Source organism: Garra rufa, chromosome 16 (assembly GCF_049309525.1).
Source record: "Garra rufa chromosome 16, GarRuf1.0, whole genome shotgun sequence".
Lineage (NCBI taxonomy): Eukaryota > Metazoa > Chordata > Actinopteri > Cypriniformes > Cyprinidae > Garra > Garra rufa.
Genome location: NC_133376.1, coordinates 4,518,644 through 4,662,822, shown reverse-complemented (window position 1 = coordinate 4,662,822; position 144,179 = coordinate 4,518,644). Strand labels below are relative to the sequence as shown.

Genomic DNA, 144,179 nt, shown 5'->3' with positions numbered 1-144,179 from the left:
ATATGACTTTGCCCCAGTCCTCAGCAGTCCATTCGCCATACTGTTTGCAGAAGATCAATCTGTCCCTGATGTTTTTTTTGGGGAGAAGTGGCTTCTTTGCTGCCCTTCTTGACACCAGGCCATCTTCCAAAAGTCTTGGCCTCACTGTGCGTTCAGATGCGCTCACACCTGCCTGCTGCCATTCCTGAGCAAGCTCTGCACTGGTGGCACTCTGATCCCGCAGCTTAATCCTCTTTAGGAGACCATCCTGGCGCTTGCTGGACTTTCTTGGACGCCCTGAAGCCTTCTTAACAATGCAGTGGAAAGTTTTTTTCAGGATTAAGTTAATTTTCATGGCAAAGAAGGACTATGCAATTCATCTGATCACTCTTCATAACATTCTGGAGTATATGCAAATTGCTATTATAAAAACTTAAGCAGCAGCTTTTCCAATTTCCAATATTTATGTAATTCTAAACTTTTGGCCACGACTGTAGTTACTAACCACATTAACACAAAGCCCTTAATACTTGGTACATGATACACAATGACGGTAACAATCAGTGAATAGTTTTTGAGTATGAATGATGTAGAAAATGAACAATGTTCAACGATAATGCTTCACCCATATCCACATGTGCCTGTATAATACTTTGAGACTAATTTACTGTTTCAGTTTTAATTTGGAAAACGGATATTAAATATTTATGGAGAAACTTGTCCTTAATTAAGCACCAACATTTGATGTAGCTTTTTGACTGGAACATGACGGGTGAATGTTGATACTCCGTTTCAAATCTATCCTTGTTTTGCGATTGTATTGCAGTAACCTTTTTGTATTAACCAGCATTAATTTAGTTAATAAATAACTGTTCACATGGCTAAAATAATTATTTGCTACTAGGAGAAACATTTACAGGCAGCAAGAAAGAGTAACAGTAAGTTCATTTTTTTATTTCAAATACTCATTATTTACAAATACAAATATTACAAATGGCAGCTGTTTTTTTGATTCTATTAATTTAACAATTCATATAAACAAAACAGGCAAGCACAGCAGATTACCACAAATACCGTTTCGGCCAGCATTAAATCTCTTTCATCTGTAAAGTGCATCAGAGTTGAAGAAACCTACATGTACAAATAGACACACACACCTCACACACAATCTACTTCAACATATTTGCTTTGGGATCTTGAATTATTACATACCACATTTTAAATGGACGTTTTGCATCATTTTGTACCTGTAACTCAAGTAAACAGTCAATCTGACCTGAATCAAAGGGCAAGTTAAAATCGTAAGCATTCACTTCAATCATTCATCTGTTTGACTGTGGCAGCTCCATTCGTTTCGACATTCTAACATCGGAAAAAAAAAAAAACACGTAATGAAAGAAGGTTCTGGCAGGAACCCTTCTAATGTGCGCTGTTACCTGCACAGAGCACTCGAGTGTTCAGAGGTAGAGCTAAAGACAGTGCTGGATGAGACTGTCCAGACAGTTTCCATCAGAGTCCTGAAATGGGAGGCGAAACTTGCTGTGACCTGAATCGGCAAAGAGCTCAGTCATTCGGCTCGGATCCATTACAGTGCCCTGCGGACTGTCCATCCTGGGCAGACCCAATGAATGGCTCCTTTATTTAGTTGACCGTTCACACAAAAACCTTGGCATCCTCCAAAGAAAGTCCTTTTCATATATTAATTTAGTTCCTTATGCACCTTACGACATTTCATAAATGCACACTTCTGCTCAGAGTTCAAGAAACTAGACATTACCTCCACATGGGTTGAGCAGCAGGTTTGGGAATTTTAGGGCCTGGAATTCTGGTGCCAGGAATCTTGGTTGTTTTAGATTTGGTTGCACTTATGATGGCGGTGCGGATTGTCTTTGCAGTTGTAGCAGCGGTGGGAGAGTGTATGGTGTTGGGCGTCTGAGATTCAGAGTTGGGCGCAAGCCGTTTGGACACGCGAAGTGGCGAACCCCTTATGAACTTCTCAGTAGCTTCTTTTGACTTCTCGGTAGTGTTGACTTTTTGTTTCCCCATATCAGACTGGGCGTTTGCCTTCTGGCGTGGACCACTATTGCGCTTGAGTTCATTCTGAACGCCATTGAAGCGTGCCACCAGCGATGTGCGAATGGACGTGGGACATGTAGGGGAAGGGCGTGATACCTGACTAGCTGACAAACCGTCGGCAGGAGTTGGTTCTGCCTTTGTCCGCACTCTTGGGATCCCACTGCTGTTGGAAGGCCCTCCTCGTTGTACCAGCAGTCTTTTGGTTGGTCCTCGAGTAGGTGTCTTTACCAGACGGGAATCATCCTTAGCATGCGGTGAGCTCGTGCAGTCTCGCTCCTCGGCTTCCCGCTCTTTCTTCCATTTGGAGCAGTGATTGGTGGTTGGTCTCGTCACAGTTGGCGAAAGGCTCTCGTAGGAGCGTAGGCCTCTCACAAGGGTGTGGCACTCCAGCGTCTCTCCGATCCCCGGGTAAACACGCTCTCTGTCTGGGCTACAGGGCTCCTGGGCTAGAGGAGTTTCGGCTTCTGTCTGTGGTTTTACTCCCTTTTGAGATGGAGAGCCTTTGCCGTTTACAAAATCTTTATTCTTAGCATCCTCCGAGGTATCGGCCTCTATCTGTGTCAGCCTTTCAGAGGAGTCTTGAACCGGTTTCTCAACTTTCAAAACTTTGTTAGAGGATAGTCCTGTGAGCGGTAAGACATTCACTGCCCCCTGTTGATGTGACGTGATACTTGTTTTTCCCAAAGCAACAAAAGCATTATCACTTGTATTCAACCTGGCATGGCTTTTCATAGCATTTGGGGAAGCCACTGCATCCCGTTGCAAGTCACACGTTGAATCTGAAGCTTGTTTGACCTTATTTATCCCTTGTTTAGTGTCCACAGTGTCTGCATTATTCTTCTGTAGTAAATGTCTAAGTTCTGAGTCTCTGCTGAATCCTTCAGGGTTAAGAGCGTGAAGGTTTCCACCCTCTGAGTCGCAGTGCTTTTGGTTGTGAGATTTCATATTTCTGTCGTCGGAGCGGAGGAAGTACTGCGAGAGTCTGCGCAGGCTGCGGCGGCTTCCTGTGTAACTTAAACTCCTCTGCAGCGCATGCTCCAGGTCATTAGATTCCTGCTCCGCTTCCAGTCCGGTGCACAGAGCCAGAGATCGCCGCTTTTCCACATTCTCACGCTCACGTGCCAAACGCCGCTGCTCTTGTAATTCTCGATCTGTGTTTTCCTGTTGAGAAACAAATATGAACAAATCATGTTTGAGATTTGTGAAATTCAATTCCATAAATCAGTGTAAAACAACCATTTCAATGAAATGATTGGAAAGTGCTTCACAGATTTATGTTAGGGATGCTCCGATTGATCGGCTACTGATCACTATTGGCCGATAATCGCTTTGGGATGTTTGAATGGCGGTCTCCAAAAAGGCCGTTCTCATAAACCGATCTAAAGCGCCTGCCGTGATTGACACTCAGAAGCTGATGATACACTGGGCAACTTTTTGAGCAATTCTGCCAGGCAACTTTTTTTGATCAATGTTGCTTGGGCACTTTTCCGTTGAGAATGGGTAACACATTTCTATCTGGATAATTTAGATTGGTCATGGGCCCTGTGTCTTACCTGGTTGCCCACTGACGGGAACATTGGCCAAAGATGTTGGGCAACATTGCTCTAAAAGTTGCCCAGGGTATCACCAGCCTCAGTCTCTGTTCAGTGCGGGTAAAACTATTATAATGCTGAAGGTGAGGTACAATTCATATTTCTTAGTTAAATAACTTAAGTAATTGGAAAACCTTATGCGAGACGTAATTTTACAAACAGCGCGAGTGACAGAATATAAGCGAGCGGCACGCTGCACGGTTGACACAGGAATTGTTACTTTCACAACAGAGGCAGTGTCACATCGTCGCTAAAGCTTATAAATTGCATTTCTTTTTAAATTATTTCCAGTGTTTAACATTCATTCAGCACGTGCACGCTCTCCTGGAGAATAGGCGCTCATGCACACTCGAAGCGCGCACAAACTCAGACTCAGATTTTTGCAGCTCTAGCTTCAGGCAAGTACTTTGGATATTTTATATAGTGGTTGTAATTTAAAGAGACAGTTGCGTCAATATGATAGCTCACCTGCACGGCTTTTTGGAACCGATGGCAGAAGCAGTGGAAGATATGACAGGCCTCCTCCAGTTTGAAGGACTTGTCATCTTCACAGAAGAAATCCACAAGGGCCTTACTGGCCTTCTGTAAACTTTCCAGCTCATCCTGAGCTTCTTGCAGCCTTACTTCCGCAACCTGAACGAAGACATGATATATTTACATGCTGAACACACACATCAACATCTGCGAGTATGACCTCGACATCAATGGGAACGAACCTCTTGAAATGTTCTCGTCTGCTCCTCGATTTCAGCATCCGCCTGAGCTCTGATTCGGAGTTCAGCGACTCTGCTTTGTAGTCGAGAAAGATCCTCCACCACAGACTCTTCTGACAACCTGACCAGAAAAAAAGACAGTGATTTATATTTTCTTTCTGATATTAACTACCGATGTCCTACTGTAAGTGCAATATTTTTGTGAAGCAAATTTCACTAAACTCATTACAACTCATATTTCACTGAAATGAAAAAAAAAAAGAACAAGGAATAACAACAAAAACAGTGATGTGCTTTTGAGATTTTTTGGTATTAAAATAATATGAAGTTGAGTAAAAATGTGCATAATTAACATGGAAATGCCATCACAAAAAGCCTATTTTTAAACCATAATTTTCTATATTTCTTTTTTCTTCTTCTTGAATATAAAATATTATTTTAATTTTGAGATGAAATATGACCCTTGCCAGGTTTTGAAAGATGATACTCTCTTGTATTGGGGAGCTTGGGGTAATTAAACTGTTACACTGTTAAAAGTTAGTTTGTATCCTGACCTTGAAGCTGGACCAACGTGACTCAAGCGGCTGTGAAACATTAGCAAGTCTTTATCCTTCTTCACAGCCTCCTGTAAGAGAGGAAAACAACAATTTGATTCAGTCCTACTGCAATTCTGTCCTACTGATTCCTTTCTATCATAATTATGACCACAGCAGCTTTGATGACTTTATTTTTTATCTGTGGTTTGTTATATGTGACCCTGGACCACAAAACCAGTCATAAGCGTACATTTTTTTAAAAAATTGAGATTTATAAATTAGCTGGTGTAACACTATATAACCACTGAATAAATGAGCTTTCCATTGATGTATGGTTTGTTTGTATTGGACAATATTTGGCCGAGATACAACTATTTGAAAATCTGGAATCTGAGGGTGCAAAAAAAAAAAAAAAAAAAAACACATTTAAAGTTGTCCAAATGAACTTAAAGGTTGTCTTGACAAACTTTACCTAGTTTTTTTTTTAATTTTTTTTTACTTAATATCCTAATGATTTTGTCATAAAAATATATATATAATTTTGACGCATACAATGTATTTTTGGCTATTGCTACAAATATACCTATGCTACTTAAGACTGGGTTTGTGGTCCAGGGTCACATGTTTCCCGGCAACACCAAAGACTATAGAACACCCAAAACGTGTCACTCGTATAGTTTTGAATGGGGAAAAATGCAACGCTCATTATGGCCGCAAAGCCCCGCCTTCTTAACGAAAGAGCCAATCATTGATTAGTAAAGTCAGAACATCACTGCAGCTGCCGTTAGAAGTCCCAGTTGCTATAGAAACAGTCGGCACTAAAGCCTCGTTCAGACTGTCAGCCCAAATCCGATTTTGTCTAGATCTGGATGGAATCAGATTTGAATAACTGACTGTCCACACAGTCATATCGCAACTGTTCAAATCCGATTTGTGTGTCCATAAGCGTTCTTTTCTTTTACGGAATGTGCGTTGGTTTCTATGGCAATGCCGTTGCATTATTATGCCAACGCTAAAAACAATAACAGCATTACAGTTTGCAATATAGATGCTGTCTTGCGATATGACAATGTTGCCGTCGCGCTGGATTATATTTTGTCTTCTAAAGCAGCGGCAGAAACGCAGGAAGCTGGAATGCTGCCGTCTCTACTGGTATCAAAACTCAAAGAGGTGCGTATACTAGCTGTATATTGTCTTTTCCCGCTTGATTTGCAGTTCGCAACACAAGCTTGTTTCTGCAAAGACTTTTGTTATGTTTTCCACAAAAACGTCTGACGTGTTTACGTTTTATGTGGCATGAAAACGTGAAAAAGCAGAAATCCGATTTGAATAGGATTTCAAACCACATACGAATGAAGCTCGAAACGGATTTGACCAAATCAGATTTCATGTAGTTCGTTGCTGTTCAGACTACCTAAATATGATCGGATTTGCATACAAATCGGATTTGGGCTGACAGTCTGAACGAGGCTTAAGACGCGCGTTCATCTAGCCCATAGACTGTAAAAAATATGGTAGGTTTCTATAGAGCAATTCTGAAGCTCATAGTGGTGGGAAAATGGGCAAAGAGGCGGGCCGTGGGTGGAGCTGGTTGCTTAAACCACACCCGCTTAGCGCGACAGTGGTGACAGCAGCGGCAATCCCCTGTCACTCAAGGGGCCACACCCCTTAACTATGCAAAACTTTAAGGCTTAATATAACTTAAACTGTTGAGTTATAAAAAAATTCAACCCCCTCACAGTTGTCATGAAGGGCGAAATTAGCTATAGACCAAAACCACTTTTTTGTACCAGGCTGTGAACATTTTTTTTTTTGCTGTAAAATTGGGCATTTTAACATGGGGAGTCTATGGGATTGACTCCCTTTTGCAGCCAGTCTCTAGCGGCCAGTTGATGAATTGCAGTTTAAGTCACTTCCGTATTGGTTTCAATAGGGCAGAGGTCTCAAACTCAATTCCTGGAGGGCCGCAGCTCTGCAGAGTTTAGCTCCAACCAACTCCAACTCACACCTGCTTGGAAGTTTCTAGTAATCCTGAAGACCTTGATTAGCTGGATTAGGTTTGTTTGATTAGGGTTGGAGCTAAACTGTGCAGAGCTGTGGCCCTCCAGGAATTGAGTTTGAGACCAGTGCAATAGAGAGATCGGGAGGTTGCCGCTTAATCTAGCCTGAAAAATAAGCATTTTTTAACGCTATTGGAGCACAAGGAACCATATTTATGAGGCAGTTCTTGTCAGATTTCTTTGGGGATTTAAAATATGAAATTTAATCGTAAGCTTGGGTAACCGTTTTGAAGAATTTGATGTTTCCCCATTCAAAGAGACAGGAGCTGCACTTGCACGACCGAGAGGCGTTTCAAAGATGGCCGCCGAGTGACATGACTTGCTTTAAAGGGACTTTGGCGACACTTACCATGGCGACAAAATGGAGGAGGTTCATGCCTGGTTTGTTGGCTTTGGTGTCAGCCAATTTGAGTAAAGAGGAAATCCTGAATCCAGCAGCATTTCCAGCATAACCACCCTGAGACGACAAGAGACCTCAGAATGACTTCATACCAGGAGATTTTGCCAGTAAGTGTTGATGCATAATCATCAGATAAAACACTTACAGCGTTCATGTAGTTTCCCGCCTTGAGCACCAGACGCAGGATGTAGTGCAGCTCCGGGCAACTCAGCAGCTCTGCACAAACAACCACATCAGGATCCACTTACACCATCAAATACTGAACAAAACGCCTTAAAAGCCTGAGCACAACATCTCTGATACTGTGTGAATCATGCATGAACTTAATTTGGGAGGTGAGCTACAGCTTTCAGTGCTGCAACAGGTTCAAACAAATCTAGAAAGAGCAAGTTTTTACCTCGCGCTGCCTCCCGCAGACATCTGGCCGCCACACAGAGGGAGCTCACCGCAGGGTCAAACTCCTGCTGGAGGATCATCACGTCCAAACGCATGCGAAAGCTGGTGACGATGATGAGCGGAAGAAAAGACTAATGAGCAAACGGTGAAAGAACTCTGACATGTTTATATTCGAGCATTTAGTCCTGAAGTCTTACCTGGGTAACTCCACCAGTGAGAGAATAAAGAGATCCGGCTCTGCCAATAAACTACGGTCACCACTGAACTTCTTCATTCTGGCCTCCTGGATAAAAAGAAACACAAAGACATAGTAGATTTATATGTGTGATTACAAATACAGCACAGCGTATAGTAGGGTAGCATTGTTTACCTGCACTACGGTAATAAAGGCAATACCAGTATTAGATTCACTGAATATAACTAGGGTTGCCAACTTTGCTTGCTTGCCCAGAGGGAGATTTTGCTGACATGGACTGAATAAAATCACACTGCTTTTTGAGTTTCCAACAAGATCCAACAAATCATTTTAACTCTCATTAATACTGTAATTTACTCATTTTCTTCATCAAGATCCCATTACAGTTTGTGAACACTTTCAATTACCGCACTTATTTCACTTTTGAGCTGCGTTTGTTTCATGTGTGTCTTTGAATTTAAAAGCTGCTCCCTTGCTGTTAGGACAAAGTAATTAGCAAAATGTAAACACAATTTATATGCTTTTAAAATACAAAGAGTTTTCTTTACTGTAAATGATGTTAATGACAAAGATTGCTTCTGTCACAGCGCACATTCAACTAATCGACAATTATCTCTCGCCGGAGTGGCCTGTGCATCTCTGAGCGTTCAGAGAAAAATTTTCACTTATAAAAAAGAAACAGCCTTTTTTCGGAATACTGCATTTTAAATATATTTTTTGTAAAATCCAAATAAGCTTTACAGATCAACTGAAAACAATATTTTTCAAACTTGTTTAATGAACCATGAACAATTATTGCACATGCATCTGTGGAACAGTCCTTAAGACACTAATGGTTTACAGACAGCCGGAAATTAAAGGAGTAGTTCACTTTCAGAACAAAAATTTACAGATAATGTACTCACCCCACCATCCAAGATGTTTATGTCTTAAAGAAATTATGTTTTTGGAGGAAAACATTTCAGGATTTCTCTCAATATAATGGACTTCTATGGTGCCCCCAAGTTTGAACTTCCAAAATGCAGTTTAAATGCAGCTTCAAAGGGCTCTAAATGATCCCAGCCGAGGAAGAAGGGTCTTATCTAGTGAAACAATTGGTTATTTTCTAAAAATATTTACAGTTTATATACTTTTTAATCTCTACACAGTACACACAGATGAGACAAGATGAGCATTTGAGGTTAAAAAGTATATAAATTGCAATTTGTTTTAGAAAATAACCAATCGTTTTGCTAGATAAGACCTTTCTTCCTCGGCTGTGATCGTTTAGAGCCCTTTGAAGCTGCATTTTGGAAGGTCAAACTCGGGGGCACCATAGAAGTCCATTATATGGAGAGAAATCCTGAAATGTTCTCCTCAAAAAACATAATTTCCTTACGACTGAAGAAAGAAAGACATGAACATCTTGGATGGCAAGGGGCTGAGTACATTATCTGTACATTTTTGTTCTGAAAGTGAACTATTCCATTATGATGACAGATGCCCAGTGTCTCTGCTCACGTACGTCAGTAGAAGTGGCCAAAGCAGCAAACTGCAATGTCCGTAATGTAAGACAGGAGAGACATGAAGGACAGCTGATTATCCTTGCACTGCCAAACCACGTGTAAACATGTGTCCCCTCTAGATGTGTTTGAGAAATTGCAAATGTCTTGGAAAAATCTGGTTCAGTCTACACTCTTAAAAATAAAGGCGCTTTAAAAGCTTCTTCATGGCAATGCCATATGTGACCATGGACCACAAAACCAGTCATAAGGTTAAATTTTACAAAACTGAGATGTATACATCATATGCAAGCTCAATGAATAAGCTTTCTATTGATGTATGGTTTATTAAGATAGGACAATATTTGGCCGAGATACATCTATTTGAAAATATGTAATCTGAGGGTGCAAAAAAAATCAAAATGCTGAGAAAATCACCTTTAAAGTTCTTCAAATTAAGTTCTTAATGCATATTACTAATCAAATTACATTTTATATATTTACAGTAGGAATTTTACAAAAAATCTTCATGGAACATGATCTTTACTTAATTTCCTAATGATTTTTGGCATAAAAGAAAAACCAATAATTTTGACCCATACAATGTATTTTTGGCTATTGCTACAAATATACCCCAGCGACTTAAGACTGGTTTTTTGGTCCAGGGTCACATATGAGAAATATTTTTAGTCAAAAAAAATATTTAGTCAAAGGTTCTTTAAAGAACCATCCCTTTCTTACCTTTTTATAATCTGAAGAACCTTCTTTCACCACAAAGTTTTTGTTTGTTTTTGTGAAACAGAAAGGTTCTTCAGAAGTAAAAGGCTCCATAAGAACTATTTAGACAAAAAAGGTCCTTCTATGGCATCGTGAAGCACCTTTATTATTAAGAGTGTATGAGGATGACATAGCACACTGGTAGACACACAAGATATTGACTTTTAATATTGACTATTAAGGATCTTGTTATTCCTTTTCTGTTTGTCTCATGGCTGTGATATTTGTTCAGTTTGCTTCAGTGGTTTAACTTATAGCAAACACAAATTTACACATGATCAGAAATTCGCTAGAAATAAAAACAGTTGAATGTGAAAGGATGTTTTTTTCTCTGCTGAGTACATGGATTTCTGTAAATGTGGGTAATTTTAAATATGTATTGAATATTTGAACTATGAATTATCACTATTGTGTGGCACAATGACACTTTGAATTAGGGCTGTGCAATTAATCGAAATTTAGCTTCGATTTTGGCTTCAAACTATTATGAAAATACAGTAATCGAGATGAAACTATCATTGCGCCCCATTCCGCACCCTTTCGCTCCACTATAAAAGCCCAATTTCACAAGCAAATCGGTAAAACCATGTAACGTGACTTGCATAAAATGGGACGTGCTTGATTTATTAATGTTTATTTGATGTTGTGTTGTTTTAAAAGCACAAAAGAGAATTTGCGCTGTTCTGTGTATGCGCTCAGAGACGGAGCAGAGCATGGACAAGTAAAGTGAACGCTTAGTTTAAGACGCGTACCTGAATAGTCAAATACATACAAACATATTTCAAAATGCAGCATTTGGTGATTATTTGTGTAAACCTTCAAATTATGTCTCAAATTAACAAACAGTTGAGAATGAAAATACATGTGTAACAGTCTATTGGATCTGTGCAGCTCTTAAAGCGGCCACAAGTAATATTTCTTCAACAAAAGACGAAGACAAAATCACTCACTGCTCTTGAAGGAGGGACTTTTGTAGTTTTTATAAGAAACAAAGCAAGTTTAATTCTTACATTGAAGACTATGCTGTTTTATTTTACATTTCAATTAATTACATTCAATAAAAAAAAAAAAAACTGTTTAATTTGTATCTTTTTTCCTATTGTATTGCCATCTTTAAATTAATTAATCATATAAAGTTCCGGATCCACTCATAATCGTGTTAAATAATCATGATTACAATATTGACCAAAATAATCGTGATCAGTGTTGGGGGTAACGCATTACAAGTAACGCAAGTTACGTAATAATATTACTTTTTCCAAGTAACTAGTAAAGTAACGCATTACTTTTTAATTGACAAGAAAATATCTGAGTTCCTCCCCATTTATTGATTAAAAGCTCTCCTGTCCCCATGTTGAGAGAAATTGTGAGTAAGATGTTACTTTAGTTCTAGAATAAATGTGAACATGCATTAATTCATCTCACTCACTAAAAAACAGATACAGTAATCCTCAAAATGAATAAAAACAGTGAAATTCAACTCAAACCTGCAATTATTAAATGTTTCATAATACTAATATAATTTATGTATTTAAGCCTATGTATTAACCAGTGTCTTTGCTGCCAACTTTAGATGATCCAGTTCATCCATACTAATAAGCAAAAATTACTCATGATAATCTAACATTTGTTTTCCTTTTTTATTGCTGAAGAGTTGACATCTTTTCCTCTGCGGTCTACTGTACAGATGTGAATTTACTTTTCTCTAAGCCTGAGGCTTTTGTTGTGGAAAGGCTTTTACATTTGTCAAAAATAGATCTTTTTATCTTAAAAACAAACAAGCAAGCCAGATTTAAAAAGTAACGCGAAAGTAACATAACGCATTACTTTCCATAAAAAGAAACTAAGTAGGGTAATTAGTTACTTTTTTAGGGAGTAACTCAATATTGTAATGCATTACTTTTAAAAGTAACTTTCCCCAACACTGACCGTGATTACGATTTTTGCCATAACTGAGCAGCCCTACTTTGAATAATATCAATATATGTTTATGGTATCATGACAACCCATGTATACCATATAACTTGCACTTTTTTCCAATAGCAAGTGAAACCCCATCCAGTTCTAGAAGAAAATTCAATTTTAGCCAACTTTTGGCCTTAAAATGTCTGTTTTTTTCTTGTGCGCTCATTCGCTAAGCTGAATAGCCAATAGGAGTTCTTGCCGATAAGCTCTGCTGCTGATTCGACATTCAGAATTGGCCAAAAACAGCTGAAGGTGTTCGAACTGGAGTCAACGGGCCGGAACACACTGAAAAACTAAGGCGGACTGATGCTCAAAAAAAAAAAAAAAATCAAACGACACTGTCCAGTAGCCGACCGTTGGCTTGGTGTGTCCCCGGCTTAACAGGAATCATGTGGAGTAAACAGAAGATTTCAAACAAGCAGCATCTCGTCTAATTCCTCCGAACACGAAACAGACTGAACCGTGGAAGCACAGGCGTGTTTCTGTGAAGTGTGGCGTGTCAGAGTATACAATACCTCTTCATTATCAGGCAGCAGCTTGCAGAGTTCTGACAGTTTCTCAGCTCCGTAACGCTCTCCGACTCCTCGCCTCACATCCTCCACAATCTCCCTAGTAGCACTGAGAGGGAAGCAGAAACACACTGAAAATTACATCACTTACAAGCATTTTCTCTGTCCAGATACAGTACTGAAATGAAATGAAAATGTTTTATGGTCTTTTTGGTGTCTATAGGCATATCCTGTGAAAACTAAGCACAGCAGCATCACATTAGCACTCATATTGTTTACATTTTGTGGTAAAATCCTGTGCTTTTTAACTATTCTCCAGTGCAACGCTTGCCCCTAGACTTCAAATGTGACCCTGGACCACAAAACCAGTCTTAAGTCGCTGGGGTATATTTGTAGCAATAGGCAAAAATACATAGTATGGGTCAAAATTATTGATTTTTCTTTTATGCCAAAAATCATTAGGAAATTAAGTAAAGACCATGTTCCATGAAGATTTTTTTGTAAAATTCCTACTGTAAATATATCAAAATGTAATTTGATTAGTAATATGTGACCCTGGACCACAAAACCAGTCTTAAGTCGCTGGGGTATATTTGTAGCAATAGCCAAAAATACATTGCATGGGTCAAAATTTGTTCATGTTCCATGAAGATTTTTTGTAAAATTCCTACTGTAAACATATCAAAATGTAATTTTTGATTTGTAATATGCATAGTTAAGAACCTAATTTGGACAACTTTAAAGGTGATTTTCTCAGTCTTTTTGATTTTTTTGCATCCTCAGATTCCTGATTTCAAATAGATGTATCTCGGCCAAATATTGTCCTATCCTAACAAACCATACATCAATTGAAAGCTTATTTATTGAGCTTTCATATGATGTATAAATCTCAGTTTTGTCAAATTTAACCTTATGACTGGTTTTGTGGTCCAGGGTCACATATGCATTGTTAAGAACTTAATTTGGACAACTTTAAAGGTGATTTTCTCAATATTTTGAATTTTTTGCACCCTCAGATTCCAGATTTTCAAATAGATGCGTCTCGGCCAAATATTGTCCTATCCTAACAAACCACATATCAATAGAAAGCTTAATTATTGAGCTTTCATATGATGTATATATCCCAGTTTTGTAAAATTTAACCTTATGACTGGTTTTGTGGTCCAGGGTCACAAATGCATTACTGTAAATGCATTTTTTTTTTTTTTAGCAAATCATAAAATCAAATAGCTGGCTCTTTTGCTTGTATCAAAAGAGCTTTAACAAGACCACACTGTTTTAACTTTTATATTTCTTTGTATTGAAGGCTCTTTCGGTTTCCTCATTGAGTGCAAAATGCAAAAAGGTATGTGGGTCTCTCGCAACAAAGACCTGCTTTGGCCACGGCTGAGTATAATTCGTACTAGTACACTTAAAGTGTGCGCTTACACACACAGAGAAATGCGTTTGCCTGCATAAGCACTTTTCCGTAATTCCTCCACATGTTCTGACAGATATCAGTCCCATGGAAAAGCTTTTCAAACTCAAATGGGCACTGCTGCACCCATACATTTACTCAGAAAGCAAGTGCTGACATGAAACAAACAAACCTTTTGCATAAAACAAAGGCCATTGCATTGAAAGGGATGAATAATGATTTATGGCTTAAGATTTCCTGTATGAGCTGCTTTCACTCTGAATCACATTTCACTAGAACTTGACCAATTTAATCTCAGTGCAAATTTTGGAAAGCCACTTTAGAGATCAGGTTCCATTTCTCATCACGGCTCATTTGGCCAAAAAGCAGGTGTGACCTTTGACCGGCTTCACTGCCCATCAAGCCCAGCTGTTCTGACTGAATAGCATCTTCTAAATTTTTTTCTTCTGCCTCTATAGCCCTTTATTCATTCACACATTCATCCTCAACCTGAGGGCAATCAATGGCTCAAACATAAACACAACCTGCAGCTACTGCCTGTCTGAAGTGTTAAGACGCTCTCTCTAGGACACATTCACTTCCTGTTTGTGACAAATGGGGCTATATCACTTCCCCCAGTCTAGAGAGCAAGGTGGCCAATATAGTGTATATATTAATGTATGTAGTCCATTTTTTGTGGATAAATGTGCAAACATCGTATTTTCAGTTGGCCTGGCTGATACAAAGTGTATGTTACTAGTTAAGAAATTGAACCAAACTTACATTTTCAACTGCCGCAGAAATATCCCAACATTCATGCTGCGTTTTGAGTCGAGCAGCATAACCTGCAAATACAATTGAAGGAAATCAGCACACAAACAATTTTGCAAATGTGACTGCTTAGTTTAAATGAAACAATATAAGTTGTTAGTCTTCACTAAACACGCTGTAAATATTGAAAAAAAAAAGTTGATTATAATGTTTTTTTTTGTCAAATATTAATTATGTAAAAAAACAATACAATACATTTTTTATTTGATTCAATTTTGCTTTATTTGGTTTGAGTTGATTTCCAAATACAAAATGTGCCAAGGAATGACTGTCAGTTCGTTTTTAAGAAAAACTAAAGTTAAGATTTTTTTTTCCATGGAGAAAAAACACAGATGTTTTTCTTAAAAACAAAATGAGAATCATTCCTTGGCACAATTTGTATTTGAAAATAAAATGCAATGAAATGTATTTTTTAAATAATTAATATTTGACTAAAAAAAAAAAAAAAAGAAATTAAGTCAAGTGTGTCCAAGCATTTGACTGGTAATGTACATTTATCAAAAAGAGAGACATTCTGCAGAAAAACCATTGCCTTCAACAATAAATTAAGACAATAGTTTTTTAATGAAAAGACAATCACTGCAAATATTTTTTTCATTGAACACATGCAGATGCCAGTCTTTAGCAGTGTGTCTAGCAGCATCTTGATCCATGAGCGTGTTAAATTAAGTTAGGGCTTTTTATAAAATTAATATATTTAATTCCTGTACTCCATTCAGCTGTTTTTGAACACAAAAATATCCTGTTATCTGATGGTCACATGACCTTAAAACAACAAAACAGGCCGTTCACCAATTAAACAAATTCATGTTAATAACATTTAGTTTTGTACATCCTTTGCTTCTTCCATGTGTTGGATAATGAAAAACTTGCTCTTACTTTGTCCACACTTGTCTCTTGTGGAGACCCGCAGCGGCGTAAACTACGCTGGAAGGCACTGGCCCGGTCTGGCCTGTCACCCTCTTTTTGCCCAAAGAGCTCATCCAGAGAGTTCAGGTCAATGGAGAGCTCACAGTCGTCATCGAGAAAGCCACTCCACACACTCTTGCGGCCCTCCACACGTTCTTTGGGGATCCGCTCCCAGTTGAGGTTGCGAAGCCGGTGTTTGCGGCCAGAGTCCACGCGGGTCAGACCGCTGGCTGAGAAGGGTGGAGGTGGAGGTGGTGGAGGAGGAGGAGGAGGAGGAGGGGGGATTGGGGGTGGTGGGACAGGGACGGTGGCCATGAATTTCACTTCCTGTTCTTGGGTGTCAAAGTTTGTTCCATGAAAAGTTAAAGACTTTAGTTTTCAGACAAATGATACACCACACCACAGGCAAAAAGTCCACAAGAAAGACGCTGTCCACTCTCCTCACGGAAGTGACATGTATCTGCAGTGGGAAACAAAATTGATACACGATTGATAAACAATAACTTTACTCTGCAAACATCTAATAGGTGAAACACCATGCAAATTATCACTAAAATATAAGTCTTATATGCTCACCAACAGTGTTGTGGAAAGTTACTTTTAAAAGTAACGCATTGCCATATGTGACCCTGGACCACAAAACCAGCCTTAAGTCGCTGGGGTATATTTGTAGCAATAGCCAAAAATACATTGTATGGGTCAAAATTATTGATTTTTCTTTTATGCGAAAAATCATTAGGAAATTAAGTAAAGATCATGTTACATTAAGATTTTTTGTAAAATTCCTACTGTAAACCTATCAAAATGTAATTTTTGATTAGTAATATGCATTGTTAAGAACTTAATTTGGACAACTTTAAAGGTGATTTTCTCAGTATTTTGATTTTTTTTGCACCCTCAGATTCCAGATTTTCAAATAGATGTGTCTCGGCCAAATATTGTCCTATCCTAACAAACCATACATCAATAGAAAGCTTATTTATTGAGCTTTCATATGATGTATATATCTCAGTTTTGTAAAATTTAACCTTATGACTGGTTTTGTGGTCCAGGGTCACATATTTAGTTACTCCCTAAAAGAGTAACTAATTACTAGTTACTTTTTATGGAAGGTTATGCGTTACGTTACTTTTGCATTACTTCTTAAATTTGGACAGGGTTTGCTTGTTTGTTTCTAATATAAAAAGTTCTATTTCTGGCGAATGTAAAAGCCTTTTCACACCAAAAGCCTCATTCCTAAGTAAATTCACGTCTGTACAGTAGGCCACAGAAGAAAAAATGTCAACTCTTCAGCAATAAAAATGAAATCTTCTCTTGAGTAATTTTTGCTCATTAGTATGGATGAATTGGATCATCGAAGGTCGGCAGCAATGACATCGGCTAATAAAATGGAATTTAATTACATTATGGCCCGGTTTCACAGACAGGGCTTAGACTAAGCCAGGATTAGGCCATAGATCAATTAGGACGTTTAAGTAATTTTTATAAACATGCTCAGAAAAAAATATTACTGGTGTGCATCTTAAAACAAAAAGGCACTGATATATTTTTAAGATCAGTCAGTGCATATTTATTTTAGTTGAAACAGCTCAGACTTACATTTTAGTCTGGGACTAAGCTTAAGCCCTGTCTGTGAAACATATTTAATTATTGCAGGTTTGCATTGAATTTCACTGTTTTTATTCATTTTGAGAAATACTGCATCCGTTTTAGTGAGTGAGATGAATTAATGCATGTTCTCATTTATTCTAGAACTAAAGTAACATCTTACTCACAATTTCTCTCAGCATGGGGACAGGAGAGCTTTTAATCAAGAAATGGGAGGAAAAAGTATCTGGTGTTTCTTACTTGAAAAAGTAACTCAGATATTTTCTTGTCAATTAAAAAGTAATGCGTTACTTTACTAGTTACTTGGAAAAAGTAATATTACGTAACTTGTTTCTAACAGTAATATTGTTTTTACAGTTATGTTGATGCAGTATACAATTTAATATTATAGTTACAATTTGAAATGACTGTTCTCTATTTGAATACATTTTAAAATTCATTTTTTGCTGTGACGATAAAGTTGAATTTTCAGCATCATTACTGCAGTCCTCAGTGTCACATCTTTCGAAATCATTCTAGCTGATTTTCTTCTCAATTAACATTTCTTATTATCAATTGAACAATTGACAGTATTCAAAATGTTACAAAAGATTTCTAATTCAAATATTTTGAAAAACAAACAAAAAACTGTTTGCACAAAAAAAAACCAAAAAACTCTTCAACATTCACTGATTTCTCTCAAAACAGTCATAAAATCCCAAACTTTTGACTGGTGTTGTATACATATGTGACCCTGGTCTTAAGTAGCATGGGTATATTTGTAACAATAGCCAAAAATACATTGTATGGGTCAAAATGATTGATTTTTGATATTTGATATATTAAGTAAAGATCACGTTTCATGAAGATATTTTGTAATTGTCCTACTGTACATATATCTATATAACTTTTTTGATTAGTAATATGCATTGCTAAGAACTTCATTTGGACAACTTTAAAGGCGATTTTCTCAATATTTAGATTTTTTATTTTATTTTGCACCCTCAGTTTCCAGATTTTCAAATAGTTGTATCTCTGCCAAATATTGTCCAATCCTAACAAATCATACATCAATGGAAAGCTTATTTATCCATATTAATTTACCATTATGACTTGTTTTGTGTCCAGGGTCACAAATATAACTTACATTTTAACCTAAAAAGAACTACCCTGAAATCATCTTGGTGTAATGCAAAAAGTCCCAAAGTTGAACAGCAAGAGCCCAGCTGATCACAACTCCTACAGTATGGCCATGACATCATGCAATTCATCCTCACTTGCGTGCTTTAAGCACACGAGCACCGATCAACAAACAATGAGGTTGTTTACAGCAATGGGGCAATCCAAAGTGAGCCTATGGGGTCAGGCACCTGGCAGCTCTTGTCGGCCAGTTAACATAAGGGTGTCTGTAATGATTCTGTGCTTGCGCTGCTGCCAGTGAAGTGTTTAACCTGAGGTTACACTTTCAAAAGGGTCCAAGGTGTTGAGAATTCCCAGCACGTGAGAGCGCTCAAGCCCTTTGTGCTTCCTTCCTCCTCTGAGAAACTCCTGCCACATGTGCTGTGCTCTGAGCATCTACACACCCATGTGATGTTCCTTCCTGAGGTCCAGTTAATTAATGTCAATGAGGCCACAAGACAATGACGCAAAAAAAGAGAAAATGTGAAGCTGACACAGATTCAGGATTACTGGCAGAGCTAACAACAGGTTGTGCTGCCAAAAACAGGAGCATGCTGTAACCGGAAACCTTGTGCACTACAGCCTGCACCTTTTTTTTTTAAGGAAAATTAAGGAATTAATTAAAGTATTAGCTGACCAAAACAATTAAAATCCAATCCACTGTCTAGACTTAAGCTTTTCCAATATTGTTCATTCTCTCAACCAACTTCATGAGGGGCAACTTTGGATGCTTTCACACAGTTTTAAGGGGGTTCACATGTATGCTGGATATGTATATTAAAAAATAAATAAATAAACATTTCCAGGATCGATCGATCGATAGATAGATAGACACTACCGTTCAAAAGTTTGGGGTCAGTAAGACTTGTAATAGTCTTTAAAGAAGTCTCTTATGCTCATCAAGGCTGTATTTATTTGATTAAAAACACAGAACAAAAAACAGTAATATTGCAAAATGTTTTTACAATATAAAATTATGTTTTTTTATTTTAACATACTTTAAAATAGAATTTATTCTTGTGATGAAAAGCTGAATTTTTACCAGCTGTTACTCCAGTCTTAAGTGTCACACGATCCTTCAGAAATCATTCTAATATGCTGATTTATTATTAGCGATCAGTGTTGGGTAATATCAACAGTTGTGCTGCCAAATATTTTTTGGAACCTGTGATTTTTTTTTTTTTTTTTCAGGATTCTTTCATGAATAACAAGTTTAAAAAGTACAGTGTTTATTCAAAATATAATTTTTTATAACAATGTAAATTATTTATTATTAACAAACTTTGAATTATTAACTTAATACATCCTTGGTGAATAAAAGTATTAATTTCTTAAAAAAAAAAAAAAAGAAACAATAAAAATGTACTGACCCCAAACTTTTGAAAGGTAGTGTGTATGTGGATATGTATATATATATATATATATATATATATATATATGAACTTGCACAAGCTTACTTGTCAATGACAATGACCTTAAAAAATCCAATTATTGGCTTGTATGTCGGTCTGTCACATGAGGTGAGCGAAACCGAAATAGTATGAATCTGACAAATAGAATGGAACTGTAGTTGACATCCAGTTAAAAACACGACTTCCTTGGCTAGACGCACTAAAAAAGCGAACGCGCATTGGACTACAGACTGAACGCAAAACTCGCTCCATCTTAATTCTTTTCAATACCACCTGAGCGCGCTCTATCAACCTTTGTTACACAAAACATTTAGGGGTAAAAAAAAAAAACAAGACGATAAACAGCACGTCAAAATAATGCCTCGCGTCACATTTTCACACAGACAGTTTAGTTTAATACACGGATTAAAACTTTTTGAGTAACTTTATAAAAGTAACTTGAAAAGATATCTCTGCAGTCAGAGACAAACAATATTTGCAGGTTAAACGCTGTTGTTTTGAAACATCCTAGAAATAAACATCTCCAGTAGAAAAGAGTAAAACAAACACTTTTTTCCCAAACATGGGAAGAATGTGCACCTCGACTTGCTTTAGGATAAATAGCTGTGCAAATTAATATGGCAAAGACACTAGATGCGATAGAAACTAGATACAATACTGCTCGATAACGCAAGTTAAAAAGGCAAGCTCAATGCCTAAACTCAAGAGGTCAGTTTGGTGGTTAATTTAGCGGTGCAGCGGAAAGAGAAAAGCACAAATAAAGCAGTACTTACGTTTTACTATGTATCATTACGCACGTAATCCAATTGAGAACAAAATAAAAAAGCTATAAAAGAATCTCCCGTACACTGTGAGAAATTCTCACGCGTGTCTATGAGCATAAAACAATTAGAAACACTCACTGAACGCCGGGGCGTCTCATTAATACACTCAGTCTACTGAAAGTTCCCAAACTTTCGGAGCTCTCTATAATCATGCGCATGCGCTGAAGCAGCTGATGCGCTCATTGGGCTTCCCCCTCGGGAATTTACCAATCCTACTACGGGCAAGTGTTACCTCATGAATATTAATTACGTAACGTGCCGCTCACCTTACTGATTTAGCAGAAGTGTAAACAGATGCGTAGTGGATAGGCCTACTAAATCGAAAAAACTGCATTATTATAAATATAAATAAATACAAATTTACTAGGAGCGTTACTCACCAACATAAGCGTAAGCTAATTAATATTCATACGCGTGGCCTTCTCCATAGTAGAATTCGAATTTTTACTACCAAGAACAAAAAATAATCTATATGGATTTAAATATTTTGTGTATATATGCACACATTTGATACACTGCTCCATTTAAGGTTTGAGTGTCTTATCTCTACAAAAGTTAACAGCCAGTGACTGCAAAGAATTTCAAACTGTTGCCATAACAGTACTTGACATTTAGCAAATTATTTTATTTGTCTGAGGTTGATAAGGGGGGAAAGGCAATGCCTCATTTTGAGACCGCACCAGAAAAAAGCAAGGCGAGTGGCCTGACATATTCAGTCTTACTTCTCAATAACAAGGTTGATAAATCAATAAAAAACAAATACACATTTAGAAATAATGATTCATAACCCATGTCTTGATGGCCTCTGTGAGCTAAAATGCTGATTTTGCTAAATAATAAATAATAAATATATATAGATTTTTTTTAGTTACTGGGCCAATTTACCTGAATGTGTTTAGATAAAATGAGCCATTAATTTCTGTTAAAATGGGCCACCTTCTGAATCGAGTTTAAGCAGAAATTCTGGTGGTTCCTCTTATTAAAATGTATTTATATTATTAATATATTGTATTATTGCATTTGTGACATACCTTTTTCACATTTTACCTTCTAAATGTGTTTGTGTGTGATGTGTGTTTATGTGCTGGACTATGTTTGTATGTGCATGTTAATGAGGCATATGTATGTGTACACACAACCATAGTTGGGCTCACACTCACTGATAAGAAAAAAGGGTGAAAGAGACATTTTGATACACAAGTGATAGATTTCGTTTCACTGTATGTCCACACATGTAGCCGAATGACAATAAAGCTCGACCTGACTTGACTCGATAGGTGTTGAAGTAAAGTAGCCTAATGTTAAACTATTTGTTACAGACAACATGAAAAACAGAATGGATCAGAAAGGAAAGAAGAGGGTCAGAAAGGAGCATTAAGGAGGTAGAAGGGATGTCTGCCAGGGATGGGGAAAAATCTGTGGGTAGGGGCAAGGAAGAAAGGAGTACTGGTCGAATATAAGGAAATTGATTTAAATTGGTTTTAATGTAATTCAAATAGATGTTCTAATGTAATTTAAATGCAATGTTACACTGTTACATTAAAAATAATCTCAAAAATGTAGGGCAGCTAATGTTTCCAAACCTGTAGGGCCAGAACAATTATGTTTTATTACATCAGTTCAACACAAAAATATTAAAAACAGTCTAATAAAATAATCAGAACACAGTTAAATGTCACATATGTGTTTTTTGTTAGTGTCTCAAGCAATTAACCAAAAAGTGGCCCAATTTACCTGATATCACCCTATATTACTTATATTACTATATTACTTTTTAATTGACATGAAATATCCGAGTTACTTTTTCAAATAAGTAACGCCAGTCACTCCCCCCCCCCATTTATTGATTAAAAGCTCGTCCCCATGTTGAGAGAAATTGTGAATAAGATGTTACTTTAGTTCTTGAATAAATGTGAACATGCATTAATTCATCTCACTCACTAAAAAAACAGATACAGTATTCCTCAAAATAAATAAAACCAGTGAAATTCAACGCAAACCTGCAATAATTAAATGTTACATAAAACAAATATCATTTATGTATTTAAGCCTATGTATTAACCAATGTATTAACCTATGTATTAACCAATCCTGTTCATCCATGCTAATAAGCAAAAATTACTCAAGATAATCTAACATTTGTTTTCCTTTTTTATTGCTGAAGAGTTGACATTTTTCTTCTGTGGTCTACTGTACAGATGTGAATTTACTTTTGGAAAGGCTTTTACATTTGCTAAAAAATAGAACTTTTTATCTTAAAAACAAACAAGCAAGCCCTGCCCAGATTTAAAAAGTAAAGCAACTGTAACGTAACACATTACTTTCCATAAAAAGTAACTAAGTAATGTAATAAGTTACTTTTTTAGGGAGTAACTCAATATTGTAAATGTAATCTGCTTGCTTTTAAAAAAAGCAGTCAACAGAACCAGAGTCCTGAGTGTGCACCGGGAAACCATTATGAGAGAAACAGAAGCCAACGTTATTCAGTGCAACAGAACTGATCTCAGTTCAGCTTCATCCTTGGTTAAAAATACCATCATCCAAGACACAAAAGACAAAATTGACTGAGGATCAGTTCTCATACACTGAGAACGTTCATATGAGCAGCCTCTGATCTTCTTGTCAGTTTCATTATCAAGGTAAGGCCAGTCCCTGCAATCTTCCTGTTCGTTGGAGAAGGCTTTGATCAGTTCTGGTGATGAGAAGCCAAGATGAAGTGAGCTGAGAACTGGTCATGGGAAACAGCACAATGAGCTTTGGAGCTCTGGCCAGCACCTGAAAGGAAAAACAGAATCCCCAAAATCAGGAGAACATGGAAATGAGAGGATATCGGGTGACAGAGCGAGTGTTGAGTCCCATCACCTCTACATCTACAGCTTTTCTCCCAGATGAACTCAAGCTTACAGCATGCTGAAAGGCACAGCTCACCAGAACAGGCATTTGTGAGGTTACGCCTCTATATCCCTCAGCACTGCTGGGGAACTACTGTGTCAAAACACTAACTTTATATCTGGAAATGTTACATATCTTAGCCCTTTTTATTCAGAATTCATTTAATATGTAAATTAACCAACCACAGTTAGATTACATGACGTTTACTCTGCAATCATTGTGCATGCCACAATAATAGACTCACTGGCATGCAACAAAATCAGTGAAAATGTGTGCAAAATTTGATAAAAAAATGATAAATATCAACAATTTCATGTGCATAACTATTTGGGGTTGTGATTATTATATATATATAATATATATATATATATATATATATATATATATATATATATATATATATTGTTTTGTTTTTAAAGAAGAATTTTGAAAGAATGCTTACCAAGGCTGCATTTATTTGATCAAAATACAGTTAAAACAGCAATACTGTAAATCTTTTCTATGTTAAACTGTAATTTATTTCTGTGATCATTACTTTAGTCATCAGTCAGTTATTTGAAAAAGGATTCAGTTAAGGGGAAACACTGCAGGCAAAAACACTGTTAAAAACACTATCAAGTTTGAGATTTTGGGCTTTTTGGTTTTTCATAAAATTTTTTTTTTTTCAGACTATAGTGGAAAGATAACATCCAAAAGTCCACTGTTAAGTGTTTCTTTTATAGCACTTTGTCTATTCGTGTCAATAGATTTCAATTACAATCCATATTTTTAAAGGCCGTTTTCTCAAAATGAGTTTTTTCTTTACATTACTTTGCATTTTTATTCCTGTCTATCCTGAAGGTTTTTACAGAAGGATTTGTTCATATATAATTTGCTTGATTTTATACATGTTATTCCCCCAAAAATGGTAAAAAAAAAATAAAAATAGTGTTTCCTGTCTGTTCTAATTTTTTTTTTCCGAATTATGGTGTGACGAAATGAGATACCCAAAATTCCCTCTGTAAAAACATTTGATTCTGATATGTCAAAACAATTTAAACAAGAATTTTGAAACTGACCTCATCCAGGGTTTAGAAATTAGTGCATATTTCATTAAATAATGCATAATTTGCATATTTAAACCTGACATTTTAGAAAACTTGTAATACAAAAAATGTTTGCAATTATCAATGTTATCAATCAACTGGGTAAGTAAGGTGACTATTAGTTTTTCTTTTTTTTTACCCAGTTCACCTGCAGTGTCTCGCTTAAAAAAATTACAAATGTTTTACTATAACTTTTCATCAGTTTAATGTATCCTTGCTAAATAAAAGTATTAATTTCTTTAAAAATCTGACCTGAAACCTGGGCTAATGATTAGTAGTCTCCTGTACCGTCTAAATTACAAAATGACTGAAGGAACACTTTATAGTCTTCTTGACAAACCACAACGTTGCCAGTCCACATAACGTGTACAATTTTGGGGGACTGATAAAACCCTGGTGCACCTTGATTACTGAAAACTGCATAGCAGCGTCCAATCACATTGGACCCTTTGTATTTTTGCATGCAGTATGCAGTAGGCGTTGTGTGAACGGTCCGTGGGTGTGCTGTCTGAGACTATAACTGTACAAACCAGTCCTCTGTGTCATTACTTGAAAAGTATCACGTTTCATTTTGTCCTTCTTTGTCAAATGGCCCAACAACACAAAGAAAAAACACATTAAGAACGTATTGTCTGTTATGTAAGTTGCTGACGCAAACATATCCTTGTTTATCCAAACCTGAAAAAACATGTAATGCTACAGTCAAGCCCGAAATTACTCACACCCCTGGCAAATTCTGACTTATAGTTACTTTTATTCAACCAGCAAGTTTTTTTTTTTTGACCAGAAATGACACAGGCTTCTCCCAAAAGATAATAAGACGATGTACAAGAGGCATCATTGTGGGAAAAATATCTCTCAGCTTTTATTTACATTTGAACAAAAAGTGGCATGCCCAAAATTATTCATACCCTTTTCAATAATCAATAGAAAAGCCTTTTTTTTGGCTATTACAGCAATCAAATGCTTCCTATAATTGCTGACCAGCTTTTTGCATGTCTCCACTGGTATTTTTGCCCATTCATCTTTAGCGATGAGCTCCAACTCTTTCAGGTTGGAGGGTCTTCTTGCCATCACCCTGATCTTTAGCTCCCTCCACAGATTCTCAATGGATTTAAGTCAGGACTCTGGCTGGGCCACTGCAAAATGTTAATGTTTTTGTCTGCTAACCATTTCTTCACCACTTTTGCTGTGTGTTTTGGGTCGTTGTCGTGCTGAAATGTCCACTGGTGCCCAAGGCCAAGTTTCTCTGCAGACTGCCTGATGTTGTTGTTGAGAATTTTGATGTATTGCTCCTTTTTCACCGGCTGAAAAACACCCCCAAAACATTAGGTTCCCACCACCATGTTTGACAGTGGGGATGGTGTTCTTAGGGTTGAAGGCTTCTCCTTTTTTACGCCAAATGAAGGCTACATCATTGTGGTCAAACAATTCAATTTTTGTTTCATCTGACCATAAAACAGAAGACCAGAAGTCTTCTTCTTTGTCCAGATGAGCATTTGCAAAGGCCAAGCGGGCTTCTGTGTGCCTTATCTGGAGAAGTGGTGTCCTCCTTGGTCTGTGTCTGTGGAACCCAGCGGTGTGCAGTGTCTGTTGGACTGTGTGTCTTTTGGCTTCCGACCACATCCTCTGAGATTTTTCACAGTGCGGAACATCTTGTATTTTTTAATGCTTTGCACTGTGGCCAGGAACTTCAAAACATTTAGATATGGTCTTATAGCCTTTTCCTGAATTGTGAGCAGCCACAATGCGCAGCCGCAGGTCCTCAGTGAGCTCCTTTGTCTTAGCCATGACTGTCCACAAATTAATCAGGGTAATTAGGATGCTTTAGAACAGCTTGGACTATTTGGAATGGTATAGAACTTTGAATTTTCCCATAGACTGTGATAGTTTGCAAAGGGTATGAATAATTTTGGACATGCCACTTTTTGTTCAAATGCAAATAAAAGCTGAGAAATATTTTTTCCACAATGATGCCTCTTGTACATCATCTTATTATCTTTTGGGAGAAGCCTATGTCATTTCTGGTCAAAAAAAAAACTTGCTGGTTGAATAAAAGTAACTTTAAGTCGAAATTTGCCAGGGGTATGAATAATTTCGGCTTGACTGTAACTGCAAATGGTAAGATCTACAATGAAGACAAAGTTTACAATATGTTGTACAATAACTGGTGCAGCATTGATTACTTGTGGAAGCTGTTGGGAATATGGTGACTGCATCTAGTGTGTTTTCTTGGAAGTGTTTGAAGACGGGTGAAATGGTGCAGTTGTATGCTTAGACACACCTGCATTTGATCACAGACAGAGGCGCTTGGACCTTTAATGGAAGCCAGGTGGCCCTAAAAGACGCCAGAGGCAGCATTCATGCAAAACGAGACAAAGAACCAGGGAACATGGGCTCACAATTAAACAGGTGATATGCACTGAGCTAGAAGAACATAATTCAAGAAAAAATAGTAACATTTAAAGAAAAAAGACAAGTTAGAGCCCAGACCATCTGTTAAAAAAAACATCTAGATCTAAATATGAAGTAAGTCTAGCAAGTTTATCGTCTTTTTTATACTCCACTGTTTGAATATGCTGTTCTTGGCCTGAAGCCTGGGAAATGGAAGCTGATAAAGAGATGGTTCCTATTCTCCTCTCCATTGTGAAGGCATTGTATTCCACATTTCCCACATAAAAAAGTGAATCGTCAGAACCATTGTAAGATCCTGATCAATGTATTGCCAGACAAGTGTGTTCTTGTTTCTCTCAGACAGCAAAACTAGAAATATTATTGCAGGCCAGCTGAAACAAAGACATTAATTTTGACAGGCGGCAATTTTGCGTGATGCAACAACAAAGGATATGCTGCATTGAATTGATCTGTGTTGCCTAATTAGGCTATTCATGTGCAGACACATGTTATATATGTTTGCACGTGGTGAAAACACACTACTGCGACTCCATGTGGGATTTCTTTAATGTAATGAAAGGATTATTGCTGTATACACACCTGTTCAATTCTTCTTGTTCCCAGCTCAGTCATGGCTTTGTACCACAACGTGTTTTTATAGATCACACCCATGTACACAACTACCTGGTCTCAATTTAATTGCACCTGAACAACCAGATTTATAGATAGTACAGACTATGTATTCTGATGGGGAGATAGGAGGAAAAATTAAACGTAAATGTTTTTGCGTTTACTCGCAAAACTTTTGTGATGAAAATAATATGAGGTAAAAACTATATTTAAGCTTTTTGAAAGCGAACGCAGAGATTTTAAAAGTTTTGCAAGAGAGTGCTTGACAAAAGAATCATTTTTTTTTTGAGAGAGAAAGCAAAGTTACTTTAGAGAACAAAGACATTTTGAGAGCAAATGCAAAAGCATTGACTTCCTCATATCTCATATTTGATTCCATCACCATGTCCATTTAGGGGCTTCGTAGACTTCCATATACACTCTTTAAAAAAAGGTGCTTCATGATGCCATAGAAGAACCTTTTTGTCCAAATGGTTCCATAAAGAACCTTTAATATCTGAAGAACCTTCCTGTTTCACAAAAGGTTCTTCGTGGCGAAAGAAGGTTCTTCAGATTATAAAAAGGTAATAAAGAGATGGTTCTTTAAAGAACCTTTGACTGAATGGTTATTTGTGGAACCAAAAATGGTTCTTCTATGGCATCGCTGTGAAGAACCTTTTAAAGCACCTTTTTTTTAAGAGTGTAGACAATTAAAAACCCCATACATTTTTAAAAACATCTTTTGTGTTCAGCAGACAAAAGGAAGTCTAACAGGTTTAGAACATCAAGAGCGTGAGTAAATTATGACAGAATCTTCATTTTTGAATAAACAAAGTCGAAGAGGCAGAAGCCGAGAAAAAAAAATTCAAAGAAGTCAAAGAGGCAGAAGCCATAGAACAAGTAAAAGTTTAAGGAAATGTTGAAAAAGCAAAAGACGCAGAGGCCGAAAAAAAATCAAAGAAGTCAAAGAAGCAGAATCCATAGAAATCATAGAAAAAGTCAAAGAAGTAGAAATCTGAGACAAAGTCAAAAAACAATTCAAAGAAGTCAAAGAGGCAGAAGCCATAGAACAAGTAGAAGTCAAAGATAATGGTAAAAAAAAGTCGAAGAGGCAGAAGCCGGAAAATTTTTTACAGAAGTCAAAGTTAAAAAAGTCGAAGAGGCAGAAGCGATAAAAACCATAGAAAAAGTCAAAGATATAGAAATCTGAGACAAAGTCGAAGAGGCAGAAGCCGAGAAATTTTTTTTTTCAAAGAGACAGAAGCCATAGAACAAGTACAAGTCAAAGGAAATGGTGAAAAAGTCGAAGAGACAGAAGCCGAAAAAAAATTCAAAGAAGTCAAAGTTGAAAAAGTCGAAGAGGCAGAAGCCATAGAACAAGTACAAGTCGAAGAAAATGGTGAAAAAGTCGAAGAGGCAGAAGCCGAAAAAAATTTGAAGAGGCAGAAGCCATAGAAAGCATAGAAGAGAAACCTAGGTAGAAACCATACAAAAAGTCAAAGAAGTAGAAATCTGAGCTAAAGTCGAAGAGGCAGAAGCCGGAAAAAAAATTCAAAGAAGTCAAAGTTAAAAAAAGTTGAAGAGGCAGAAGTGATAAAAACCATAGAAAAAGTCAAAGATATAGAAATTTGAGACAAAGTCGAAGAGGCAGAAGCCGAGAAATTTTTTTTTTCCAAAGAGACAGAAGCCATAGAACAAGTAGAAGTCGAAGGAAATGGTGGAAAAAGTCGAAGAGGCAGAAGCTGAAAAAAATTCAAAGAAGTCAAAGTTGAAAAAGTCGAAGAGGCAGAAGCCATAAAAACCATAGAAAAAGTCAAAGATATAGAAAGTCGAAGAGGCAGGAGCTGAGAAAAAAAATCAAAGAAGTCAAAGAGACAGAAGCCATAGAACAAGTAGAAGTCGAAGAAAATGGAAAAAAAGTTGAAGAGGCAGAAGTGATAAAAACCATAGAAAAAGTCAAAGATATAGAAATTTGAGACAAAGTCGAAGAGGCAGAAGCCGAGAAATTTTTTTTTTCCAAAGAGACAGAAGCCATAGAACAAGTAGAAGTCGAAGGAAATGGTGAAAAAGTCGAAGAGGCAGAAGCTGAAAAAAATTCAAAGAAGTCAAAGTTGAAAAAGTCGAAGAGGCAGAAGCCATAAAAACCATAGAAAAAGTCAAAGATATAGAAAGTCGAAGAGGCAGGAGCTGAGAAAAAAAATCAAAGAAGTCAAAGAGACAGAAGCCATAGAACAAGTAGAAGTCGAAGAAAATGGTAAAAAAGTCGAAGAGGCAGAAGCCAAAAAAAATTGAAGAGGCAGAAGCCATAGAAAGCATAGAAGAGAAACCTAGGTAGAAACCATAGAAAAAGTCAAAGAAGTAGAAATCTGAGCTAAAGTCGAAGAGGCAGAAGCCGAGAAAAAAAAATTCAAAGAAGTCAAAGAGACAGAAGCCATAGAACAAGTAGAAGTCGAAGAAAATGGTGAAAAAGTCGAAGATGCAGAAGCCGAAAAAAAATTCAGAGAAATTTGAAAAAACTTTGGATGGTCATCAGGGCATTGCTAGAGGCCTCTATTAATGTTAGTTAGTAAGTTTATGGAAATTGTTGATTTTCATCATCCACCAGGGAAGAGTCACAAGTCATTGTCATCCTGTCTGTCTTTTAGAATATAAAACCATTAGGGCTGAAAAGTTTAGCTGTGGACCGCTGGGCAAATTTAAGGGTCTCTTTATAATTAAGAGCTGGGGCTTCAGTGCACACTAGAGCAAAGTGATGCCTGACTCTCACCTGCTTTTTACAGAAAGTTTGAAGAATGCTCCTTGTGTGGCAACAGTGATCACACAGTTAATATTCAAAGACCAGTACATCGTAAAGGAAGCCTTTTAAAGTCTCTGACAAAGCGTGGTCGGCACACAAAGGGACATGACTAAATAGGCGATGTATACAGCAGGGACAGGAGAGGACTGTGAAGGGGTGGTCATGTATAGACAGTAATTTGCATAGACATTGTCCTTCAGACTCTCAACTCCAAATCAAAAAACACTCTCTGAACAGAGCAATGTGAAGCAGTGTTCTTGTGTTCTTGACAAGACTGTGCATATTTTTACAGATTTTGTTGTATTACTTTGTTTCTTTTGCAAATAATTTGTTACTGTTATTTATTTAGTTACATGGTATTGATAACTCTCAGTTATTTCATTACATTAGTTAGGTTTGAAGGGGTCCTATTATGCTTTTTGACAAAGTCTTTATTTTGTTTTAGGGGTGCACTAGAACATGCTCTCATGTTTGGTGGTTCGAAAAACTACATTATTACAATAGCTTTCTCCCCAGGCTGGCACAAATGGCTCGATTAGTTCCGGGTTTGATGAAGGTCCACCTTCCGAAAAAACGAAATGTGTTGCGATTGGTGCACAGCTTAGAAGGCGTTTCAGTCCTGCCACGCCCCTTCCCAAAGCAGCAATTTCCATGTACAACTACGCAAGCTAGATTAAAGTGATTATTACGTTTTTAAATATGGATATTTTTCTTACAAAAACACATCGGATCACTAAAGGAGGCTTTTACTGACCCCTTCGGAGCCATGTGAGCCACTTTTTTTATTATGGGTCGACTTGTTTTGGACTGATGAGAGAAACACTTGTCTATGCCGTTCTAAAGCTTGGGAGTGCCAGGATAATGTTTAATATAACTCCGATTGTATTCGTCTGAAAGAAGGAAGTCATATACACCTAGGATGCATGGAGGATGAGTAAATAATACGCTACAGTAGTGTTGGTCCTATTGTCAGCATCCGGAAAACAAACGCTGTAGTCCAAAGGAGCCGTTCGTTGTAGTTCTTGAAAACAGAGTTAAAATTTTAAAAAAAATCTCCCTTTGGAGTGGACTTTGAGATTTGTAACTTTGTGGATGTTTTTTATGCCCAAACATACACACCACACACTGGCTAAAATTCAAAAAGTGAAAAAGCATAATAGGACCTCTTTAATAAAATAAAGTCCAAAAATAATTTCAAAATATTAGTTTGTTCATTTTCAAATTAATTCATTTTTTTTTTCTTAATTAATTAAGTTTATTTATACACTCTCAGTTATCTCATTATCTCAATGGCATGCAGTTTTTCACGTTACGCTTATTAAAACTCTCTACGAACGTGAATCGTGTGTTCTGTGCCATACTGGACAAGCGACAATCAACAAATAGCAGAAACAAAACAAGCTCCTAATTTTAGAGGTGGGAAACGAGTGTACGTGGTTTGTGCCGTGTAAACCCTTATTACTCTCGCTGACACACTCTGTTTAGTCAGGCAACACACATTCATTTGTGCACCCTCTGTTGTGTCCATATCAACCTCATTACACCCCTTTCCCAGTTCTGCTATGCCAGCCGATGATGTCATCCTCATGGAGCCGTTGGCGAGGTGCCTCGTATAGCAGGGTATATTTAAGAAGGGGGGCTCGCTCGGCCCCTGGAGATGAGGGCCAGGAAGATTAACGCTCCCATCAGAAAGTGCATCCCTCCCAGCTCCACAAAACTGGAAGGCCCTTTTTACCCCGTCTCAACTCTGGTAGGTCCTCAGTGTTTAAAAGTGAATGGGAGACATGCTGGGTCTGGGAGGCGGGCATCGGAGGGACTGCTTTCGGGATTAACCCTCCATTATTTCCACCCCTTCCCCTGCCTGCCTGCAGGGTCTGCGGTTCGCCAGCCTTTCCCGAGGCCTTCTTTTCATCAGCACTGAACTGTCGCATAACAATGCTGCCTACCTTCTGCAAGGACTGCTAAGATGTTGGTTAAACAAGACGCTGTTGCACCTCTGACAAACTGGTATCCACTTTCTACTCGATCCTGAATTTCCAGAAACATCACCTTTGCGGATATCAGATGACATTGAAACAATAAAGTGAGCCGATGTTCACCTGCATTCAGGCTATAAAGGAATAGTTCACCCAAAAATGACAATTGCGTCATCGTTCTTCTGCGAAACACAAAATCTTGGGGAATAATGAAAGCATACAGTGACTGGGGCAGTCCAATTCAAAAAAGTGAGAAAAGTAGCCCATAAATACGCTTTCCATTAATGTAAGGATTGTTGGGATAGGACAATATTTGGCTGAGATACAACTATTTGAAAATCTGGAATCTGACTGTACAAAAAAATCGAAATACTACGAAAATCACTTTTAAAGTTGCCCAAATGAAATTCTTAGCAATGCATATTACTAATCAAAAATTAAGTTTTGATATATTCACAGTAGAAAATTTACAAAATATGTTCATGGAACATGATCTTAATTAACATCCTAATGATTTTTGGCATAAAAGAAAAATCTATATTTTTGACCCATACATTGTATTTTTGGCTAATGCTACAAATATACCGTGCTACTTAAGACTGGTTTTGTGCTCCAGTGTCACATATATGAATCAAAGCCTAATATGTAATTTACTTTTCACGGAAGTGCTCAGATCTCTTGCACATTTCTACATATTCAAACTTGGCCCATTGTGTTTGGTTTTAAACCAGTGGCATTTTGGCATCATTTACATCAAATCTGTCACATCTAGTTTGAATATGTGCATATGCAAATGAGATTTGAGAGTATCAGTGACAAAAGTTAACAATAATAGAAATTGCACCGTTTTTGCATGTAATATGTGACCCTGGACCACAAAACCAGTCTTAAGTCGCTGGGGTATATTTGTAGTAATAGCCAAAAATACATTGCATGGGTCAAAATTTTTGATTTTTCTTTTATGCCAAAAATCATTAAGAAATTAAGTAAAGTTCATGTTCCATGAAGATTTTTTGTAAAATTCCTACTGTAAACATAACAAAATGTAACTTTTGATTTGTAATATGCATTGTTAAGAACCTAATTTGGACAACTTTAAAGGTGATTTTCTCAGTCTTTTTGATTTTTTTGCATCCTCAGATTTCAGATTTCAAATAGATGTATCTCAGTCAAATATTGTCCTATCATAACAAACCATACATCATTAGAAAGCTTATTTATTGAGCTTTCACATGTATAAATATATTTATATTTATATAAAGTTTGGTCAAATTTAACCTTATGACTGGTTTTGTGGTCCAGGGTCACGTATTTCAAACACCTTTGTCTTATGCACTAATGGACAGAAACAGAGCTGCTGAATGAATATTTAAATTAAACCATTGCCATTCTATTTCTTGCAAACATGTCTTCTTTTATGCAAATTAAGGTTAATTTATATATTACACTTTATCCATCAAAAACATTTTATCTGAAAAGATGTTTCTGCAAAATTCTGATCGTCAATCCAGTCAGTCAATCAATTAATCAATCTTAGTGAACTCTTAGTCATATATTTTAGCATTTGAATGGTACTGGTGCCAAAAATTAAATGTTTGAAAGTGTACCGTTTTTGTCAAGCTACTTTGTACAAGTGAAACAATGGAAGAAAAAAAAAGAGCTGCAGTGTGTTTGGCCCAAAAAGAGAAAATGTAAAAAGCACAAAGGGAGTTGTGGCCAGTGAAGGGTGGTCTGCACAGAGATGAGGGGAAACTCAATTTATCATTGCCAAGTTGTTTTGTCAGGCTAAGCACACAGAAGAGACTAAGCTCTAGTTGGACGCAGTAAAGCCCTGTATAGACAGTAAAGACAGCAATCAATGCTAATTAGCATTATTAGCAACAATAACCAGCCTTCTGCCTGTCTCTCAGTTTGGCCTTTCATGCTGGAAAATGTGCTAAAATGAGGAGACCTTGACCAAACCCCTGCAGGATGGAGCCAATGAAAACAGTGCAACACTTCCTCTGTCCACTATTATTGTGTTTTTGCCCAATCCACTTGACCCTTCAGTGCACTTCTTTAATGTAGGGTCATGTTGTTTACCCAGAGGAACATTTTATTGCTAACAGGTTGACTCATTAACTTTGTCTCAGATGTTTCCTTTACAATTCCTCAGCCTCAATAAATAGAGGGGTCATTCTTGCAAATGGCAGGGAAAAGTTTCCGTTTTTAAATAATAATATTTTACTATGCATTTAAAATGAAAGCTTAGGGACATGAATCTTAAGGAGTAGTTTACTTTCAGAACAAAAAATTACAGATCATTTACTCACCCCCTTGTCATTCAAGATGTTCATGTCTTTCTTTCTTTAGTCGTAAGGAAATTATGTTTTTTGAGGAGAACATTTCAGGATGTCTCTCCATATAATGGACTTCTATGGTGCCCCGAGTTTGAACTTACAAAATGCAGCTTCAAATGGCTCTAAACGATCACAGCCGAGGAAAGAAGGGTCTTATCTAGCAAAACGATCGGTTATTTTCTAAAAAAAAAAAAATACAATTTATCTACTTTTTAACCTCAAATACTCATCTTGTCTAGCTCTGTGTGTACTCTGTGTAGAGATTAAATAGTATATAAATTGTAAATGTTTTTAGAAAATAACAGATCGTTTGGCTAGATAAGACCCTTCTTTCTTCGGCTGTGATCGTTTAGAGCTTTTTGAAGCTGCATTTTTGAAGTTCAAACTCAGGGCACCATAGAAGTCCATTATATGGAGAGACATCCTGAAATGTTTTCTTCAAAAAACGTAATTTCCTTACGACTAAAGAAAGAAAGACATGAACATCTTGGATGACAAGGGGGTGAGTACATTATCTGTAAATTTTTGTTCTGAAAGTGAACTACCTTTAGTCAAATACTAGTGCACTGCAAAAAATGCTTTTCCTACTTAGATTTTTTTGTCTTGTTTCCAGCCAAAATATCTAAAAATCCTTAAATCAAGAAGGATTTTCTAGACTATTAAAAAGTATTGTCTTGTTTTCAGAAAAAAAAAAAAAACAAGTCAAAAGTAAGTGTGTTTTTGCTTAAAACAAGCAAAATAATCTGCCAATGGGGTAAGAAAAATAATCTTGTTTTCTGTTTGAAATATGTTTTTTTTTTTTCTTAAAACACTGGCAGATTATTTTCCTTGTTCTAAGCAAAAAAATCACTTAATTTTGGCTTTTTTTTTCTGAAAACAGAAAACTAATTTTTACTCGTCTAGAAGTAAATCTTGCTTTAAGAATTTTCAGATATTTTGGCTGGAAACAAGACAAAATATCTAAGTAAGAAAAGCATTTTTTGCAGTGTATTAATGCTAATAAGCATTGGTGCTAACTACATACAGTGTGTGTTATCACTATTTCCGACCAAGGAAGACAGTAAAAAACCACAGACAAATTAGCATAAATCCATCTGTCCAAATATTATTAAAAATCAAATAAGAATCAAAATTACTTTAAATGTAGAATGACCCAGAAACAAACAAAACAAACAAGTCAATTGTTTCAAACACAGTATGTCAGAGTTATAAAATAATTGCAGATAGCAGATAACATTTGGACACATTTTTTGAGTACATAGTAAAATCTCTGACTTTTGATAAAAGATTTTGGAATTTTTAATCTAATCAGATTACTTGTGGTTCAAAGTGTACAAAAAGCAAAAGCCCCTATTTGCTCTGGGTTTCTGTATTTTATCTTCTTTTGGTGTTAACACTGATCTGGTAAAAAAAAAAAAAAAATTGTGTTAGCATTTGTTAGTGGTTTCTTCCTCAAAATAAGGCCAAAATTTATGGCAAGATCCACAAATTCAGAGATTTACACTGCAAAACAAAACAACAACTTAGTATTTTTGTCTTGTTTTTAGTAAAAATATCTATAAATTCTTAAATTAAAATGCCTTTACTAACAAAATGACATAGGATATTAAGCCTGGTTTTAAGCAAAATGCATCTAATTTTGTTTTTCCACCCTGGAAACAAGTAAAATTATCTGCCAGTGAGGTAAGTAAAATATTTTTGAATCAAGAGTATTTGGCAACACTTTATTTCATGGTCTCTTAACTAGTTGCTTATTAGCATGTATATTACTACAATAGTATCCATGTATTAATACTAATTAAGCACATATTAATACCTTTTTCTACATCCCTAATCCTACCCAAAGCCTAAAGTTAACAACTACCTTACTAACTATTAATAAGTAGCAAATTAGGAATTTATTGAGGGGAAAGTCATAGTTAATAGTTAATAAGTGTTCCCAATTTCTAAGTATTTTACTTACCCTATTGGCAGATCATTTTACTTATTTTAAGCAAACTGCACTCAATATAGTTTTTTTCCCCCTGGAAACAGGACTAAATGTCATTGTGCTTATCTAGTAAATGCATCTTAATTTAAGAATTTTTAGATATTTTGACTAGAAACAAGACAAAAATACTAAGTAAGATAAGCCTTTTTTGCAGAGTAGGTGAACAGATTCAGCTGAAATCATGTGTCTTCTGTCTTTGTTTACATCTCTCACATACACATCATCCTCCCTTGGCTATCTGATGTGAAACTTCGGTATTGGTCCAAAACTCAAAGTCGGATTAAATGACCATCTTTCAGCAACTCTTAACCCCCTCAGACAGGAAGAAAAATAAACAAATAGCCTAAATAAAAATGCTTTTGGAAAGGCTCTTCTCTGGCCTCACATTCTCACGGAGTCAGAGCTTAACGTGAAGGTTAAGCCGGCAGGTTTTAGGTTATCACTGGTAACTTTAGATCATCCATTGGCAGCTTGGCTAGCACTTGGTTGTGTGGGCGCAGCTATGTAAACATTAGCCCTGGTGTGTTTGAAACAGAAACAGACGTGGTTGGGTAAGTCCCTCTCCCTCTGCTCTATCTGTCCCGGTGGGCGGCTTTGTGTATGGGATGGGAGTAGGAAACCAGCAGGGAGCATGGAGGTGTTGAGGTCTGTCATCCTGTTGTTGATGGTCCACACCTGTCTGTTGTTTTTGGGTAATCTAAGAGAGCTAGTGGTGGAGACTGTTTAGGATATTAGTAGGTTGATGTTTCATTGGCTGTTTACACTAGACTCAATGAATGATTCACTGCGATGAGTGTGTCCACGGCAGTGATGGATGCTAGTGAGCCCTTTCTTTTGACCTTAATAACACTGGCTTGACAAAAAAACAACATAGTGCTTTTGTAACATCTTCTGCTAAATCCCTAAACTGAGACCAGTGTTTCTGGCTTTAACTCCTCCAAATATTCAAGCTTCATTCATCAAACTTGACAAAGAACTTCAGCCTTCTCTTGCTCAGGCTGGTATATTCTGACTGTAATTGAAATTTCAAGCTACAGTCGTGGCCAAAAGTTTTGAGAATTACATAAATATTGGAAATTGGAAAAGTTGCTGCTTAAGTTTTTATAATAGCAATTTGCATATACTCCAGAATGTTATGAAGAGTGATCAGATGAATTGCATGGTCCTTCTTTGCCATGAAAATGAACTTAATCCCGAAAAAAACTTTCCACTGCATTTCATTGCTGTCATTAAAGTCCCCCTGAAATCAAAATTAAAGTTTTTTGTCTTTTAGTATGAATATATTAGCCTTAAGATTATCTATATGCTAGTGTGCTTCAAAACAACGACAAAATTCGCGTTTACAAGATATGGGCATTCAAAACTTACAGTCTCGTCACTTCCGCCAATATGAATCAAGGATTTGGATGATATCACCGTGCACTTCAGTTTCTCATCAAACGTTCTGACCAATCAAATGCTTTCTAGAGTCCGTAACGTCCCGCCCCCTACACAGAGACGCATTTACCCGGAGCAGATCATATGCGCTCATATGTGCGGTCGGCATGTATTAAACTACACAACCTCAGCATGATTATGATCACTATTTCGTTTTAGCAAGAGTTTAATATTGAGTCTGTGGGGTAATTTATTAGTCTGTGGCTGTCATAAGCTTACAAATGCGGCTTTACCAAGCTCAACGGCTCTGGCCCGAGCAGATATTAATGGAACGCTATTGGCTGTTCAAAATAAGTGGGCGGGGCTGGGCGATTTGTTTTTGTTTCAGTTAAAAGTACGTCACCACATAGAAGAATGCTGCGTGTTTCAAGGCACTTCAGTGGACCTTTAAAGGACCTGCTGAGATCATTTCAGTAATCGTCTTGTTAACTCAGGTGAGAATGTTGACGAGCACAAGGCTGGAGATCATTATGTCAGGCTGATTGGGTTAGAATGGCAGACTTGACATGTTAAAAGGAGGGTGATGCTTGAAATAATTGTTCTTCCATTGTTAACCATGGTGACCTGCAAAGAAACGCATGCAGCCATCATTGCGTTGCATAAAAATGGCTTCACAGGCAAGGATATTGTGGCTACTAAGATTGCACCTAAATCAACAATTTATAGGATCATCAAGAACTTCAAGGAAAGAGGTTCAATTCTTGTTAAGAAGGCTTCAGGGCGTCCAAGAAAGTCCAGCAAGCGCCAGGATGGTCTCCTAAAGTGGATTCAGCTGCGGGATCGGAGTGCCATCAGTGCAGAGCTTGCTCAGGAATGGCAGCAGGCAGGTGTGAGCGCATCTGGACACACAGTGAGGCCAAGACTTTTGGAAGATGGCCTGGTGTCAAGAAGGGCAGCAAAGAAGCCACTTCTCTCCAAAAAAACCCATCAGGGACAGATTGATCTTCTGCAAAAAGTATGGCGAATGGACTGCTGAGGACTGGGGCAAAGTCATATTCTCCGATGAAGCCTCTTTCCGATTGTTTGGGGCATCTGGAAAAAGGCTTGTCCGGAGAAGAAAAGGTGAGCGCTACCATCAGTCCTGTGTCATGCCAACAGTAAAGCATCCTGAGACCATTCATGTGTGGGGTTGCTTCTCATCCAAGGGAGTGGGCTCACTCACAATTTTGCCCAAAAACACAGCCATGAATAAAGAATGGTACCAAAACACCCTCCAACAGCAACTTCTTCCAACAATCCAACAACAGTTTGGTGAAGAACAATGCATTTTCCAGCACGATGGAGCACCGTGCCATAAGGCAAAAGTGATAACTAAGTGGCTCGGGGACCAAAACGTTGATATTTTGGGTCCATGGCCTGGAAACTCCCCAAATCTTAAAACTTGTGGTCAATCCTCAAGAGGCGGGTGGACAAACAAAAACCCACTAATTCTGACAAACTCCAAGAAGTGATTATGAAAGAATGGGTTGCTATCAGTCAGGATTTGGCCCAGAAGTTGATTGAGAGCATGCCCAGTCGAATTGCAGAGGTCCTGAAAAAGAAGGGCCAACACTGCAAATACTGACTCTTTGCATAAATGTCATGTAATTGTCGATAAAAGCCTTTGAAACGTATGAAGTGCTTGCAATTATATTTCAGTACATCACAGAAACAACTGAAACAAAGATCTAAAAGCAGTTTAGCAGCAAAGTTTGTGAAAACTAATATTTGTGTCATTCTCAAAACTTTTGGCCACGACTGTACATTCAAGCCTGTTCTGACTTTACTGTTCTGTTTTTTTTTTTTTTTTCAAAATAATTATTTTCAAAATCAAAATTTCATCAATCAGTATGATATTTGCTCAAAAATGTCCAAGACAACACAACAGCAACATTTAATACAACAAAAAACAACATAGTGCTTTTGTAACATCTTCTGCTAAATCCCTAAACTGATACCAGTGTTTCTGGCTTTAACTCCTCCAAACTTTTAAGCTTCATTCATCAAACTTGGCAAAGAACTTCAGCCTTCTCTTGCTCAGGCTGGTATATTTTTTCTAACTTACTGACCCATCACAGACCATCAAAAATCTGAAAGACTTACACTGAAAAAGTCTGACTGTAATTGAAATTTCAAGCTACATTCAAGTCTGTTTTGACTTTACATGCACTATTTTTTCAAAATAATCAGACTTAAGGATTTACTAGTATATGTCAGCACAGTCCTCCTGTTTTCAAAGCCACAGGAATTGCCCAAAACTGTCCTAGAAAACACAACAGCAACATTAAATTATCTATGTATATATTGTTGTGTTGCACCAATTAAATGTTTGTGGTCAGTAAGATTTTTACATGTTTGTCAAAGACGTCTATGCTTATCAAGGCTGCATTTACTGCATCAGTAAAGATGTTAAGTAAAGATCATATTAAGCAAAGATCATGTCCCATGAAGATGTTTTGTAAATTTCCTACCATAAATATATCAAAAATGTATTTTTGATTAGTAATATGCATCGCTAAGAACTTCATTTGGACAAATTTAAAGGAGATTTTCTCAATATTTAGATTTTTTGCACCCTCAGATTACAGATTTTCAAATACTTGTATCTTTTGTATAGACCAAATATTTTTCTATCCTAACAAACCATGCATCAACGGAAAGCTTATTTATTCAGCTTTGAGATGATGTATAAATCTTAATTTTGAAAAATTGACACTTATGACTTATGTTAACTAGTTGTTAAATTTTAGTATCTAACTGTAACAGTTGGTCTAACATACAAACATTCAAAAGTTCGGTATTTCTGGTGATTTCTGTTATTTTTGTCTATTGGTTACTTTTCGAATACAAAATATTTGTATTCTCTTTATATTACCTTAATAAAATTACTATAAACCTGACAAACTATTAGTTTTTCTTGATCAATCTCGGTTAAATCATTTTGCTGGCATCTCCAGCATATATTTCCATTGACTGTCCCAGCCCTTGTGAATTGAGTGCTTGGCTGAACAGTCTCTTTGTGTGGTTAGCTGGGGTCTGCTACAGTGAGCTTCGCTCAACCACAAACAGACGCACTTAATGGACACTAAGGTCATGCTTTAAACAGGCTACACTTGATTACCCCATATATCTCTTTTAATGAGTTCATTCACATGGAGCACAGATTGAGCACAAGATCTATGATCTTAATCTGGTTTGTGTCACGGGTGAGAAGGAGGAGATCTGGGTCCAAATGCAGGTAAGTAGAATTTAATAAAACAAAACACAAACAAGCACAAACAAGGCCAACACGGCACACACAACTTGAATACAAACTAAATAAACAGAACTGAAAACAAGGTCTAGGCAACAAGGTCCGGGAATACTGAAGACAGCAAACAGAGACAAGAAACAAACCATACGGAAGACAATGCAGCCAGAAAGAGCAGTGAGACATGAGAGTTCTTATAGACCAGATAATAGTGAGCAGGTGTGAGTGTAATCAGTGCTAATGACAAGACAGGAGTGAACAATCAGGGAAGTGCAGTGCAATGGGAACAGCGACCTCAGGTGGCTGAGGGAAACCCCACAGCCCAGATCATGACAGTACCCCCTCCCCACGGAACGGCTTCCAGACGTTCCACAAGTCTGGAGGGAGGAGGAACGGGGGAAGGCGAATCAGGGGGAGGGATGGCGGGCCAGGTCCGTGCAGCGGAGAACCGTGAGTGGACCCCGCCGCGTCAGGAACAGAGAGCGCGGTCACCGCCGCGTCCGGAACAGAGAGAGTGGTCACCGCCGCGTCCGGAACAGAGAGAGCGGTCACCGCCGCGTCAGGAACAGAGAGTGCGGTCACCGCCGCGTCCGGAACAGAGAGTGCGGTCACCGCCCCGTCAGGAACAGAGAGTGCGGTCACCGCCGCGTCAGGAACAGAGAGAGCGGTCACCGACGCGTCAGGAACAGAGAGAGCGGTCACCGACGCGTCAGGAACAGAGAGAGCGGTCACCGCCGCGTCAGGAACAGAGAGAGCGGTCACCGACGCGTCAGGAACAGAGAGAGCGGTCACCGACGCGTCAGGAACAGAGAGAGCGGTCACCGCCGCATCCGGAACAGAGAGAGCGGTCACCGACGCGTCAGGAACAGAGAGAGCGGTCACCGACGCGTCCGGAACAGAGAGAGCGGTCACCGCCGCGTCCGGAACAGAGAGTGCGGTCACCGCCGCGTCCGGAACAGAGAGAGCGGTCACCGCCGCGTCCGGAACAGAGAGAGCGGTCACCGCCGCGTCCGGAACAGAGAGAGCGGTCACCGACGCGTCAGGAACAGAGAGAGCGGTCACCGACGCGTCAGGAACAGAGAGAGCGGTCACCGCCGCGTCCGGAACAGAGAGAGCGGTCACCGACGCGTCAGGAACAGAGAGAGCGGTCACCGCCGCGTCCGGAACAGAGAGAGCGGTCACCGACGCGCCAGGAACAGAGAGAGCGGTCACCGCCGCGTCCGGAACAGAGAGCGCGGTCACCTCCGCGTCCGGAACAGAAAGCGCGGTCAGGGCCGCGTCAGGAACAGAGAGCGCGGTCACCTCCGCGTCAGGATCAGAGAGCGCGGTCACCTCCGCGTCAGGATCAGAGAGCGCGGTCACCTCCGCGTCAGGAACAGAGAGAGCGGTCACCGCCGCGTCCGGAACAGAGAGAGCGGTCACCGACGCGTCTGGAACAGAGAGAGCGGTCATCGCCGCGTCCGGAACAGAGAGAGCGGTCACCGACGCGTCAGGAACAGAGAGAGCGGTCACCGCCGCGTCCGGAACAGAGAGAGCGGTCACCGCCGCGTCAGGAGCAGAGACAGCGGACACCGTCGCGTCAGGAACGGAGATAGCGGACACCGCCGCGTCAGGCACGGAGACAGCGGACACCGCCGCGTCAGGCACGGAGATAGCGAATACCGCCGCGTCAGGCACAGAGATAGCGGACACCGCCGCGTCAGGCACGGAGACAGCAGACACCGCCGCGTCAGGCACAGAGATAGCGGACACCGCCGCGTCAGGCACGGAGACAGCGGACACCGCCGCGTCAGGAACAGAGAGAGCGGTCACCGCCGCGTCAGGAACAGAGAGTGCGGTCACCGCCCCGTCAGGAACAGAGAGTGCGGTCACCGCCGCGTCAGGAACAGAGAGAGCGGTCACCGACGCGTCAGGAACAGAGAGAGCGGTCACCGACGCGTCAGGAACAGAGAGAGCGGTCACCGACGCGTCAGGAACAGAGAGAGCGGTCACCGACGCGTCAGGAACAGAGAGAGCGGTCACCGACGCGTCAGGAACAGAGAGAGCGGTCACCGACGCGTCAGGAACAGAGAGAGCGGTCACCGCCGCGTCCGTAACAGAGAGAGCGGTCACCGACGCGTCAGGAACAGAGAGAGCGGTCACCGCCGCGTCCGGAACAGAGAGAGCGGTCACCGACGCGTCAGGAACAGAGAGAGCGGTCACCGACGCGTCCGGAACAGAGAGAGCGGTCACCGCCGCGTCCGGAACAGAGAGAGCGGTCACCGACGCGTCAGGAACAGAGAGAGCGGTCACCGCCGCGTCCGGAACAGAGAGAGCGGTCACCGCCGCGTCCGGAACAGAGAGAGCGGTCACCGCCGCGTCCGGAACAGAGAGTGCGGTCACCGCCGCGTCAGGAACAGAGAGTGCGGTCACCGCCGCGTCCGGAACAGAGAGAGCGGTCACCGACGCGTCCGGAACAGAGAGAGCGGTCACCGACGCGTCCGGAACAGAGAGAGCGGTCACCGCCGCGTCCGGAACAGAGAGAGCGGTCACCGACGCGTCAGGAACAGAGAGAGCGGTCACCGACGCGTCTGGAACAGAGAGAGCGGTCACCACCGCGTCGGGAACAGAGAGAGCGGTCACCACCGCGTCGGGAACAGAAAGCGCGGTCACCTCCGCGTCGGGAACAGAGAGCGCGGTCACCTCCGCGTCCGGAACAGAAAGCGCGGTCAGGGCCGCGTCCGGAACAGAATGCGCGGTCAGGGCCGCGTCAGGAACAGAGAGCGCGGTCACCTCCGCGTCAGGATCAGAGAGCGCGGTCACCTCCGCGTCAGGAACAGAGAGAGCGGTCACCGCCGCGTCCGGAACAGAGAGAGCGGTCACCGCCGCGTCCGGAACAGAGAGAGCGGTCACCGACGCGTCAGGAACAGAGAGAGCGGTCACCGCCGCGTCCGGAACAGAGAGAGCGGTCACCGCCGCGTCAGGAGCAGAGACAGCGGACACCGTCGCGTCAGGAACGGAGATAGCGGACACCGCCGCGTCAGGCACGGAGACAGCGGACACCGCCGCGTCAGGCACGGAGATAGCGAATACCGCCGCGTCAGGCACAGAGATAGCGGACACCGCCGCGTCAGGCACGGAGACAGCAGACACCGCCGCGTCAGGCACGGAGACAGCGGACACCGCCGCATCAGGCACGGAGACAGCGGACACCGCCGCGTCAGGCACAGAGATAGCGGACAACGCCGCGTCAGGCACGGAGACAGCGGACACCGCCGCATCAGGCACAGAGATAGCGGACACCGCCGCGTCAGGCACGGAGATAGCGGACACCGCCGCGTCAGGCACGGAGATAGCGGACACCGCCGCGTCAGGCACGGAGACAGTGGACACCGTCGCGTCAGGCACAGAGATAGCGGACACCGCCGCGTCAGGCACGGAGACAGTGGACACCGCCGCGTCAGGCACAGAGATAGCGGACACCGCCGCGTCAGGAGCAGAGACAGCGGACACCGTCGCGTCAGGAACGGAGATAGCGGACACCGCCGCGTCAGGCACGGAGACAGCGGACACCGCCGCGTCAGGCACGGAGATAGCGAATACCGCCGCGTCAGGCACAGAGATAGCGGACACCGCCGCGTCAGGCACGGAGACAGCAGACACCGCCGCGTCAGGCACAGAGATAGCGGACACCGCCGCGTCAGGCACGGAGACAGCGGACACCGCCGCGTCAGGCACAGAGATAGCGGACACCGCCGCATCAGGCACGGAGACAGCGGACACCGCCGCGTCAGGCACAGTGATAGCGGACACCGCCGCCTCAGGCACAGAGATAGCGGACACCGCCGCGTCAGGCACAGAGATAGTGGACACCGCCGCGTCAGGCACAGAGATAGCGGACACCGCCGCGTCAGGAACAGAGGGCGTGGTCACCTGCGCGTCAGGAACGGAGTTAACGGACACCGCCGTCTCCCCACGGAAGAGCCTCTCCGCCCCCAACGCAAAGCAGGGACGCATCCGCGCAGTCTTGGCCCTGCAAGCGTCCATCTCAGCCAGGCAGGCGTAGATAAATTCAAATCGAGCAGCCGACGCCACCTCAAAAGACATCCCCCCCGTCTCGGGAACAGAACGGGGGGACGCCGCCTCCTTGAAAAAAAAATTCCTCCCCGCTGGACCCATCTGTGCTGGCTGCATTCTGTCACGGGTGAGAAGGAGGAGATCTGGGTCCAAATGCAGGTTAAAACAAAACACAAACAAGCACAAACAAGGCCAACACGGCACACACAACTTGAATACAAACTAAATAAACAGAACTGAAAACAAGGTCTAGGCAACAAGGTCCGGGAACACTGAAGACAGCAAACAGAGACAAGAAACAAACCATACGGAAGACAATGCAGCCAGAAAGAGCAGTGAGACATGAGAGTTCTTATAGACCAGATAATAGTGAGCAGGTGTGAGTGTAATCAGTGCTAATGACAAGACAGGAGTGAACAATCAGGGAAGTGCAGTGCAAGGGGAACAGCGACCTCAGGTGGCTGAGGGAAACCCCACAGCCCAGATCATGACAGTTTGGCCCTTTTATCTTTTGACACCTCACTGTCAAATGTGAACGGTCAAAACAACTGATGACAAGTGATAAACTGATAAACAAAAATAGAGTAACAACTATAGCCCACAAAGATTGGTGATATATACATTGAAAAAGAAAGTCATTTTAGAGTCGAAGCAAATTATTAGGTAACACTTTATCATTACTGCACACTATGAATCATGGGTAAATAGTCAATTCATCATTTATAAAGCATTATCCCCACACAAATGTTTTGTTCCTGATTTATAAGCATATCTATAATGTTTTTAATAATTGTATTTTCATCAATTAATCATTTCTAAATTAGATATTATATTATTAACAAACCAGTTATTTAGGAGTTGTCAGAGATTCATACGATCATTTAGAAAGTGTAACTAAATGATTAATAAACTTTAAATGCACATTTATACATATTATTTAGACATATAATAATAGTGTGTTAATAAATGCGTTATTAACACATATTCTCACTGTAATTCTTCATTAATTCAGGTAGGTATAAAACATTTAGTAGTTGTCAGTTATCTATTTTTGTGAGCTCATCTAAAGTGAAGACTATTTATGCCTTTATGATTTAAAGTCATGCAGAACATAGAAATATTTATTTCAAGATGCAAAAAAACAAAACTGTAGAACTGTATCTTATGAAGCACTTGTCACGTTCGCAAGGGCTGAGAGGAGAAAATCTGGGTCCAAGTGCAGGGAAGGGAATATTTAATATTAATTATAGCGGTCACTGGCGCGTCAGGAACAGAGGTAACGGACGCTGCCGCTTCAGGAACAGAGATAGCGGTCGTCGCCGCATCAGGAACAGAGATAGCAGTCGCCGCCGCATCAGGAACAGAGATAGCGGTCGCCGCCGCATCAGGAACAGAGATAGCGGTCGCCGCCGCATCAGGAACGGAGATAGCGGTCGCCGCCGCATCAGGAACGGAGATAGCGGTCGCCGCCGCATCAGGAACGGAGATAGCGGTCGCCGCCGCATCAGGAACGGAGATAGCGGTCGCCGCCGCATCAGGAACGGAGATAGCGGTCGCCGCCGCATCAGGAACGGAGATAGCGGTCGCCGCCGCATCAGGAACGGAGATAGCGGTCGCCGCCGCATCAGGAACGGAGAAAGCGGTCGCCGCCGCATCAGGAACGGAGATAGCGGTCGCCGCCGCATCAGGAACAGAGATAGCGGTCGCCGCCGCATCAGGAACGGAGAAAGCGGTCGCCGCTGCATCAGGAACGGAGAAAGCGGTCGCCGCTGCATCAGGAACGGAGATAGCAGTCGCCGCCGTATCAGGAACAGAGATAGCGGTCGCCGCCGCATCAGGAACGGAGAAAGCGGTCGCCGCTGCATCAGGAACGGAGATAGCGGTCGCCGCCGCATCAGGAACGGAGATAGCGGTCGCCGCCGCTTCGGGAACAGAGATGGCGGTCACTGTTGCGTCAGGAACAGAGATAGCGGTCGCCGCTTCGGGAACAGAGATGGCGGTCACTGCCACGTCAGGAATAGAGATAGCGGTCGCCGCCGCTTCAGGAACGGAGATAGCGGTCACTGCCGCGTCAGGAACAGAGATAACGGACGCTGCCGTTTCGGGAACAGAGATAGCGGTCGCCGCCGCATCAGGAAAGGAGATAGCGGTTGCCGCCGCATCAAGAACGGAGATAGCGGTCGCCGCCGCATCAGGAACGGAGATAGCGGTCGCCGCCGCATCAGGAACAGAGATAGCGGACACCGCCGCGTCAGGCACAGAGATAGCGGACACCGCCGCGTCAGGAACAGAGGGCGTGGTCACCTGCGCGTCAGGAACGGAGTTAACGGACACCGCCGTCTCCCCACGGAAGAGCCTCTCCGCCCCCAACGCAAAGCAGGGACGCATCCGCGCAGTCTTGGCCCTGCAAGCGTCCATCTCAGCCAGGCAGGCGTAGATAAATTCAAATCGAGCAGCCGACGCCACCTCAAAAGACATCCCCCCCGTCTCGGGAACAGAACGGGGGGACGCCGCCTCCTTGAAAAAAAAATTCCTCCCCGCTGGACCCATCTGTGCTGGCTGCATTCTGTCACGGGTGAGAAGGAGGAGATCTGGGTCCAAATGCAGGTTAAAACAAAACACAAACAAGCACAAACAAGGCCAACACGGCACACACAACTTGAATACAAACTAAATAAACAGAACTGAAAACAAGGTCTAGGCAACAAGGTCCGGGAACACTGAAGACAGCAAACAGAGACAAGAAACAAACCATACGGAAGACAATGCAGCCAGAAAGAGCAGTGAGACATGAGAGTTCTTATAGACCAGATAATAGTGAGCAGGTGTGAGTGTAATCAGTGCTAATGACAAGACAGGAGTGAACAATCAGGGAAGTGCAGTGCAAGGGGAACAGCGACCTCAGGTGGCTGAGGGAAACCCCACAGCCCAGATCATGACAGTTTGGCCCTTTTATCTTTTGACACCTCACTGTCAAATGTGAACGGTCAAAACAACTGATGACAAGTGATAAACTGATAAACAAAAATAGAGTAACAACTATAGCCCACAAAGATTGGTGATATATACATTGAAAAAGAAAGTCATTTTAGAGTCGAAGCAAATTATTAGGTAACACTTTATCATTACTGCACACTATGAATCATGGGTAAATAGTCAATTCATCATTTATAAAGCATTATCCCCACACAAATGTTTTGTTCCTGATTTATAAGCATATCTATAATGTTTTTAATAATTGTATTTTCATCAATTAATCATTTCTAAATTAGATATTATATTATTAACAAACCAGTTATTTAGGAGTTGTCAGAGATTCATACGATCATTTAGAAAGTGTAACTAAATGATTAATAAACTTTAAATGCACATTTATACATATTATTTAGACATATAATAATAGTGTGTTAATAAATGCGTTATTAACACATATTCTCACTGTAATTCTTCATTAATTCAGGTAGGTATAAAACATTTAGTAGTTGTCAGTTATCTATTTTTGTGAGCTCATCTAAAGTGAAGACTATTTATGCCTTTATGATTTAAAGTCATGCAGAACATAGAAATATTTATTTCAAGATGCAAAAAAACAAAACTGTAGAACTGTATCTTATGAAGCACTTGTCACGTTCGCAAGGGCTGAGAGGAGAAAATCTGGGTCCAAGTGCAGGGAAGGGAATATTTAATATTAATTATAGCGGTCACTGGCGCGTCAGGAACAGAGGTAACGGACGCTGCCGCTTCAGGAACAGAGATAGCGGTCGCCGCCGCATCAGGAACAGAGATAGCGGTCGCCGCCGCATCAGGAACAGAGATAGCGGTCGCCGCCGCATCAGGAACGGAGATAGCGGTCGCCGCCGCATCAGGAACGGAGATAGCGGTCGCCGCCGCATCAGGAACGGAGATAGCGGTCGCCGCCGCATCAGGAACGGCGATAGCGGTCGCCGCCGCATCAGGAACGGAGATAGCGGTCGCCGCCGCTTCGGGAACAGAGATGGCGGTCACTGTTGCGTCAGGAACAGAGATAGCGGTCGCCGCTTCGGGAACAGAGATGGCGGTCACTGCCACGTCAGGAATAGAGATAGCGGTCGCCGCCGCATCAGGAACGGAGATAGCGGTCACTGCCGCGTCAGGAACAGAGATAACGGACGCTGCCATTTCGGGAACAGAGATAGCGGTCGCCGCCGCATCAGGAAAGGAGATAGCGGTCGCCGCCGCATCAAGAACGGAGATAGCGGTCGCCGCCGCATCAAGAACGGAGATAGCGGTCGCCGCCGCATCAGGAACGGAGATAGCGGTCGCCGCCGCATCAGGAACGGAGATAGCGGTCGCCGCCGCATCGGGAACGGAGATAGCGGTCGCCGCCGCATCGGGAACGGAGATAGCGGTCGCCGCCGCATCAAGAACGGAGATAGCGGTCGCCACCACATCAGGAACAGAGATAGCGGTCGCCGCCGCATCAGGAACAGAGATGGCGGTCACCGCCATGTCAGGAACAGAGATAGCGGTCGCTGCCGCATCAGGAACGGAGATAGCGGTCGCCGCCGCATCGGGAACGGAGATAGCGGTCGCCGCCGCATCAGGAACGGAGATAGCGGTCGCCGCCGCATCAGGAACGGAGATAGCGGTCGCCGCCGCTTCGGGAACAGAGATGGCGGTCACTGCCATGTCAGGAACAGAGATAGCGGTCGCTGCCGCATCAAGAACGGAGATAGCGGTCGCAGCCACTTCGGGAACAGAGATAGCGGTCGCCGTCGCTTTGGGAACAGAGATGGCGGTCACTGCCATGTCAGGAACAGAGATAGCGGTCGCTGCCATGTCAGGAACAGAGATAGCGGTCGCTGCCGCATCAGGAACGGAGATAGCGGTCGCCGCCACATCAGGAACGGAGATAGCGGTCTCCGCCGCTTCGGGAACAGAGATGGCGGTCACTGTCGCGTCAGGAACGGAGATAGCGGTCGCTGCCGCTTCGGGAACAGAGATGGCGGTCACCGCCACGTCAGGAACAGAGATAGCGGTCGCCACCGCATCAGGAATGGAGATAGCGGTCACCGCCGCATCAGGAACGGAGATAGCGGTCGCCGCCGCATCAGGAATGGAGATAGGTGTCCATCTCCGCCAGGCAGGTGTAGATGTACTTGAAACGAGTGGCCAACGCCGCCTTGAAGGACATCCCCGCCATCTCGGAAACAGAGCGGGTGGTCGCCGCCCCCAAGCGGGCGCACGCCGCCGACATACGGGGGGACGCCGCCTCCCTGAAAAAATTCCTCCCCGCTGGACCCATCTTGGGAGTCTGCATTCTGTCACGTTCGCAAGGGCTGAGAGGAGGAAATCTGGGTCCAAGTGCAGGGAAGGGAATATTTATTAAACAAACACAAATAAACAAACGAACAAACAAAAGGCCAACACGGCACAACACGACTTGAAGCAAAACTAAAATAAACAAAACAGGAAACACGGTCAAGGAGTCAGGATCAGAAACACAGAGACAGAACATACAAGATACAATGCAGACTCACAGAGTGGGAAACGAGTGGGGATTATAAAGACAAATCATAATAGTGATCAGCTGGGGCAGAACGGGTGACATAATCAAGACAGGTGTACACGATCAGGGAAGTGAAGGTGCGGGAGTGAGAGAAACAGCGACATCGTGTGGAGAATGGAAAGGCTGCAGCCCAGAGTCATGACAGCACTGATGGCAACTAAATAACTGTAAATAATGTAATACTTAATTTGGAAATGATAAACTGATCATTAATAAAGTATGAAAATACAATTATTAAACACATTAAAAATATGTTTAAAAATAAAAAACAAAGCATTTATAGCTGTATTTTTAAAATGCTTACTACTGTCTATTATTGTAGAGATAATGATCTATTTACTAATGCTTAACTAATGGTTCATAGTGTGTAGTTATTAAAAAAACAACAATGTGCTCTAAAAAGTTAAACAGGGTCAGTTCTGATGCTGCCTTTAAATACACCTATGATTTCCCTCATTCCTGAGTATTATATTTCTAAGTGCTCTGATGTGCATATAGAAACAGCATTAACTGTAGGTAAGATTCACAACAGGAAGAAGTCATTGGGCTGTAAAGGTGAGCTCCCAATAAGACTAATTACAGAATTTAGGCATGACTTTTATGATTTAATTCTTTGACACCAGCTGAAATATTGGCAGAGAAACAAAGCTTTAAAGGTGCCATAGAATGGAAAACTGTATTTACCTTGGCATAGTTGAATAATAACAGTTCAGTACATGGACATGACATACCGTGAGTCTCAAACACCATAGTTTCCTCCTTCTTATATAAATCTGGTGTTTGCAAAAGACCACTGAAAAAGAGGCCAATTCCAACATAACACCGACTATGACATTATAGTCACAATCATTAATAGTTACGCCCCCAAAATATGCATAGCCCAATCATCTGAAGTTCTGCGGGTAGGCTATTGTGAAAAAACAAAGCGAGGACAATAGCGAAAATGTGAATATGTTCCAGGTTGTGCAGGAGATGTTAAGTGCAGGGATGGGTTGGTGTCTGTACTCACAAAGGCAAGGAAAACAAATAACACCTTCTAATAAAACAAAGCGAGCCACTAAATGGACACGGTTAGCTTCTTGCTAGCGGTAGTCTGTTACATTGCAGTACATAAGATTTCACTTACCACATGAACAGAGTAAGGAGAGATGACTGCGAATGATTTACAGATCCTGATCACCGCTGACAACATCTAAACTTGTCAAATGTGGTAAGTACTGGATAAGTGATTTTCAGTCCTCTGGCGCAGACAGGACGACAGCGCGTAAGTGACTACTTAAATTCTGTATTTTAAATAGGCGGTTGTTGCATTTGTTGCTGCTAGATAAACACGTCCTTGTTTTCTATTTATTGACTTATTCGTTTCTACTTGCATTTTGTTGCTGCTAGAGAGTATTTGTTCGTTTCTGTTTATTTGTTTCCTGGTGATTTCGTTCTAAATAGTAGTTTTGATTGCTCTTATTCAAACTGAAATACTGAGCCGACGGCCAAGGGAAGCTTTTGTTTGTGATATCGCTCCCTTCCTGAGCGCACTTAAAAGTGCAAAGTGTGTGACTTTTTCGTTTCGGTTTGACCCATTTGCGTACGATCCATTTGGGACTGACTCAGCCGAGTGGGCGTCCCCAGCTGCTATCAATAAAGTATTGATTGGTGGTGTATTTAACTGTGTTGTATCAGCTGACGCTGAAGCGTCAGCGGAAGCGTTCAGCCTCCTCGCGCGAAGACCGACGAGAGTAAAGACCTGCGACTTTTCCTGCGCGACTTAACCGAGCAACGAAACCGACAACGCACATAAACCTTTCCTTTATTTCACTCTTCTTTCTGTCCTCCTCTATCATGTGTTTCCAATTCATTGCGGTGCTCTCTACACACCGCACTAACATCACACGCACACGTCGACGCAATATTTCTAACCTGCGTCCTATCGACACCTCTTCCACTGAACCTTTCTCTTTCACGGTTGGACTCTGGAACTGTCAGTCAGCTGTCAACAAAGCTGACTTCATTTCGGCATTTCTTTGCAATCTGGCCTGAGCATCCTAGGTTTGACTGAGACCTGGATACGTCCAGAAGACTCTGCAACCCCAGCCGCTCTATCTAATAAATTCTCCTTCTCTCACACCCCTCGTCAGACTGGAAGGGGTGGGGGTACGGGACTTCTTATTTCTGACAACTGGAAATACTCAACCCATTCTCCTCTATGCAACTATAACTCATTTGAATAGCATACAATCACTATCATATCTCCTATCAAACTCCATGTTGTGGTAATTTACTGCCCACCTAGTCAACTTGGCTTCTTCTCAGAAGAGCTGGATGGGCTGCTTTCCTCTTTTCCAGAGGATGGCACTCCACTTTTAGTCTTTGGGGACTTCAACATTCACCTTGACAAGCCCTATGCTGCAGACTTCCATTCACTCCTAGCTTCATTTGATCTAAAACGCATCATCACTACATACACTCATAAATCTGGCAAACAACTTGATCTCATTTACACACGAAATTGTATTTCAGATAACATTGTAGTCAAACCCCTACACATCTCTGACCACTTCTTCATTACCCTTAACCTACATCTTGCTACTTGTGCTCCCCCAACACCTCTACCTGTTACTTTTAGACAAAACCTATGCTCTCTCTCACCCTCCCACCTTTCTTCCTTAGTATCTTCCTCCCTTCCCTCTCCAACCCACTTCTCATCCCTGGATACTAATGCAGCAACCGACACCTTGTGCTCCACTCTAACCTCTTGTCTAGACGGTATATGCCCTCTCTACTCCAGGCCAGCACGGGCTGCTCCTTCAAACCCTTGGTTATCCGATGTTCTCCGAGAGCATCGGTCCAAACTTAGGGCAGCCGAGAGAAAATGGCACAAATCTCAGGATCCATCTGACCTGAGTATATATCGGTCTCTGCTCTCCTCCTTCTCTTCCCAAGTACATACTGCCAAATCTTCATACTTCCACAACAAGATCAACAATGCTCCGGATGCACGCAACCTTTTCAAAACTTTTAATTCACTGCTTTGCCCCCCTCCACCACCTCCCACCACTTCTATAACAGCTGATGATTTCGCCACATTCTTCACAGACAAAACTACATCTATCAGTAATAAGTTCTCAGCTCCACACATACAGGAACTACAATTTACCACACTCACGACTGGAACTCCCCTCTTCTCCTTCTGTCCTTACTCTAAGGTAGAAGTAGCCAAACTACTCCTCCCCAGCCATCCGATGACATGTCTTTTAGATCCTATCCCCTCACACCTTCTCCAAGAAATCTCTCCCACAATCCTACCGGCGCTCACACACATCATCAACACATCTCTTCTCACAGGCACTTTCCCCACTACGTTTAAGCAGGCCCGGGTAACCTCACTGCTCAAAAAACCTACACTGAACACTTTACTCATCGACAACTACAGACCTGTCTCTCTCCTTCCATTCATAGCAAAGACACTGGAAAGAGCCGTTTTCAACCAGCTTTCTTTATTTCTCTCACAGAACAATCTATTGGATGCTAACCAGTCAGGGTTCAGGAGTGGCCATTCAACTGAGACTGCTCTACTGTCTGTCACTGAAGCCTTGCGGACTGCTAAAGCTGATTACAAATCATCAGTACTCATTTTGCTGGATCTATCTGCAGCTTTTGACACGGTGAATCATCCGATCCTCTTGTCCACCCTCTCATCGCTGGGCATCACAGGGACTTCACTTCGCTGGTTCGAATCCTACCTCTCTGGTAGGTCTTTCAGAGTGGCCTGGGGAGGGGAGGTATCCAAAGCTCATCAAATGGTCACTGGGGTTCCTCAGGGATCAGTTCTTGGACCCCTCCTCTTCTCCATATACACTACATCTCTGGGCCCCATCATACAGGCACATGGCTTCTCCTACCATTGCTATGCTGATGACACACAGCTCTATCTTTCATTCAAACCAGATGATCCATTGGTAGCTGCGCGGATCTCAGGCTGCCTGGCGGATATCTCTGCATGGATGAAGGAACACCATCTACAGCTCAATCTAGCAAAGACTGAACTCCTCATCTTTCCTGCCACTCCATCTTTACAACATGACTTCTCCATCCAGTTAGGTTCATCAACAATTACCCCATCGACTTCAGCCAGAAATCTGGGTGTAATCTTTGACAACCAATTGACCTTCAAAGATCACATTGCTAAAACTGCTAGATCTTGCAGGTTTGCATTGCACAACATCAGAAAGATCAGGCCCTTCCTAACAGAGTATGCTACACAACTCCTTGTCCAGGCCCTGATCATTTCCAGGCTGGACTACTGCAATGCTCTTTTAGCCGGTCTTCCAGCATGTACATTCAAATCTCTACAAATGATTCAGAATGCAGCAGCACGACTGGTCTTCAATGAGCCCAAAAAGGCCCATGTCACACCTCTCTTTATATCTCTGCACTGGCTACCGGTTACAGCCCGCATCAAATTCAAGGCACTGATGCTGGCCTATAGGACAGCCACCGGCTCATCACCTGCCTACCTCCATTCACTACTACGAATCTACACTCCCTCCAGATGTCTGAGATCCTCTAGTGAAAGACGCTTCATTGTACCACCACAGAGAGGTATTAAATCACTTTCCAGAACATTCTCGTTCAACGTTCCTGCCTGGTGGAATGATCTTCCCACCCCTATCCGGAATTCAGTCTCCTTAACAGCTTTCAAACGACTGCTGAAAACCCATCTTTTAAGACACTATGTGACTCCATAAAAAAATAAAAAATTCTCCTCTCTTTCTCTATCCTCCTTCTCTAGCCTGTCTCCTCTCTTTCTTGATCTTCCCCTTCTAGCCTGCACTCTTCTAACAACGCCTGATATATGGTATTTTTTGAGCACTTCCTATGTTGATCTGCCTCCTTAGGATGAATCACTTGTTGTATTCCCACTTGTTAGTCACTTTGGATAAAAGCGTCTGCTAAATGAATAAATGTAAATGTAATGTAAGTACTGCCGCTGTAGTATAACTACACAGAGCACGTGCAATCGCAAATCTCTAAAGTGAAAGTAAAAAGTGATCATGCATACAAAACGGCAGTTTCAATGCCCTGCATGTTAAAAGCGGCTCGAGCTCCGTAATTAAATATATATTTTCCTCCCTGTGTGAGAGCTAAATGAGCCCCTCTGTGAAGCAGCCAATCAGAGCAGAGCTCAACATTATTATTCATGAACCTTCCAAATAAGGTAATAACAGACCATTTAATTCTAGAGACAAATGCTAAGGTTGTAAATGGACCTGTAAAATAGTTTCTGGAGAATTTGTGCCCTTTCCTAAGCCATATACTCTCTATGTAGATTTCAGAGAACAATTTAAAATATTGTATCAATGCATTCTATGGCACCTTTAAATGGAGCATGTTTAAGATGTACTGACTGGCCTGTAAACATTTAAAGTGGTAAATCAAAGTTTTAAAAAACCCAGAGCTGGCACTGTACATGGACACATGACTGCTGTCATGCTGAACCTCAAAAGGAAACCCATTCCACATGGACAAAGCCCACACGCAGCCTTTATGCAGGAGAACCATGTGGTGTTATGGAGAATCACTCGGCTGTAACATCTGCCACCAAACACAAGACACATAGCACATTTGCAGAGGTCATCAGCTGATTGGAAGGCAAACTATGACATCAGGCTATTTATAGTGTCTTAAAGTGCCTGTATTATGCTTATTTACAAGTTCATTCATTTTGAGCTGGTCATCTGACCCTGTCTGTTTGGTCAACTATTTAGAAGGTATGTCTGGTTTTAGTTTATGAGGCTTTCTGTAAACATGTACTGTGGTAACTGTGCAATCGGTATTGTCATCCCAGTACATAAAAAATTTAATATTAAGGTGTGCTAAAAGGTTCTTCACAGTTATGCCATAGAAGAACTATTTTGGACCCACAAAGAACCATTCAGTCAAAGGTTCTTTAAAAAAAAAGAACCTTCTTTTGCCACAAAGAACCTTTTGTGAAACAGAAATGTTCTTCAGATGTTAAAGGTTCTTTATGGAACCATTTAGACAAAAAGGCTCTTCTATGGCATCGTGAAGCACCTTTATTTTTTGAGTCTGATAATGAGAGTGTATCCTCAACACAGCAAAATCACTTACAACTGTTGTTTGAGGGCAGGCCAAAGCAGCCAGTGGGCAGGCATTATGCAAATGTGTAACATGCTAAAGTAGCACAGATGATGGCAGATCTACAAATGAAAAGTTTCAGGCAGTTGTTTTCTATGGGGGAGCTGAACTCCCTTTGGACTTTTTGTAACTTTGCAGATTGTTCGCATGCACAAACAGCTAAAAGAAAGGTGAAAAAAATAGTGCCCTTTAAATGTCATGCTGTTAACAAGAACACATAAGAACTAGACTTTTTCTGCAAATGTCTGTTGTGCTTGCTTGTGCAAAACTATCTTACCTGCTAGGGAGTTTTTGGTCTTACTGGCACCAGTTAAAAGGGTCTCTATGGCATTCTGGATTTTAGAGCTGGTTTGGAAATCTCACAATTCTGCAAGACACAGAGGACGTACAAATTTAAACAGCATAAATGTCAAACTAATGCCAGCTAACACTAACTGGTGACAGGATGTTTTAACTGCTTTTCAAGGAACAGGAAGAAGTTCTCTCCTAAAGCAAGATTCATGCCTCTTTTTTATTATCTGTGCAGGACCTCCTATAAAAGCTGCAGACAGCTATAACCTTAAACAGACTTAATCCTGATTAATGAGGTAAATAACATTTGGAGTGAATACTTCACTGGATGAACCTCTTTATTCTTATTCATTCAGTGCACATCAAAGACTCTCTACAGCCCCCAGGACCAGTGGGATGACATACAATGGGACAGGTTCATTTAACAAGCCCAGCATATGCAATTAAACCAAACCAAGTGAGGAGGGTCTGCTTCAGCAGGGTGGTCTTGGTCTCCCTCTGTTTTGGTGAAAGACTTTTGTGGTGTTATACCTGCATGCCACAACTCTAAAAATTACTCTAAAATTGAAAGCACTCATTAATGATTTCTGAAGGATCATGTAATACTGCGGGCTGGAGTAACGTCAGCTTTGCACCACAGGAATAAGTTTCCTTATTAGAAATATTACCTTTTTTTGGGTGTTATCCCATAAAATTGTCACTACTGAAACAGTCACTACCTAAAAATTTGGTGAAGTTTTGGTAGTGATGTCTTTGTTTTTTTTGGGGGGTGTTATTTCATAAAATTGTTACGACCGAAACAGTCACTACCTAAACATTTGGTGAAGTTTCGGTAGTGATGTCTTTGTTTTTTTTTGGGGGTATTTCATAAAATTGTTACAACCGAAACAGTCACTACCTAAACATTTGGTGAAGTTTTGGTAGTGATGTCTTTGTTTCTTTTGGGGGGGTATTTCATAAAATTGTCACTACCGAAACAGTCACCTAAACATTTGGTGAAGTTTCGGTAGTGATGTCTTTGTTTTTTTGGGTTATTTCATAAAATTGTTACGACCGAAACAGTCACTACCTAAACATTGGGTGAAGTTTCGGTAGTGACGTCTTTGTTTTTTGTTTGGGTGTTATCCCATAAAATTGTCACTACCGAAACAGTCACTACCTAAACATTTGGTGAAGTTTCGGTAGTGATGTCTTTGTTTTTTTTTGGGGGGTGTTATTTCATAAAATTGTTACGACCGAAACAGTCACTACCTAAACATTTGGTTGTCACGATGCAGGCAGGAACACACGAACAACGACGTAAATAAAAGACGTATATTTAATAAATCCAACGGAATACAGGCAGACACAGGAACACCAGGGGAAAACATCCATATAACATTAAAGACCGACAAGAGTACTGGGAAAACACACACCTTAAATAGACAGACTAATTACAAACACAGGTGCAGACAATAAGGGAGAAACCAAAAACACTCAGAACTGCGGGGGAAAATGGGAAAAACCAACAAGAAAGTCTGGGGGTGTGACATTACCTCCCCCTCCCGGAAGGCACGTCCTCGTGCCGACAAACAGACAAAAGGAAACAGTACAAAGTCTTAGGAGGGGGCTTAGGTGGAGGACGGACTCCCGGGAGGAGGATACAAGATGGAGTCCAGGGTGGTGACGGAGGGAGGAGCCAAGGAGGTGACAGGAAGGGGCTGGAGCAGGAGGAGCCAGGTGGGACCCAGAACTCAGCCATGATGGAGTTCCAAGGTGGAGCCGATGGAGGGAGGAGCCATGGTGGAGGAGAGGCTGACGACTCCATGGGGCCGACCGACGGAGGCGGAGCAGGTGGTGGGAGAGCCTGATGCGGAGACGGAAAGCCGAAGATCTTGGGTGACACCGCGGATCCGGAGGGCCAAGGCGGAACCCAAGGCTCTGGCGACCAAGGCGGAGATGGAGATCCGGAGGTCCGCGGCGGAGCCGGAGCGACAGAGGGCCGAGGCTGTGCCCGCGGGAGGGAGGAGGTCCAACGAGCTGGTGGGACGGAGCGACGAGGCACAGCCGGAGGAGTATAGTCCAGAGGCGAAGGTGGGGCGACGACTGACCAGGGTGGAGCCGGAGGGACGATGGAGCCCGGTGGAGCTGGTGGACCGACGGGCGACAGCGGAGACGAGGGAGCAGAGCGTCGGGGTGGAGCCGCAGGGTCGGAGGGCCGAGGCGGAGTCCAGGACTCTGAGGCTGGAGGCGATGGGGAGGGATCCTCCAGCCATGACACCGATGGAGATTGGCAGACCCACGGCGAACCCACCGCACAGATGCTGAGGGTGAGCAAGGGGACAGACAGCAGACAACGGGGATTCATGAAGGCTGGGCGGAACCAGCGGAGATTCAGGCTTAGGCAGAAGAGGGAGGGTGGGAGGGAAATCCAGGCAGATGGGTATTTCCGTGAAACAGTCAATTAAGTCCCCAGAGTGCTCTTGCTCACCCCCAGTGGCGGTGCAGTGGACGGGGCTCTCTACAGCCCTCTCTTGCTCCACGAAGCACTCCACCGTCGCGGATGTAATGGTCGGCTCACGCACCTGATCAGCAGTTTTGACCCCGTTGGCACTCCATACTGCTGTCGCTCCGGGCTCGGGCTTTCCGTCTGTGAAGGGCTCATAATCCGCGGGTCGGGGTGGCTGGCTGGGCTCTGGGTCCGGAGTGGCACTGGCGAGATGCTCCTTGGAACAGGCGGGGAACGCGGGTCTGTTTCTCGCCAGTGTCCACTCCACAAATGCGGCGAAATCCGCTCGAGGGCCATCCTCGGACGACGGCGCACTGCACGACGCGTTGAGGCTAGCGTCATAGAACGTACAGAGCGCGTCGTCCGGGTAGCTGGTGGTGTTAGCTATGAGCTGGAACATGAATGTGTAACCCTCGAGCGGTAAATCCCCCTGCTTCAGCCGGAGGAGGATGAATTCAGGACGGAGGAAGGAATCCATGGGGAAAACACTACGGAAACAAAAAGACTGGGAAAAACAAACAGGAAACAAAACGGAGGTGAACACGCCAAGAAAATAAACTGTATTGGTCGGTCTTTCTGTCACGATGCAGGCAGGAACACACGAACAACGACGTAAATAAAAGACGTATATTTAATAAATCCAACGGAATACAGGCAGACACAGGAACACCAGGGGAAAACATCCATATAACATTAAAGACCGACAAGAAAGTCCGGGGGTGTGACATGGTGAAGTTTCGGTAGTGACGTCATTGTTTTTTTTGCGTGTTACCCAATAAAATTTTCACTACCGAAATGGTCACGACCGAAACATTTGGTGAATTTTTAGTAGTGACATCTTTGTTTTTTGTTTGGGTGTTATCCCATAAAATTGTCACTACTGAAACAGTCACTACCTAAACATTTGGTGAAGTTTCGGTAGTGATGTCTTTATTTTTTTGGGGTGTTATTTCATAAATTTGTCACTACTGAAACAGTCACTACCTAAACATTTGGTGAAGTTTCGGTAGTGATGTCTTTGGTTTTTTTTTGGGGGGGTGTTATTTCATAAAATTGTTACAACCGAAACAGTCACTACCTAAACATTTTGGTGAAGTTTCGGTAGTGACGTCATTGTTTTTTTGCGTGTTACCCAATAAAATTTTTACTACCGAAATGGTCACGACTGAAACATTTGGTGAATTTTTAGTAGTGACATCTTTGTTTTTTTGGGGGGAGGGTGTTATCCCAAAAAATTTTCACTACTGAAGCAGTCACTACTGAAACATTTTGGTAAAGTTTCGGTAGTGACGTCTTTTTTTTGCGTGTTACCCAATAAAATTTTTACTACCGAAATGGTCACGACCGAAACAATTGGTGAATTTTCAGTAGTGACATCTTTGTTTTTTTGGGGGGGTGTTATCCCATAACATTTTCACTACTGAAACAGTCACTACCTAAACATTTGGTGAAGTTTCGGTAGTAATGTCTTTGTTTTTTTTGGGGGGAGGGGTGTTATCCCATAACATTTTCACTACTTTCACTACCTAAACATTTGGTGAATTTTCGGGTATAGTGACTTTTTTTTTTTTTGGTGTTATACCATAAAATTGTCACTGTTGTCATAGTCTCGCATAGCCAGAGTCTAGAACTCATGGCAGCTTTCATTTGCCAAGTCCTGCCCATAAGACCGTTTGATCAACATATCAAACAACCAATCACAGTTCGTTTCGTTCAGCGTCACGTTTCTGTGCGTGGCGTGCAACAAGTCAGTCACTGAAATAACCAGCATTGAAAGATAATGAAGAAGAGGGAGAACAAGCAGTAAGTCAGTAATTTGTTCGCGAATGTCGCATATGTGTATAACAACAATGGTGTCTGCATAAGCACATTTTAGCAAAACGCCGAGTAAATCAGTCTGCGCTTTGTTTCCCGGCGGACCGAAAATAAACGCGATACTCGCGAATTATTAACAAAGATGGTATAATAGTGTTTTGTTCAATGTATATTCAAACATTGATTTCAACTAAGATTCAGGACGACCAGTGGAGGTCCAAAAGTGTGGAAACCCATGTCCAGGTATTGTGTATTCCAAAACACCCAATCTCTAAAAAACTAGATTTTTTTGCTACAATGAACTCAAAACACCTGTTTTGTTTTCCCAGTGGCATGCAAACATGTCTGTATTCATGTGGTTCATGGCTTGAATACAGCTAACACAGCTAGTTCCTATCAGATTTATATCACTGTCAATGAAATGCACAACAGATAAAAATGGAATTTGCCTAGTATATTGCATTACATCATTGATTTTTATGACTTTATATTAAGCATGGCAAATAAATACATGCTATTTTAGAATCATTAAGACAAATAAAATCATAGGATGACAGTAAAAAGAGATGTTTAAGTAGCTGATTAAATTCAATAAACTATTAAAGAATGGGTGAACAGCGCAGACACACTGTCTGCTAAACTGATACTTAACAAGTTAAAGATCATGACCTCCTATTAATGCTTCTTTGAGCCCTGGACAGTGTAAGGTCAGGCTAGGCCACTAAAGAACTCCCTGGTTGCACCTAAATCTGTGCGCAAATTCTAAAGACCCTATCAGTAACATAGCAGGACATAGACCAGCAACGCAAAATCAAGATCAGTGGCTAATTGGGGGTTCATGATTAACAGGATTTAATGTTGTTTAGTCTATTGGTAAACACTCTGTGATGTTGCAAACATAAAAGATTAATGAGAGTACCCATTAAACCCAAAAGGAAAGCACCTATCAGGCGTGAGATGACAGAAAAGTGTAAAATGTTGCCAGTTTCCTGCACCCTGAAAAGTTCACACCCACCCAAACAATTGCATAACTGATTTTGATCCAGTATCAACAAATGTTCAAAACACTTACAAATTGTGCAGCATTCACTTTAGAGAGCAATGCACAAAACTGTGAATTTAGCTCCAGTTTTGCAGTTAGGTCATAACACAAAATGTCACTTTTCTTGTGCTTTTTTTTATTTAAGTCAACACTTTTTGCGATGGGATATTAAAACTAAAAAAAAAAAAAAGAACCCAGCTTGTGCTGTTGAAATTCAAAGATGCATTAAAATAGCAGGAGCAAACTGTGATGTAGTTTTAGCTGACCCATGTAGTGAGAGTGATGGGTTTACAAAACCTAACCCTAAACTTAACCCTAAGCCTAACAGCTGTTGAGCTATTGGGAGCCGCCCATTTTTATCCACCCAAACAATCACCTGTCTTAAGAGAAACCTACTACGTATGAGGTGCCAAACAGGAAATAATTATATAAAGTCTGAATATATAAATGTAAATTGTGAATACATAGAAGAACAATTGAATAGTTGTAAGTCCGAATATAGAAGTAAATCAGAATATATAGTTACAAATCTGAATATATAAATGTAACTCAGAATACATAGTTGTAAGTCTGAATATATAGCAGCAAATCATAAATATATAAATATACATCTGAATACATAAATGTAACTCAGAATTTATAGAAACAAACCAGAATATATAGTTGTACGTCTTAATATAGAAGTAAATCAGAATATATATTTAAAAATCTGAATATATAGCAGTAAATCAGAATATATAAATATACATCTGAATACATAAATGTAACTCAGAATATATAGATACAAACAAGAATATATAGTTACAAATCTGAATATATAAATGTAACTTAGAATACATAGTAAGTCTGAACATATAGAAGTAAATCAGAATATTCATTTATAAATCAGAATATAAAGATCAAAATCTTAATATAGATGTAAATCATGAATTTATATAGAAGTCTGAATATGTAAATGTAAATTGAGAATATGTAGTTAAATGAAATTCATAATCATATATAAGTCCTAAATATATAAATGCTAATTTAAATATATAATCTACATCTTAATATAAATATATCTTTATTATTTGGCATGTCAATAGACATATAGCTTTGGGCAACACTTTATTTTAAGGACCAATTCTCACTATTACTCACTTTTGTTGCCAGTTATTTTGACAATAATGGCTGTATGTTTATTTATTTTCAGAGGACAGTAAAAGAAGATATACTAAAATGGTTGCTGAAATGTGAGGAGTGTACTCACTTTTGTGACATACTGTATGTATATATATATCCTGATTTACTTCTATATATTCTCATTTACTTCTATATTGTCAGGGGTGCGTGCAGGAGTAGACGAGAGACAATATTTACAAAGTACAATATATTTAATATAAATCTCCGAATGGAACAAGGCAGGAACATACACACACATCTAATTCACAAAAGGACCGACAGGAAACTGAACTCACAGACAGACTTTTAAGGACAGACTAATCATAAGACACAGGTGACATAGATGACTGATAAATCAAACACAGGTGACGGTGATTACACAAACGAGGACTAAACCAAATGATAACAAAATGACAGGGGGAAGACAAATGGGAAAAAACAATGACAAGACAGACAGAACTGTAACATTACGCCCCCCTCCGGAAAGGCGCGTCCTCGCGCCGTGGAAAAAACAAAAAAAACGAGAGGGGCGGAAAACCAGGAAACCAGAGTCAATGAGGGAGGGGGCTCCGGCGGAGGACGCAACCCCCGGAGGAGGACCAGAACAAAAGTCCAGGTGACACAAAAGACAGTCCAAAGGGGCGACGATGGTGGGAGGAGCCAGGGAGAACACAGGAGGGACCTGAAACAGGAGAGCAGGACCCAGATCGCAGCCAGGATGACAGCCCATGGAGGAGCCGACGGAGGGAGGAGCCATGGTGGAGGGAGGACCGCCGACTCCAGGGGTCCGACCGACAGAGGCAGAGCAGCTGGCAGAGGAACCCGAGGCGGAGGTGGAGAGCCGACGGACCAGGGCGACACCGAGGAACCGGAGGGCCAAGGTGGAACAGGAGGCTCTGGCGGCCGAGGCGGAGATCCGGAGGTCTGCGGCGGAGCCGGAGCGACAGAGGACGAAGGCGACGCTGACGGGAAGGAGGAGCCTGACAGAGCCGGAGGGACAGAGGGACGAGGCGAAGCCAGAGGAGTGGAGTCCCGAGGCGGCGGATGGTCGACGACTGACCAAGGCGGAGCCGGAGGGACGATGGAGCCCGGTGGAGCTGGTGGGCCGACGGGCGACGGTGGAGCTGAGGGCGTTGAGAGCCGTGGTGGAGCCGCAGGGTCGGAGGGCCGAGGTGGAGATCTGGGCTGTGAGGCTGGAGGCGGAGCTGAGGGATCCTCCAGCCATGCCAACGATGTTGATTGGCATCCCTGCGGCGAGCCCACTGCATGGATGGTGGGCTGAGGGTGAGCAAGGGGACTGACCGATGACCTGGGAGACTTTGGACGGCTGGGCGGAACCAGCGGGGACTCAGGACGGCTGGGCGGAACCAGCGGGGACTCAGGACGGCTGGGCGGAACCAGCGGGGACCAGGCAGATTCAGACAGAAGAGGGCGGGTGGGAGGGAAGCTTAGGCAGGTAGTGGCTTAGAGAAAAAGTCTATTAAGTCAAATGATTGATAATCCATAACTTCGGCAAAGAAGTCAATAAGGTTCCCAGAGTTGTCTATCTCACCCCCAGCGGAGTTGCAGTGGGCAGGGCTCTCCATTTCCCTCATCTGCTCCACGTCGCAATCCACCGTCGCAGATGTAGAATCCGGCTCACGCACCTGGTCAGCCGGAGAGGGCTCTGGCTCTGTCGCTCGCGGCTCTAGTCCCTCATCCGCGGTGCGCTCGGGTTCCTGCTCTGCGTGTCGGGGTGATGGTAGGCTGCTCTCTGGGTCATGAGTGGGGCTGACGTCCTCCGCCAGCACCCACTCGATAAATCCGGCAAGGCTCTCTCGAGGACCCTCCCCGGACAGCTGCGTCTTGATGTAATCATTTAATCCATTGCGGAAGAACGTGCACAAGCAGCTGTCCGGGTAGTGTGTTGATGGCACGAGGAACAGAAAGTCTCTGATGTGGTCCTCGAGAGAGCGGTTCCCCTGCTTCAGGAGGATGATGAAGACGTTGGGGTCAACCATGAGGGAAAAAAAAAAATAAAACACTGATACAAAAAACGGAAAATAAACGCAGGGAGAGGTGCCGGGTAAACTGTTGTAGGTCGGTCCTTATGTCAGGGGTGCGTGCAGGAGTAGACGAGACGATAGACAATATTTACAAAGTACAATATATTTAATATAAATCTCCGAATGGAACAAGGCTGGAACAAGGCTGGAACAAGGCAGGAACATACACACACATCTAATTCACAAAAGGACCGACAGAGAACTGAACTCACAGACAGACTTTTAAGGACAGACTAATCATAAGACACAGGTGACATAGATGACTGATAAATCAAACACAGGTGACGGTGATTACACAAACGAGGACTAAACCAAATGATAACAAAATGACAGGGGGAAGACAAATGGGAAAAAACAATGACAAGACAGACAGAACTGTAACATATATATTCACAGTTTATATTTATATATTCAAACTTTACAGTGAGGAAACAAATTTTTTGATCCCCTGCTGATTTTGTACATTTGCCCACTGACAAAGAAATGATCAGTCTATAATTTAAATGGTAGCTTTATTTGAACAGTGAGAGACAGAATAACAAAAAAATTCTGAAAAATGCATTTTAAGGAAGTATAAATTGATTTGCATTTTAATGAGTGAAATAAGTATTTGCTGGCAAAACTCTTGTTGGCAATCACAGAGGTCAGATGTTTCTTGTAGTTGGCCACCCGGTTTGCACACATCTCAGGAGAGATTTTGTCCCACTCCAATTTGCAGATCCTCTCCAAGTCATTAAGGTTTTGAGGCTGACGTTTGGCAACTCAGACCTTTAACTCAAACCACAGATTTTCAATGGGATTAAGGTCTGGAGACTGGCTGGGCCACTCCCCGACCTTAATGTGCTTCTTCTTGAGCCACTCTGTTGTTGCTTTAGCCGTGTGTTTTGGGTCATTGTAATACTGGGATACCCATCCACGACCTATTTTCAATGGTTCTCACCCAAGATTTGATGATACATGGCCCTGTCCATCGTCTCTTTGATGCGGAAGAGTTGTCCTGTCCCCTTAGTAGAAAAACACCCCCAAAGCATAATGTTTCCACCTTCATGTTTGACGGTGGGGATGGTGTTCTTGGGGTCATAGGCAGCATTCCTCCTCTGCCAAACACAGCGAGTTGAGTTTATGCCAAAGAGCTTGATTTTGGCCTGATCTGACCATAACACTTTCACCCAGTTCTCCTCTGAATCATTGAGATGTTCATTGGCGAACTTCAGACAGACCTGTACATGTGCTTTCTTGAGCAGGGGGACATTGTGGGTGCTGCAGGATTTCAGTCCTTCACAGCATAATGTGTTACCAGTTGTTTTCTTGGTGACTATGGTCCCAGCTGCCTTAAGATCACTGACAAGATCCTCCTGTGTAGTTCTGGGCTGATTCCTCACCGTTCTCATGATCACTGAAACTCCACGAGGTGAGATCTTGCATGGAGCCCCAGACTAAAGGAGATCGAGAGTTAGTTTGTGTTTCTTCCATTTGCGAATGATTGCACCGACTGTTGTCACCTTCTCACCAAGCTGCTCGGCGATGGTCTTGTAGCCCATTCCAGCCTTGTGTAGGTCTACAATCTTGACCCTGACATTCTCGGACAGCTCTTTGGTCTTGGCCATGGTGGAGAGTTTGGAATCTGATTGATTGATTGCTTCTGTGAACAGGTGTCTTTTATACAGGTAACAAGCTGAGATTACGAGCAATCCCTTTAAGAGAGCGCTTCTAATCTCAGCTCGTTACCTGTATAAAAGAGACCTAGGAGCAAGAAATCTTGCTGATTTATAGGGGATCAAATACTTATTTCACTTATTAAAATGCAAATCAATTTATGTCAAGCTAATGTTTTCGAAATGCGTTTTTCACAAAAACAAATGTTTTTGTTGTTATTCTGTCTCTCACTGTTCGAATAAACCTACCATACAATTATAGACTGATCATTTCTTTGTCAGTGGGCAAACGTACAAAATCAACAAGGGATCAAATAATTATTTTCCTCACTGTATATAATTATTTCCTGTTTGGCGCCTCATAATTATTTTTTAATTAAGAATGATTGTTATGAACATAATTACTTTTTGTTTAACTGCACAGTCTAAAACATATTTCTGTACAAAGTCATGTACTAGTGATGAGTACAGATAAGTGTTTGACAGATTTATGAGGTAATATCAACCTGCCTGGGGTTTTAAATGTACTCTGTGATGGAGCTGCAGCTAGACAGGCTGTTACAACGCCCTTTCCTCTGGCTTCCTTTCTAGGCACTTCCACAGTTGCTTTCAGCCAACCCGATTTCCTCTCTCTCCTGTTCTCATAGGCACAAGAAACCAGGCCACAGTTGTGCTGTGAATGTAGGGAACACACACAGAACATCAGTCGGATACCACACAGACTCAAAGACAATACTTAGAAGGAAACTGATACTGGTCACACTATTGTGATGATAAACTCTGCTATTAGTTTCTTGACCCATAATTGAAAGGACTTGGTCCATCAGTGTTTGCTGACAATAGATTACTGCCTCGATTGGCTTTTGTAAATCTGACCCGATTTCCTGATATTTCTACAGTGTTGAGTAACATAAACAGGATAGCCTACCTAAGGAGGAAAAGGGCTGGACCACAACTATATCATCCATGACAGTGAATTTACACAGCATTACATGCTAAAACTTCAGATGGAGTAAACTACATTTTTATATTTGAAAAGGTGAATGGAGCTTGCTTGTGCAAAACGATGTTGAAAGAACAGATGTGTAACAAAGTTACTATGGTTTCGGGAAACAGTCATGAAAGGCTAGTTTATCTGACCAGCGATACACAGTAATAAGCCATTTGCTTAGTTAAGTGAGTTACATCATTGTACGGTAAACAATGATTTATCGGGCATGTTAGCATGCACAGATTCATCAATCTAGATCAATACAATCTGATTGCAGATTTGGAAAGTACTGTACTCTAAACTTTGCAATCCAATTCAAATAATTGTTTACATGTGTTACATTTATTGTGAACAAATCAGCGCATCAATTGCTTTGAAAAAAAAAAGCCACTGTGAGCGCATTAGTCAGAACTAAAAAGGTGTTTCTCAAGCTCTGAGTGTTTATAAAGGGAGCTGGTGACGTAGTGCACCACTTACAATACTTGTGACGCTCCAAAATTGCTACAAAGCAACGTGATAAGAGAAGATAATTAGCGCCTGAACCGATTATACAGGACAGTATTGTCCTTGGGCAAATAAACAGTGATTTCTGCACTCAGGCAGTACTGGGATGAGCCACTGACTGAACACATTGTTCCCCTGGTGCTCTTGCCTTGCAAGGTGGGCCGGTTACGTAACTGCATTGAAGAGGGGGGCCAATGGTAAGGGTACTGATCATTTGTCTGGAAGAGAAGTGAATGACTTTTTGATGGGAATGAGACACAACGTTGGCTTGTTTGGCCAGGACTCCTACTAGTGGAAGACAGAATACAGTGGTGCTTATATCAGCTAATATGCTTCTGAAATCATTTTTGAAGACATGTATGGCTTTAATAAGTGATAACTGGAGGAGGTGGAGAACATCAGTTAGCCAAGCACGTCAGCCTTGATGCCACATCATTAAAGCGGTTACATGTAGAGTCTTGGCACTGCATGCATACCATTATTTACCTTCTTTCAAAAGAGCAGAACAAACCCTGCACAGAATAAACTGGTAATTTTTCTTTCGCAAAGGAACCTTTTGCCCACTGTCTTCTTAAAACTTCCCTGAAATGATTTAAGAACATAATGAAACAGCATTGATCATTCAGGAAGTTTCTACGTTGGTGTCAGCAGACGCGTTGAAAGCTGTAGTCAGCACTTGTAATCCTGTCTGAACAGAATAAACATCTCTCTGGGCTTTCACTGCAGTTCATCCGTCACACTATTGAAATGATATGTGGCAAAACCAGGATCTGTGGAGTTTTTCATTTGAAAGCATGTCAAGTGAAACAGACAGTATTTCCCAACCTCACAGACAAACTATTCTGTCATCAAAATAGTCTCTCACAAAAAACAAGATGAGAGAGATGCAGACAAAAAGAGTGCAAAAAGAGTTACAGTGCAGTCTGCAGCCTTTCTTTGACTGCAATTAAGTAGAAAGATCAGTGTCTAATGGTTATGTAACTGTGCAGTTGTAAATATCTCGGTAAAATGTTTTGCCATAAACATGTTCTTATCTAAACCTGACAAATTTGATGCCCTAATAGTTTCCCCTGAGGTAGAGGAGCGGCAAATGCATCTACGATTGTGATGAAGCCATTATGATCGGGTGGAGTCAAGTTATGCAACTCGTGGGTACACCCACAATTATATATCTGACACCTTGATAACTGTTGTCTAGCAATGGAAGGTGTAGTAAGGGATTAGACAGACAATTAGGAATCTGTTACGAGATGATTAAGAATATTTAACTCCAGACACTCAATAAAGAAGTGTTTACAGCTGTCTACAATTCTCTGTTTGATGACGTGCTGTACAGTATGCACTTATACGCTATGTACTTATGAACTATGTACTATGTAGTGTAAGAATTTTATAAGGTTATTTTTTTATTCAGCAATGGTGTGGTTTAAATATTGTACAAAGCCCTGATGTGTTCTACCACCGAACTTTGAAATTAACAATACTGCAATAAACAAAACAAATTAAGAGGATCTAATTAAAAAATAATATATATATATCACAATAATAATATATCACAAAAGTGAGTACACCCCTCACATTTCAGCAACCATTTTAGTATATCTTCTCAAGGGACAATACTATAGAAATTAAACTTGAATATATTTTAGAGTAGTCAATGTGCAGCTTGTATAGCAGTATAGATTTACTGTCCTCTGAAAATAACTCAACATACAGCCATTATTGTCAAAATAGCTGGCAACAAAAGTGAGTACAACCCTAAGTGATAACAGCAGTATGTTGATTAACCATGCAAAGCTACATGTCCTATTTATCATGTTAATGTTTTTGTCAGCTTGACAGAACCATACAAAGTTGTGTATCTTGTATTAGAGCAGTTCAAATTTGGTGCTTTGAGTACAATTCTCTCATACTGGCCACTGGATGTTCAACATGGCATCTCATGGCAAAGAACTTTCTGAGGATGAGAGAATTAGAAATGTTGCTCTCCACAAAGATGGCCAAGACTATTAGAGGTTCAGAAACACCCTGAAACCGAGTTACACTACAGTGGTCAGGGTCATACAGAGGGTTTCCAAGATGGTTTCCATTCAGAACAGGCCTTGCAAGGGTCGATCAACGAAGTTGAGCACTAATTCTGTGCGTCAGGTGCAGAACCTGGCTTCAAAAAAACAGATGCATGAGTGCTGCCAGCATTGCTTTAAAGGTTGCAGAAGTAGAAGATCAGCTTGTCAGTGCTCAGACCATACGCCGCACACTGCAACAAGTCGATTTGCACAGGCGTCCTCCCAGATGGAAGCCTCATCTGAAGCTGGCTCACAAGAAAGCCCGCAAACAGTTTGCTGAAGACAACCTGTCCAAGAGCATGAATTACTGGAACCATGTTCTGTGGTCTAATGAGACTATAAGATAAACTTGTTTTGGCTCAGATGGTGTCCAGCATGTGTGGCGATGCCCTGGTGAGGAGTACCAAGAAAATTCTGTCTTGTCTACAGTCAAGCATGGTGGTGGTAGCATCATGGTCTGGGGCTGCATGAGTGCTGCTGGTACTGGGGAGCTGCAGTTCATTGAGGGAAACATGGGTTCCATTATGTACTGTCTTATTCTGAAGCAGAACATAATGCCTTCCCTCCAGAAACTAGGAAATGTAGGAAATGGTAACAATAATGGCTGTATGTTGAGTTATTTTCAGAGGACAGTAAATCTATACTGCTATACAAGCTGCACATTGACTACTCTAAAATATATCCAAGTTTCATTTGGTAATATTGTCCCTTGAAAGAACATATTAAAATCGTTGCTGAAATGTGAGGGGTGTACTTACTTTTGTGAGATACTGTAAATGTTCTTCACACAGTATTGTAAACCATGAAGTTCTAGAAGAAGAGAAAGCACATAATTTACAGACATCAATCAAAGATGTTCATTTTAAGACATCTGGAGTCTTTGACACACCTAAATACAAGTTCTTGAAGCTAATGTACATTACATCTTGTAAATCTAACAGAAACATCAGTTTCCCATTCTAAAGCAAAAAAACGTATGAGGGTTTCAGAGTAAGCTTGAATTTAAAAGGCTGCCTTTTCCACATACCTGTGTTGTTCAGGCAAACAAGATCTGACTGCAAAGCATGAGGCTATAAAATGAATAGACTGTCTGACATGTACATTAACTAGAGGCTACAGGCATGAATCAAACACAGAGCACCTGATATTTAAGAACTTGCAGCTGGCAGCTGCTGTGGTTTTGCTTAATTTTTTTTCTTCCTCCTACTCCTCCAGTAAATGTTTGGCACAGTGAACGCAGATATAATGTGATTTGTCAAGTCAAAGCATGACGGCTGAATTAGAGTTATGACCTTCAACTAGCTGTGAGTCAAGCTAATGAACAAGTTCAAGTTATCTAAGGTGTAAACAATACTATAATGAGAAGAGAACAGGCCATTGTGCCTTTCAAATAATATATGTTGAAGCTGAGAAATTAAATGGTTGTAATGAGCGGCGAAAAAATGGTTTTACAGTGTCTAGTATAATCACTCGATCTTTGCTTGAGGGTTATGCATTATAAGGACAGTAGAGCCTGTAGAATAGTAAAAAGCTGATAAAACAAGAACTGGGAGGAGGACACATTCCCAAGATCCTAAGTAACATCATTTCAACATGAAGTCATAAGGAAAGGTTTTATAAGTGGGTCTGCTCAAGATTAAACTCGGCACCATTTGTGCTATAGGCATGACCATTTGCTAAAAAGAAGGCCTCAAATTAAGCAAATTTACAGCGTGTGATATCTGGAGGACACAATATAATTGAGTTTAGGAAGGGATTAAGTGTTAAACAACTTGCTACACACACTTACTTATGTAAGTTACAGAATGTTTGCAAGCTATGAAATTGACACATTAAAATTATTGTGGTACAATATAGTTTGATTGATGCTGTAGATTCGGTTGGGGAAAAAAGAATTATGGGTATGTTCAATAGTACAATTGCTGCTTAAACCCACAATGCATGCAAGGAACGGAGCTCACCTTAATAACAGGTCTCATGCAGGAGACACCATTGCAAACAGCTGAATCAGAGGATCTACAGAATTACCACTGCAGGCAAACAACAGCAGAGAACATTAGATTACAGAGAACACCTAACTCCATGAGTAATACTACATTTTTACGATATTCTCTGAAGGCAATGTCGGGTTACCCATTTTATTGCATGACTAGTGAAAATCATCCAGTCCAAAAAATGCACCCCAACTAAACAAACCAAATTATATGAAGTATCATTCATTTCTGTAGCAGAAGCCGTGTGAGAAAGGTTACATGTCAAAGTTTAATACTAAGGTTGAAATCGTGATAAAACAGAAGTAGCGAAACATTATTTATTTCATATGATGTACATCAGAATGTAACGGATTAGTGAAAAGACAAAATGTAGGGTGGGGCTTGATTCTGTGCATTTGTTATTGATTAGATGATTAGATGTTGAGATGTGGGGGTTGCACTCAAAACTGGATATGTTTGAACCAGCACTTTTCACTTGTGTTTGACTTTGACGGACTGACAAAAATAATGAATAATGAACCTGAAGTTTTCTGGGAAGTTTGCATTAGCAAGCTTTTATGAATCACCAAAACAAACTCTGTGTTGGTCATATATTGACCGAAATTATGCCAAATAGGTTAGGCTTTTGATTATGCTGAAAGTAGGCTACATTGTGGCCTTGTTTGTTCCTGTATGAGTTCCCTCAGTACAGTGTGAGCAATAGTCAGCTATTACAAAAAACACAAAATTGGTTTTTGTTCTTCATAACCTTTACAACAGTATAATTTACAGCATTCTGAGAGACCACATGTAGGCAACGCAAACATGTACAGCAATGAAAATATGCACGAGAGGAGCTAAAGCACACAGACTGCATTGCATAGCAATGATGAGAAAGGTCTGTTTTGGTAGCACACATTTGCTCTGCTCACACAGTAGTAACCATGACAATGCAAATATCGAACTCCAAACCAACAATTCACCTCACTACACTAGCACAATAAAAAGTGTCAGCTGGTTAAAAACTCCAAAATTAAAATAAACATGGTCATTGTTTTATGGGCACATTGAGCTGATACGACCTGAAATATGTGGGTCGTCAGATCTGAGAGAAGACCAAAGCAAACGCTGCGAAGTGGCTTCACGCATTGCTGCATTAAATAAAGCTTTCCCAAAACTTCACTTTTAAAGAGCTGGTTCATCAAAGAGCTTTCGAGTGACCTTCCTTCTATTCACGTGTTTCCTAAAATAGCAAGAGGCTGTGTGAAAGCCTGTGGATAAATGACACCGGACCCTTTAACAGGAGCTCTAACCTGGCTCGGCCAGAGCTGGGCATGCACAAAGATAAAAGATGTCAGATACAATCGCCGAAAACATGGCCATGACATCATTTGTGCACAACAGCTCTTCCCAAGGCAACAGCCAAGCGCTACGGCAGGGTAAGTGGGGCAAACTTGCACACTGAATCAACACACTCTAAGCAGCCTTTCTAGCAATGATGTCAACCCTTTCCCATACAGATCGGCCCAGACCCTTGAGAGAAAAAAAGTTAATCAGCCTTACATCACATCACAGGCTCAGCCCTTTAGACATGTCAATCAGTCAGAGAGGCTGGGGCAGGATGTAAGGCTGAATTGATTCAGCTATGTTTACTTCCCTTGCTTTTGGAAAGCATGATGAAGGCTTGTGAACGGCAACAGAGGATGGCTTGAGTAGGTCAATTTAAACCATTTACCCAGACAAACCCACCAAAGATTTATAGAGGCAAAACAACATGACAGATTGACTGAAACGCATTGGAAAGAAGCACAAACAGCTCTGAGCAAATTGACCCTTTCTGAAAGCTTTCTTATGAATACATCAGTGCCCTCTGGTGACAGTTAGCAGTAATACTGGCCTTAACAACCCTAAAATATACAGGTGCATCAAAAGTTCATTTATTTCAGTAATTCAACTCAGATTGTGAAACTTGTGTATTGCATAAATTCAATGCACGCAGACTGAAGTAGTTTAAGTCTCTGGCTCTTTCAATTGTGATGATTTGGCTCACATTTAACAAAAACCCACCAATTCACTCTATCAACAAATTAGAATATGGTGACATGCAAATCAGCAAAGGTTTCTTAAGCCTTCAAAATGGTTTCTCAGTTTGGTTCACTAAGCTACACAATCATGGGGAAGACTGCTGATCTGACAGTTGTCCAGAAGACAATCATTGACACCCTTCACGAGGAGGGTAAGCCACAAACATTCATTGCCAAAGAAGCTGGCTGTTCACAGAGTGCTGTATCCAAGCATGTTAACAGAATGTTGAGTGGAAGGAAAAAGTGTGGAAGAGAAAGATGCACAACCAACCGAGAGAACCGCAGCCTTGAGAGGCTTGTCAAGCTAAATCAATTCAAGAATTTGGGTGAACTTCACGAGGAATGGTCTGAGACTGAGGTCAAGGCATCAAGAGCCAAACATGTCAAGGAATTTCAAGTACTCCTCGCTGCAGACTGTAGCGCGGTGACGTCAGGTACCTACATCAGGTATGTGTTTACCGCGCATGCGCAAAGTGACGTATGGTATGCCTGTGTAATTTGCATTGCGTGGTGACGTTAGGCGTTTTCGCGTCGTTTGTGACGTAACGCGTCATTAAAACGCATGCGCATACTTAACATAATAGTCTTATAAAATGTAAAAGTATTAAAAAAAGCTAAGGGGAAAAAAAAGAAGGGGAAAAAACAGTAATATGTAGTACAGTACAAATCCATGATTTTAACCATGTCTGAGGTAAAATTATATGGAATTACAGAGTTTATTCTGTAATATTTGTGTAGTATTATATACAAGGTATTAACATTGTTGCACTTTATTTCACTGTGTATATTGTAACATTACTCTGCACCTTATATGTTTCTTATTTTAACCTTTCCTCTGTCATGATTCTTGTTTATTTAGTATAATTATGGACATTTTTCTGTTGCTTTGGGAATTCTGCCTGTAGAATATTTAAGCCAATAAAGTAGTATTAAGTTAAATAGACTACATACAGTATATTTTCAGTGTCTACATCCCATTTTATGCATGGTGCCTCCAAAAAACCAAACTGATAACAGTGATCTTTTATTGCAAACAACAAAACAAAATATAATTGTATATACTGTGACGAGTCGGCTGCCTCCCCCCTAATTATCATCACCACCCCGTCCCTCATTCGCCGCCCTTCTCCAGGCTCCCAACGGGAGTGGGTGTGTATGGGAGAGGAGAGTCGCGAAAACATCCCGGGCTGAGGACCGCACCCGTGACGGCTGACGGGCCAGGATGCCGGGCCGTTTCATCCCCCAGAAGTGCCGCGTAGGCGGAGGAGGAAGATGCCGCTGAAGAAGCCGCCGCCCCTCGCGCCCCGGACCTGAGCAGGCGCCTTCACGACGAGGACACCAGATTCCCCGTTTATTTGGACACATTTACCCCCTTGGAAACTTGTTTTCTTTTACTTTATGTTTAATAAAAGCCTCTCCGAGGCCTGACGCCACACCCACTGTGTCTGTCGTTTGCTCCTCCCGCCACAATACATATATATTTTTATATATAATAATTAAAACTATAAACATGACACATGAGGACAAGAGAAAACAACAACAAAAATAGTTTAAAAAAAGTTAACGAACATGCACATGCGCACATTGCGCAGTAACGCCAGTAAGAATAGCACGCATGCGTGTTATATACATACCAACGTAAACACATACGTGACGTAGGTACCTGACGTCACCGCGCTACAGTCTGCAGCGAGGGGTGTCTCAGGAATTTGGCTACAGTTGTCTTATTCCTCTTGTCAAGCCACTCCTGAACCCAGACAACGTCAGACAACGTTACCTGGGCTAAAGAGAAGAAGACATGGACTGTTGCCCAGTTGTCCAACGTCCTCTTTTCAGATGAGAGCAAGTTTTGAATTTCATTTGGAAACCAAGGTCCTAGAGTCTGGAGGAAGGGTGGAGAAGCTCATAGCCCAAGTTGCTTGAAGACCAGACCAAGTTTCCACAGTCTGTGATGATTTGGGGTGAAAAGTCATCTGCTGGTGTTGGTCCACTGTGTTTTTTGAAAACCACTGAAGTCACTGTACTTGTTTACCAAGAAACTTTAGAGCACTTCATGCTTCCTTCTGCTAAACAGCTTTTCAAAGACGCTGATTTCATTTTCCAACAGGATTAGGCACCTGCCCACACTGTCAAAAGCACAAAAAGTTGGTTAAATGACCATGGTGTTGGTGTCCTTGAGTGGCCAGCAAACTCACCAGACCTGAACCCCACTGAGAATCTACTGTCAAGAGGAAAATGAGAAACAAGAGACCAAAAAAAGCAGATGAACTGAAGGCCACTGTCAAAGAAGCCTGGGGTTACATACCACCTCCATGCCATGCCAAATTGAAGCAGTAATTAAAGCAAAAGGAGCCCCTACCAAGTATTGAGTACATAAACAGTAAATGAGCATACTTTCTAGAAGGCCAACGATTCACTAAAAATGTTTTTTTTTTTTTTTTTTTTATTATTATTGGTCTTATGAAGTATTCTAATTTGTTGAGCTAAATCATCACAATTAAAAGAACCAAAGACTTAAACTACTTTCGTTCTGTGTGCATTGAATTTAATACACGAGTTTCAGAATTTGAGTTGAATTACTGAAATAAATGAACTTTTCCACAACATTCTAATTTGTTGAGATGCACCTGTATATAGCCTGAGTAAAATAATTTTGCTCTCTAAATATTTGCTCAATTCATCCGTAAAATTTAATGTTGACATTGTGCTGACGTTAGGTTTGATGAAACCTAACAACATATTGATAATAATTAACTCAAGTATACATATTAAAGCCTCATCCTTTTTTTTTCAACTTCCCTCCTCACCTTTCTTCTGCTCTTTTCCCTTTCTTTCATATCTGACTTGAGTTTCCTGACTTATCGCACATTTGTTTCTTAAAAGCCAGTACTTTATTTTATAATCAAAAAACTAACAATATAAAAAATGCATTCCTTGCATTTTATTCCATGTTCACTGCAGTAACAAATAATGCAAGTACTGTCACAATATGACTTGTTTACACTTAGTGAGAAATAAAAACTGAATGTCAAAGGGTTTCTAACACATAACACGATGCCAGTATAATTAAACCATACATTTGAAATGTTCAGATTTATGTACTGAAATGCAAATTAATGCATATTAAATTAGATTTCAGAAAACTTGCAATACAAAACAATTGCCTTGTGTAATAATTGTAATATTACTAATCAGCTTTCTAAAGTATAGTGATATGTTAGTCAAAACGTTTACCCTATTCACCTGTGGTGGTGTTTAGTAGATAGTGCGATAGTTCCCGCCTAAACAGCGTGCTGAGTCCACCCACACACCCTTTGAACGCTGCCATTATCGTTCATGGATCTGTAGTGGAGCGTAATGATACAGCACATAAAACCAAATAACAGTACACAAACAAACAGCGCTTGGACTTGGAAAAAGTATAAAGACTATTAAACTTTCGTATTTTTTCTATATCTGATATGTACACTAACGCACACTGGTTGTAATTTGCTTTCACAATAATTATTTAACAATCGTACGCAGTTGTTTTTGCTATGGATCTACTTTTTAACGTTCCTGCCCCTCCTCTTCGAAAAAGAAGTTCCGGTCACATCCGCCATTTCAGTGGAGACTAGAAAGCCATTGTTAGCTAAAAATACCGCAGTGGTGAAAGCATCGAATATAAATTCGCATATTTTGCTAGCTATGTCGATTTAAGGTTTAAGGCTTTAAGATATATATTTTTGGAATAAGTAACGTCGAGAAAAACATAATTGGGTGTTTTCTTTGCGTGTCAGATTTCGTGGATTCGTCTCCTGTAGTGTGTTAGCTTAGCAGCAGGAAGACCGCCGGCTGTTTACCGAAGATTTCAGCGTTTCTTGCACTAATATGCGAGTCTAGTTTTAAAACTTGTTAGTTTAATTTTGACCTTTATATTTTACATCTATACTTAAATCGTCACACTGTCCGCCGTTGCACAAGATTCGGTAAAGCGTGAAGGAGCGATGGCGAGCTCGGTGGGGAACGTGGCTGACAGCACAGGTAAGCATAACCTTAATGATCGTTTGGCTCTAAATATAAATGCTTTCGACAATTATCTTGCACTTTTATTGATTTAATGTGTAGTTTATTTGTAACAGATTTAATAGCTCTGTAATACTGACCTCTTTGCATGCGTGGCATGAGTAAACTGTGAAGTAGTTTGTTCAAATAGATCTGTTTTCAGACCGGTAGAGCAACTATTTCAGTAACACTAGCGAAATTAAAGTAGTATTTTCTTTTCTCATTTTAACAAATAGGTGGGTATAACGTTAGCAGCTTCTAACGTTAGTAGGATGGTGAGTGGTGTCCTTGCAAAACATGCCCATCCTCCTTCCTCTTCTGTCTAGTGTATTGTTGCTTTATGGAAGGCCTTTTTGTAATGGCATATTCTTTTATGGTCCTAAGACGTGATATTAGTGAATATTTAGTATTAATAGTGTGTAAACCAGGATTTTTCGCCATTCATAACTGAGAATAAAGTGTCAATTCCAAAATTTCAATAGACGATTGCGAATTTGTAAATCAAACTTGAATTTAAGTGTATCATTGAAATGCAATGATTCTGTGATTTTTACCCATTTAATTTTCACTTTGGAAACCCTTAATATGTTATATAAAACACATGAGTTATTTATAGAAACATTAAATGCCGTTAGTATTGAGGCACCTCCCAAAATGCTCTAATTTAAAATGGAGCTAAATATGTCTAATCAGCCGACTGTTGTTTTGTTACAAACTTTTTTGGATGAAATTGTAAATAAAATTACTCAGTTTTGTGACTGTGGTGAATTTAATTTAAAGCAAATAATTTTTTCCTGTAGGCTAATTTAAACTTGTACACTTGAATTGAAAGGAAGCTTGTCCTTTATTTCTAAATTTTGGGGCAAACCCATGTATGTTAATCTGTCCTTTGCACCTTCATATCACGTCATACTCATTCATACCAAACCTCATCTCTATTTTTCATTTCATCCTGATCCATTTCTTTAAATCTCAATTTAAGGTTTACAGCTTTTTTTTTTTAATTATTAGTTCATTAATGATTTTAAAACCTTAGATGTTTTAATTTCAGTCATTTTATATAATTAGCTGCTGAGTTTGTGTATTTATTGATTTATTTTGTGATGGCAGTACATCATTAATGCTATCATCGTTACAGGAACCATCAGTACTAGTTTTAAGCATTTTAAGCTAGAATTGTTTTGCAGTGACAATTTTATATTTATATAAAGCACAAAAAAAAAAAAAAAGGTTCCACACCGTAGTGTTATTTTTTCTAGAACTGCATCAGTTTTTTTTTTTTTAGTTTAATTTAATTTTTTTTTACCTCATTTCCATTTCTTCTAACATGTTGTTTCCCCCTCCTCTGGGTTGTGTTGGTGCTCCAGAACCAACCAAACGTATGCTTTCCTTCCAAGGGTTGGCAGAGCTGGCGCACCGTGAATATCAGTCAGGAGATTTTGAGGCGGCTGAACGCCACTGTATGCAGCTGTGGAGGCAGGAGCCGGATAATACTGGCGTACTGCTGCTGCTCTCCTCTATCCACTTCCAGTGTCGCAGGCTTGACAGGTGAGATGGGGCCCCTTTGCTCTGTCCTCATGGAGCATGGTCTGTGGGTCTGCTCCACTGCTTCTCTTTGGGAAGAAGGATTGGTGGTGTGGTGTTTAAAGGTCAATTATTTGGGGGTTTTGTTTAGGCTGTGCTCTCAGTCCTGCCCTTAAAGGATTAGTTCACTTTCAGAACAAACATTTACAGATAATGTACTCACCCCCTTGTCATCCAAGATGTTTGTCTTTCTTTCTTCAGTTGTAAAGAAATTGTTTTTTGAGGAAAACATTTCAGGATTTCTCTCCATTTAATGGATATGTATGGTGCCCCCATCCAAAATGCAGTTTAAATGCAGGGCTCTAAATGATCCCGGCGAAGGACGAATGGTCTCATCTAGCGAAACGATCAGCTATTTTTGAAACAAATTGTCAATTTATAGACTTTTTAACCTCAAATGCTCGTCTTGTCTCATCTCTGCGGGTCAATACAGTTAGGGTATGTCGAAAAACTCTTGTTTTCTTTCCCAAAATGAGATGGGATTTCTTTTGACATACCGTAACTGTATTTACCCGGATTGCACAGACTATGCATGTGCATCCCAGAAACGAGACAAGATGAGCATTTGAGGTTAAAAAGTATATACATTTTCAATTTGTTTAAAAAAATAACTAATCGTTTCGCTAGATAAGACCCTTCTTCCTCGGCTGGGATCATTTAGTGCCCTTTGAAGCTGCATTTAAACTCCATTCCCCAAGTTCAAGCTTGGGGCACCATACATATCCATTATATGGAGAGAAATCCTGAAATGTTTTCCTCAAAAAACATAATTTCTTTACGACTCAAAATGGACCCTGTGTACTTTTGTAATCAATGTTCTTTGGTTTACTTTGCACTTACAGTAATCCTAAAGAAAGTGTATTGATTAGGGATGGGTAACGTTAAGGTTTTAACGATATTACTACTTCTATCGATACCACTTATCGTTTCGGTACTTTAACGGTACTCCTATCGATACTTTTTGTTGCGTTTTTAATTAAAAAACTGAAACAAATTGACAACAGAAATAACAACACTTTATTTTTTAAATGTAAAATAATTAATTACACAAACAAAACCAGTGATTCTAAAACAAATAAATAAACACAAATTTCTTGTAAATGAATATACAATGATTAACTACAAATTAATTTTTAGGTAGGCTCTGCTCTATAATTTCTTAGCATAGTTTATTATTATTTATCTATTTTGTAAAAGCAGTACTATAAAGGCATTTTAATGATTATTATTTATTTAGGCTACTGCATAAAAAATATTCTAAATATTTAGCCTATATGTAGGCTATATGTATATGTGTTTATTAAATTATTAACATTATAATTAGGGATGCACCGAATCCAGGATTCGGATTCGGATTCAGCCGAATCCTGGGCTTTTTGACGGGGTTAGGTTTCGGCCGAACCTTAGATTTATTTTCCACCGAAACCGAACCCTAGACTTGCACTACGACGTCACACGGCCGTTGATTACGTGAAGGTGTTTACATAGGACCTGTTCGAATGTAGTAGGCTGTAAGAATCTGAAAATGGAACTCGTAAGCAAAAAAAGTTTTGTTTGGCAGTACTTTCAACCAAAAGAAGGCGATTCAAGTCGAGCTTTATGTTCAATTTGCAATGCCAATTTGTCTCGTGGTGGCAAGGACCCTAAGCAGTACACAACATATTGCCGATGTTAAAACATTTGCATCTAAAACATCCAAAAGAATACGAGTTGTGCATGAAGGAATCTACAGACAGCAGCCAAAATGCAGCAACTTCAGGTACGGCAGCTGGACAGTCACAGCTAAAAATGTGTGATTAAGGATGCGAGTAGGATTCGGTATTCGTTTTCGGATTCGGCCGAATCTTAAACAGTGGATTCGGTATTCGGCCGAACCCCAAAAATCTGGATTCGGTGCATCCCTAATTATAATACTGATTTAGAGAGACCTTATGTGATGTTTATGTTGTTATTTTAACATAGCATGCATACCTGGGGGGTGTTCCATAAAACAAGTTTACCAAATAAGCCAGGCATATTTCAGTTAGTCTGACTTATTGTCACTTGATTTGGCACAAAATAAGTCAGACTAACTGAAATAAGCCTGACTTATTTGGTAAACTTGTTTTATGGAACACCCCCCTGAGGAGACGGATGATGAAGTAGAAGCTTGGCAGTGGAAAACTTTGCATTTCTGCACATAATGCACTTTGGCTAGATGTTTTGATAAATTGCTTGTGTTTTCACCTTTACAAGCGAAAATCTTGTTGCACTTGTTGCAACGAGCATTGTCCGTGTTCACGCGGGTGAAGTGTAACCATACTTTGGATCGTTCGGCGCTCTCCGCCATCGTCACTCCATAAGCGCGAGCTCTCTCTCATGTTGTGTGCGCGCGAGCTCTGTGTACTGCGGAACAGACTACATTTTGTGCGTGAGATTGCAAATAACGGCAGTGCAGGCGAATAACGAATATTATCGCAAATTACAAAAGGCTGGTCAGGTAAAATATGCTAGCTGATGTTTATTTAGCAATAATAAATAGGACATTTATTTTAATTTCTCCAGTACCGACAGCAGAACCGTTAATGTCAGAGCTTATCGATACTTCAGTCTTTTATAATTTGGCACCGGGACTGATAAAATACCGGGTTTCGGTACCCATCCCTAGTATTGATAGTCTTTCATTTTTACAAATTTACAAATCTTTAATATAACACATTTTATAAAAGCTCAAATACTAGTAGAGGTAGAATCTCGTTATTATGAAAGTTCAAGAATAGTGAGAACATGGCGTTATGTCTATGACTTGCTGTCAGTTTTTACAGGCAATTATAGGGAGTTTGTTCGTTGCACATGGTGTAAATTTGTCAGTTCCTTCTTTTACTTTTGTAAATGTTCCTTCTCTGAATTCTGCAGGTCTGCCCATTTTAGCACTCTGGCCATCAAGCAGAACCCCATGCTGGCTGAGGCCTACTCCAACCTGGGTAATGTTTACAAGGAACGGGGTCAACTTCAGGAGGCCATCGAGCACTACCGTCACGCGCTCCGTCTCAAACCAGACTTCATTGATGGATACATCAACTTGGCAGCAGCACTGGTGGCGGCAGGGGACATGGAGGGAGCAGTTCAAGCCTATGTGTCCGCCCTCCAGTACAATCCTGTGAGTTACGCCTCAAAATGTTTCAGAGAATCAGTGGTTTCACACTATGTGGTATTTCTGAAAATAATCTCACTGTTTTCAGCCTTGATGATATGCAATATCTCAGTATTTTTTATAGCGTAGCCATCATTTTCAACATTATTTTAAATGCTTGTAAGTGCAATATGACGATTTTTGATCGTGGATGATTAAAATGTAGGGATGTCCCGATCAGGTTTTTTTGCCCTCAAGTCTGAGTTAGAGTCACAATCCAATACTTCTATAACAAAAAAAAAGAAGAGTGAAGAAACAGATCCAGGATGTTCCTTATTTTTTATTTAATTCACCTTATTTTAACATTCAACAACTCTGTTAACAAACAGAGCACTTCTGTGAGGTAGCTTGAATAATCAAGTAATAAATTACATAAATTCTTTACTTCTGGACATTAGTGCAACGGTAAATATATAAAAAAGTCTAATATAAAAAACAAATAGCACCTCAACTTAAAATATTCGGTAGGCATGTAAACAAATGAAAAAATAAAAGTGCCACAGTGTTTGCTGTGTTTCTGTGTGGAGTCAAGAGGTCTAACTCTGTGCCACCGCAAAACTATAGATGTGTTAAAAAATAATGAGAATATATATAGCAGAGGTTGCGTTAGACTGTTACATTGCCTGTCATTTTGACGGACAGGGTCGTAAAAATTCTGTCATAATTCTTTAACACCTGTCATTTTAATTTTCATATTTTAATTATAACACATTTAATTGCATTTTTTTGATGTTGAAGAGAACAGATGAGACTGCTTAACTTTTCATGTTCAACACACCCCGCAATGACATCGATTTTAATATATTTTCATTTTAATGAGCAATATTGATCAGTCAATCTTTGAGTCTGTGCTGTTTTCAGTCGATGACTAACGAGTACATAGTGCGCCTCCCATCCAATAAATCGCAATGAAACAAAGTCTCAAATTTCAAATTCAATTTCATTAGGAAATTCAAGCAATAAATACCTTTTTGGCGCTCTTTAATGTGGCATGATAGATCATTGTAGCTTCTTAGTACTACTGCGCCTGTGTCTAATCAAACGCATAGCAAAAGGCAAAAGATTAGTAACAATTGCATTTTAGTTCTGGAGCAAATGCTCTGTTGCCACACTGGAGCGCACTCGCCACCAACTGGACAGGGGTGGGGATTACAGCTAATAATTATGCTAGATCACCCTCTGTGTAATCTGTCAAAGTCAAAAGTCAAGTCAAAAATTTTTTCTATAGCACTTTTAAAAGCAACAGAGTTGCACCAAAGTGCTGTACAACAACATACTGATATGAAACATAAAAGAAAACAGACATCAGATAAAATATAATACAATAAAATAAGATAAGAGCAGACTGATATCAGAGCCTAAAATAACATTAATCAAAAGCCAGAGAAAATAAATATGTTTTGAGAAGTGATTTAAAACTAGCTAATGAAGGAGCAAATCTCACATTTTCCGGCAAACTATTCCAAAGTTTAGGGGCTGCAGCTGAAAAAGCCCGACCACCCTTTGTTTTACAGCGACAACGTGGGACAGTTAAGAGAAGCTGATTACTAGACCTGAGAGCCCTTTGAGGAGTATATGGAGTCAGAAGGTCCGAAATATATTTAGGTGCAAGTCCAGATAAAGCCTTATACACAAAGACAGCTATTTTAAAATCAATTCTAAACTTTACAGGAAGCCAATGTAACAATGCTAAAACTGGAGAGATGTGATCCCACTTTTTTGTACCAGTAAGAAGCCTTGCTGCAGCATTTTGCACAACTTGCAGACGAGAATTTGCCATTTGAGGCAGGCCATGATAAAGGGAATTACAGTAGTCCAAGCGTGATGTAATAAATGCATGGATTACTGTTTCTAAGTCCTTGTGAGACAAAGCCTGTTTCACTTTCGCAATCGATTTCAGATGGAAGAAACTCCTCTGTACCACAGTATTAATTTGTTTCTCAAAGTTCAGTGACGAATCGACTACAACCCCAAGATTTCTTACATAGGGTTGGATACTGGCAGAGACAGACCCTAAATTAAAAGCAGGTGAAATCCTAGAATGGCTTAAAATCAGAATTTCGCAAAAATCAGAATATCGAGGACGGCGCAAAATTTCCAAGGAAGCACATTAATTATAAATGTCCACGGGAAGACGATATGAACAGTTCAGATAATGCAGATCCGAGGATGAATAGAAAAGAGACATAGCTGGACAAATATAACCAAGACCCGAAACAGCAGAATAGAGGGAATTAAAAGCATTTGCACAGATATATCATACCAGAGTAGTGAGCAAAAGGGAGTTCATCCTTGTAACACAAGTTCACCAAAGGCGAACCACTTTAGCGGGTGAGTGCCCTCCCGGTGAGGAAGTGGCAGGTCATTCAATTCTCCCCGCAACCAGCAATAGACCAAACAGCCAATCCCAGCCTGCCGCGTCCTTAGACTGTCCAGCCGAGGGCAGTTTATCCCGGGCCGTGAAAGCCGAGCCTCACTGCAGCCAGTGGCAGACCCTCCAGCAGAAGACAGAGCAGCCAACCATCCAGCCGAGATCAGTAGATCCCGGGCCGCGTGAGTCAAACCTCACTGCAACCAGCCACAGACCATCCAGTCGAGGGCAGCTGATCCCGGGCCGCGCGAGCCGAACCTCCGAGCGTCCAGCCGATGGCAGTTGATTCTGGGCTGCGCGAGCCGAACCTCCGAGCGTCCAGCCGATGGCAGTTGATTCTGGGCTGCGTGAGCCGAACCTTAGACCGTCCAGCCGAGGGCAATTGATCCCGGGGCGCGTGAGCCGAACCTTAGACCGTCCAGGCAGGCACTACATTCGAGAGCGAACACGCAGGTAGAACGCCTAAAGGGGATTGCTCCTAAACTTTAAAAACCCTGCAGCGTAAAAATGTTTGAACTATGTGTTAAAATAACGAAGTATTACAAATGTTAAAACTGATATAAACCGGGAGCAGCGGCAGTCAGAAACGCCAGCGTGCACTCCTTTTCAGACTCCTGCCAAAGTGACAAACGGCCTTCAGATTTTTCCGTCATTGCAACAGAAATTCCGTCAGTGACAGACAGTTTTCTCTGATATATACATATATATCCGAGTCCTGATCTGGAGGTAATGTCCGATTTCGATCGAGTCTGAAACCACGTGATCGGGCCCGATTTCCTATCACGTGATCGGATCGGGACATCCCTATTAAAATGTCTCCACGATCTGCCTTTGAATAAATATCATAGTATCATGCTTCATGAGTGCATAAACCTGAAGTGCGCGCTAAAAGCCTGTCAAACCACGCCTGGACTAAGCTACCTTTGGCATCTGATTCGTTAATACTGTTAAAAACACGCAAGGATTACATATAAACACAGTTGGTTGTGTCTAAAGTGAAAGTAAACAGTTGAGAGAAAAGTGGATGCACGCTTGTATAATAGTAATTGATGATTTTTTTTTTTTTTTTTTAAATTACAGGATCTGTATTGTGTACGCAGTGACTTGGGTAACCTGCTTAAAGCGCTTGGACGCCTTGAAGAGGCAAAGGTATGTTTAAACATGTCGGCCCTTGCACGTTTACATAATGAGTTTTGTTTGTTTTTTTTAACTCTAAAATTATAGCTGTACACCATAATCCTCTGTCAGACACCTAGCCATTCTTGCATTTTGGGAGTGAGTGTTAGGCTTTTGCACTGCAAAAAATGCTTTACTTATTTTTTTTTTTTTATCTTGTTTCCAGCCAAATATTTCAAAAATATGTTTGCTTGGAACAAGCAAAATAATCTCCAAATGGGGTAAGCAAAAAAGTCTTATTTCAAACTAAAAACAAGATTAATTTCCTTACCCCATTGGCAGATTATTTTGGTTGATTCAAGGAAAAAGCGCACTTAATTTTGAGTCGTCAGGAAAATCCTTCTTGATTTAAGAATTTTTTGATATTTTGGCTGGAACAAAGGCAAAAAATTCTAAGTAAGAAAAACTTTTTTTGCAGTGTGTTTAATTTAAGTTCTTATCAGTACACTCGAGTGCACTGGTCATTTTATTTCCCCACGTCAGCACTCTTTACCATCCTACAGGACTAGCCCCAGTATTCAACTAGAGCAGAGTGTCACCTGCACACCAGGTCACCTGCATCTCAAATTCAGTTTTTTGTTTTGTTATAAATTCAGCAAGGTTAAGACCCCTTTACCCTCTTCTCACTTGCTGTGTTGTTTTGTTAATTTGGATGGCTAGATTAGAGATCCACCCCTTCTTTTTGCCCTCTCTCACTCCAATGCTTCTTTCAGTCTAAACACTGCTTCATCCTGGCCTGGCCAGCCCCCGCTTGCCCCCACACAAAGGAAGAAAGGCTGGGCTCTTCTGTGTCTCACCAAACGGGGGTCCTAAAACACATGCTGCAGTTTGGCATGCTTTTCTTCCCTGTAGTCTCTTGGAGGGTTTTCGCTGGCTCGGTCTTGGAGAAATAAATGGACTGATGAAGATAGTGGTTTTTGCTATGCAAAAAATAAGATGGCTTCTAACCCTAACCATGCAGTTCATGTGCATTATTCTAACTAGTTGATTCTTTTTAAAAGTTGAAAAGTCATGGCCCTTTGGCTGTCAGTTTGGATTTACTTCCCCAAATAAATGCCACCTTTGAGGCAGTATGTGGTTTCTGTGGGTCTTTGGGAGTTTGTTTTAATGTTGTGGAGAGAGTTCTCATCCTGTTGGTTAGAAGCCCTCTTATTTGGTGCCTCAGGGGGGCGGGGTGGGGAAGAGTGCAAGGGGCAGGCGCCCCCCACCAGCTCTGTCGCTCCTAACCCCCCGCGCGCTCGCTTAGGGCCCGTGGAGTGTGCGCGCTTCGAACTGTCTGTCTGACCCCTCAGTCAAGCCAACAGATGCTTTGTATGGGCTCCATAGTGCATTTGAGTAGAGACGGTTTCATTTTTGCCGCCTTTCCCCCCCAGTTTAATTACATATCCCCCTATTTACAGCTAATCGGGTTCGGGAGGGTTTATGTTTTTCCAACACTGTGTGTCAGCCCTAGGCTGTGCCAGGCAGACAGATCGATTTTTGCACTCCACTGCACGCGTCAGAAACCATGATAGAGAGAGAGAACTATACACGCGCGACACAAGCGATGACCTCTTTATTTCAGAGCTGTGGAGGCTTCTAGATGATTATGAAGTCTTTAAACCTCAGGCTTCTTTCCATATCCATTGGCCAGGAGTCAAGAAGGCAGGACAGGATAAAGCAAACAAGGTATTAAACCACGTAAACAAAGAACAAAAGAATGATCGATTACATTTCTTCCCCCTTGTATGTTATGATTATTAATAATATTCCCAGAGCAATGTGATCAGTTCATTTGGGTAAGATCAAGCCAGTTGGCCTCCCTCCTTTACCTGTATTTGAAAATGTGACATTGTAATGGAAAGTTTGAACCTGTGTGTAAGTCTCATTTCAAAGCCTTTCTTCACTCTCGACCCCCTCGCGAACATATTCCTGTTTCTGAAAATGTACGATCCTTTCATTGCATGGGTTTAAACTGATGTTAGGTCATTTTAGATTTCTTTTCCTTTTTTCATTTTGTTTTACTTGTTTTGCTTTGTCAATACAAGTTTTCATGTCCATATGAAATGTCTTGATTGCAAACTTTTACTAACGCTCTTGTTTTCTTATTTTGTCTCTTTTGGTTTTTCCACGACTGATATTGTTATTTAGAAGGTTTCAGGTGGGTGACACTATTCCTGCGTAGGTGCGGTCCGGTGGACAGGAACACTAGGGCAGCATCAGTCTTCTCCTCTTCCAGCTGCGGCCGCCCCCCAGACAAAGTCCAAAAATGTGGTAACGGGTTTGTAACAAAACAGAAAGAAAAACACCTTACTCCAATGCCTGAGTTCTTCTGTCTTGTGGCTTCCTTTGAAGAACAAAAAAAAACAAGAGAAAAAAATAAAAAAACTATAGTAAGTGAAAGCAAAAGAAAAGTGTAATGCCCAAGTAATTTAAAAGAGAAATGGATTGGATACTGTTAGCAAATGAAAGCACAGTAAGAATCCTCTAACTCTCTTTATTTGTTGATTATTTTTTTCCTGTTCATTTGGATTATGATTTGTTTTTTCTCCTTTATTTGGAGTTGCAGCGTTCTGCTGAGCAGATGAAGCGCTGTGAGTCTGCAGTGGCGCAAGGGCTGCGCAGCGACAAAACCGCGACCAAAAGATGCGCGCTTGAACCACACTGTCCCCTCCCCTCGACCCCCAGCTGGCGGGTTGCAGACCTGCACGCTCTCCCTGCTAGCATGGCACCCAGTGGCTGTGCAGCCTTAAACATGACACCATTTGGAATGATTGTTACTTAGCTAACTCTACAACAAATAAACCTTTAAAATATGATAGATTTGGCCATGGGTACTCACTCCAGTTGAAAACCTCAAAGGGGTAGGGGGTTTCATAGTTTCGTGTGCCAGTCTGGTTGGGAGTTAAATCCAGGTCTGCTGTCTGCACCCTGAGCTGGCGTTGGCGCAGGCGAATACGGGCGCAAGCGGAAACGGCGCAAGCGGCGGCCACACTGTGGTAGTCTGCGTGGCTTTTTGCGCTTGCATTACAGGGACCTCCACCTGCACGCCGCACTTGCATTTAAGGTTGTGAATTTGACTGAGATTATGTAACGTCAACGATCTAAAGCTGATTTGGGACCTTTGTCTGCACTCTGTATGTTTTTATTTTGTAGTAGTATAAGTGCAACATTTTAGTTATACAGGTAATTTGAAACTGCATAACTGAAGAATGTAAGTCGGAGTATAGGTGTTGGTTGGATTTGCGCAGCGTAGGAAAAGTGTGCAGCTTAGCGCGGCAGAATTTCGCGCACGCGAGCCCATGCTGTAGACTCACTTTTTGCTTTTTGCGAGAATGGATACTAACTCTCTTTCTGTCTGCCCTTTTTGTTCTTTCTTCCTTTTTATTTGATCTTTTGGTTTCTTTACTTTTACAACCCCTCCTCTCTCTACTCTCTATTCTTCTACCTCCTCTTCCTCCTGTTTTTTTTTTTCCTTTTTTTTTTTTTACTGTTAACCTGTTAAAGGCTTGTTACCTGAAGGCAATTGAAACTCAGCCAAACTTTGCCGTGGCCTGGAGTAACTTAGGATGTGTGTTCAATGCCCAAGGGGAGATCTGGCTGGCTATACATCATTTTGAAAAGGTTGGTTGCAAATGACATTCTTACTTTGAAAAGTGATAAGAATGAGTGTAATGTTCACATAGGCTATTTAATTGGTTTACAGGCAGTGACCCTGGACCCAAACTTTTTGGATGCTTACATTAACTTGGGCAATGTTCTGAAAGAAGCTCGTATCTTTGACAGGTAAATGGTTATGTCCTCTGCCGTTGTGTATTGTTTCGCAGCCCTTTTCGGCCAGTCTGATGCGTATATAATTTTTCCTTCACAGAGCTGTTGCTGGTTATCTGCGTGCCCTCAGCCTGAGCCCAAATCATGCCGTTGTCCATGGAAACCTGGCGTGCGTGTACTACGAGCAGGGTCTGATTGACCTGGCCATTGACACTTACCGTCGTGCCATTGAGCTGCAACCACACTTTCCAGATGCATACTGCAATCTCGCTAATGCACTCAAGGAGAAGGGCAATGTAAGAACCTACATTTCTGTTCTTGAATTATGCAACCCTGCTGTCTACACTTGAATTTTAAACCAGTATTCTGTGCAATGTCCACAGTCATTATCATAGGGTGTGTTAACATTTAATGAAATTTTGCAGTCTAAAAAATGTCAGTTGTCGGTGATTTGTAAACCACAGCTCAAGCAAAGCAGATTTCTGTTGTCAGAAGGCGAATCATGCAACCAACTTGAACCCAATGGGAAATCTTTCATCCTCACATGATATACCCAACCGAATGGATTCCAATTAAAATGGCTGGATTTTACCTGCTAAAGTTCACTAGACAGTCTTTAGAAACGAGAGCTTTATTCAGGGTTCCCACACTTGAAAATACTTGAATTTCAGACATATAGATTCAAGGCCTGGAAAGTACTGGAAGTAACAAACATAGGTCCTTGAAAGTGCTTGATTTAAATTTTAAATGAATTTTGTTTATGGTGCTATTTCAAAAATATATGTGCTGCTGTCAAAAATCTGAACGAAACGGCACTAATGATTGACACTAATGGGTGGAGATGGGTTAGCGAAAAAAACAAGTACCAGATAATGAGTGACATGTCATGAATTGTTTTTAATATGATGGAAACTGTGACTAACTTGATCACAGTTTAACAAAACAAAACATTTTAAGTCTATTAATTGCAATGTTTTCATTTCAAACAAAGAATAATTTATGTAGTGAAAGAGAGCAAAGAACAGTATCAACAGAGCTTTTTGAAACTCCTAATCATTAAACCACTGCGTCGCAAAGTGATTCACTGCTTTGAAGCACTCCAATCGGATCGCTAATCATTTGATTCAGAGTGCATATAAGTTTAAATCTTGTACAAGAACTACAGCAAAAACCAGTTTAATGCCTATTTTATCAATATTTTCAAAATTGCATTTGAGTATTACCAGTATTCAATGTATTTCATTGAATGAACACGATTCACATTCAAAACATTATTATTACTCTGACATTTATGTAAATGTTAAGCGTAAATGAAATGTTCGGTACAGTAAGCACTTTCATGACGCTACATATGCTGGGGGTGTGAATTTGATAGGTGCTTGATATAAAGTAAATAGTGCTTGAAGTCCTTAAAAGTCCTTGAATCTAGTGTACATGAAAGTGTGAGAACCCTGTTTATTTTTTGTTAATTTGCATGTTTACTTTTAGGTTTCTGAAGCCGAGGAGTGTTACAACACTGCTCTGCGTCTGTGCCCGACTCACGCTGACTCGCTTAACAATTTGGCCAACATCAAGCGTGAGCAGGGCAACATTGAGGAGGCTGTGCAGCTCTACAGGAAAGCACTGGAGGTGAGTGGACCAGTGAAGTTTTCTGAAAATGCATATTTGTTATTATACATGTATAAAAATAAAAAAAATTGGGAGAGATTTTGAATCATATGTTAAATGTCGGTTGTATTTGTTGGAAAGGTGTTCCCTGAATTTGCTGCTGCCCATTCAAACCTTGCCAGTGTCCTGCAGCAGCAGGGGAAACTTCAGGAAGCTCTCATGCACTATAAGGAAGCAATCAGGCATGTTGTGTTTAGCTACACTCTTTCCATTTTTATTTGTGTCTTTCAAAGTCTCACCTTCTGTTTGTTTTCACTGTCACTGAACAGAATCAGCCCCACATTTGCTGATGCTTACTCTAACATGGGCAACACTCTGAAAGAGATGCAGGATGTTCAGGGGGCGCTGCAGTGCTACACTCGAGCCATTCAGATCAACCCCGCTTTTGCAGATGCTCACAGTAACTTGGCTTCCATACACAAGGTGTGAATCTAGAAATCTGGAAAATTCACTTTCTTTCAGATTGTTTTTATTGTTATTTTGAATTCAAATTAAATCCTTCTCCCATTTAAGGATTCTGGAAACATTCCTGAAGCGATTGCATCTTACCGCACTGCCCTGAAGCTCAAGCCTGACTTCCCTGATGCTTATTGTAACCTAGCTCACTGTCTGCAGGTTTGTAAACATTTTGGATGTGTGTTTTCACTGGTGGGAATCTTTGTGTGACGTTCTATTGTGATTTGTAGATTGTATGTGACTGGACTGACTACGATGAGCGCATGAAGAAGCTGGTGAGCATTGTGGCTGATCAGCTGGACAAGAACCGCCTGCCATCGGTGCATCCCCATCACAGCATGCTGTACCCTCTCTCTCACGGTTTCCGCAAGGCAATTGCAGAGAGACATGGTAACTTGTGTCTGGATAAGGTGTGTATATTACTGTAACTGCCTCATTTTGCTCTGTTTTGCTACAATTTCTGATTTCTATCTTGGTTTTTATGTAAAAGTAGTATACTTATTCAGTTTATAAGCATCAGCATCATTCTTTTCTTGTTCTGTAGATCAATGCACTTCATAAACCAGCCTTTGAGCATCCAAAGGATTTGAAGGCCAGTGGAGGCCGTTTGCGTGTGGGTTACGTTAGCTCGGATTTCGGCAACCATCCCACTTCCCACCTGATGCAGTCCATCCCTGGCATGCATAACTCGGAGAAGTTCGAGGTGATGAGTCTGTAATAAAGTAGTTGTTATTTATAAATCATTCTGTTGAGCAAATTGTGGTGAGCTGGTGATTTCATGCTGCTATACTGTTTACAGGTGTTTTGCTACGCTCTCAGTCCCGATGACAGCACTAATTTCAGAGTTAAAGTTATGGCAGAGGCTCATCACTTCATTGACCTTTCACAGGTAAGTAAACGTGAACATCACAGGCTTATTTAGGTATATCATATATATCTGTTTTGATTTCATTGTGTTCTGTGTTCATAGATCCCCTGTAATGGAAAAGCAGCAGACAGAATACATCAAGATGGAGTCCACATCCTAGTCAACATGAATGGTTATACTAAAGGAGCACGCAATGAGCTGTTTGCATTGCGCCCTGCACCAATTCAGGTTGGCATTGGAGAGTAGCTTTTAGAATGCCATCTACATTGTTTATTTCATGTTATACAGTTAGGTGTGGAAATGTCAGTTTTTACCCAGTGGGTGATAAAACGGGCATAGACTTAAGTTGAAGGAAAGACCTGGGACATATTTAGAAACTGAAGTTAATGAACTGAAGGAAACCCTTCATTATAATTCTCTTACAATTATAATTAAAGGGGTCCTATTATGCTCTTTTACAAAGTCTTTATTTAGTTTTGTGGGTGCACTAGAACATGCTCTCATGCTTGGTGCTTCGAAAAATGCATTTTCACATAACTTTCATTATTATAATAGCTTTCTCCCCATAAAACCACCTTCTGGAAAAAACGAAATGTGTTGTGATTGGTTAGCAGTCCCACTGCGTTGCGATTGGCAAAACAGCTTAGACAGCATTTCAGTCCTGCCACGCCCCTTTCCAAAGCAGCAAGTTCCCTGTACAACTGCGCAAAGTAGATTAAAGTGATTCTTGCGTTTTAAATATGGATATGTTTCATGCAAAATCACATTGGTTCAATCCTCTATAACGCACATGTCAATGGCGCAGCTCCGACACAGCGACCGGAGCAGTTTGCGGCTACTTTAGTCAGTGCTTGCGTTTATCGGCTGTCCATACTACATCGCTAAAGTTAGGTGAATCCCCACTTCGTCCCTCCACACCTGCCAATGATTCAAATTTCCGCAGGCGGGATTTGAATGATGTTCTAATGGACCACGTTGTGACGACATAGCATCCAGAAAACAAACACTGTAGTCCAAAGAAGCTGTTCATTGTAGTTCTTGAAAAGGGATTTTTCTAAATATCTGCCTTTTGGAGTTGACTTTGAGATTTGTAACTTTTGTAGATGTTTTATATACCCAAACATGCACGCCACACACTGGCTAAAATTCAAAAAGTGAAAAAGCATAATAGGACCCCTTTAAGGACTGTCTTGCAGCTGGGTTTGAAATGTTATAGAAGCAGAGACAACCGGAAAACTAGCACTGCATGTTACAATTTAAAATAGCTGCTTTTTATTTGAATGTTTATACATTTACCAGCATTTATTTGGATTAGAAAGATTTGTTAACAAAAGTATCTTTACTGTCTTAATTTAATGTTACTTTACAGAGTGAAAATAGCTCCTTTTTTAAAGTTCTACAGAGCCTGAACTTTTAAACTGGTAGCATATAGATCTAATTGATTGATTGCTTTATTTTTTACAATCTACTATAGGCCATGTGGCTTGGATACCCAGGCACCAGTGGAGCTCCGTTTATGGACTACATAATCTCTGATAAGGACACATCTCCTGTTGAGGTTGCAGAGCAGTACTCTGAGAAGCTGGCCTACATGCCAAACACTTTCTTCATTGGAGATCATGCCAATATGTTCCCTCACCTCAAGGTAAGATTCAGTCTCTAGTAACATTTTAAAAAATCCTATTACAGAGGTGAAGGCTCATGTTGTTGTTGTTTTTTTTACTCAACAGAAAAAAGCAGTGATAGACTTCAAGTCAAATGGCCATATTTTTGACAATCGCATTGTACTGAATGGCATCGATCTGAAAGCCTTCCTGGAAAGCCTGCCAGATATCAAAGTGGTGAAGGTTAGTGAAGAAGTTACTGCTTTATTCCATTCCATTACACTGCACTTCCATTGCATTCCATTACACTGTTTAACACACATGGTAATGTTTCTTTCTCAATATTCCCCTACTTTCAGATGGAATGTGATGGTCAAGAGTCAGCTGACAGTAATGGTGCCCTCTCCATGCCTGTCATCCCTATGAACACAGCTGCTGAGGCCATCATTAACATGATCAATCAGGGCCAGATCCAGGTCACCATTAATGGCTTTACTGTCAGCAACGGCCTGGCTACCACTCAGGTATGGCCCATTGTAGGCCCTTAGTGTTGATCTCAACACTGGACGTCTCTTGGCTGAAAATTGGGTTTTCCCTGGCTGTGAGGGTCTTGGCTCACTCTCAGACTGGGATTTAGTCCTGTCCATAATCCTTAGCATGATAGATCGGTGGATAGTTGACCACATGTACATGCACATTAATTTTCGGGTTGAGCCTTCATTCTGGGAGAGAGGAGGTTACATGCATGATGTTTTTAGTTTATTTTAATTTAATTTGGACAAGTGCATATAAGTGAATATTCTGTTAAATAAGTGGTTTACACAACAAAGAATTCTAAACTGTCTTAATTGTTTCTGATAACTGGAATGTTAGGTTAAAGTGCTTACGTGAATCATGCTCAAAATATCAATTGCTGATTAATGATCAATTTCTGAATATTGTCTTCTGTGGTCAGTGGCACCTCCCAAATTATGAATAATTTTCTATGGAGATTTAGTGGTGTGAGGTTTTCTTTTTTTTTTTTTTTATCAGAACGTGGCTGTGTTTGCTCTTGTTCCATTTGTATCCACACATGAGACTTAATTCCCCTCAGATTGGTGGTGAAATGATTCTAATGACCTCAGATCAGTTTCCTCCTTTGATCGTCTTGAAGATCTGGCAAAAAGACAATTTCCTAGTAGGCAGAGTCAGAATATTACCACATTTTGTTGTTTTTCAGATTTATACAGTGGAGGAGGTTATAGTATCTGGGACTGTAGCCTTGCAGGTATGGCACCCATAAACTGGCTGAGAATAGCAGGATCTGCAATAGCCATTTTTTTCCCACACTGGGGCCTTCACACCAGTGTTGTAGGTGGCACAAACATGGTGGCAGAGAAGTTAAAAGGCTTCTAGGGATGGGCGACACAGTTTTAGGGCACATGCTTGTCTTTTGAGTACCTAAACTGTTAACTGATCTTCTTTTAATGTTTCTGTTTAGATTAACAACAAGGCAGCAACAGGAGAAGAAGTTCCTAGAACAATTGTGGTGACCACCCGCTCACAATATGGCCTCCCTGAAGACTCAATTGTCTATTGCAACTTCAACCAGCTCTATAAGATTGACCCTCCCACCCTGCAGATGTGGGCAAATGTAAGATTTAAAAGGAAAATTCACTACTGACAAGATGGGATTTTTTTTTTTTAATGTCTGTCTATGCAATATAATTTTTTAATCAGTGCTACCTGACAAGAGAAGATACTTTTCTAATTATGTTGCCTTTGCTTTGTCATTTGTCAAGTTCCAAACCCTTATGAATTTCTTTCTCCTGGTAAACACAAAAGGATATTTTGAAGGATGTTTTCTGGTAACCAAACTGTTGCTGGCCCCCATTGACTTCTTCTATAAAATATTATTGACTACTATAAAATACTTACGTTGGTTTGGTTACCAACATTCTTCAAAATAATTTAATATTTAAACATTTTAAAATTTGTTTCATTGACTTATGAATACTTAGTCATTCAATTAAAAAAAAAATCTAAATGACTTCTATTTTTTTTTTAAACAGCCATTGTTGCTAAGTAGATTCAGAAGCCACTAAATCACTATTTGTCCAAACTGTTGTTTAACTGTTCCATTCTGTGCTGCGCTGGTACCAGCCTAACTGGTACAGATATGGGTACATTTTTCACTGTGCAGCTGATAACAGAGCTTTTTGAAAAATAATAATTATGATAATAAAATAATTATAAAATACTCAAATAATCAGCTACAAAACTGGTAGCCGATTCTGATTCTGTGAGTCACGATCCGATTCCAAAACGATTCTCGGATCTTTTTTTTTTTTTTTCTTGAGCATTTTTTTTTCTTCAATTAATTCTTCTGCTGTGCAAATACATCTTAACAACTTTACATTTTAACAAAATGTCAAACTGCAGTTTCTATGCTTTTTTGTTTCTAGTTGGAATCTCTGTATGTCAGTACTGCCATCCTAAAAGTAGGGGTGTGACTCTTCACTGGTTTCACGATTCAATTTAATTTCGATTTTCATTATCAACTAAATATTCCAATGCGTCACATTCTCAGTTTTCAATATTACTGCGCATGGCTACATTTTCATATACATTTTATATCAAATTTATTTTGTGCAAAATATGTGCTTAATTTTTTATTATATAAGCAGGCTACTTAAAACAAAAAATACTTAAATTTAAAATAAGTGTTCTTTAAGTTTACAGACTATAGTTGTTTCTTTTCTCTTCGGCATTATTCAGCAGGGCCTTAATCAATGATGAGGTCATAGACATTTTGTGGCTTTAACAAGCTGCATTCAAACTAATGCACAGATCTATTTTGATATATCAGATGTTTTGTCCTGCTCTGAAAACGTAATTGACTGAGTACCTCAATTTTCATATAAAAGTATTCAAAAATGCAAGGACATTTAACCGCAGCCACAATCAAGCTTTAGGACGAACAAACACTAAGCGCGCATAATAGTCTGTCAGCGTGAGTTTCGTGCATCTAATAGTGCTGCATTCCAAATGGCATAAATGAAAGCAAGTTAGAATGCAAATTCTGTGCAATGAAGTCTGCCACGTCTCTAGTGCACACATGCCATATGCAGGAAAAAAAAACAAGCTCAGAATAGATTCTGAAATATTCAGAATCGTTAAAGAGAGAATCGCGATGCATTGGAGAATCGATTTTTTTTTTTTTTTTTCTTCCTTCCCACCCCTAGTAGCCCAAGTCCCTACATGCTGTGCCGAACCTCAAAAAAAAATTTAAATCTCAGATGGAAATATAACTGTAACCGTTCCTTGACTGTTTGGCTTGACCATTAGCCTGGAAAAAATTAAGATTAAGATTAAGGGTCTGGCATCGAGCAATGAAAAGGGTCTAACTCGAGGGGCGGCACCAAGCATGCATTTGAAACTCTCACTGCGCGCAATTGGATAACGCCACGACCAGTCACAACAATACACCCCATATGCTTAGCTGCCAGCGGAGCTAACTGATAGATTAAGCTCTTGCCGTATCCAGTCGGCAAAACAGCAAAAACGTCCTTCTTGCGAAGGAACGATTCGAGTGCTGTTTTCTGTTTCTCTTTTATATGAAAAGCCAAGTCTAACTCGTTCATTGTAACGGCCAAAGCCATTTCAAACAACTGGTGTTCATTTGTAGCCATCTTTCAATGTTTACTAAATGATTCCGGACGTCGCAGCGCTGTCGTCATCAGATTAGCTCTCCTCTGACCCGCCTACATCAGATACACCGATTTGATTGGTTCCCAGAACTGCTTACGTAATGCAGTAACGTGCATCATTGCTCGATGCCAGAGTGTCTTGCAGAGACAATTCAAATTGTGCTCTCGCGAGATCTCTGGATTTCCAGGGTACTTGACCATGGAAAAACAGCTAAAATGATTAATGTTACGACTATAACACATAAAGTACATCACAAAATGAACACTAGAAGAAAAAATCTAATAACTTTTGTTTTTATTTACACAAAATAACAGAAATGGAAATTGGTAAATCAGTTTCATCTTTTTTTTGTTTTTTGTAGATCCTGAAGCGTGTGCCCAATAGTGTCCTTTGGCTGCTGCGCTTCCCGGCTGTGGGTGAGCCCAATATCCAACAGTACGCTCAGAACCTGGGCTTACCTGCCTCTCGCATCATCTTCTCCCCTGTGGCTCCCAAAGAGGAGCATGTACGACGTGGACAGTTGGCTGATGTGTGCCTGGACACCCCTCTCTGTAACGGCCACACCACAGGCATGGATGTGCTGTGGGCTGGTACCCCTATGGTTACTATGCCAGGTAGTAAGTTTAGAAGCACACACAAATCAAAACAAACACAAATTTGTATTCGTATCGTCCCATCCCTAAGTACTATGTGACAAGATATTGTTGTGTCGATGTATTGAACACAGCCCTAGTGATTAAACACTCTAGCATCCTGATGTTTTCTGTAGGAGAGACGTTGGCTTCACGTGTAGCTGCTTCTCAGCTCACCTGTCTTGGCTGTCTTGAGCTGATTGCCCAAAGTCGTCAGGAGTATGAAGATGTTGCCGTGAAGCTTGGCACTGATATGGAATTGTAAGTTCCTCAATCGATTTCCACTTTCAAAACAATACAAGTTAAAGATCTTTTAAACACATTCTTCCTTCTTTCCACTCAGCCTGAAGAAGGTTCGTGCCCGTGTTTGGAAGCAGCGTATCTGCAGCCCTCTGTTCAACACCAAGCAGTACACCATGGACCTGGAGAGACTCTACCTACAGATGTGGGAGCATTACGCTGCCGGAGGCAAACCTGACCACCTGGTCAAAATGCAGTCTATTGAGGCCAGCGAGAGCACCTAAGCTAAGCTTGTCCTTGCATGTCCCCTCCCTGCCTTCCCCCATGTCCTCTAAATATGTGACAGTCACAGAGACTCTATGGAACCTACAGGTGAGCGCTGTGACCATGATCCCTGCCAGCTTTTGTTTCCATGAGCCAGAGTGGACAGCAGGATGCACAAGGCTGCTTCACTGAGACTCCTTCCACTTTCCCACTGTCTAACTAAATTGATGTTGGTGGGCTCCACTTTCCCTGTTTGTTTTTCTGCTTCTAAAAAACTTAAGTGGACTTTATGAAAAAGTGGGGTCTAAAATGAGAAGGGGCAGTCTTAAAATAATTCAGACAATATAAAGGTAATCATAACAGATAGGGGCTGCTTTTTTTTTTAGTTAGGTTATTTGCTTCTTGACCTATTTTAGCTTTGTCCACCATGTCTTCAATCTGGGCGATGGATGTATACCTCGGATCACCGATCTTTTTCCCCATATGAATGCTGACATTTCCGTATGCTATCAATAGAGAAAAATTCCTCTCTTTTTCGAAACATGCTATGTGAACACGCTAAGCAGAGGAGTGTCTTATTACACACTGAAAGAAGGCCTGCAAACTGCTCAAGTATTGACTCCTGAGTTTTCTTTTTTTATGATTTTACCAGGAAAGGTCTAGGTAAGTATGTTGTGAACTGTTATGGTTTTGTACACTGTCTTCCTATTAACTCGTTTTATTTATCCACTGTCAGTGTCAATTCTGCAAGGTTATTTACATAAACTGAAATAAAGAGATGTGGCAAATTTTGAAGAGAGTTGCACATACTTGACTGCAGGTTTTTTTTTTTTTTCATTTATTCTTCCAATCCTTTTAGGAGCTAGCACATGCTGGCTATTGTGATCTGTGTTGATGATACATTGTGCAGGGACTTGTTGCTGACTGAGCTGTGATGTGCACCTATTGTAAATTTAATTGCTGTGTTCAGTTCAATAAAGAAGTGCTAAAAATCCATTTGTCCCCTTATTGAAAATCTGTCATCCAGTGTAAAAAGTATCACTGATCATAATGTTTTATTTGTTTTTGGTTTTAAACTCACAAGTATTGCACTGGGTGCTCTATACAAGCTGAACACAGGGTTGTACTGTCAATATTTAAAATGATTTGTCATGTATTTTTATGCTCTTTGAATTGTAGTGAGATAACTTCACCTCAGATCAAGCAGCATTTAAATTAATGAAAAAAAATTCTGAATGCATGTTAAAAAATAAACATCAGTTTAAAAAAGAGTAGGTAAAAAAATTTACATTACGCAATATAACATGATTTTATTACATGACTTCTTTTGTTTTAACTTAATAATTTAACACATTCTATAGATATATTTATCATGTCTGTGAGGCAAATATTCGCTGAGTTTTGGACAATTTTTGTGAAGCGCTCCCCCTTTAAGACAGAGACAGCAGAAAGTGCATCTTTAGCTATTTTACAAAAGCATAACGTCTTGTTGATATTATGTGCACACAAATAAATGGACCTTTTGCAGTTCCAAATAATGTATTTCTCTTACCTTTATGAGCAAAAATGATGGCGTATTTTAGGTTTCCACTGCAGGTGCTTGCGTTGGCACTTTCTTGTCCTGTATTTTAGGCAAGTTGTGTTGATTTGAGAAGGCTAAATTGATCAAACATGCTCAACTCATTGCTGCTGGCCACTTGGTCGTTACTTTAAAAAACAAAGGCTTGAATTTAACAAACATTAAATGTTCAAAACATATTTCTAAATTAACTTAAAGAAACGAAACGAAATCTAGCCACTTTACCATTAAAATCCAAAACTGAACTATTTTAATGGCTGCAACACAGGCTCTGTTCAGATAAGTTTTTGGACAAGGGCAGGGCTCGGGCCTGAACATCTCGGCCAGGACTGGGCCTGTGCAGGAGGACACTATTCATTCCCTCGTTTGAATTAAAAGTTCCCCCTTGGCTCGGCGCCCCCAATTTGCCCAGGCCCATATGCACCTGCATACCCAGATCCTGCGCCCCTGAATGTCTTAAAATACCACTCACAGGATTTCTTCGCAAGTGATCGCGCTGGCGCCTCCACTCTCCACACAAGTTACTCTAAAAAACAAAAATTATTTTACAGTAAATTACTACAATGACTGTTTGAAGATCATTAAAATGATCTATTAACTCACTTAAGTCACATAGCCTTAGATGAACACATTAAATCTGTCAAGATCTCACCAGAGGATAAATAAACATTTTTTTCAACTTCTATGGCTTCTGCTTCTATGGGTTTTTCTTTTATTTGACTTTTACTTCTTAAATTTTTTCTTCAGCTTCTATGACTTCTGCTTCTTCAACTTCTTCTTCGACTTTTACTTCTTCGACTTCTTCTATGGCTTCTGCCTCTTTGACTTTTTCTTTGACTTCTACTTAAATTTTTTCTTCAACTTTCTACTTCTTTGACTTTTTCTTCAAATAGTACTACTTCGACTTCTTCAATGGCTTCTGCCTCTTCGACTTCAATTCTTTTTTTGACTTCTACTTCGATTTTTTTCTTTGACTTTCTAATTCTTCGATTTTTTCTTCGACTTCTATGGCTTCAGCCTCTTCAACTTTTTCTTTGACTTCTACTTTGATTTTTTCTTCGACTTTCTACTTCGACTTCTATGGCTTCTGCCTCTTCAACTTTTTCTTCGACTTCTACTTCTTTGATTTTTTTATTTTCTACTTGTTTGACTTTGATTTTCTACTTCTTTGACATCTTCTATGGCTTCTGCCTCTACGAGTTTTTCTTCGACTCTCTACTTCTACTTTTTCTTTAACTTCTACTTCTTTGACTTCTTCTACTTCTATTTTTTCTTCAACTTCTACTTCTTCGATTTTTTTCTTAGATTTTCTAATTCTTCGACTTTTTCTTTGATTTTCTACTTCTTTGACTTCTTCTATGGCTTTTGCCTCCTCGACGTTTTCTTCGACTTCAACTTCTTCTATGGCTTCTGCCTCTACAAGTTTTTCTTCGACTCTCTACTTCTACTTTTTCTTTGACTTCTACTTTTTACATTTTTCTTCAACTTCTATGGCTTCTGCCTCTTCAACGTTTTCTTTGACTTCTACTTTGATTTTTTCTTCAACTTTCTACTTCGCCTTTTTCTTCGACTTCTTCTATGGCTTCTACTTCTTTGACTTTTTCTTTAACTTCTACTTCTTTGACTTCTATGGCTTCTGCCTCTGAGTTTTTCCCTCAACTCTCTACTTTTACTTTTTCTTTGACTTCTACTTTTAAAATTTTTTCTTCAACTTCTGGCTCTTCAATGTTATCTTTGACTTCTACTGTTTTTTCTTAGACTTTCTTGTAAGGGGAATTTTACAGTAAAAACCCAAGGACCAGATATGATGAACAAAAACCAGGAGTCAAAGATTCAATCAATCGAAGTCAGGTTTACTGAAGAAAATAGTTTGCAGTCTCATCAGCAGAAGTCAGCTTCAACACTCTCGATGGAGTTCGTAGGCCGCTCTGCGTACATGTTCAAAACACCAGTAATTATACTCTAACACAGGTTGCTGACTACATCAATGCATAGGTTAGGAACATTCTGATTAGTCTAAACCTAGATAAACTTAAAACATCTACACATGTAGACTTCAAACTCAAAGCATATCTACAAATGCTTATTTAGGCGACAAGAGATCATGGGTCAGACACAACAGGTCTCTCCAGAGACCTATTTCTGACCAGGACAGCAACAGATGACAAACTTCTCCAGGATAGTCTTCTCATCTGAACTCAAAGACAGATACTGACACACGCAGACACACAAAAACATTATCTTCTGTTCAAGGTTGCCTAGCTCTGGCAAGACACTTTATCAGTATGGTTAGTTATACACATATACTATGCAGTCAGTCTCTTAGAAGGTAGAAACTGATTTAAACAGGATTCACTTTAATATCTATCAGGAAAACATGAACATTGATATCACAGATGTCCTGATCACTTGCTGATGACGTAAGCAGGAGGGTCACCCTGACTTCCTGTGACATGACATCTTGACTCTGGATAAAGACAGAACGGATACTGTCGGACATTTCATTCTTACCATAGTCTATAACTACTAATATATGTTTAACTCTATTCAATCATCAAACAACCTAGAAGGTTACTAATAACACGAGAAATAATAATTATTATCATTATTATTATGGAGTTCAAGCTCGATCCAGAATTACACTCCTTCATTCTACTTCTTCTATGGCTTCTGCCTCTTCTACGTTTTCATTTGACTTCAACTTCTTCTATGGCTTCTGCCTCTACGAGTTTTTCTTCGACTCTCTTACTTTTACTTTTTCTTTGACTTCTACTTCTCAGATTTTTTTCTTCAACTTCTATGGCTTCTGCCACTTTGATTTTTTTCTTCAACTTTCTACTTCTTCAAAGGCTTCTGCCTCTTCAACCTTTTTTGTGAAAAAAAAATCTCTCTTGGCTTGCTCCCTTTTAATCAGGAGTGATCCGCACTGCCAATTTGCCACGTTTTACGCCAGATGCCCTTCCTGACGCAACCTAGTCCTGAGAGTGCACTAACTTGTGCAACCCCAGTGCTGGGGCAAACACTTTCACTCATTCACTACGGCCAATTCACCTATGCATGTCTTTAGATTGGAAACCCAAGCATACACGAGGAGAACATGTGAACTCCACACAGAAAGGCAACCTGGCTTAGCCGGGGCTTGAACCAGGGACCTTCTCACTGTGAGGCAACAGTGCTACCCACTGAACCACCATGCCACCACCTCGTTACATGAGTACACACAAAAAAAGAAAAGATGATCATTGTTTGTCACCTTGACAGAAAATACAGGCATTTTCTTATTAATTCAACAGATGTCTTAAAAACTCAGATGAAGGATATATACCATTAAATATTGTAAAATGAGTTTCCTTTGCTTTAGAAGCCACTCAAAAGCTAATATACTGTGTTTGCTATTTTGGCTTATCATAAACTTGCAAAATACTTTTATAGTATAAAGATGTCAGATTTAGTACAGAATTAAAACAAGAGTGAATAAGTTCATTGGGAAGCATTGCTTTGAGGTCCTTACCAGAGTAGTGACGGGAGTCCATCTGGCATGTTAACGAAAGTGTTTTGTACTAGATTTATAAAACTTTTTGTAATGGCATTTAAAACACAATCATATGTTCACATTCACAGTGTAAACTGTATTTAGAACAGGATGTTCAACATACCCTATTCTCAAACTTTACACCTCCAGAGTCAGGAAAAGGGCTAAGAAAATCACTCTGGACTCCTCACACCCAGCCCACTCTCTCTTTGAACTGTTGCCCTCTGGCCGACGCTACACAGCGCTGTGCACCAAAACAGCCAAACACAAGAACAGTTTCTCCCCCAAGCCATATCCCACTTGAACAACACTTAACACACCTCTACAGGACATCTGTAAACAACTCAACAAACCTTCTTTGTTATATAGCACATATTCACATTCATAATTCTGTCTATGGACATTTTTCTTTTTTCTGTATATTTTTATTATTACTACTGTTATTTAGAATTTATTGTATATTCTCTTTTAAAAGTGTGTTTTTATTACCTTTACTTTATGTCTGCACTATGTTTGTAATTTCTGTACTGGAAGCTCCTGACACCAAAACAAATTCCTTGTGTTTTTGAACACACTTGGCAATAAAGCTCTTTCTCATTCTGATATTTATTTTGTTGAATGTCTACATATAGTAATAATACTAGAACATTAATGTCCTGTTTAAGTGATGAACTGCACTGCTTGTGGTTGTTTTCAGATATGGTAATATGTTTTATTGTTGATCTACAACTGTGTGGCCTGTGCTAAAAACAAACAAACAAACAAAAACGTACAGGTCTTACATGTTCATTCCACTGATTCCACTAAACACAGTTTTGTTTTGTTTAGTTTTTTTTTTCTCCAAAATGTGGGAGCATCATAATCTCTAAAGTTACTTTAAACAAAACAAAACAAAAATGGTGGAATTTCTATTGATCCCAAATCATACAGCTCTAGTTGGTAATTTACCCACGTGTAATTGGGTGAGGGGAGTCTGCAATGGCGGTTTGTTTCTCTGTTGTAGTATGATTAATACAAATGTCTCAGTCTGTGTGGACTTACAGTTGTGTTTAAGTTAGCCTATATTGTTCTGTTAAGATGTTGTTGAAACAAATGTTGTATGAGCACAATTTTACTCCACATAATGTTATCATTTGGAATAACAAGTGTATTCTAGAGGAAATTTTTATTTTAAAAAGACTGGATTGACAAAGGAGTTTGGAATGTAATCCATTTAATGGATGAAGATGGTAATATATTAAGTTATGATAATTTTAAGTTAAAATATAATTTGGATTATTCATATAGGCAATTTTATTTAGTTGTCAAAGCTATTCCTGTAGCTTTGAGGAATTTAATTAAAGGTATAGTACAATATTTTTCTGTAATAAAAGTATTTAGCCAGCCACCAATTGTGCAAGTTCTCCCACTTAAAAAGATGAGAGAGGCCTGTAATTTTCGTCATAGGTATACCTCAACGATGAGAGACAAAATGACACTTTGTGTGATTTTTAAAGAATTTACTTGCAAATTATGGTGGAAAATAAGTATTTTGTCAATAACAAAAGTTCATCTCAATACTTTGTTATATACCCTTTGTTGGCAATGACAGAGGTCAAACGTTTTCTGTAAGTCTTCACAAGGTTTTCACACACTGTTGCTGGTATTTTGGCCCATTCCTCCATGCAGATCTCCTCTAGAGCAGTGATGTTTCACAGGAGGTATGGTGTTCTTTGGATGCAACTCAGAAAAAAGTTCTATTTTGGTTTCATCTGACATTCTCCCAATCCTCTTCTGTATCATCCAAATGCTCTCTAGCAAACTTCAGACGGGCCTGGACATGTATTGGCTTAAGCAGGGGGACACATCTGGCACTGCAGGATTTGAGCCCCTGGCGGCGTAGTGTGTTCCTGATGGTAGAATTGTTACTTTGGTCCCAGCTCTCTGCAGGTCATTCACTAGGTCCCCCGTGTGGTTCGGGATTTTTGCTCACCGTTCTTGTGATCATTTTGACCCCACGGGGTGAGATCTTGCGTGGAGCCCCAGATCGAGGGAGATTATCAGTGGTCTTGTATTTCTTCCATTTTCTAATAATTGCTCCCACAGTTGATTTCTTCACACCAAGCTGCTTACCTATTGCAGATTCAGTCTTCCCAGCCTGGTGCAGGTCTACAGTTTTGTTTCTGGTGTTCTTTGACAGCTCTCTGGTCTTGGCCATAGTGGAGTGTGACTGTTTGAGGTTGTGGACAGGTGTCTTTTACATACCTGTCAAGTTTTGGATTTGAAAATAAGGGAAACTTTCCGGCGCCCGCTGCGAGCAGTCCCACCCACCCCAACCAAGCTCCAGTATCCCTTACATTTTAAGACAGGTGACAAGAAAGCTAAAATCACCACTTGTCAACCACTTATAAACTACAATTGGTTTTATGCACATCTGCACTTCTTCCTGAACTTCAGGCAGCTCCTTTGTTTCCTGTCTGCCATTACTGGACAAACTGATTAATCCAGGTGATCAGCAATGAGAAAATAATTTTTTTTTTTTATTTATTGCACATTAAAATTTCATTACATGGATATAGCACAGTTACATTAAATTAATATTAGAACTGCACCCCGAAAAAAACATCCAAATTAACAAGCGTGACAAGTGTGTGCTGTCACAATTTCTCACGAAAATTAATAATTTTCCAAGCCTAACTAAACAACCGAAGACAGAGTTATTTTTAACTCCACGTAGATCACAATCAATTGAAAATCGACTGAAAATGTTAAACTTTACCGTGTTTTTAGCCAGAAATATGCAGCTCCCTCGTTTACCTCCATTTGTTTTTAAGGCAGTCTTGCCCGGACAAACATGGCGGACGCGTTGACTTTTTAAGTGGGAGAACTTGCACAATTGGTGGCTGACTAAATACTTTTTTGCCCCACTGTACATTGGTTGATTTGTTTATTGACAATTAAAAATTCTTGGATGTTAAATGTAATAACAATGTTTTGAGATCACTAATTACAAGAATATTTTCTTCTTCCTGTTAAAAGAAAGGTTTTATCTGAGAGGTTTCCTATTAAAGTTGGAACTAGATGTCATTTCACTTGCTACCTAAAATTAAAAAAGTACACTTCAAAACAATTAATGACATTATTATTAATGAATTTCTTAGGATGAGATTTAATTTGGACAGAAATGTATACTTTCTTCCTGAAAGATATCGAATCTCAGTAACATCTTTGTGTAAAGTTGTACTATTGTCAAATCCTTTTGGGACAGATTGTATGAGTGGTTGAAGATGAAAAATCTTTATGCAAAACAAAGAAAGTAAATTTTTGTGCAATAATAAGTTGATTGTGGCAACGTTTTACGCACAAATGTATATTTGTTAATGTTTCTCCTTGTTTTACAGCATTTAAAAATGATTTCAGAATTTTACGTCAGGAAGTCCACGTCAGGGAAAACCGGGAAATATTCTCATAAGCGCCACCCAGTATTTTTTTTTTTTTTGTATCCTTTTTCCCTTTTGTTTACCCCCTGGCTACTGTAAAAATTGCAGAATTTGAGCTAATAAAAAAAATAAATAAATAAGCGCCACCCAGTGGAAACATGTAAGATATTTCAGGAACCGAATATATTGTAACACCGGAAGTTGATTTTCTCAGTCAGACGACAAATTCCGGTTGGGGAAATTTGAACGCTGTTGCAGAAGTGCGCAGCGAGCTGAGGATTTAAGGTTCTGCTTGTGTGACTGAAGGCGCGATATATACAATTCAGTTTTACCAGGTAAGTTAAACAAACAAACAAAAAAAAAAAAATGGTGAAAAATAGGTATACGTTTATTAGCAAGTGTGTGCGTTTGTCACATGTTCGCTTGTGTAGTTTGACAGAAACGACTACGTTAGCGTAACGTTAGATACTGCAGACTCGAAAAACGCCATTTGGGTTGAATATTTGTTTTATTGTAAGTGGTAGACGAGTCATGTGTTATTGATTTGATGATGGGCATAGGTTATATCATCGGTGATGGACATTTAGTCATTAACGTTATCCTAATAAAAACGACAGGTTGATCTCCAAGTAGTACACTTAGATGCTTAACGTATAGACGTAGTACATGGGTGTTCAATCCTGTACTTCTGAATTTAGCAGTTTCGCTTCAACCCTAGTTAAACACCTAAACAATGCTAATCAAGATCTCAAGACTTTCAGTTTTCAGGCTAGTGTTTTGTGGCAGATTTGCTCTAAACTGCAGGATAGGATTCGAGTATTCATTTTAATCTTATCATTCATTATATTTTTAGCTTAATCATATAGTAATTATGTATTGTCCGTTTTCGCATATATTTTCAGCTTTAGCAGCATGAGTTACTTAGAGTTGTGCATTTGAGCAAATTAAGGCGAGACACTGCAGGTGAAAAATAACTAACAGTTATCCCCTTACCCAGCTGATTGTTTACATCGATAATTGCAAAAAAAAATTTGTATTACAAGTTTTCTAAAATGTTATTTAAATTTGCAAATGAGCCACTATGTAATGAAATATGCACTAATTTGCATAACATTTCTAGTCCTAAAATCTAAACTGGATGAAGTCAGTTTCAAAATTCTTGTTTATTTTTTATTTTTTGATATATTAGAGTCAAATGTTTTTACAGAGGGGATTCTGGTTGTCTCATTGTCACTCCATAATTCAGAAAAAACTTAGACAGAAAACAATGTATTTATTTTATTTATTTTTTTACCATTTTGGGGGGAATAAAATGTATAAAATCAAGCTAATTATATATGAACAAGTCCTTTTGTAAAAACCTTCAGGATATAGACAGGAATAAAAATGTAAAGTTTGGTGTGTGTAAGTGCTACTGAAGTGGAGATTTATGGCTCAGTGTAGGAGAAAAAAACAAATTTTGAGAAAACGGCCTTTAAAAATATGCATTGTAATAGAATCTATTGACACAAATAGATAAAGTGCTATAAAAGAAACACCTAACAGTGTCTTTTAGGTGTTGTTTTTCCACTAGTCTGAAAAACCAGTTGAAACACCAAAAAGCCCAAAATCTCAAACTTGATGGGTGCATGAAAAAACTGTTTTTGCCAGTGTGTTTTGCTGAGATATCCAGTTGTAATGCTTAGAGTTCTTATGTATTGTTTTATAGTACTATAGTTTTACATTCTTCAAAGTATATTGTATTCATTGTGTATTTAATATTTTATTCTTTTTAAGTGTAAACTGATGAAAAGTCCCATGAATAACAGATTTAGTACAGTTGAACCCAAGCTGCCCTCAATTGCAGTAATTTATTTGATTTCATTAATGTATTTAATTTTTTCATGTGCCAACAGGAGAGTGAAGTGCTCAGCTGCTGATCAGCATTTTTCCAAACTCCGTGTGGCGATGGATCCTGGCACTGTATCGCTGTTTCAGAGAGTCTCCGAAAAGCTGGGCTGGGACGGAGACGGTGGTCTTGATAAAGCTGAAGAGAAGGTGGTGTAATTATAATGAACACAAGCAGCATTTACATAAACCCATGCCAAGAGCTCTCATTCTCAGCCTGTCCTTCAAATGTCTCTTGCTGTAATTTCAGTTGAGGAAGAGTTTGAAGAAGAACAGATGTCCAGCGCTGGGCAGTTATGACTCAAGCCCTTCCTCAAGCACAGATCCGGCACAAAGACTGCTGCTGTCTGACACTGACAGCTCAGGGAAAGAAAATCAGTCTCATGGAAAACACGTGCTCTTGACTTCAGATGATGAGGACTTTGATAAATGTAAGTTTGAGTTGAGGAACCTTGTGCTTGAATTTATTCTGCCATTATTAAGTTTAAGTATTAAGAATTTTAAGTTTGATTTGTTTTTCTCACTAGTTCTTGCTGCAAAAGCTACACCAAAATCTACATTTAAACCATCTGCATCAGCTGCACAGAAACCAAGGTGATCATTTTATAAATTGGAAATTATAGTTATGATGCTAAACACGTTGATCATATGCTGTAAAACTCAGGGATCATGTCCTCTAAACTGTAATGTACAGTTTTAGTTAAGTTCTATGTTTTGAATTTTTTTTCTATAAAGCAATGGGACTGATATATGATGAATATAGTGACTCTTTGCATGTTAAAATAGTGAATATAGTAGGGATGCACTGAATGTTCGGCAACCGAAATTATTCAGCCGAAAATGAAAAAAAAAGCTCTTTCGGTGTTTGGCTGAATAAGCGAAAAGACGGAATAAATTATACCGAACAATGATGTTACTCGATCAAATAGAGGCGCGCACTAATGCAGCAAACATGTCGGCAGTGTGGAAACATTTAAAACTGCTTCCTTCTGGTTCCCGATATAGATTGCCAAAGATGAAAAGCAATCGATATAAATATTAATTTGTCCCTTGCACAATTAGACTTTTTAGGGTATGTGATATTTATGTTTTTATGTATTGTATGTTTCTGATTCTAGCTGCATCTAAATTGCCCGTAAGGGATTTTAATAAAGTTTGACCTTGAAAGACGCAAAAATCATTACAAGCACCGACAACGAAGACTAGCTGCTTTTCTATTACCCTTAAAATTTGAAATTGCGAATTGAAAATATGCGTCAATTGCGCAAAAACTCCCATATATCGCAAAAAAGTTTTTACACTCACATGAGGTGGTTTTGCAGGCAATCCAAAAAAGGTATATTTCGCAAAACAGAAATTGAAACATTTTTTTTTCTCGCATTTACCGGTCACATTTGATTAAATATAGCCAAAATTCCACAAAAATCAGTTGCCGTGACTTATCCAGAGAGGGGGAAAAAAGGTTTAGTCACATAACATCAGTTAATGGAAATGCTGTCATTTTGCAATACTTTTTAATCAACATTTATAAAATATCACCAAAGTTTTGCACAAATCTGTAATGGAAACGCACCTACTGTATAGTATCGCATCGCATGTTTTCCATGAGAAGAGAAAGGGCTGGTTGTTGCTGGTTACTGTATGATGACTGAAATCACCAAATGGCCTTAAATCATTAGTAAATAAACTACAGACCATTATGTTGTCTAATACATGCACAAATTGTATTTATTCTGACAGCGCTGCACCAGCTCCTTAGCCAGGGTTCAAAGTCCAAAGCACGAGCACAATAATTCATAAATCTGCTGCTGTCAGCAAAAAGTAGCACTGAGGTCTTCTTGTGGGTTTCTGCCAAAATAAAAGTCAACATTCATAAATGTTAGTATTGTAATTTTACTGTTGTTCTGCAAAATAAAATAAAAAATAGGACAAAAATGATAATCATTACAACAGCTCTATTAATACATTTATTGTAACATTCTCCTTTGCTCAGCAAGGCTGCATTTATTTGTACATTAAAAACACATGCCTGATTTAAGAAGGGGGTCTTAAAAATGGCCAAAGAATATTATTTTACTAACTTATTAATTAATAAAGTTAAATTGTGCTTTGTTGGTAGGCTATAGTGTCTACTAGAATGTTAAAAGTGTTCACTGTTAAGTAAATGTTTTTAAATTGTTGTTTTGTAATTAACAAACCTGTAAAAAGCACATTTTGGCTGTTTAATAAAAAACACGAAAAACCATGTTTAGTCATTTTGGTGCATCCCTAGAATATATGTACCAACATCAACACCCTAACGTGACAGAACTAAATAACTTTTTTTTTTCTCCCCCAAGAGAACCAATTCCAGTTCTGTCTTCAGATAGTGAGGATGAATTTGAGACATGTAAGTTCTTTATAAACTGCTTTCAAATCAGATAACTGTTTTTGAGAGCTGTGGCAGTTTTACATTTGTTTTTTTTTTTGTTCTAGTTTTAAATAGAGTGAAAACCCCAAAGGCTCAAGTCCGGTTGCAGTCTGTAAGTAGCAGTGATGACAGGTCAGTGTAGCATAATTCGCCACGAACAAGTTCTTCAGTGTGTCATCATTAGTCATTCATTAGTTTCTATATTTCATCCCTCAGTTTAAAATGCTTCATAGTGAACAGCATGTCCTCTGATGATGATTTTGTCATTGAGAGGAAGCCTTCCATTAGTAAAGGTATGATTATCTTTGAGTGTTTCATGGTAAAATAAAATTGAGTATTGCATTGTTTATCATAAATGATTTGTCTGTGCACATCATTATTTTAAATTTATGTTCCTTTTTAAAATGTAATCAAAATAACTTTTCCTTTCCGGGTTGACTATAAAATGCACTAACTGCACCTTACTGCTCTGATCGATCAAGTTGTCTTTTGATAAAAAGGTGTATCCAGCAAGTTTTGTTGTTTCTGCACAGGGAAAGCCAAGACTGCTAGAACTCCTAAATCAGTTCAGAAGACAGAGAAACGGCCTCCATCTCTTTGCGATTCTCCTGTCTTTCTGAGCGACAGTGATGATGACATTAGCATTGTTATCAAGAGTACCTGGAGGACCAGACACAGCCGCCCACCATCTGAGGAACATCGTGCCACAAGTAAAGACAAGGATACTGCAAAGCCTTGTGTTCTTCCATCAGTAATAACTGTGACACAAACAGTTCGAGAGGACACATGCAGCTCTGAGGAGGAGTTCCAGTCTTTATTGGACCGGGTCAGACAAAATCAGAATCCAGGAGGCAGAACATGTGCAAGCCCAAAGCCACCTCCAGGTACAGCTCCCTTCAGTCTTTTTTGGGGGGGCTAGTTTTGGCAAAATTGGCTACCTAAAAGGTGACACATTATGAAAATTTGACACTTTTTCCATGTTTAAGTGCTGTAATCAGTTCCCCAGTGCATCTACCAGCATTGAAAATATAAAGAACAACAAACCAGTAAAATTTTAAACCAGCCTTTCTCTGCAAAACTTTTGGAGGAGAAAAAAAAAAACGAGCCGTTCAGTTTTCACTCCCCTGTGACATATATAGTGGATCTTATAATAATATTACTGTCCCTTAATCTGCAAGCTTTTTTTCTTTTTTTTTTTTTTTTATTAAACGAAAAATTTGGATGGTAGTCACAATGTCAATCAAAAAAAATCTTTTTTCATTTATTATATTTTAAATTCTAATTTTTAAAAACAAATATGAAAGACTTTATTTTTTTTATTTTTTAAATTTTATTTTACTATTTACGAAGTGTCAGCAGGATTTTTACAAACTAAATTTAAAGGATTAGTTCACTTCCAGAACAAAAATTTACAGATAATTTACTCACCGCTTTGTCATCCAAGATGTTCATGTCTTTCTTTCTTCAGAAATTCTCTCCATATAATGGACTTCTATGGTGCCCCTGAGTTTGAACTTCCAAAATGCGTTTTAACGTTTTAAATACAGCTTCAAATGGCTCTAAACGATCCCAGCCGAGGAAGAAGAGTCTTATCTAACGAACCGATTGATCATTTTCTAAAGAAATTGACAATTTATATATATATATATATATATATATTTACCTCAAATGCTCGTCTCGTCTCTACGATACTTATGTGTAGTCTGTGTAATCCGGGTCAATACAGTCAATACAATATAGCTTCAAAATTGTCCAACATCGCTGTTTTACCTTTTTTTTTTTTTGTTTGTTTGTTTGTTTGTTTTTTGTAAAGGGCGTTTTTATGATCTTTGCATGTTCACTTTGTAAACATTTTGTCAGGACTTCTGGAGCGATATAGGATGATTTTGAAGGGAAAGAAAATGAGATGGAAGTTTTTCGACATACTGTCTTGAACCGAAAAAAAAAAACAGGTCACGCAGACATAGACAAGACAAGCGTTAGATGTTAGAAAGTACATAAACAGTTTTTGTTTTGAAAATGACTGATCGTTTCGCTAGATAAGACTCTTCTTCCTCGGCTGGGATCGTTTGGAGCCCTTTGAAGCTGCAATTAAACTGCATTTTGGAAGTTCAAACTTGGGGCATCGTATGGAGAAAAATCCTGAAATGTTTTTCTCAAGAATTCTTATCGACTGAAGAAAGAAAGACATGAACATCTTGGATGACAAGGGTCAGAGTAAATTATCTGTAAATTTTTGTTCTGTAAGTGAACTACTCCTTTAAGGCTTTTTATGACCTGTTTTAGGAGCTGTGGATAAAATAAACAACATATGAGCGGGGTAGGGCAATGTCGATGGTTACCAAATAATTAAATAATAAAATGGTTTGTCATTAAAAGAACATTGAAAAGTTCACCCCAAAAATGTTGTTGTCCCAAACCTTTTTTTTTTTTTTTGTTTGTTCTAAACACACTAGAAGATATTTTGAAGAATGTGGATAACAGTAGCTGGTCCCCTGACTTTGATAGTGGGGAAAAAATAAAATGAAATACTATGAAACTAACTGGGGACCAGCAACTGTTTGGTTACCCACATTCTTGGAGGAAAAAGTATTAAAAGTGAAGAGCAGAAGCGAGTGAGGACGAAGTCTGAGCATTGAGACATACGCAACTAAGACTATTCAATAAACTCTAAAATAAAACTTTTTACCATCATAACTTCGTCTCCTGCTTCTGCTCTTCACTTTTATTACTTTTTCCTCAGTCAACATTTTGGTGTAATCGTCAGGATGGAATAACATTTTGGCATACTTCTTGGCTGACAGAAGACTGTTAGTAGTGTTTTGGGTACCGGACAAGACCTCCTGTTAACAGGGTTTGGGTATTAGACTGCTCTGCTGACGAGTGGTTCTGTTACTGGACAAACTGATATTTTCTGATGGGATCTGGCGTCTGGGGCTGGATCTTAATTGGCTAGGCATGGGGACAGCGATCTAACATTTCAAAATAAGTTTTATGTTTAAAAAAAAAAAAAAAACAACAACTTGAGAGTGAGTAAATTATGACAGAATTTTTGGGTGATGGTAGGCTAATAAAACACAACCAAAAAAAAAAATCACTCACTGCTCTTGACTGAAGAACTTTAATACAGTTCCTTTTAATAAGAGTCAATGTATAGTTTGTTTATAGTGTTTTATTTTTATATTTGTTAATTCACTTTTCTTGAATGCTACTGATAAACACACCTAGTGTTCCTGAAAATTAAAGCACTGTTTGTTTTATTTGTATGTTATGTGTATTTGTATCTTTGTTCTTTTTTTTTTTTAATAACAAAGAAAATAATGAGACAGATTTTTTTGTCTTCGCCCACTTTGGCCTAAATATCTGCCATTCTTTTTATTTATTTTTGATTACCTTGTAAGGTTTTAGTTTTAAAAAAGGGAAATTAGTTTGGCTATGCTGCTCAGACACCTTGCAAAATAGTAAAACCAACATGACAAAGAATCATGATTAAAATCGTGATATGATATTTTTGCCATATCGCCCACCCCTACCTACAAAGCATGCTAACTGTTCTGTCTTTGGCTGACAGATGAGCACAGAACACTATTTAGAGTTGGATGTGTGCACTCAGAAATTGGTGTATAAGAAGTTTAAACTAATATGGCTTTAAAATGCCATATTAGATTTCAGTTCAATTCCTATTCTGGAAAAGGGGGCGGGGAGTAGCAGCTTATTTGCATTTGAAGTGACACACGAAAACAGCATGTTTTTACATTCACTCAAAATAGGCATTTTCAAAATGACAAATTATTTGTGAGGTATTTTGAGCTGAAACTTCAGACACATTCTGAGGAACACCTGAGACTTAGATTCAGGGTATCCGCGGATCCTTAAAAAGTCTTAAATAACGGTTTCCTAATATAAGGCCTTAAGAAGTCTTTAAAAGTCTTAAATTCAGTTTCGATAGGTCTTAAATTATTTTGGTCACATTTCCGCTAAAATATCTTCAGTCTTCATTACTTAATTTAGGTCCTGATGGAAAATATCAGGTAAAGCATAAAGAAAACGCCGTTCTAACAGCGTCTTTACATCTATTTTGACCGCTCCCAGCACCCATACCGTAAGTGCGTGATTAGATGTGCATGCAAAAAAAAGTGCGGCTGGCGTGACCCTGTGTTTTCAAGACGCGACTGGAATGACAGCAGTGTCTAACGAGATTTTTTTTTTTTTTCTCCCCCTGCGGTAGTTACTGCGTCTTCAGACAGAATTGCAGTAGCAGAATACAGGTTCAACAAGCTGTTTTCTGTAGATAATAGTCTCAATAATAATAATAATAATAATAAATATAAGTCTAACTCTCCCAGCCTTCGAGATACACTTAAAATGTTTTTTTATTCTTGCCCGACCGAACAAACAGCCTGATTAAAACTGGAGAGACAAAAATAACCAGTGAAGCATCGAAAGGCAAGAAAGATTCCTATTTTAATACAATCAGCGTAAACCGCAATTGATAATGGATAGTGTATTTCTGGTCTATTTGTGACATACTTTAACAAATGAGCGTAACCGCACACATATAAAGAAACTCTAAAGAAACACACTTGGGGAACAATTGAAAATGTATAGTTTATTTATAACATGATGTAGTTCAGTAATATACCAAGGGAGCTTTTTGCTGAATATTCTCACGATTACAAATGTTACATTAATTGTAGTTTAATAAACTAGTTAGTCAAGTAGTTACTTACATTGTCGACAAAATATTTACTGTTTTCTGTTTCACCAACGAAAATAGTTCCAAAGATCGCAGCAAAAGTATAGCACATTCTCCAAGCATCGTTTTACTACTAAATGATTCAGTGTTTTTGCTCGAATCAGTTGAAATAACTCAATAACTCGCCCATGATTGACTTACCGTCACCTGCTGGTAGTTTAGTATGCTTAAAAGTATGCATCCCCACCCCAACATTTCTAATTTGTACATTCATAAATGTATTGTAAATTATGTAATCTGACTGCTAACAGCTATATAGAATTTGATAAATTGTAATAATTTCAAAGGTGATGCATACATTTCAAAAGTAAAAAAAGGCCTTTATAAAGGTAAATCAAATATGCAGATTTAAGATGATAGAGCTGATAGAGCACTGATGAAAATATTGCTTCAGAATAAATTGTTTTCACCAGATATCTCTAAGTGGTACTTTTATGGTTCACTTGTGTGGAAAAGTATCTGCTGAAATGAAAAGTTCACTGTATATTTGGTTTACTTTTTTACTTTAAACACATATGCATGTAATATAACATAAATTTCCATTACAGGTTTAGGTCCTAAATTTCATATAAGGTGGTATTAAAAAGGTCTTAAAGTCTTAAATTTCACTTGTTCATATCCTCAGATACCCTGTAGATTACATATTGTAAAAAGGGGCATAATAGGTCTCATTTAAATATTGATAATTCAAAAGCACATTTTAAGAGCGAGTTGGTATGTGCTGTATGAATAAATAGTGTTTACAACTTGACACACATAAGAGTGCATATACTGCTGTCAATTTATCATGTTACTAAACAGAAAATGGGGTAAAATTTCCAGACTTAGTTCTTGACTCAGGTGCTGAAAGCAACAGGAAAAAATGCCACACTGATTAGACCTAGATTTGATTCTTATATATGCAGTTGTTTTGGTGACATGTTTATGAGGTTTTTTTTGGTGACATTTTTAGGTCATAGCTGTCATGGAGCTAAATTATCTTTGAAAATTTAAATTATTGTCTTAATTCCCAGCTATAACTGCAAAAGGAAAAGCCTAATTATTTGTTTGTTTTTTGTTTGATGCCTATATATTTTTATGTCATTTGATATTTTTATTTATTTATTTGATTATTGATTGATAATATCTTCTAAAATATTGTCCCCACATGTGAACTACAGAAAGACGAACCGCTTATTTTCCATTCACATTCTCTATCCATGTAGAATCCAAACCACGACCTCCCTGTTTGTCGACACCATCTGCTGTGGGTAAGAAAGCTACTAAGCAATTTCCGGTTAAAGGACCATCAACAATCCACACCCCAGTGCAGCAGACACCCAGCAGCAGACCAGTGAGCCATACTGAGCCCAGAGCTCCGCCCAGCAGCAGGTACTGCTGACCCTCTCTGAAGACCATACACGTTCTGTCAGCAATGGATTTTGACATTCATGTTCTGTTGTTCATTTCGCAGAGTGGCGGTGTGTAAAACTCCCGGCTGCTTCCTGCAGGCTCTGTCTGTACCTGAATCAGCATACTGCCGCAGTTTCAAACAGAACAAAGAGGAACTCACTAACAAACTCTACCAGCTCTACAACGCTAGTGTGTTTGATAGTAAGGTACAAGTGAAGTCTGCAGTTCCATTTATAGCAATCATTAGTGGTGTTTGCTCAGACAAGCATCACTCTTACTATTGCCACTGTTTAGGGTTAGGATTTGTTTAATGGTTTATTTTTATTTAGTGGATGATGGAGCAGGTGAAAAATTCTATAGACTTCACTTTCAGAACAAAAATTTACAGATAATGTAAATTTTGTCATCCAAGATGTTCATGTCTTTCTTCAGTCGTAAGGCAATTATGTTTTGTGAGGAAAACATTTCAGGATTTCTGTCCATATAATGGACTTCTATGGTGCCCCCGAGTTTGAACATCCAAAATGCATTTTAAATGCAGCTTCAAAGGGCTCTAAATGATCCCAGACAGGAAAAGAAGGGTCTTATCTAGCGAAACGATCGGTTATTTTAATTGAATTGAAAATACGCCTAATGGAAACGCGTCAATTGTGCAAAAACTACCATATGTGACCCTGGACCACAAAACCAGTCATAAGGTAAAATTTTACAAAACTGAGATGTGTATATATATAATATGAGAGCTCAGTAAATAAGCTTTCTATTGATGTATGGTTTGTTAGGATAGGACAATATTTGGCCGAGACACATCTATTTGAAAATCTGGAATCTGAGGATGCAAAAAAAACAAAATCCTGAGAAAATCACCTTTAAAGTTGTCCAAATTAGATTCTTAACAATGCATATTACTAATAAAAAATTACATTTTGATACATTTGCAGTAGGAATTTTACAAAAAATCTTCATGGAACATGATCTTTACTTAATTTCCTAATGATTTTTGGCATAAAAGAAAAATCAATAATTTTGACCCATACAATGTATTTTTGGCTATTGCTACAAATATACCCCAGCGACTTAAGACTGGTTTTGTGGTCCAGGGTCACATATAGTGTTGGGGAAAGTTACTTTTAACAGTAATGAAATGCAATATTCAGTTACTTCCTAAAAAAGCAACTAATTACGTTACTTAGTTTCTTTTTTATGGAAAGTAATGCGTTATGTTACTTTTGCATTACTTTTTACATCTGGGCAGGGCTAGCTTGTTTGTTTTTAATATAAAAAGTTCTATTTTTGGCAAATGTAAAAGCCTTTTCACACCAAAAGCCTCAGGCTTGGAGAAAAGTAAATTCACGTCTGTACAGTAGACCGCAGAAGAAAAATGTCAACACTTCAGCAATAATAAAGGGGAAAACAAATGTTAGATTATCTTGTTGCTTATTAGTATGGATAAATGAAATCATCGAAGGTTGGCAGCAAAGACATCTGTTATTTTTATGAGATTAAATATATAAAGGATATTTGTATTTAACATTTAATTATTGCAGGTTTGCATCATATTCTGAGTTGAATTTCACATTTTTTTTATTTATTTTAAGGAATACTGTATCTGTTATTTTTAGTGAGTGAGATGAATTAATACATGTTCACACAGAACTAAAGTAACATCTTACTCACAATTTCTCTCAACATGGGGACAGAAGAGCTTTTAATCAATAAATGGGTGGGGGGGAAGTAACTGGCATTACTTATTTGAAAAAGTAACTCCGATATTTTCTTGTCAATTAAAAAGTAATGCGTTACTTTACTAGTTACTTGGAAAAAGTAATTACATAACTTGCGTTACTTGTAATGTATTACCCCCAACACTGCTCCCATATATTGCAAAAAACCTTTTACGCTTGCATGAGGTGGTTTTTGAGGCAATTCGAAAAAGGAATATTCGCATTTACAGGTCACATTCGATTAAATATAGCCAAAATCCCACAAAAATCTGTTTCAAGTTTCAGTCGCATAACATCAGTAAATGGAAACGCCGTCATTGCACGATACTTTTTAATCGACATTTATAAAATATCGCCAAAGTTTTGTGCAAATCTGTAATGGAAACACCGTTATAGTGACTCGCTAGCTAGATGACTAGGTAGAGATTCCGAAAAAATTTCAAATTTTGTTTTAAATTTGTTTAAATCTGATTACAGGCAAACTGGTTTTCTAATGTATTTGGGCATTATCAATGCCAAAAATGTACACGTTTAATTTTTCCGGGTAAATCATTAATTTCAATATAAATTCCAACCCCTCAGCTTCCCGTTGACATGTCTGTCACATGGAACAAGAAGATGCGCAAGACAGCAGGATATTGCATCTCAGGCCAGGAGCGTGGAACTGGGAAACGATATGCCCGAATTGAGCTGTCTGTCAAAGTTTGTGACTCTGCAGGTACTTGTCGTTACAGTTTTAAAATGTTTTACAGCTCTTGACACTTGGCTGTAAACACAATGTGTTTCTAATTACAGATCGGTTACGAGATACGTTAGTCCATGAAATGTGTCATGCTGCCACATGGCTCATAAACAACGTTCGTGATGGGCACGGGCCATTCTGGAGGCTTTATGCCCGTAAAGCGATGCTGGCACATCCTGAGCTACCGATGGTTAGCCGCTGCCACAGTTACGACATCAACTACAAGTTTCAGTATCAGTGTAACCGCTGTAAGAACACGTAAGTGCAGAACTGTCCCACTTGCACATTTACCAGTGTTTTTTTAACAGGAAAAATCAAGTTAATATCCAAATTGATCATATGCATGGTGCCTTCTTTAGAACTTACAAATAATGATTTTTATATGTGCTATATATGTGGTGGACACTCTTGAGATTACTCTACTGCCTTGTTCTGATCAGAAACTGAGAAAAATAATAATTGCAACATTGTTCGTGCTGCCATCATTATTTACATTGTTTAATATTATTTAACAACATATAATTGAAATGCTGAGCCTGGTAATCCCAGGAGACTACCTGCATAGGTGTACATTTAAATGCTGACAGATAAACACTATCATAACGTGTTTAGGCTAACGTTAGCTAGCTAGCGATACTTCTCTTCAAGGACTTCTTAATCGTATTCTTGATAATCAGTAACTTGCCTTCACAGTCATGAACACATTTTTAAAATCTTGTAATACTTTAAAGCCTTTATTTTTAACTCTACAGCTGTGCAACAAAATTCACTTCAAAGATTCACTTTTCATTTATAAAGACAACATGGAAAAAAATGTGTTTTCACAGAAAACAATGTCTTTTTAAGATGAAAATGACATGCAATTACCCATATAACCAGAAGATGTCAGCAGAGGATCAATTATTGGTTGCCATTTCAGCTCCCTAGTTTTTTCAAGACGTCTTGCTTTTCGATTTATTATAAAATTAGTAGTATAATACATTGTATTACTTTTACTGCAGTGAAGTATATAGTATAGCAAGTGCAGAAAGTCATTAAAATAAATTAATAAATAAAGCTCAAACACAAACAGCCTATAAGGGTGAATTATTGAAATACTTGTATATAGTTCACTACATTATTAAATATTAATGGTATAAGAATTAAATAATGCACTCGATATGAATTTGAAATATTTTATATAATTCTAGAACTACATTGTTTAAGCTTTACCTTGAACTGTAAAAGCTATTAAACAGCCTATATTTAACCAACACAAACTTGTTCCTGCTGTATTTTTGTTACTCTGAATTTAGTCTGAATCATTTAATACACTGCTCTTTTTTTGACATCAGCTTGTCAGATGTTTCATCCGGTTATTACTGTCAATCATAGCAATGACTCGTGCATATTTAGCCAATTTACTCACGTATTTTTTTTAAACTCATGTTGGTTATTAAAACGGTATAAAGTAATCCATGCATATGGTCAATTCTGTCCCTAATAGTTGGTGTTTATAATCCTCACAGGATCGGCCGCCACTCAAAGTCCCTGGACACCACAAAGTTTGTGTGCGCTTTGTGCACTGGACAACTGGTTTTGTTGACTCCCGCAAAGCCACGGGCCCCTACGCCCTTCGCCAATTTCGTGAAGGAGAACTACGGCTCAGCCAGACAGGAACTGGCAGGCCAGAGTCACGCTGAGGTTATGCGCAAGCTCAGTGCTGACTTTGCCAGCAAAACACGTCTCAGTCAAAGCTGATCTCTGATCAGACACACGTCACAAATACCTCAAACCATCAAGACTGCTGCATCAGTTTGAATTGTTCATATGCAGCATCACCTTGTTGGGAATTAAATAGACTTTTGTGGGCATGTTAGACTCCATCAGGCTATTTTTATTTGGTCTTATACTGTGAAATAGTTTTATTTTAAAGGCCATAAAAGTTGTGGTGCTGGATCTTAAGATCTACCTCTTGCTTGTCCTTTTTTATATTTGTATTTGTCACGTTGGTTGGTTAGTTATATAATATTGTGTGTTTTATTTGTTTAGATGTTTTTCTTCAGAATAAACAATTTGAGTTATTACATTCCTTATTGTTTTTCCTTAATTTTGGATTCCTTTCATCCAATTTTGATGAGACTACCAAGTCTCAATTAAAGCTCAGAGTGTACACTATATAACTAACTTGAATATGTTTTGGTCAACAGCTAAAATAATAAAAATTGTGTCAGTGTCCAAATATACAGTGAGGTCAATAAGTATTTGATCACCCTGTGATTTTGCAAGTTCTCTTACTTAGAAATCATGGAGGGGTCTACAATTTTCAGCATAGGTGCATTTCCACTGTGAGAAACAGAATCTAAAAATAAAAATCCGGAAATCACATTGTATGATTTTTTTTTTTTTTAACAATTTATTTGTGAATTACTGTGTCAAATAAGTATTTGATCACTTGAGTCAAACAATTTTAATTTTTGGTACAGAAGCCTTTGTTAACAATTACAGAGGTCAAACGGTTCCTGTAGTTCCTCACCAGTTTCAGCTCCCTCCAAAGATTTTCTATTGGATTTAGGTCTGGAGAGACTGGCTAGGCCACTCTAGAACCTTGATATGCTTCTTACGGAGCCACTCCTTGGTTTTCCTGGCTGTGTGCTTTGGGTCATTGTCATGTTGGAAGACCCAGCCACGACCCATCTTTAATGCTCTGACTGAGGGAAGGAGGTTTTTGCCCAATATGTCACAATACATGGCCCTGTTCATCCTCTCCTTAATACAGTGCAGTTGTCCTGTCCCCTGTGCAGAAAAACACCCCCAGAGCATGATGCTTCCAGCCCCATGCTTCACTGTAGGTATGGTATTATTGGGATGATACTCATCATTCTTCTTCCTCCAAACACGGCGAATGGAGTTAAGACCAAAAAGTTCTATTTTGGTCTCATCTGACCACAGGACTTTCTCCCATGACTCCTCTGGATCATCCAGATGGTCCCTGGCAAACTTCAGACGGGCCTGGACATGGGCTGACTTAAGCAGGGGAACCTTCCGTGCGATGCAAAATTTTAAACCATGACGTCACACTGCACTTTTCGTTCCATTGACTTCCATTCATACGCATGCGAATGCGTTAGACCGGAAACGCAAGCCCATGCGAAATATTTTCGAATTTCGCTGCGTTTGAAAGTTCAAACTTGGTGAACTCCTGACCAACGAATTCGCATCACATGACTCTGTGTGACCAGCAGGAGATCGATACGTCACAGCATGACCTCTAGCTGAATGAAAAGAACCTTAAATTTAAACATTTAAAATTGCAGGACTGTGGTAAAGTGTAGTAGATTGTATGTTTTTACATTTAAATGTATTATTAGTGTCATTTACTGAATTTCACTTTTAAAAAAGAAGCTGCAGAGCATGACGTCATATCACGACCGTTGCAGCAGCGTCCGAAGGAATTTCGCATGCTCAAAGTCTAGTGTGACCGGGGCTTTAGTGTATTACTGATAGTAGCCTTGGAAACGATGGTCCCAGCTCTCTTCACGGCATTGAACAGCTCCTCTTGTGTAGTTCTGGGCTGATTCTTCACCATTCTTAGCATCATTGATAGCCCACGAGGAGAGATCTTCCGTGGAGCCCCAGTTCGAGTTTTCTGACAATTGCTCCAACAGTTGTTCTTTTTTCACCAAGCTGCTTGGCTATTGCCCCGTAGCCCTTTCCAGCTTTGTGAAGGTCTACAATTTTGTCTCTTGTGTCTTTTGACAGTTCTTTGGTTTTGCCCATGTTGCTACTTTGGCTGATTGTGGGCTGCACACGTGTCTTTATGACAGCTAACGACCTCAAACAGGTGCTACTAATTTAGAATCATGAGCAGAGTGTAACTGGACTATTTAAAAGCAAAATAACAGGTCTTTGCGGGTCAGAAATCTGGCTGATAAGCAAGTGATCAAATACTTATTTGACACAGTAATTCACAAATAAATTGCTAAATCATACAATGTGATTAACAGATTTTTATTTTTAGATTCACAGTGGAAATGCACCTATGCTGAAAATTGTAGACCCCTCCATGATTTCTAAGTAAGAGAACTTGCAAAATCACAGGGTGATCAAATACTTATCACTGTATATGGACTTGACTGTATATCTGTTGGTTAAAATGGTTTATTTAAACCTGCTTAGAAGGTATAGGAGGATTCTTTGTATTGTGTAAATTAAACTGGGGGAACCAAGAGAGGCAATAAAACACCAATCATGTCAGTAACGGATGCTTAATACGATTTATTTTATTTTAAATAATACTTAAATAGTATCTCAAATATACTTAAATACAAAACATCTGAAACTAATTTTTAAGGGTGCATAAAGGAAACTGAGGAAAAACTACAACCACAAGATCACAGTATGTATTTACTAACATTGCAGAAATCTCCTTCAAAGAAGCTGAGGCACAGAGAAGGGCTGTAGTACAGATGTCCCTGAAAGCGCACTGATGCTAAAGACAACAGAAGAGATTGAAAACTTGATGATCATCATTCAACAGGGCTCTCAGTGATATATTATTCACAAATACCTAAACATACCATAAGGCAGAAACTTAAAGTTTAGAGTGAATCTGAATAAAATAAATAAACAATACATTTTACATGAAGAAAATTTGGTATATTTAAGGCCCATTTAAGTTTTTCATACTGTGACATTGTTAGGACTGTTAAGCACATTTTCCTCCAAATTCCCATTCCAAGCAGTCATGGGTATTACTTTAGAGTTTTTTCTAAGTATAATTTTCAATACATTCACATTGTAATAATCATTTTTACTAATACAATCTTTTACGTTTTCCAAAATGAATGGCAGTGTTTTTATTTTTGCGAGACATTTGGGGGTCAATGAAAATTAACTGTCATGAAAATCTAGAAACGAGCTTAATTTTTTATTGCAAAATGCATTTTATTTAATTATTTTAAAGCATGGCCCCAAAACTTTTATTTCTAGGTGAGATTTACCCATGTGATGACAGATTCACTAAATATTTCAGTGCCTACAACTTACCATATATGACTCTCTGACAACAACCTGTGTTATATGTTCACTGATACGATTTGAGAAGTGTAAACAATTGACATTTTCCTATTTGGCAAACCCACAAGGATCTGAAATGACCACTGGGGTTGACAGGCATCAAGGTTTTGGAATGGTACTGTGCATAAAACGGCAAAATCACAAAAAAAAAAAGCTTGAAAATGTTGACAGAAATGAATATTTCTCATACTCCTGTGCTTCTGATAACATTCAGTACAAACTTGTTTTCTTCATGATGCGGAGAAATTCCTGTTGGTTAACTTCTCCATCACCATCTCTGTCTGCTTCATCGATCATTTCCTAAGGATGGCAATATGGTAAAAAAAACAATCATGTTTTTGATTTTTAAAAAGAAATCCATCATCTATCACACATTATTTTTGTACCTGCAGCTCCTCGTCTGTGAGGTTTTCCCCGAGTTCTTTGGCCACTCTCTTTAGATTCCGGAAAGATATTTTTCCAGTCTCGTCATCGTCAAACAGCCGAAAAGCTTTAAGAATTTCTTCCTTGGAGTCCTTTTCAGCCTTAAGATTTCCAAACAGAAATAAGAGATTGGAAAATAAGACACTTTTTCCTACTAGAGAAAACATATTTGGCTTTAAGTCTTACCATTTTTTGAGTCATTACTGCCATAAAATCATTGAAAGAGATCTTTCCAGTAGCATCCTTATCAACCTCTGCAATCATTTTCTTGATTTCCTCCTTTTTAGGCTCAAACCCCAGCGCTCTCATTGCCACCTGGAGCAGAAGTCTTCATTATTTATAGAAAGCTTGACATATGCATCATATACAGATACAGTGGAGTCCTAAAGTCTTATGCACTAGTGAAATGATTCAGCTTTGGATTCATTTCAGTAGGTCATACATTTTCTTTATTTATTTATTCATTTATTTTTCAAAATCCTGAAACTTTCTAAGTTTAAAAGACATTTAGCGTAAAGATTTTCATTAGATGTTTGGTCTCCTCTGTATACAGATATAATATATGGCCAACGGTAGCATGTGAACTGCTCTTGGCAGCTGTCATGGCTTTTTATCTCACCTTTAGTTCCTTCACCTCAATATAACCAGAACCATCAGTGTCAAAGAGCTCAAACGCCTCTCGGATCTCCTGCCTTTGCTCCTCTGTCAGTTCAGGCTTTGGATTGGCTTTTTTACGAGGGGCTACTGCCCCAAGTGAGGGTCTTTTGGGACTAGTGGCCTGTGTTATATAGAATAGAATAAAATAGAATAGAATTAAAAGAGTACAGGCCTGTGCAGTGTACATTACCATTCTAAGACATCATGTAAACATAAATCAGGCGGTGCACGTAATACATAATTCAAGCTGGAATAATATTGTTAGGCGAAAAAAAAATTATTATCTGCATCTCCCCCTATAAAGAAGGAAAGACCGGTAGCAATAACACATACGGCTACGTATGTAACACAAACCTGAAGACTGAATTTTAAAATTAGAGACAATTAAACGAACGCTAAAAAAGAGTGAAAAGGCCTTGCTTTAACGCAAAAATAAACATACAAATCACAGTTGCATTCGTCGTGACTCACCATCTTAATCGGGAGAAGACCAGCAAGTGGAGAATAATATAAACCATACTATGGCGAAGGCACGGCTTATGAATATTAATTACGTTCCGTGACGTTCGGTCAGTAGACCAAACTGATTGGCTGAAAAGGCTCATCGTGAATAATAATTGCATTACGTTTCCAGACGCTCCAATATTCCTCAAATTCACGTCTATTTGTATTTCATAACTTGGGGCTTTTCTAAAGTTGACCTTTATAAACCTGTATTATCATACACACGCTCATCTTTCTCCGCATCCATTTATGTATTTATTTATTAATTTATTTATTTATGTATTTCTACATTTATTTATTCAGTCATGTATTTATTTATGCATTTCAATATTTATTCATTTGTTTATTTATTTATGCGTTTATTTATACTTAAGTCATTTTTCGTCCTCCATAGGATACCGGCCATGATGTTTCTAGTTACACAGACAGCAGATAATAATAATTTCGCGAAAGCATACTACAATACTATTCTTCATATTCCTGGCTTATATAGAATATAGCAGCATGATTTTAGAATTTAGCCAATCATTTCATTTTTTATAAAACTGACTAAATGAGAGTTTGGTATTTCGCGATGTATAGACCGAAATATAAACCTTTGTTGTTATTTATGTTTTATTATTTGTATATCTCAAAATGTCATTATTTAATGAAATATGCGCTAATTTGCATACATTTCTAATACAAAGATCTAAACACTGGATGAAGTCAGTTTCGAAATTCTTGTTTGATTTTTTTTTTTTTTTTGACATATTAGAGTCAAATGTTTGTACAGAGGGGATCTCATTTTGGTACTATAATTCAGAAAAATAATAATTTCGCAAAAGCATACTACTATACTATTCTTCATATTCCTGGCTTATATAGAATATAGTAGCATGAGTTTAGAATTTAGCCAATTATTTCATTTTGTATAAAACTGACTAAATAAGAATTTGGTATTTCGCGATGTATAGGCCGAAATCTAAACATTATGTTGTTATTTATGTTTTATTATTTGTATCTCAAAATGTATTCCTTACATTTTAATATACTAAATAAATAATAAACTAAAAATCACATGTAGGGGCGTAGACATATAAGAGGGCGTATTTTGTGATGTCATGGGGCGGTGACTGTGTTGAAGTTCTTTTTACTGATTGGGTCGCGCAGTGGCGCTCTTTGACGTAGCCCTTCTCCCATTGGTCAGACTCACTTGTCAGGTTGATTCCTGATAGTTGGCTCGACCAATCAGAGGTTTCTCCGCTCTCTGCCCATATGGCTCTTCGTGTTTCTTCCTAATCAATACAGCTGTAGCTCTAGTTTGGGATATACAGGTAAGAGTTGCTTAACTTAAAGTTTACCGTAAAAAAGTATTTATATATTGTGCTTCGAGCAAAACTAGATCGTAAAGTAAGTTTGGTTTCAGTGAACAGTTCAATACGAGTGGAAACTAGAATCTTAGGAAATGTTGTGCAGTAAATGTTTAAAGGTCAACCTGCCTCTCACATAGTTTTTAAGAACTGTGATTAAACAGATAAATATTGTTTATTAATTTGTAGACTGCTGTCGGGAGCTGACGGATCCAGACATGGCAACTCGTGTAAGACCAGTGAGTATTACACCTGAAACACCTTACCTGTTCTGATTCTGAAATAGATAAAGTGCTATAAAAGAAACACTTAACAGTGTCTTTTGGGTGTTTTCTTTCCACTAGTCTGAAAAAACACTATCAAACACCAAAAAGCCCAAAATCTCAAATTTGACAGGTGCATGAAAAAAAACAGCGTTTTTGCCTGCATTGTCTCCCCTTAATCCACTTCTAATTTATGTTTCCTTTCTGTGCATTTATATATCTGCACACTGGTCACAATGCACAATGACTACACTCTTAAAAATAAAGGTGCTTTAAAAGGTTCTTCACAGCATTGCCATCGAAGAACCATGTTTGGTTCCACAAAGAACCATTCAGTCAAAGGTTCTTTAAAGAACCATCTCTTTATTACCTTTTTATAATCTTAAGAACCTTCTTTCACCACAAAGAACCTTTTGTGAAACAGAAAGGTTCTTCAGATGTTAAAGGTTCTTTATGGAACCATTTAGACAAAAAGGTTCTTCTATGGCATCGTGAAGCACCTTTATTTTTAAGAGTGTTTACATTTCATTTACTTTTAATTATTATTGTCAATTGTGGATGTTTGTATTTTTCTGCCCCATGTCTACCAATGTTTAACTGTGTTGAAAGCTCTACATGGTTTGCAGATATTGTATATGTTCTTCTGCCAGAGAAGGGACAAATGACAATGAATTCACCTCGTTTTGATATTGTGAATATCTGCAGAGCAGCAAGCGATGTGCTGTCATTGGAGGATCTGGATTTTTGGGCAGGCACCTTGTGGAACGTTTAGTGGACAGAGGATACACAGTAAATGTGTTTGATATCAGACAGGCCTATGAACTTCCAGGAGTGACATTTCACCAAGGAGACTTGTGTGACAAACAGGTGGGGATTGTTCAGTTTTGATCTTGCAGAATTAGTCTGACTCAGTCAGTTACCCTCTGATCACCCTTCTTCTCCGTTCTCCTGATGTCATGTTTAGGCCTTGCTGGTGGCTTTAAAAGAAGTGTCTATAGTGTTTCACTGTGCTTCACCTGCTCCAGCCAGTGATGACCGCGCTCTGTTTCAGAGGGTCAATATTGATGGGACACAGACTGTCATACAGGCCTGTCATGAGGCAGGAGTACAGGTATGCATTATATAGAAGTATCATGTGTGTCAGCTGACAGAAAAAATAAATATGCACTTTTTTTATAAAAAAAAAAATATATATATATATACAGAACAGGGCTCTACAGTGCGACCATTTCAGTCACATTTGGGACTGAAAACTACTGCGTGCGACTACGAAAAAAATATTTAGGAGTCTGGTCTGATCAGCATATTTGTGTTTGAGCTTAGAGAAGCTTCAAAGGTTTCTATGTGTTTTTGCAACGTTGAGTAATGTATCACAGACATATCTTATGAATCATTGCATAAACAAAGTGTAGAGAGAATGTATATAAGAGATTGATCGTGCAGTGGAGAGAGCTTTGTTGATTATAATGGAACTTTGTGAGATCACAATGAACTAAGATGAGTGACAACTTTTAATTATTTTTAAGGGAGTTTGTAAATGAGATATTGATTTAATACGACAGTTAAATAAACAAGAACTTATTATTAAGTGACTTACATTGTGTGACTATAACACTATTGCCTGATTTTGCTCTATTTCGTCATCAAAAATAGTCTGAAGCAAGTCACAATTGAGCCGCTGCGCATGTCCAATCAAACACAGCGTTGTTTCGTTTATAAATGAACCTGCATTTTTAAATGAATCTAGTGAGTCAATGATTCAATTTCCCATTCATAAAGACAGTCACTTGCTTTATTCCTGAATGATTCAGCCGTTCAAACTAATCAAGTGAATGAGATGATTCAGTAATTAAATCAGTGTCTTGCCACCACCTGCTGGCAGATATAGTATCATTTTTAAAATATCTTTTCAATTATTTAAATCATTTAATATTTCTGTATTCAAAATGTTATATTTAAAACATTAATCTCAACACAAATTTATGTATTTTATTGCACCTGTACCACCTCTGAGCCTCATTAAACATGAAAATACACCTACAAGCCACTTTTCTTCTGTGCCACCTCTGTAGTACAAATTAATTTAGTTAATACTGATTTGATTTGATTGGTAACTTATTCTTATTCTACTTTTTCTTATTCTGTTGTTTTAATTTAAAAAAATGTAAAAAGATTAAAAAATATTTTTAAAAAATGACATAAAAGATGACATACTTTCAATAAAGTTAGAAAAAATCCATTACAATGGTAAAAACTAAATTCTCCTGTAAATCAATGTAAGGAGTCAAATGTCATCTCGTAATGGGAAGGCTAATTTTTTTATCAGATTTTTTGATTATTGATTAGAAGGTGCTCCTAAAATTTTGACTGCTCCTAAATTTTTTTATGTTAAAAGGAAAGTAAGCATAGAGCTCTGCAGAATGCTGTTATTCGAAGTGTTTCCATCATTGATAATAAAAAGAAAAGTTGCTTGAGCAGCAGATCAACAAATCAGCATATTAAAATGATTTCTGAAGGATCATGTGACACCGAAGTAATGAAGTAATTAAAAAAACCATGATGAGCATTAGAGACTTTTTAGTGAAAAAAAAAAAAAAAAATGTAAAATGGCTTTCTGTAAAAATTAAGAGCATTATTTAATCCAGAACATTCTTTTAAATTATGTTGCTGACATTCATCATGCTTTTACAGAAATTAATATTGACCAGCAGTGCTAGTGTGGTGTTTGAAGGAACTGACATCAAGAATGGGAGAGAGGATTTGCCCTATGCAAAAAAGCCAATTGATTATTATACAGAGACTAAAATCCAACAAGAGAAGGTGGGTATGAATCATATCAGCGGCATTAAATGTCCCTATAACATTACACTTGAGCTTCAACTCTCTTTTGAAATGAATCAAACAAACCAAATAGTTCATTAAATCCTCCATGTCTCCAAAGTATTATAATCATCAATCTGTGTTTCTCTCTGTTCAGTTGGTATTAGAGGCCTGCAATAAAGAGAAGGGTTTGCTCACTGTCGCTATTCGTCCTCATGGCATCTTTGGCCCCCGGGACCCTCAGTTAGTGCCCATCCTGGTAGATACGGCCCGCAGAGGAAAGATGAAGTTCATCATCGGGTGAGCAATTTTGGCATTTTGCTGAAAGGTCTCTGTACCAACACATTAAAACAGTGGTGCAGAGAGTCCACTAGGTGGCAGACTGTCACCTGAAATGCTATCTTGACTCCCAGCAATCATTTTGACATGAAATGCCATGTTTACGGTGTACATTTTAGGATATCCTCAGACCTCAGTCATACAGATGACAAAGCATCATGCCTCAGACTAAAAGGCTTCAGTCACAGAACAAAACAGCATTGCGCCTCAGACTGAAAGGCGTCAGGAAAAACAATGTCAGGTGTCAGATCTCGTACAATTAGACATCAGAGGGAACGGACTCCGATTTAAAGACATCAGGTGAAATGGACTCAGGATGGACAAAGTTAACCTTACTAAAATTAGCCATGGTTTTACTATAGTGAAAGTGTCCAAACATGTTTTTTGGTTACCATTTGTATAACCACAGTTTTATTTGTATTAAAACAATGGTTATTTTTCACAAGGGTAATTTTAGTACTATTTGGCAAAATACAAGCTAGTTGGTTGCAGAATTCTAAACTTTTTAAACATACTGAACCGCGTCCATTTCGCCTTGTCCATGTCTTTTTGTTTGATGCCTTTTAATCTGAGTCTGTTTCGTCTGATTGTATGAGATCTGACACCTGACGTCGTTTTTCGTGAGACCTGAAGCCTTTCAGTCTGAGGCACGATGCTGTTTTGTCCTGTGACTGAAGCCTTTTAGTCTAAGGCATGACACTTTCGTTGTATGACTGAGGATGTCCTAAAATGCACACTGTTATATTAGAAGGCGTAGTAGTAAACATTGAAGTAGCAACAATATCAGTAAAGAATATTGTTCTCAGAGCAAAAAGCAAAGAAATAAGAAGACCAAAGAGCATTGCACCTGTACCCAACTAAACCATTATTACCTTGACGTCCAGTAACATTATTGCGAAATAGACCAAATTGTGTTCAGGCCACAGGGGAACCTACAGTTGGGCCTGGGTGGGTATGGGCCCACTCGCTTTAAAAAAAGTTGAAGTTGGTGATTTTCCAAATGGAAATTATCACACTATAACCATATATTTAGTTTTAAAAAATATTAAAAGCCAGTTTTCATGGTCAGCTTCAGGCAGCTGACTCTCTATAGGTGCATACCATACGCTTGTAAAAATGATTCATCAGTTTCTGTTAGTGCCACCCATAATGTTATCTTTACAACAAAAGGACATACTAAGATTTGTGTGTTCGTGAAGTTGAATTTGAAAATGGTGAAACAAATATCAGTTAGTTGATTCTTTAAGGCGAGACACTGCAGGTGAATAGGGTAAAAAAATTAACTAATAGTTAACACATTACTTACCCAGTTAATTAATTACTTTGATAATTGCAAACCTTTTTTGTATGACAAGTTTTATTTTAATGTTAGGTTTAAATATGCAAATGAGGCATTATGTAATGAAACATGCGCAAATTTGCATACATTTCTAGTACAAAAATCTTAACACTGGATAAAGTCAGTTTCAAAATTCTTTTTTTTTTTTTTTTTACATATTAGAGTCAAAAGTTTTTACAGAGCAAATTTTGGGTATCTCATTTTGTCACAACAAAATTCAGAAAAAAACTTAGAACAGACAGGAAACACTATATCCCCCCCCCATTTTTTGGGGAATAAAATGTTAAAATCAAAATATAAATTAAAGCAAATTATATATAAACAAATCCCTCTGTAAAAACCTTCAGGATATTGACAGGACTAAAAATGTAAAGTTTGGTGTGTAAGTGCTACTGAAGTGGAAATGTATGGCTCTTCACAACTCTTTAGATGAGCTTAACTGACAACTACTAAATGTTTTATAACTACCTGAATTACATTAGGAAAATGTGTTAATAAAGCATTTATTAACACACTATTACTATATCTCTACAAATATGTATAAATGTAATATGTATGAATTTAAATAGTTCATTAATCACTTACTTACACTTTCTAAATGATCTTATGAACCACTGATGACAACTATATAACTTATTTGTAAATATTGTAATCCGTAATTTGGAAATAATAAATTGATCATTAATAAAGTATGAAAATACAGTCATTAAACGCATTATAGGTATGTTTAAAAATCAAGAACAAGCATTTATAGCTGTATTTATAAACTGCTTACTACTGTCTATTAATGTAGAGATAATGATTTACAAATGATGAATTTACTAATGCTTAACTAATGGTTCATAGTGTGTGGTTAATATAAAGTGTTACCCGGTATTTTACCATAGACGTTTCTAAAACACACACTTATCAACAAAAAAACCCTATTCCAGTGACTGTGCAGCAGTGGTGACGTGTGCTTACCGTGAAAGAAATGCTCTTCTGTACTGTGTGCAGTGTTTTGGAAAATGTGAATCTGGCAGCGCTTCATATCCGACCACATATTGTAATGAAAATAAAGGTGTTTTGGCCCATATGGGTTTTTCAGTGGTGGATGCTCATATTATAAGAGAGAGCGGGTGGCAAGTACAGTTTAATTAAAGCGGTATGCGACTATAAGCTAACGTTACATAATATTTCAATTTTTTTTTTTCAGTTTTCCTAGAAATATTTCAAAACACACCTTTAATTATCCACTGACAAAAACATTGGTAAACTGTCTAGCTGACTCAAAGGAGAGCACCTTGACAGTAATCGACCACAAAGGGGCGTTATTCAGCAGTAAGTTCAACATGACCAAGGGTTCATAATAAGGGCAGTCTAGGGCAGTGGTTCTCAACTGCTCTGCACATTTTGTATGTCTCCCTCATTTAACGCACCTGATTTAGATCATCAGGTCGTTAGGAGAAAGATCCATGAACTGAACTGAGTGTGTCACTGTGCGTCCCAATGTTTATACTATCCATCCTAAATAGTATGTGAGATTACAAAAGTGTGTCCCAAAGCATAGTATGCCGAAAAAAGTCCCTGGGTGGTCTACTATTTCAGGTCGATTTTTGAAGTCTGGATCTGTGCACACTCAAATAGCTAATTTTGCCCACAATCCATTGCGCTTTGGTGAAGGATTTGGAACTACAAACACGAATAAAGGCGTTAAAAACTACAAACATGGCGGATGTGCATGACCGGCTTTTAGGTAGAGATGTGACGCTCTCCACATGTAGCGAAACCATAGAGCGAAACAGACCGCAAAATAGGAAAATGTACGTTTGTGTACTCCTGGTTGGAGAAAGACGAGTTTAAACGGTGGCTGAAGCCTGTCGCTGAAAACAACCGCGAAGCTTCCGAACTTATCTGAGTTCTGTTGCATGGTTGTGCTCCATTGATTTAACTACAACTGTTTATTAACAACTGTTTATTAAGTTAAAGGTTTGATACTGATTAGAACTTGAAGTGGCGATGAGGTCTTAAAATATTCTGAAAAGGTCTTTAAAAAGTCTTAAAAAGGTATTGAAATTACCTTTAGGATTCCTGTATATACCCTGTTTTATAAACATCCGCTTGGTCGTTAACTTTTAAATGCATCATTATGCAGAAAATATGAGCAGAGTTTTCATCATGAAAGACCCATGACTGGCAGATCAATGTGTTACTACTTTTCTCTTTTCTTTTTAATCCTTGTGCATTAAAAAAAAGAGTTACACATAGGTGCAAAATGGACAAAAAAGTCTGTCATAAAAATATGATTTATTAATATTTTTTTCAACTTTCATTGATATCGATTTTTTTAACCAGCATCTGTTCTATCCATAGATGCCAAACATTCATTAATTTTCAGAATTTTAACCCTTTAAATGCTCTTTTGTTTACATAATGCCACAGGTGTTTTTTTATGAAAAAATGAAAAATAGTAGTTAATTTCCATATACTAAATGCTAAGCAGATTTTTTTTCTTTGCTTATTAGCTTCTTGGGTGTGTCAGTGAAGAACAACAACATTCATTTTGAGGCATTTATATTTTTTATGTAGTGTCAGATTTAAAAAAAAAAAAACCTAACACTTAGGTCCATAATGGACAAAAAAGGCCATGTCAAAAAACTGTCATAGAAATGTTATATGTTAATATTTTTTTCCACTTTTACTGACTATTGTTTTTTTTTTTTTTTTATCAGCATCTATTCTATTCATAATTACCAAACATTCATTCTTTTTCAGAATTGTAATGCTTTAAAAGCTAGTTTCTTTACATAATGCCCAGTCAGTGGGCAACACCAGCTCCAGAGCTTCCTCTGCTGAGTAACATCTCTTCGTCTTGCAAGCAATGAAATGACCAAGCTCTCAAGCACCAAATATGTATAGGTTTTTGCTTTGCGAACACCTGTTTGGCTGTGCGAACACACATTTTGTATAAAATCTACCAGACAAGCTCACCTTTTATCTCTGTACAAAAACAATAACAAATGAAAAAGGTCAATCAAGGATTAAAATGTGTGTTTGGGTGTAAAAGAAAAATCCTCAAAGCTCATTAACCTTGTTTGACCTTATTCCTAGTTTTCACATGGCCCTATGACCCCGCCAAGGGTGAGACTCATATACATGAAGTGGGATTTTTGATTGCCAGTACAATATCATTTCTTTCAAACTAATTACACCCATAAAAATGTCAGTAAACAAATGCAAACCACACTCGGACATCCTTACCAACATACCCACACAATTATAGCTGCATTATTTTTCCAATTGACTCTATAATAGACTATAATATGCATAAGCAGAAAACACAAAAAAGCGAGTATTTGTTTTATATGCCAAATTTGAAAAAATGCCACAATCTAGTAAAAATTTTAAATTTGAAGCCTTGCCGATAGAATGAATGCCTATTAGCAAATATTGTATCATTTTATAGTCAAATGGCCCTGGGTTAAAAAACTGCAGTTTTAACGGGTTTCAATGTGGACATTTTTGTCCTTAAGGTCCTGAGTGTGAGTATTTTTTGTACGGAGGGTAAAATTGATTTTTTTGTAGGAAATGAGGGTGAAATATAAAAATACACACCTGAGCCAAGATTTATGCAGTTGGCATTAACACAGACACACTTATAATAACAAAAAACTAAACTGAAATGGACAAAAATGTCCCTAAGGTCGCACAAGGGTTAAGGAAGTTAAATGAAATGAAATGTGGAAGATGTTAACTGTGACAAGATGATTGACAGGCCAGTTTACCGTGACAGGGTGCGTGTATCAATGCAACAGAGCGTCCGTTAAAGACGCAGTTGTGTGACGTGTTAGTATGTCCCAAAGCTTGCCTACTCAAAACTCAAGTGTATACTTTTTCTTCACCAAAAGAGTACATACTTTAAGGGCATAGTATGAGTATGAACATTGGGATGCAGCATCAGATTCGGAAACATACAAAATGTGCAGAACAGTGGGCCCCGAGGACTGGAGTTGAGAACCGCTAGTCTAGGGTTACTTAGATTGGTTTATTTTTGCATGTTTTAAAAATGTTTTGACTGATGTTTTTTTTTTTTTTTTTTGGAGCAGTCCTTCTTTTGATTTAATGGATGCTTGCCCAATCCTGCTCCTAATCTCAGATCTAGCTTCAGTTAAACACACCTAAACCAGCTAATTACTAGAAGTTACTAGAAACTTCCATACAGGTGTGTTGGAGCTAAATTCTGCAGGAAAGGAACAGGATTGTACTCCCGCAGCATTCAAGGTGGCATGAACAAAACCTGATGATCATGTTCTACGGCATGATTTGAGAATAATCCAGAAAGCATCCTGTGCTTCAGTGGAAGCAAGAAAATATGACCACCTGTATGAATTAGTTTTTTATTTGATCAGTGACCTGGTGCAGAATTTTAAACCTGCTTTATTTATTTTACACCAATGTGGGTTTGAAATGTTTTGTTGTGTGCCCTGCTTTAAATTAGATGCTGAATCTCAGGTTCTTTAACATTTGGACAGGCTGTATGTTGATGTGATGGGGGCAATGTGATCAGTAAATGAATCAAATGTCTAATGCTGATTTTCTCTTTAGAGATGGATCCAATCTTGTGGACTTCACTTATGTGGAGAATGTAGTTCATGGGCATATTTTAGCAGCTGAACACCTTAAGGCTGATTCTCCACTGTGCGGTCAGGTATGGAATGTGTGTGAAAGAGTATGTGAGAGACTGAATGAGTCAGATATGTTTCTAAACTTGCATTTATAGATCAAATACCACTGTGTGTGTGTGTATAATGTGTAAACAACCCACATCAATGATGCATCAAGTTTTGACTTTTCTATTTACAGGGAAATTAATTACACACTCTCAAATCTCTCATAGAGGTTTTCAGTCATTCATTAAATGCAGCAATGGTCAATAAAGCTTATTATATGCCGTTTTTTTTTTCAGCACATCCTGAGATAACTTGAATTTTGTTATGCAATTATTCAGTCTTGGAAAATTAGAAAACTACTTAAAAAGAATAATAATAATAATAATGTTAGTTTTTATAAGATGTCATATGGCCAGTAGTTGCTTGGCTACAGTTGGGTTAGTGTATTTCCATCAAAGCTAACCAAAACTGTGTCAGTAGCTATCCACAGTGGCTGAACCCATTAACTAATGGTTAATTGAATTTTACTGAAAAAAAATGCTGCTGCACAGCCTTGCTGGCAAACATGCCATAGGAACACTTCCTCTGTTTGAAAATGCTTAAAAAAGACACATAAGCTATTTAATTGTGGCAAACTTCTGGCTAATTAGTGGCAAATTTATTTCAGTTGGTACTGTTGAACTTTTGCCAAAAATTAACATTTTGCCACTACTGGGAACAGCTTTTTGGCAAACCTTTATACTGTAATTTAATCATAAGAAAGCATGAGCATTTAAAGGGGTCCTATTATGCTTATTTACAAAGTCTGTATTTTGTTTTGGGGGTGCACTAGAACATGCTCTCATGCTTGGTGGTTAAAAAAAAAACGCATTATTTTTCACATAATTAACATTATTGCAATAGCTTTTTTCCCAGCCTGGCACAAATGGCTCGATTAGTTCCGGGTTTGATGGGTTTGATTGGTTAGCAGTCCCACTGCGTTGTGATTGGCGAACAGCTTAGACGGCATTTCAGTCCTGCCACGCCCCTTCACAAAGCAGCTAGTTTCGTGTACAACTGCGCAAGCTAGATTAAAGTGATTCTTACGTTTTAAATATGGATATTTGTCTTACAAAAACACATCGTATCGCTAAAGGAGGCTTTTACTGACCCCTCCGGAGCCATGTGAGGCACTTTTTATTATGGATTGACTTCTTTTGGACTGATGGAGAGAAACACTTGTCAATGCCGTTCTAAAGATTGGGAGTGCCAGGATTATTTTTAATATAACTCTGATTGCATTCGTCTGAGGAAGGAAGTCATATACACCTAGGATGCATGGAGGGTGAGTAAATAATAAGCTACAGTAGTGTTTGTCCTATCGTCAGCCTGCTAGATCGCCGATACATGATATTATCATTATTGTGCTAATTTATTTAACTATTTACATGCCCAATATCGACACTGTATGATGAGTAAATCTATTACCACACACTGCACATGTTTACGGTGCGGCTCCAGTGCGACAACCGAAAATCTTTTCTCTAGTCAATGTTTGTGTTTACATCAGCCACAGCTCCGCATGTGTTTCGACCCTCTATACCAGACACGTCAACGGCGCAGCTCGAACACGGCTACCAGAGCAGTTTGCAGACAGTTTAATCAATGCTTGCATTTATACAAGGCGCCCTGCGGCTCGCTGAAGCATCCCAGAAGCGGCTGCCCTTGCTACATCACTAAAGTTAGACGAATCCCCACCTCGTCCCTCCCCACCCACCAACGAGTCGTTGTGACATCACAGCATCCAGAAAACAAACACTGTAGTCCAAAGGAGCCGTTCTTTTGTAGTTCTTGAAAAGGGATTTTTTAAAAACTAAATATCTCCCTTTGGAGTGGACTTTGAGATTTGTAACTTTGTAGATGTTTTTTATGCCCAAACATACACACCACACACTGGCTAAAATTCAAAAAGTGAAAAAGCATTATTGGACCCCTTTAATACAGGGGTCACCACACTCGGTCCTGGAGGGCCAGTGTCCTACAGAGTTTATAGCTCCAACCTTAATCAAACACACCTGAACCAGCTAATCCAGGTCGTAATAGGTATACCTGAAACTTCCAGGCAGGTGTGTTGAGGCAAGTTGGAGCTAAGCTCTGCAGGACACCAGCCCTCCAGGATCAAGTTTGGTGACCCCTGATTAAATACAAAGCCTTGAACAAGTGGAATTAGCATTTTTCTATATGAAAACCAAAAAGGCAATTTAATTGAAACCAAGCTGAAGCAAAAGACAAACCCCCCACACTGCATTCAATTTCAGTGTTTTTATATTACCAGGCTTACCACATAACCAACGATGAGCCGGTGCGTTTCTGGGATTTCATGTCACAGATTCTTGTGGGTCTAGGCTACAGTGCTCCGCGATACCACCTGCCCTACACACTGGTCTATGGAATAGCCCTGCTGCTGTGGCTGATCGCTTTGGTACTGCGGCCGCTGATCCAGATCAAACCCACCTTCACCCCTATGAGAGTAGCTCTGGCCGGCACCCACCACTACTACAGCTGTGCTCGTGCCAAAAAGGATATGGGTTACCAGCCCCTGGTGCCATTAAAAGAGGCAATAGTGCGCACTGTGGAGAGCTACCCACATCTACGGAAGGGAGGGTAACACCACAATGAAGCTGGAGGTTGATTGACATAAATTACTGTTTGCTGAACTGCAATATGAGCCTTTGATGGAGCCGTTGGATTTCCAGTGTTTACACGGCTATATTAACAATGCACTTAATCATTCCTATTCTAAATGTACCTTTTTACCAGGATGTATCGGCATGTAGTTCAACAGTGTTGTTGAATTCAGATAGCACTTATGGACATTGCTCTCATTCTGTTTTGGTCCAGAAGAATTCAGAGTTTATGTATCAGCTGTTCAGTTTTTTGAAACTTTTGCAGTATAAATTTCAAAACAAGTTTCTAAATGTGTCATGTTCCTTTTTTTGGGTACTTGAAATAGAATTTGCATCCCATATTACTTGCGTAATGGGACATTTTGCACATAATTGTGTACATTTAGGAATAATTCACCCACATATATATATATATATATATATATATATATATATATAAAAACGTTATCATCATTTACTCTCAACCCCTTATGTTTCTGTGACCTAAATGATAGTTTGCTGTACAATTGATGTTAACTAATGAAGGATGTAATCATAAATAATATAATTGCCATGATGTACGATCCACCTTGTATCCGTTAGACTAATTATTGGATGAATGTACAAACTCCTACCATCTGATTTTTTTTCTGCCTAGTTCCACCTCCTCTACAACATCTTATGTTTATCTATATAACAGCTTCAGTCGCATATGAAATCTATTATTTCATGTTAGCCATCTTTTAGTGATGCATTTTATCTTGCACAATAGACAGCAGTGTTTTAGCAATGATGCATTTTTACAATTCCTTAAGCAGGCGTTGGATGGGAGTTGGGGGTGTTGTTCAGATAGCTGAGATTCTCCACTCACAGATATGAATCGCTATCACTGTGACTCACAGTCGTCAAACCTGTTCCTGTCCCGTAGCAGTAGGTGTAACCCATGCTGAAACCACATCAGGCCTGTTAACTTTGTCACATGTTCACAGGGGTGTGAGTTTGTCTGATGGCAGCAGAACGCTGGTTGTTGGGTTTAGTGAGTATCCTAGAGACTGTACACACCCCACCTGTTTTAAATGTGTTTTGGATCAGCCCCACAATCTCCATCTAGTGACTCAGCCGTTCACCTCCAATGAACATTGAGTTACCATTGACAAGTTTATGTAAGCAATTAGTAGGCAGGGATTACTTTAGGAAGTTACAGCGTGAGAGTTTTTGATTCCGTCTAAATCATATTTATACATATATATTAAAATCGGATGCTTTAACAAACATATATAGAAAATGTCATAAGTGTTATTGATTCATAAAAATGCATGTTCATAAGTACAATGACATGAATACACGTTTTATAACAAATTTCTGATTTAAAATTATAATTTTTAATTTAATAGATTTTTTTTATGTTCAGTTGGTAGAGCTGTCTAATATATACAGGGTGCGATTTGTGAAAAAAGCAAAGTGGGGTGCTTTTGAGGTGGTTACACAAACTGTTAGTGTAATCTGTTAACAACACACATTATATACCCGCTTTTTTTAGGCAAGAACCAGTGAGTGTCACATCATGAAATGTTTTTAATACGAAGGAAGCTGTCTAACATGATCACAATTTAATAAAAACATTGTAAGTTAGGCCTATTAACTGTAATGATTTAATTTCAAATAACGAATAAATTATATAGAGACAGTGAGCAAAGTATCAGTGGTGCTTTTTGAAACTCTGAATCAGTAA

At 39.3% G+C, this 144,179-nt stretch overlaps 5 protein-coding genes across 8 annotated transcripts; 3 read left to right on the top strand and 2 right to left on the bottom strand.

The window, feature by feature from the left end:
* Nucleotides 1-912: 912 nt before the first annotated feature.
* On the bottom strand, nt 913-20,904 carry fhdc2 (FH2 domain containing 2). The gene is made up of 12 exons (XM_073820856.1): nt 20,768-20,904; nt 15,787-16,276; nt 14,860-14,921; nt 12,687-12,789; nt 7,950-8,035; nt 7,754-7,854; nt 7,502-7,572; nt 7,306-7,413; nt 4,915-4,985; nt 4,364-4,481; nt 4,116-4,280; nt 913-3,216 (listed from the first exon to the last, which is right to left on the bottom strand). The coding sequence occupies exons 2-12, from the start codon at nt 16,129-16,131 to the stop codon at nt 1,753-1,755; spliced, it is 2,694 nt and encodes an 897-aa protein (XP_073676957.1). The 5' UTR covers nt 16,132-16,276; nt 20,768-20,904; the 3' UTR covers nt 913-1,752.
* A 58,138-nt stretch (nt 20,905-79,042) lies between these two features.
* LOC141288848 (UDP-N-acetylglucosamine--peptide N-acetylglucosaminyltransferase 110 kDa subunit) lies at nt 79,043-101,081 on the top strand. Of its 4 annotated transcripts, none has more exons than XM_073821019.1 (22): nt 79,043-79,461; nt 80,880-81,030; nt 83,962-84,205; nt 87,690-87,758; nt 91,272-91,388; nt 91,471-91,550; nt 91,636-91,831; nt 93,024-93,164; nt 93,285-93,385; nt 93,473-93,626; nt 93,717-93,818; nt 93,890-94,069; nt 94,204-94,362; nt 94,459-94,548; nt 94,630-94,755; nt 96,002-96,172; nt 96,258-96,374; nt 96,491-96,655; nt 97,612-97,764; nt 100,183-100,438; nt 100,591-100,714; nt 100,797-101,081. In XM_073821019.1, the coding sequence occupies exons 1-22, from the start codon at nt 79,425-79,427 to the stop codon at nt 100,975-100,977; spliced, it is 3,114 nt and encodes a 1,037-aa protein (XP_073677120.1). In that variant the 5' UTR covers nt 79,043-79,424; the 3' UTR covers nt 100,978-101,081. The 4 variants fall into 4 exon arrangements, with proteins under 4 accessions (XP_073677120.1, XP_073677118.1, XP_073677121.1 ...); XM_073821017.1 differs by having other exon boundaries at nt 80,850-81,030; XM_073821020.1 differs by having other exon boundaries at nt 79,044-79,461; nt 100,183-100,435.
* Nucleotides 101,082-111,434: 10,353 nt separating this feature from the next.
* On the top strand, nt 111,435-124,322 carry gcna (germ cell nuclear acidic peptidase). Its single transcript, XM_073819953.1, has 12 exons — nt 111,435-111,524; nt 111,625-111,805; nt 111,902-111,968; nt 113,714-113,763; nt 113,850-113,916; nt 114,001-114,077; nt 114,318-114,668; nt 119,746-119,911; nt 119,994-120,138; nt 122,239-122,374; nt 122,452-122,656; nt 123,907-124,322. The coding sequence occupies exons 1-12, from the start codon at nt 111,435-111,437 to the stop codon at nt 124,136-124,138; spliced, it is 1,767 nt and encodes a 588-aa protein (XP_073676054.1). The 3' UTR covers nt 124,139-124,322.
* Nucleotides 124,323-126,570: 2,248 nt separating this feature from the next.
* Nucleotides 126,571-129,069, bottom strand: cetn2 (centrin, EF-hand protein, 2). Its single transcript, XM_073820605.1, has 5 exons — nt 129,008-129,069; nt 128,499-128,657; nt 128,066-128,194; nt 127,843-127,980; nt 126,571-127,756 (listed from the first exon to the last, which is right to left on the bottom strand). The coding sequence occupies exons 1-5, from the start codon at nt 129,008-129,010 to the stop codon at nt 127,667-127,669; spliced, it is 519 nt and encodes a 172-aa protein (XP_073676706.1). The 5' UTR covers nt 129,011-129,069; the 3' UTR covers nt 126,571-127,666.
* Nucleotides 129,070-130,302: 1,233 nt separating this feature from the next.
* On the top strand, nt 130,303-142,853 carry nsdhl (NAD(P) dependent 3-beta-hydroxysteroid dehydrogenase NSDHL). The gene is made up of 8 exons (XM_073820766.1): nt 130,303-130,356; nt 130,582-130,631; nt 131,361-131,522; nt 131,620-131,766; nt 133,347-133,475; nt 133,633-133,775; nt 139,738-139,840; nt 142,117-142,853. The coding sequence occupies exons 2-8, from the start codon at nt 130,611-130,613 to the stop codon at nt 142,447-142,449; spliced, it is 1,038 nt and encodes a 345-aa protein (XP_073676867.1). The 5' UTR covers nt 130,303-130,356; nt 130,582-130,610; the 3' UTR covers nt 142,450-142,853.
* Nucleotides 142,854-144,179: the final 1,326 nt, after the last annotated feature.

Coding starts and splice junctions, on each gene's coding strand:
- fhdc2 (XM_073820856.1), bottom strand. CDS start 16,131: ATGGCCACCGTCCCTGTCCCACCACCCCCAATCCCCCCTCCTCCTCCT. Junction 7,855..7,949: donor TCACTGGTGGAGTTACCCAG/GTAAGACTTCAG, acceptor CATCGTCACCAG/CTTTCGCATGCGTTTGGACG. Junction 7,414..7,501: donor CGGGAAACTACATGAACGCT/GTAAGTGTTTTA, acceptor TTGTCGTCTCAG/GGTGGTTATGCTGGAAATGC.
- LOC141288848 (XM_073821017.1), top strand. CDS start 79,425: ATGGCGAGCTCGGTGGGGAACGTGGCTGACAGCACAG. Junction 94,070..94,203: donor GTAACTTGTGTCTGGATAAG/GTGTGTATATTA, acceptor CTTGTTCTGTAG/ATCAATGCACTTCATAAACC. Junction 96,656..97,611: donor ACGGCCTGGCTACCACTCAG/GTATGGCCCATT, acceptor GTTTCTGTTTAG/ATTAACAACAAGGCAGCAAC.
- gcna (XM_073819953.1), top strand. CDS start 111,435: ATGGATCCTGGCACTGTATCGCTGTTTCAGAGAGTCTCCGAAAAGCTG. Junction 111,969..113,713: donor TCAGCTGCACAGAAACCAAG/GTGATCATTTTA, acceptor TTCTCCCCCAAG/AGAACCAATTCCAGTTCTGT. Junction 114,669..119,745: donor AAGCCCAAAGCCACCTCCAG/GTACAGCTCCCT, acceptor CTATCCATGTAG/AATCCAAACCACGACCTCCC.
- cetn2 (XM_073820605.1), bottom strand. Junction 128,195..128,498: donor TTGAGGTGAAGGAACTAAAG/GTGAGATAAAAA, acceptor CTTCTGCTCCAG/GTGGCAATGAGAGCGCTGGG. Junction 127,981..128,065: donor CAGTAATGACTCAAAAAATG/GTAAGACTTAAA, acceptor GGAAATCTTAAG/GCTGAAAAGGACTCCAAGGA.
- nsdhl (XM_073820766.1), top strand. CDS start 130,611: ATGGCAACTCGTGTAAGACCA. Junction 131,523..131,619: donor GAGACTTGTGTGACAAACAG/GTGGGGATTGTT, acceptor TGTCATGTTTAG/GCCTTGCTGGTGGCTTTAAA. Junction 139,841..142,116: donor ATTCTCCACTGTGCGGTCAG/GTATGGAATGTG, acceptor TTATATTACCAG/GCTTACCACATAACCAACGA.